The following is a 121,896-nucleotide window of genomic DNA, read 5'->3' as shown; positions in this document are numbered from 1 at the left end:
CATCACCCTCACTTTGAAAGCTTCATGGAGTGTGTGGGTGTTGAAAAGATGTGATTCCATGTGGAGGAATTTTTTTTTTTTTGCACACAATAATGAACTTTGAGAAGTGAGAAAAGTGGCACTTTTCTCGACAATTTTCAATTCCCGTTTAATATTCACGGCAATTTTACTTGCAAGATCTTGCTTCTTTAATATCCATTTGGCTACCTGTTGTCGAGAAAGCATTTCAGTACGTGCCAGGAGGATAACAGTGTACGAAATTTTGTGCTAAAGCAATTTTTGATGATTCAGAAATATTCAGCAATAACGTGGGGCTGTGGGAATGCACGTTTGGCAGAAGCTATTTTCATTCCCGTTTCAATTTTAGCAACAGCGTCTGACCAGAAGGTGGTGCTGTGTAACAGTGCTGACGATGGAAGAACAGCAGATTGCGTCGCATGCAATGCGCTACCAAAATAGATCACATGGTGTCACAACACCACATAACACTATCGTGCACTGTACACCATATTTCTTACATTACTACCAAAGCACACGGACTGATGCTCAATAACATTTTAACCGCAACCTGCGATTTGTTGGATCTCGAATTTGATGCATATGCCGAATATCTGTAGTTATTAGCATCAATAAATAATTACATCTAAGATATTAATCTTTTGTCGGTCATCATTTATCTGCTTCTGTGTGTCTATGTTGAAATAAATGAAAGGTACCGGATATACAAACGTACAGCACCCGGACAGTTCCAATGATTGATGGCTATGTTGACCAATCGGATTGAGAGTAAGGAAGTCAAGAACCAATCAAAATCCGTGCATTTCTAATTAGGTTACGCCTAGAACTCGTCGTCCATTCGCGGACAATCCTCCCTCAGCCCGTTACTCGCTTACTCCATTACTCCTCGGTGTTATTCCTGCCAACGCACTCATTCATTTGTTTGCTGGATTCGCTCTCTTTTTGCTTTTCGCTATATCGAAGGGGTTGAAATGTTCCACTTCCGGCCAACGGCAGTGCTCAAGGAGATCATTCAGAGGCAACTGAAGCGACATTTGGCAGGCGGAGTCCACGCTCTACCTGCAGCCGGCTACCGGAGCCGCTCGCCGGTCACGGCCGCGGCGACACAGCAGCATGCCGCCAGAAGCTTTTGTTCCAAAGCAGATGGACACAATGAGGGAAACAAAGATTCAGCTACAGAACAGTGAGTAAAGCACGTCGGCTGCTGGCCAGCCTCAATGCACGAATTCATGTCATTTCACGTGACTTGTGAATATATGATCGTAGTGACTATGGAACAAGTGTGCTAGCTCACGATACCTTTAAGGCCTCTCGAAATATTCTCAGCTATTTGTTAGCTATTTTTTTAATAAGAAAACGGGGGATAGAAAAACAATCAATGCAAAATGTGTTGCGCAAAAAAGTTCAATACAACAGAACTGTACTTTTTTCGGACAATCTCGCTAATGAAAGCTTGACCTGCTTGAATTTTTACATGATCATGATTTTTGCACACTTACTGGAGGAAAAGCCGCTTGCTGGCATGGTGCCCAGCACTTTGGCTCTTCAGTCATGACATTCAGGAGAGAATGAGTCACTCCCAGATCGGTTTCCATAACAAAGCTGTTTTTTGGGAGCGCAGCACTGACGCCACTACAATCTCCAACCCATCGCTTGGATTTAGTGAAAGCTGAGCTGTAAAAGTACTAATGAGTGTGAGTGCTCCAGATGTTGCAGATGTTCCACCTTGGACCTTTACACAAGCCTCATTAAGGAAACGAGGTAGTTTGATGTCTTGTCGGACAGAAACAAAAATACATTTTGCTTAAGGCTAGCCTGTTTGTGTAGCATTTCACTATGCGCAATAATTACTGATGCTTGTGTAAATGTTTCCAGGTAGGTATTATTATTATTATCAATTATAATTGTAATAATAAATAAATAAAAATAAATTAAATCATTATTAATACTAAAAGAATAAGTATTAATAATTATTAATATTATTATTATTATTAATATAATATAATAGTTAGCGGGCACCTTTCTAACAGAGGACGAACAGAAACCTTGTTCTGCTGCAAAGTTCCGTGGAACTGTCTAACGCAATACGGTGCCCGCATGAGTAGCCAACAGGTCTGTTCCAAAATTAGCTCAACGGTGATGGGACATTGTGATTTCCTCGGAATGCTGTAGAAGAATGTCAACACTTGCAGAAACATACGAAATAGAAATCAAGCGGTGCACACTGACTTTCTGACCTTGTCAAGTCATTGTCGGTAACTGTTGTTGTGAGGAATCATTCATGTGTTCAGAGTTCACATTGATTAATAAAATGGATTGCTGAAGAAAATGTGCACATTGATTTGTGTCGGTTGTACCTGTTGTATTGTTCATTGTCACAAACTCATTAATATTTCCTCTGCACATTCTCTTCCTTATGTTGATCCGCTTGCTTTGCTTTGTAAGTATCTTTCTACTTTAATTTGACTTTTGGTGTGTTTTCCATCAGTAGAAGTAGCCAACCCACCCCCACCGCTTCCATTAAATAACCACAAGCTGCTTGCTTGGCTCTTTTGCCTCGTCCATCTCCGCCACTTCATTCACTCCTTGCCATCTCGCCTCCTCTGTAGTCCATCTTAGCTCCAGAAGAGAAAGTGTCCCAAAGTATCCAAATTGTGAGTGCACCGGCACGTCTCCCATAATGCACTCCAGCGGCCCGAAAGCAGACAGCTTTGTGCAAATCCCAATCAGATGTCGATTTGAATCATAGCTGAGTGCCCCTAACCGCCCCCCTCCCTCCCCGTGGCGCCGTCCTGACCCAACTAACTGGCTTTGCTGCTGCGAGTACCAGCCAGGCCCAGACATCAGTGCATCTCCGTGGGAACGTTTCACATTCACGATTTTGTATTGCTTTGATTTGACCTTCAGACATTCAACCGCCGGCTGCACTGATGCAGACTCTGCGATTGATTGCAAAACTGTCACACCCCCTGGCTGGTAGTCTAGCAAGAACAATTTGCCGCACATGCTGGAAACGCAACTTACCCATGCCACATCTTCCGTCTGTGTGTCTCATGCAGGAGAAGGAAGGCAGGTATTCTACCCAGCCTAGAGGACTTGCTCTTCTACACCATAGCTGAAGGCCAAGAGAAGATCCCAGCACACAAATTCACCACAGTGAGTCCTTTCAAGGCTTGCAAAATGCCATGAATTGGGCAGAACAAAATGGAATGTTGACTATTTATAGTTGGGGGCAAAATAATCCTGCATAATCCTGACGAAAACGAGCAGATTCCGAGCAAGTACAGTTGAATATGAAGAGCCCATTACCGGAAAGGCCTGACCAGGTTGAAAGAAGATAGCATTTGCTTACTTCCCATTGAAATTTAATTTGAAACCCAAGTCTTGTCCACAAAAAGTGCAATGCATTGTTTGTTTATTTTATTTCATTTATTTTACTGTTTATTTATTTATTTATTTATTTCCTCACTTCATGAATTATTCAGCCCACCTTCTCGCCTTCCCTCCACAGGCTCTCAAAGCCACGGGGCTTCGCACAGGAGACCCCCGGCTGAAAGAATGTATGGAGATGCTGAAGGTAACCATGAAAACAACCTCAGATGGAGCCCTGGATAAACACCTCTTCAAGAAGTAAGCCTTTGAACTATCGGCAACAGATCGGATTCGATTATAGAGGCATGATTCTTGGAGGCAGAGCAGGTTGACGGCGATGGCCGCCTCAGGCAGGGCATGATGACGCCTCGTGGCTGCGGTCTTATTTATAGAGCTGAGCGTCATGCAGGAAGCACGTGAGCAGTCAGCAGAACGCTGCATGTTTTCCCCACAGGGATCCCACGCGAGCGGGATTACAGCCCGGCATGCCAGGGAGAGATACAAATCCCGGCGAGCTGACATTGTTCCGCACTGAATGGCAGAACCAGCTTGAAACGGAACAAAAAAATTCACGTTATTTGACCATACCACACCGATTGACAAATTTGGTATTGAGATGTGATATTGTAGTTCATGATTTGCTTTTTATTTTTAATGAGTTGGAGCGCAGCAAGTAGCCAGACTAAGCTCCGCCCCCTTTTCGTCAAAGTGAAAGCATTAGCTTGTGTTGGCCTTCGTAATGGTTCATTTGCTTGGGACAGGACCGCCCCCCTCATGATAAGCAAAGGTCAATGGGGTCAAGTGGGCTCTGGAAGAAGAAAAAAAAAAAAAACATGTCAAAGACTTGCGAGTTAACTTAAGCAGTGCAAAGAAATGCATCATAAGCCATTTTGAATGCGGCATGTTTTCTTTTGTGCGCAGATGTGTGCAGAGCAACATTGTGCTGCTCACTCAAGCCTTTCGGAAGAAATTCGTCATTCCCGACTTCCAACCGTTTTGCCGCCACATGAACGAACTGTACGACAAAGCAAAGAACATGTCAGGAGGGCAGGTGAGGGACCGGGCTGGCCGAGGCTTGTCACGTGAATAGCTCACCGGGAACTCTTCCTGCAGGTGGCCGACTACATTCCCCAGCTTGCGCGCTTCAGCCCGGACTTGTGGGCCGTCTCCTTGTGCACCGTCGACGGTCAAAGGTACATTTTGACTTTGTGATATGGCAACAAAACTGTCAAACAACTGCCACGCAAAAAACACAGAGCTTAATGCGCCTTTGTTGCAGGCACACGGTGGGAGACACCAAGGTGCCCTTTTGCCTGCAGTCTTGCGTCAAGCCGCTGAAATACGCCATCGCCGTCCACGACCACGGCACCGACTACGTGCACCGCTTCATCGGCAAAGAGCCCAGCGGCCTGCGCTTCAACAAGCTCTTCTTGAGCGACGACGGTGAGGAAGCACACTGACGCAAAAAGAGGAGCCGTTTCTGGAGGCGGGATCAATTATTGATGGGGGCAGCACGCCGGACGAGCGCTTAGCACGGATGTTGACTGACTCATTCGGTTTTAAAACTTTTATCCAAAATGACCAAAAAGAGATTTCACGTGAGCACCAATACAATATGTGCTGTCAGTCAAAAAGTAGGTCACGTGTGCCAAGCGGCCTGTGGATTTCCGTTTTTTCCTCTGAGCTGGAGTTGTTTTGCTTTTCAAATGCGCAAATTCAACGTCACTTCTGTAAGAGTTGAGATCTCTGTGTGTTTGCAGACAAACCTCACAACCCCATGGTGAATGCCGGCGCCATCGTCTGTACTTCTCTCATCAAGGTAACACAACAGACAACAGCAACGTTGATTTCAATTGAGTTACTTTGGCAATTTTTCCAGAAATGTGAGATTAGTGCAGATTACGTTTATAATCGTGCTGAAAGGGGATTTGGCGGAAAGCAGGAGAACTCGGACACATGCGTGTGCATGCACGCACAGATTCTCTCAACGTCGTCACCTTGAATTGCACACTCAAAGGCGCCCCCTGCTGTACAAACTAAAAATGGCGTTCGGTTTAAACCTGAGGAAAAAAAAGACAATTGTTTAGGCTTGAGACTGACAATCTTAATAAAAATTGTGAATGTGTTGTTTGTATGTAACAGCAAGGAGCCAGCAATGCTGAGAAGTTTGACTACGTGAGTATCACCACCAGCATTTATTACTACCACTTTTTAAAAAAAAAAAGAAAAAAGTTCAACGCTTGCATTTCCAAGCAATGATTCTCGGAAGTTGCAGCAAATCTGAATTCCACTAGTTCCTCAAATTTGGCTTGCGACACAAAGCAAGAGCAACAAAAATCACAGTTCATAAGTATAAAAAAAAAAAAGGGGGGGGGATATATTTAAGTGAAAGTACCAGTGTACTTACACAACTTACTCGCTAACTCTGCAGGTCATGAACTTCATGAACAAACTGGCAGGAAACGAGTATGTCGGCTTCAGCAACGCCACGTGAGTTCATCGGCGCGTCAAAATACAAATAAAATCGACAAAAAGGTAATCCCTGCGCTGTGTTTCACAGGTTCCAGTCTGAGCGGGAGTCCGGAGACAGAAACTTTGCTATCGGCTACTATCTGAAGGAAAAGAAGGTCAGAGAGAACTTCTACGTGAATTCCATCGGTCAACTTTCACCGCCATCCATCTTCTCCCCGAACAAAACTGCCACTCCCATTTGTGCACTCGTCACCTACTGTCTTGATTACTGCCGCTGATTTGTCATTGGCCGATTAAGTAAATGAGTAAATTGCAATTGGTCCAAAATCCCCTCGCACATGTTCAACAACAATGGCTGCATTAATAATATTTTGCCCCTTACTATCAAAGCCACCAATTATTTGAGTGTATTCAATTATTGTCCATTCGGTGAAAAAACTGAAAACCAGTAAGGGTGGGAAAAAAAATGATGCCAATTTTCTACCCAAATAAAAAATAAATCCGTTTAGCAAGAAACAGCAATTACACACTGTTATTTTTTTATTTTTTGTCCTTGCAGTGTTTTCCCGAAGGAACGGACATGACATCCATCTTGGACTTCTACTTCCAGGTAAAAGATGAGCGGCGGCTAAGGGTCTCCGGAGCGACACGGTGACGTTGCGTTTGTCGCCCTGCCAGTTGTGCTCCATTGAGGTGACCTGTGAGAGTGCCAGCGTAATGGCGGCAACCCTGGCCAACGGCGGCTTCTGTCCCATCACAGGAGAGCGCGTGCTGAGCCCCGAGGCCGTGCGCGACACCCTCAGCCTGATGCACTCGTGTGGGATGTACGATTTCTCCGGACAGTTTGCTTTCCACGTGAGTCGCGCTGTCAAACTCGTTTTCATCAAGAACACAAAATGGGAGTCCCACGTGCATCAAGTCTCCAGCTCCCACTGAGACATTTATCTCAGTGGGGACAAAAAAAAAAAAAAACTAAATTTATGGTTCAGTACAACAAAGCAAATATGTTCATCTAGAGATTATCAATCAATCCCAGTTTTGAGTTTGAGAAAACACATTTGGTGCGCGATGTGGTGCGGTCCAGCTCACCTGATCTCCAACCGGTTTCAGGTGGGCCTCCCGGCGAAATCGGGTGTGGCCGGCGGCATCCTGCTTGTGGTTCCAAACGTCATGGGCGTCATGTGCTGGTCTCCGCCTCTCGACAAGCTCGGCAACAGTGTCCGAGGCATTCAGTTCTGCACGGTAAACCAAATTTGCAAATCTGCTTTATTAGGCAGTTTTGCAACTTCACACATTGGATAATATTAATCCCCCCGAAAAACAAATGAATGACATAAATAAGCAAGTTTCCAAAAAATAGAAAATAGTTACAAAATAGTTTGTAAAAATAACACCCAACACATGCAAATTAACCAATAGTGTAGCTCTCTGAAACAAAACATGACATTAATTTTTTTTTAAATTGGCTGTTATTTCTGCAACGCCGCAATGGCGTCCACTGCCAATTCAATGCACAAAACGACTTCTTTTTACCAACGTGGTGATTATGTCATCTTGTCGCAGGACCTGGTTTCCCTCTTCAACTTTCACAACTATGATAATCTGAGACACTTTGCAAAGAAACTGGATCCTCGCAGGGAGGGAGGCGATCAGAGGGTGAGTGCTGACAAGTCCCGGTTGAGCTCTGCGCTGCCACTTGCTGGAAAATTATCCATTATCCAATTGCGCCCGTCGTCAACTTGCTAAATTGGGCCCCTTGGATCCTTTCAGGTGAAGTCTGTGATCAATCTGTTGTTTGCTGCCTATACCGGAGACGTGTCTGCCCTGAGGAGGTACTCCGTCGCGTCAAGATATCTGGCTTCTGTTTGTCTCGTATCCCTTCTCAATCTGCGTTTTGCCACTGCAGGTTTGCCTTGTCGTCCATGGACATGGAGCAGAGGGACTACGACTCCAGGACGGCTCTGCACGTGGCTGCGGCCGAAGGTGAAGCTCAAACGACTTTTGGATCCCACAGTTTCAATCTTTGGAAGCTGATATTGTACGTGTTGGGTTTTGATTGTCTTTCAGGCCACGCCGAGGTGGTTCGCTTTTTGCTCGAAGCCTGCAAGGTCAACTCGGTCCCCAGAGACAGGTGAACAGTTCAAAGTACCTCACGAGCACGGCAATTTTATTTTCATTGAATCATTATTGAAGTTCTGTTCGTATATACATTCCATTTCATTTGATACAATGTGCTTCACATAGTTAAAGACGAAATAGAACATTTAAAGGCAAAAGAATACACTTAAAGTAAAGGAGAGCAATAAAAAGTAAATTTGACATCAAATTAGTAAGAGTGCACATCGCAAGAAAATAATTTTGTTAATGAAATGCTGTCAAATACCTTGATTAATGCAAGTTTTAAATCTAGATTGGAAATCATAAAATGTAACAAAATAAGATTGCTTTTTGCCACATAGTATTTTGCCGTGCTGTTTCTGATGACTTGTGCCGCAGGTGGGGCAATACGCCGATGGACGAGGCGGTTCACTTCGGCCACCATGATGTGGTCACCATCCTGCGTGATTATCAAAATCTATACAGTCCTCCGGAGAGCCCAGCGACAACGGAGAAGGCAGAGAAGAACCTCGATAGCTTGCTGTGAACCCTCTGGAGGGCGCATCACCGCTCCAAAGCGGCTTGCACATAATACGGTGATAAAAACTATAAATTTACAGTATATTGAATTTGTGATTACAGCAAACCTAAGCAGAAGCTCTTGATCATGTTGTTGTTAGCTGGCGTTGTTGTACTTTCACTTCAGTGTATCTTGGAGTAGTTTTAGGTGGAAGTGATACTGTAATATTCCACCAGATTTACTTTTGTAGTCTCCTGCAGGATGTTACCAGCCGCAAACTGAATGCTGGCTTCATTTAGTGGCAGCTGGTATGCTATTTTGTTTTAGACAGTTGGTGTAGACAAAACCTCTGCATTTTCAACATCGTCATATGGTGGAATGTATCGTCTCCTGACACACGGTGTGTGTGTATGTGTGTGCGTGTTGGTATTTATATTTATTTGCGTGTGTTTAAAATTGACCAATTATGGCTCACCATGTAGCACCATGGTAGATTAAGCCTTGACCAAGATATCATTCCCAAATATTATGAGTGTAAAATGTAGTTGCCGTTTAGAACCTCCAAAATATGTTTTCTTGGTATAAAGATGTCAACATTGAGCCAAAGTTCAGGAATTTGTTGGGACAGTTTAACTAATCAAAGTGGAGCTTTTGACCCATTCGCTTGAAATGAAGTTTTATGTTGACGCTGTTGGATGTTTTTTTGTTTTTTTAATTTGATGTTGTGACACAGTTTGATGCTGCACAAAGCGCTAAGTATCACATTTGGGAACAGTCTCGGCGTGTTTCTGTCAGTTGCCAGTGAAACAGGGGCATCCATTTAGTCCGTCTGAAGGAATGCCCACTAGTTTATCTTGAAGAAATTACAGACTGACAATGATGGACGGCTGCCCAGGCCGCTAACAATGGACGGACCAGCAACATTTTGTAAATTGCTCACATAAGTTTGCTAATGCCCATGACTCAGGAAGGTGTTGGCCATATTTGAGGAGCTTAATTTAAAAAAAAAAAAAGACACGTCTGTGTTTTGGATGTTTCAAAACAATGCTGCAAACAATGTAGAAGCACAATAAAATTGAGCAGACAAGAAAGTTCAACTGATTTCCACAGTTGTTTGTCGTTGCTGCTGTGACTGAATGTTTTGGTTTCCGAAAACAATCCAATAGATTAAATATATACACTTTGACTGGTTCCTCTCTCTTTTTCCTTCATTTGTTGGAAGAAAAAAAAAGGTACAAAATAAATCCCAGAAATTAGCATACGTAGGTGGTTGTACTACGTTCATTTTGTCTTCACTTATAGATTATTTTACTGGTTCTTTTATCGCAAATTATTTAGGTTGAATCATCTGACATGTTTCGGCGTGTACTTCCGCCTTCATCAGATGGTGACGATCGGAACACACACTAGTTGTCCACTAGTTTGCTACCACAGAGGGATGTCTTTTTGTATCTGAAACTCTTCCGAATGAGGTCAAAAACAACAACTGAAACCGCAAAACCTACCATAAATCGCAAGCTGCCCCTGCCAGTCTAGAAAGTTCTGCTCTTCAGCTGCTGCTTGCAGGCTCCTCCCGCGGTTATTTGTACTCGTCCGTTAGTGAAATGAGTCCGTGTGGAAACGGCGGAAATTCTGTACATTACAACAGTTAAAGATTCGTTCATTGTGTTATAGATGTCATTTTGTTAATATGTAAGATGTACGTGTTTGTGCCAGATGATCACTTTCCTCTTTAACCACAAAAGAGTAAAGGTAATTGAAATGGCATCATGGCTGGACCATCAAGCCACCGTGAAATTAGCTTATTTGGAAAGATGTTAGACACATGAAAAATGAAATACTTAGTTGTGACTTGAGACAAAATACTGGTCGTACACTAATTTAACTGATAACAGTTTTTTATCAACACCCCGTTATGACAGTGTGAAGGGACATAGTGCACAATATTTACATCGAGTAATATTTCACCACTTATTTCACACAGCGTAGTTAGCGAAACACTATAAGGAGGGACATGCTAAAATGACAAGTTATGACTAAGGACAAAAAGAATGTAACTGGTGTGTGTACAAATGTTTTGCCACTTCTTACAAGACCTCCAAGTGACTAAGTGCACCAACAAACAAGCTGTCTTCACATTTCAGAAGCCCATTCAGAGACCCAGTCTATTAAAAACTGTTATAGCAAGTCAGTAGAGCAAGTTAGCTTGAGAATATATTGTGAAGTAGAACACACACATGGCATAGTTTGTTTTCTTCTTGAGGGTAGGCCTGTCCAAACTGAGTAGGAAATGAAACCATACCCCCATCACCTAAGAAGCTATACCTTTCATTGCTCAATAGTAATAAACTAAATTGAGTGATACTTTTTAATATAATCCATTAACTTTTACATATGTTCAACAGTGATTGCGATGTTCACCATGTCACCACAGTGAGTCGGCCGCATGAGGACCGTTTCTCATTTCTTTGCACGCATTTCTAAAATTCTGTATTGTATATACACAGTAAGAGAGTGTCTTGTTTGTCAATTTCAAGAATTAACACGTTGTCTGCTGGAAGGAAGCAAGGCAGAGCAGCTCAGTTTTCATCCTCCAACTCTGTCACCTGGGAAGAAAGACACAAAAAAGACATTATTAGGTTGGATTGCTTTGATTGGTACATTGGATTCATCCTAAAGCTGGCCTCGCCTCACCACTTTGAGATCTGCCCGACTGACCGATTCCAAGTACCTGTAGTCATCGGGCGACATGGGCAGCAATTTCTCTTGCAGTCGGGCCGGATGTCTGCGGCGTGGAGACACGAGTCAGTGTCGAGTCAAGAGCTCAGTCATGTGACACACTCATCATTTGAAAAAACTCACTCACACTTGTGAGACAGATATGAGCTCAGTCTTCATGTAGCCGCTCTTTTCTGTGTTGTCCACATCCATGGGCTCTGGAGCTGGAGGCCGGTCGGACCCAAATTGCGTACATTTAATAGTGTCCCCATTGAATGGGGGAAAAGAACAGAAGGCAGGTCTTACACTCAGAGTTTTTGTTGTAGTACTTCTTGAAGGCCACGTCTTTGGGGACGTTGGGGTAGAGGAAGCGCAGCGGGTTGTCGGGGATGTCGTCGGTCGCCATCACCTTGTAAGTGCGGATGATGTCGGCCAGCGAAACGGCAGTCAGCTCTTTCTTTGTGTACGGCTCCACCGAGTGGAAGATGGGATTGCCTGAAAGGCAAAGTCATGCCGGAATCATCTGAACACACCCGAGTGAAGCGTGAGAAGAGGAGCTTACTGTGTATGTCATGTTCGACCCATGTGAAGGTAATGGCGCCTTCTTTGCTGCTCTCGCTGAACCTGAGCAAGAAGGTCCCCGGGCACTTGTCGCTCAGCAGGGCCTTCTCGCGCTCCTTGCTTATGAAGCCCAGGATGAATCTGCACAGACCACCCCCCCCTCCCCATATTTCAACTTTGATCAAGAGAAGAGCGTGTGCAAGGCCGCTCGAGATTCCACACAGGAACAACTCACCCGTCATTCCAGAGGAAAAGCAAGTGTCGCTTAATCAAATCCAGGATGCCTTCGATCCACAACCAGAAGGAAAAAGCTTTCTCGTTGGCATTTTGAGGCTACACAAAAGCAATGTTTGTCTTAGTGGACGTAAGCTCGTCACCTCACGGCACCGCGAGCCAACGAGCGAAACCTCAGTCGGAAAGGAGGATTTGCATTTTGGCCATCGACGTGGCTCTGTGATTACTTCCGTGTCTCACCTTGCAGAACTTGTTCCAAGGAACTAGACCGTCTGGGTTCCTCTGTGCTTTGGGACCTGCAGAGAGTTGGAGATGCCAAGAAGAGGCTCGTTTCCATGCTTTGGTGTGTGGGTGCAAGTTGCGGCGGTGGATCTGACCCAGCAGCTTGTCAGCCAGCATGTTGAGCTGCTCCTGGTTCAGGCCTCGCTTGGTGACAGAGGAGAACTGCCAGCCCAGAACTTCGGACAACTCGGACCATTTGGCTGCCGGGGGAGACAGGAAGAACTGCAGGTTCTGGCAGGGGAGACCAAAAGGGACTTTCTTTGACTGCTCACACAGAGTGAGGGCTTTATGGTGAAATTTCAGCATAAACCTCAAGTCCAGAATAACAACATTTGACCCTCTCTAAACTTTGAATTGTGGCTGCTCGCACAAGCTTCCATCTATGTGGCCAACCTCGAGTGTGGAGATGTGCTTACCTTGGGTTCACTGGTGAGCATGTTGTACCACAGGATAGAGGCCCAGCCGCTGGGGAGCTGGCACACGTTGGAGATCACCACCACAGGCAGCGACAGCGCCTGAGACGCAGACAAGGGGCAAATCGTTTGTTTCCTTTGGGCGGCGCAAGCAGTCCTCTACCACAATGCCAAGTCGCACCTCCAGCTTGATCCTGGTTCCGGACTGATTAAGCTGCAGCTCCGACTCAAAGCTCAGCGAGTGAAGCTCCTTTGTGACGATCAATGGAGCCTAGACTCACCGACACGCCCGTGTCAAGAGTATTCCGCAGACTGACCCGAGTGGTAAAAACCACAGTCAACAATCCTTACCTCACTGGTTCGGTTTCCTGGAACTTTCTGTTCTTTCAATTGCTGTGGGGGAAGAGGAACAGTTTGAGTGGACATCCTGCAAATAGTCCAAACAAACAGAAACCGACGCCGACATGCAATCGGTCGCATTGTTCCTTGTCAAAATGATGAGGAAAAAGGAACTGGGAATATGAATTTCACCAGATTTAGTGTCTATTACCCCAGCCGGTGAAATCAAACAATACTTGCCAGATGTCTGAACTCTGCTGCCAGGCTGCCATTGGACTCCTCCATGTTTATGACTTTGGTGTTTGTTCCCAAGATGTTGAACCTGCGGAACCTAAAAGACAACACACATGGATCGCTCGCTGCCGCTCCGCACGAAAGGATGTAGGCGACTTGACTTGACGGCCGCGTTTCAAACACACTGACCCTTTCTTGTCTGTCACATCCCTAAAAAGGTCAAGACGGCACATGAGTGACAAGTTCAACAACAACAATGTATTGGCGTGCGAGCGTGAGATCGTACTTGTCGAAGACTGCCTTGACTTTGAGCTGGTAGTTATACTCGGGCAACTTTACCAGGAACCTGAAGACACGTCGCGGAGTGAGAGAAAATGGAATATGGCCTAAACGCAGAACTTGCCGAATGTTTTTTTTTTTTTTCCTCCTTACCGTAGTTTGACCGTGAACTGAATGGCGGTTTTCAGCACCAGCGGCCTCTGAGGGTAGGTGGGCATGCAGGGCTGCCGCTCCACAACCAAAGCGCTGCTCACAGAAAAGAACCGCACGACGCGTCAGCGCAACACATGGACAACTGACTGGCCGGCCGGGAGTGGATGGCAGACATTACTTGGAGAAGAGGTTCTTCAGCAGCTCCAGGCCTCGGGCCTCCAGTAAGTCTTTCTTCAGGGTGATTGGGTCGTTTTCGTACGTGAACTTCTGCTCCAGCTCTTGCAGCTTCTTGAGATGCTGGCGAAACTGTTGGAGGGTCTCTGCTGCCGTAGTGAACCTGCAGGGGGACCACGAGTTGGCGGTGAAAAAATCTCTCGGGTCGAGGTCCGAGTGTACGTGGACGGCGGAGGCGCTCACCAGTTCTGCAGCTGATCCAGGCAGGCGTTGGGCGGGCCGCCGATGCAGGCAATCTGCTGCCGGCGCTTCCACTCGGGCAGCTCCTCGGAGATCAGGTCCGACACCAGCGCGTGGGTCACATTCAGGAGCTCCGTCAGCTGGACCATCACGTCCTGAGGACATAAAGGTTGCCGTGACTTAGTCGGCCCGTCATCTTCTCCTAGTAGAAAAACAGCCCGCTTGGACCAAAACCTTTTGTATTTCAGCAATTATTTTTTTCCGACAAGCCTTTGCCGGCATAAATCCAAGGATGAACCAACCTGTCGTTTTGTTTTCAGATCCAAGCACATCTTCATGATGATCATCTTCTCCTTCTCCACTTCCTTGGGCATCATGTCATGAAGTTCGTTCTCTGCGCAAACGCACAAGCTCTTAAGACACCTCCAATGGCGCCACACGTACGCTGGCATCTTAGCCTCGTTGGCGGGTCTCACCTCGGTTCCTCAGAGTGTTGAACTTGAAGTCGTATTCATCCTGCTGATCTTCCAGGTTTTTGATGGTTTGATCTGCCAACTGAGACACCAATTTGGGAAGAATATTGGCAACATCCCCAAAGTGGAACCTGAAGTATCAAGTGTGGTAAATGTGTCACCTGAGCTCTTTCCTTCATCTCCTTCATTTTGCCATCCAGCTTCTGCTTCTCCACCACCATGGCTGACACCATCCCTTCACCCTCCTGCCATTTTCACACTTGTCAATCCAAAGCCATCGGTTCAGTGGCTTTGTTCCAAGTACAAGTGTAGTTTTACCATGGTGCTCTTTGCGCATGCCAGGATCGCACGCTCATCTTTGAGGTTCTTTGAAATGACCATGGCCATGTGCACCGGGTCGTCCTGGAATTTATCCTGGAAACAAAGCAGATCAGAGCGGAACAGATTCGCTTCATTGTCATCGTGTTATATACAAGGTCATTTCAAGTGCCGGCCGGGCCTTTTGTGAAAGATAAAGCATGAAAATGCGAAACGAAACAAAAATGATCTCACTAGTAGTATAGTACGAGGAAAACATTTGAATACTGAAAACAAAAATAAACTTGAGAAACAAAACAACATTTATGATTTGCGTTTGCCTTTAGTTTGTGTATATTCATGTTGTGTGGGTGGAGGCGACCTGCAGATTGCGCTTGATCTTGCGGCAAGTGTGTTGCTGCAGGAAGTTGTTCTCCTGAGAAAAGCGGCTGTGTTGGTCGTCAAGCTGGGCCAGGAGCTCATGAAAGCGGACGATGGCTAATGATTCTTGATCCATCACCAAGTCCCTAAAGATGTACACCAGATGCATTGATCACAACACAATAAATATTAGACTCTAATATTTGTTCCAGGAAAATGTATTTATTGCTTCGTTCCTCTGAGGTGCAGCTGTGTGTCCGGCATATGGGAATGGCAGATTTTATTTTATTTTTTCCAATCCGATTCCAGCCTCTATTTATTGCCAGCGTGTCATGCAACTTTGACTATATGAGCAACGTCAGTTAAGATTTGATGCTTGCAGTTCGGCCTCCATGGATTGACCTATTTGCAGGTTGTAAAAAACATTTATTTATATTTTGGTTGGGCAATGCTGATTTTTGACAGTCCTTGTTGTCGATTTATTTAGATGATGAATTACATTGTCCCTATTCGAACAATATTGCAAATTGTTAAAAAAAAAAGGAAAAACATAAATAAAAAGACTTTAAAAATGAAGCAAGGTTGTGTATGATGACAACTCTATGTGATTGTGCAGCGCCTTCTGATTGGCAATTTTAGGCATACCGACATAGTGTACATATAATATGGACATGGACGCAGTCACAACTGTTGTGTTCACAAGTTGTAACACAACAACACTGATGATATTCGTAAACCTGTCTATGGCGTTTTGCTTTTGTTTGTCAGCATTAACCGCTTGATGATTTCCGCTGTGCTTTGCGGTCAACTATGCGCAGAATGTACACGGTCTGAGGACCCTCACCAGTCGATGCTCTCGATCCACTTGCTCAGGTACGCTCTGATGTCCATGGGGAACGAGTCATCGTACAGCAGATCCACCTGCTCCAGGTACTTGCAGTCCAGCATCTGAAGCTGGTTCCATTGAGCCATCTCCAACACAATGGGTAAATTCAATCAAAGCTTGAAGGCGTGTGTGTGTGTGTGCTCGCGCATGTGTGTGCGCGTGTGTGTGTGCGTGTTTGTGTGTGTGTGTGTGTGTGTATATAGTGTATGTATATATATATATATATATATATATATATATATATATATATATAAATAAATAATCAACTGAAGTACAGTATGTGTACTAGTTACTTCATTTTGGGTGACAATCGTCAATTTGTCCTTATAGTAACTATTTAAATAACTACATTACGTGCAGTTGCTTGCTAGGTTTACAACAAAATACGTTTGTTTTATTAAGAGGCTCACTTGTATTACTTGACTAAGCACGCAAATGTACAACATTCCAAAGGAGGAGGATAACAAATATTGAAACTTACCGTCTATAATTAGGTAGAACTAAGACTCAACAGAATGGGAAAGAGTAAACAGGAGCTTATTCTCTTCTGCTTCCTCCTCTGGCTACTTGTTTTTTGTTCTGACAGCGATTTTTGTCAGTTTGCCTGTGTCACTGAAAGTAACCAATCACCGTCGCGATTGCATGACGATGGTACGCCCATTTCTTAGAACAGCCAATCAAATTGTTGAAGAGCGGCTGTTCAGTCCTACCGGATTCACCCCTTAACATAAGACTACCGAGTTGAGCTATTGTGTCTCAAATGGCTTGGTACGGCACAAGACCAAACGTAAAAATGTGAATATTTTTTCTGTGTATTTTTTAGTGTTTTAATTATACTTAAAATGTATATTTATTTTTATTTAAAATGAAATAAAGACTCGTTGACAGGGGGAGTACCAATTATTGGAACGGCCAGGGTTGAAAACCACGTGTTTTCAGAGAAACCGAAAGGAACTGCAAAACGAAACCTACATTCTACGCTTGTTTCGTTGACTTGTGGGAGTTAGGGGCGCTATATATCTAAATTGTAGTTTCTATGAATGCAATATTATCGCACAGCAGACAAACAGAAATTTGAGGAATGCAATGTGTTGCATAGACGCAATAACGTTCACAACTTCACACAAAGTGTTATAAGATAACAATTCCCAATTAAAAGTTCCTTTCTGGTGTAGGTTTCCAAACGACTTAATATTTTTTGCTTAAAGTAAATAAAATGCTTATAAAGACGTTTTGTTTTATCTTGAATTATGGTCTTGCTTCTTAAATCAGAATTCTGAGGAAAAAGAAAGTCAGAATCTTGGCACCCTCCCAATTTCTTCTTCTTCACTGGCCCTAATCCTCTTCCGTACGGTTCAGAAGATAAATTAATTAATTAATTTGCTGGTGTTACAGATTGTAATGTTTTTTTAAGTTGTTAAAAGGAGTCATAATACTGAAAAGTCCCCATTAGACACGGCCTACGTTGATGGTGCTTCAGTTGCGTGCAGTGACAACTTGGACATACTGTGTTGCTGCAGATCAACATCACAGGATGTGAACTCAAGTTCAGGGCAATAATTAAGAGAAATGTTACTTGCGGACACGTTGTTCCAGCTGAGCATTTAGGTCACAAATCCCCGTGAAGTACAACAACAGCCAGGACATCTGCTCTCAGCATCAAATCAAGACAAAACCTCCTGTGGAGATGAATTTATTTTGATTCTTATTTTTTTCTCTCAGTTTAATTCCTGCAGGCCTGGAATTTCACAGACTGTGTAAAAACGTCAGTCTGTTTTTGCATTTTCCAAACCTAACAACCACCAATTGGAATTGAATTGGATAAGAATGGTGCAATACCAATCACCGTTCTCCAGACCTTTTTTGTGTTTGGATGAATATGAAAACTATTGCTCGCTCAAGTATATCTATAAAGTGGTTACAAATTATACACAGCCTCCCTAAGTTTCTTGATAAATTAATGGCGTTTGATTCTTAGCATTTGTTTTGCAAGCAAGGGGGAAAGAGCACTCGGTTCATTGTTGATCAAATAAAGGCACATGCTTGACATCCTGCAGGCTTTTTTTTTGGGCCAAAACTCAAACCAGACAGAAAGCAGCAGGGCGGCCCACACATCTCGCATCTTTGGATCAAACCAAATACAGTGTTACCTTGACTTATGAGTTTACATTGTTTCGTGACCATGCTCCTAGCTAATCATTGTTCCCTATTGTTCCAGTTCCCTCAAATAACAAATTTTTTTGTGTTTTAATTATGAAAAAAATTGTGTAGGCTGTATAAAGAAATAAACCGGTTTTATTAAAGATAGCGTTTGCTGTGGTACAACAATAACAACAACGCTTTATGTCTTAACATATGGACGGCCGCATACGACTGCAAGCGAAGTTACCCAAGTGACAGCTTTAATCAGGTCAAGTAAGTTGATAAGCTCGCTGATATGAGTTCATTGCTTGTTTTTAACCCCCCCCCCAGAAAAAAATACAACACCAGACACTTAATTTTTGGCCACATTCCATCATCAACAAGTCATGCGAGCAATAGAGCAGCATTGACGTGCTGCCATTTACGTACGTCAGTGAACTGAAGTGAGGTTACGTTCAATTCTTGCTAGCAACTCCAGCTTGAAGTGCATTTACTGTACGCCAAAAGTCACGGTGTGCCTTATTGAAGCTTACGTGGATTTGGCTTGATCACCATGAAAGCATGTCAGTCAGAATTTTACTCTTTCTTGGATCACTAGTTTGTTTTTACAAAATCGTGGCTAGCTCCTGAGCTGTTAGAGCTAGCAGGTTAGCAACACAATGCAGAAGGAGGGCAGATCCGAGTGTACCCTTTTTCAATTTTACTCGGTCAGATCTAGTTTCATAAAGCAAAAAAATTATGAAGCGGTGTCCCCCCCCCTAACTAAAAAGAAAAATCCTCATTAAGTCAAGGTAGCGCTGTCCAATCATCCAGCACAGTACTCTGCTGACGTTACAAATCGTTGAAGGTGCTTGAAATCCATCAGTGCATCAGGAGCAACCGCAGTGGTCCACCACCATAGACGGGATCTTTCCGTAGATGATCTGCTCCTTGCGGTTAAAGTAGAGCATGTTAATGGGCGACATCTTTGTGGGCGTGCAGCAGGGTCCCGCCGTGCCGCGTGGGTTGGCCTTGTTGACCAGGTGCGCGTGCGGGTACTGCTGCAGGTGCAAGAACTCGCACTCTCCCGAGCAGTAGTTAGCTCGATAGCGCTTGGGTGCGATGATCCAGTCCCAGCCGAACTCCTCAAAGTCCACAGTGAGCGGGTAACGGCAGCAGCGCGTCTCCGCTGACTCTTCGTCGCAGTTTAGACCCGAGTCACGACGGGATCGCTTTGGACTGTCCAGGATTTTGACTTCAATGAAAGGTTGCTGGAAAGGAAATCGGTTGTGACATGTTAAACATGAATGGAACGTCGATGTTTTTTTTCGTTTGCATATCAGCAACAACAAAAATGCAGAAAAAAACTCAGAAACCCAAAACGCTCAATCTTCTGGGGGTACTTAACGGCATGCATTTTTTTCATGTAATTTTAAATGGCGATATTTGAAGATGGAATCCGGGCATGACAATGTCGTCAGTTTATTGACCGAAGTAATAATGATCATTTTATTCAAACAGCCTGGATACTGTAGCTGCAAATCCCTGCATTGGAGAAACTGATCATTCTCTTAATTTTCCCAGAGCTTTATTTTCTATTGCTCCTATTGCCAATTGACTTTGAGACAGAGCCGGGGTACGCCCGGGACTCGTCGCTAGTTAGTCACAATTTGTACTCTTCAGCTAACCCAAAAGTCGTGTTTTTAGAATGCAGACGGAAGATCTACCTAATTCGAACCTGGCGTTCCTGACTGTGAAGTCGATATGCTAATCACGTTACATCACTCTGCCTGCCGATATGGATTCTTCTCGTCTTGTTTAGTGGGCCGATTGGGATCCCTGAAACGGTTTTAAGCGGTGCCCTCACCAGGCCTTCCTCTCCAGGCTCTGCTGACGTGACTGCCAGGTCTTCTCCTTGAGGGTCGAAAGCATTGATGTCGATAGCGTAGTTGCTATCTGGCTGACGCAGCCACGCCTGCAGCAGAGACTTGATGTCCATGCTCTGCCAAGAACCGGCGCCAGCATCGGTGTCCACCTTTAAAGAGCGCACTCTGACCCGGGTGTTGTTTCCCTCCCTGTCGGGTTTCAGTCGTGAGATCTGCAGGAAGACGGTTGTGACCATATGGACTGGCCGCAGATGAACCCACAGCTGAGCGCTCAGAATGTTCTCTGTGTGGATCTTTGGACTGAGGCTGAACAGGCAATAGGACAGCCTTCCCGTTGCGATGGAGTCTGCTGGAGAACATTCACAGCAAGTGTTTAACTAAATATCAACAACTTCCACGTTCCTGTTATAGGTCAAATTACAACTGCCATTCCAAAAATGTTGTTTCTTATTATTTTGAGCCATGTCAATCGTGTGGCCAGTTTGAACAGTAACACTGCCCTTACTGTAAATCAGACTCTAGACTACCCCTCTAATTTGCAAGTCAATTTTTGATCCATGTGCCTTTGTAAATGTTCAACTTGCGCCACTAAATTTCTGGTTAGGAGCCATTGTGCTCCAAGGAGAAAAAAAAGAGTTAATTTGGATTTGTGTCAATACAGGCAAATTAATTTAAAAATGCTACTTGATTAAAGCATCCAAAACAATTTGATTGTAATATCTCTTGAAGATTAAATACCAATGCACGTCAAAGTTAAATACAACTAATCTACATTTGAGTGTGTAAGGAAATTTAAAAAAAAAACTGTAGATGACAGCATTTAATCATTCAGTTAAAACGTACTGTGCCTAAATAAACATTTTAATGTGATCGATTGTATTTTATGTTGTAAATGGATTTTATCTCGTTTTAATTCGGTGATGTATTCTTTCGCGCACCACTAGAGGGAGCTGACGTCTGGTTGCTCACCATTTGCAGAGCACTTATAGGCAATCAATTACTTTCACGTTAGTTATTCTCAGTTACTCTAAGGACTCTGTTACTCTAAGGACAATGAAGTCTTGAGTGAACCGAACATGCCTGAAAATTCAAATACACCACCAAATACAAGTTGCACTCACAGATGGTCTTATTGCTTTGTTAAGCCTAAAGTGAGACTTCCTCAATTTCTGCCCCCAATTTATAGTTTAGGAAATGAATGTGTTGGGTTAGTTACACTTGGTTGCCATGGTGATGATGGTCTCCGTGGTAGCGTGCTCCTCATCTTCCACCCGCGGGTCGTACTGATCCAGGAGCTGCGTAAGAGGCGGCGCTTTGGGCAGCAGCTGGCGGATCATATCCCGGCTAATGTTGGGTGCCTGCTCCAGCCGTAGGATGCTGAGGATCTGCGACTTGATGCTGTACAGCCTCATCTGCTTGCTGTGCTCGCGGAATTCGCAGGCTGAGCACGCTTCTATGCCTTCCGCCATCAGCCCGGAGGTCCGGTTCAACTCCCTGGAGGAGCCCGCAGATAGAATGGCAGCAGCCACACTGAGCAAGAGGAGCATCTTGGACACAAGTGCTTGGTGGGTTGACACTATATAATGAAATTTTGTCTCTGCCCTCAGCACTCTATGATTGGCTATTTGATCTCAAAGCAGATTTAAAGAGGTAGGACTGCCCCCCCCCCCCCGCCCCCCTTGTTAAATACCGTATGATGCCTGAGATAGTTTTATAGAAATGATAGTTTCATACTTTTTTTGTATTTTCAGCTGCAACTGAAAAGTGTTTAGCTACTAGGGAGAAAAAACGAAAAGTTAGGAAAAGCTCAGTAGAAGTTTATTTTAAGGGTTGATCTGGGGCGCTTTAAGTGGTGGCAGGTGTCTCCACATTGAACTTGCGTTTGAATGTCATTGGTTAATTCTCAGCACAGTGACATCATCACTTCTAACTTTGCGTGCACAGACTTCATCTCATTTGTTTGCTTTGACTTGCCCTCTAAATAAGAAATCATAGCTTTATTATAATCATAGATCGTGGGGAATGTGAAATGATATATTTTGGTGTCCATTATTAAATGTCACTGAAATTTGAAAATTTCTACATCGATTGTCATAAATGTCCCAGGGACTTCCATTGCGACGTGAACACAAAACATTTGGGCTCGGAAACTTTGTTATTGACAGTGGAGCGTGAACCACTAGAGGGCGCCACTAAGCTATGGAACAGTTTTGTTTGAGCTGCTCCCTGTGGTCCAGCGTTTCCCAACCTTTATTGAACCAGTGTTCATGTTAGGTACGAGTTAGTATTAGGTTTGGGTTAGCTATTTGATTGACAGGCGAACATCGGGACTGGGATGTTTTATTTTGCTGTAACTAATTAATAGCATATATGTGTAATAAACAAGTACAGTTATAACGTCCTTGAAACAGCACAAGTCAATGCTTAAATGGGACATAACTTCAAAAAAAGTGCCGTAAAATACAAAACAATATTAATCCTGGCCACCAGGGGGCAGAAATAGACGAAGATGCGTCCACGACACGATAAAGACGTAACAGAAGAAGAACACCCGAAGCTGTTTCACATGACTTAAGTTGAGAATGTAAACAGAAACTAAAATATGTAGCCTGACTGAAACAAGATAAGATGTCAAACACAAAATGGAGGACAGACTTTGCGGAAATTCGGACTGGATGTCACAATTACCCGATGAGCTGCTTGACGTGTCGCTGTGGAATTTGGCCATCCCTGGTAAGCAAAAATAAATAATCCCACCCCTACACACTAGAAAATACGGAAGTCCTATGCTTAATATTTATCTTACATTTAATCGATCAATCTAATCTCGACGATATGTGCACGTTTCTCGTAGGGAGCCACGACAGCATGTCATTCTGTCTCGACATGTCCTCCCCTGTCGTGGAATCAGAGTCGTGGCTCCTCAACGTGATGGACAAACTTGCTCCTTGCCTGATACGGCCCTGCGTGTTCCGCTGGGCCACCACGCAGGTACACCCCGATTTATTCTGTAAATTATCAGTTTTGTGTGAAGAGTAAAAGAGACATGACTTGCCTTCAGCTCCTTGTTTTGTCATTTACCACATCTCCACAAGATCCTGAAAAGTAGATGTGATGTTTGGATCAGAGATGGTAGTAAATTACTAGTCACGGTTAAAACCCTAACCCTAGTTTGAAACCCTAGTTTGAAATTCTAACTCTTTCCCAGTGTGCGTGTCGTGTGTTTATGATCTTCTTCCTCTGCCCATAGCAAGCTGACCTCTGTCGTCAGTGTGACCTCGGAATACGCTTCTTGGACCTGCGGATTGCCAGGAAGCCAAAAGAGTGCAGCAAATTATTCTTTGCCCACGGTATCTATACAAGGAAGACTGTCAAGGTACACGCACACATAAAATGTCTACACACCCCTGTTCAAATGCAAAATTTTTGGTGAAATGAAATTGTGAATAGGAGTGTCATGTTTTGGTCAAATGTGTGTGCGTGCATGTGTGTGTCGTCACCAGGAGGCTCTGGATGAGCTGGCCACCTGGCTGGATGCACATCCTAAAGAGGTCGTGATCGTTTGCTGTTCACATTTCAGTTGCCTGACCCCGAGTGACCACACAGAACTTGTAGAGTACATCATATCACGTTTCGGACCAAAGCTCTGCTCCCCACAGGTAAGTCTAGTCATTTACACACTGATCACCATGAGAAAAAAAAATCTTACAAATTCATGTCGTTTGTTTGAATGTGGCCAAGGGAGGTCAAAGGTTAATCGTAATTTTTTTTTTAAATTCTGAAATCATGGACTTTTTGTGCAGGATCGTCCCACCTTGCGGTCCTGTTGGTCCAAATGTCAACAGGTGATCATTTCCTATGACAACCAGGAAGTGCTCCAGCGTCATCCCGAGCTGTGGACCGAAATACCTTACTGGTATTAAACGGCAGACTTATCGGCACATGCCAGCCCAGCGCCTCCATGATGATGATGTGGACATTGTTTTTTTCTGTAGGTATGCTGACAGCACTGATCCAAAAAAGGTGATTTCCTACTTGGAGGCTCAGAAGCAAAAAGGAAGACCAGGTAGGTTGGATCTATCTGTGGAAAAAGCACACACAGTTGACCTTAATGCATCAGCCCACTCGACTCGTTTTGACTGTTGTCTGCTCTCCAGCTGGTTTTTACGTCAGTGGCCTGAACCTGACTGAAAACATTGCGTTTGTCCTCCTCCATCCCTTCCAAAACATGAGGAGCATCACCACCAAGGCCTTGACTGCGCTCTTCAACTGGGTGGGAGAACAACGGCCGGGGCCCGAGGCGGAGGGCGTCAATATCATCTGCTGCGACTTTGTTGCCGTTGCTCGGTTTTGCGATCGTGTCATTGGCCTCAACTACAAAGGGCGGTGCTGACAGAGACAAAAAAAAGACTGCAAGACAATCAGCACTTGTCAGTGTGATCACCGTACACGTACTCAAGTTTGAATGCGCAGCCCATACAAGGAGAAGGAGGCTTTTAACTGCTGCAAGGTGACGTGTGTGTGTTATCAAGCAAGCTGTTAGTTGATGCCCGAGCTGAGATCTGTATTTTACTTTTTATATTTTGAGTGCTATTGTGAATTTGTTGCCTTTTAGTTGCTGGAAGTGACATACTGTATATGATGTATATTGTAAGGTGTTTTTTTTAGAAGCTTTCTTAATAAAAAACAAAAACAACCATGTATAGTAAGGCTATTTTTTTATGAAAAATGACCATGCTAAGGTGTTTTTTTTTTGTTTGTTCTTTTTACAAAATAAAATGATGTAATGTAAGGCTTCTTTAATAAATAAATAAAAAATATGTATACATTTGCTAAATGTGTTATTAAAAAGCGAAAACGTGTTACCATCACATTAAACACAGAACGGATCACTGAAAGACTTTGAAATTAAAAAGAAAATAAATACAAATGTCTTGGTCCAAAGATCATTTAAGATCATTAACACAACTGAGTCACATTAGATGAGAAAAGAAATTGGACTGAACACTGACCAAGGCAGGATTTGACCAGTGCCTCACAAACATGGTTCATCTGCACATGCACAGTCCGTCGTACCACCAAGTACATGCTGAAAATGTTGAGAAGAAACAAAGTGTTGCCATCACAATGGATGCCAGAAGTGAAAGGGATCATTCAAAGATAATTTATGAAAACCAACTTGCTTTGGGTTAGGCTTAGGGGGTAGAGTTAAGGGTTAGTGTTAGTAGTTTGAGTTTCAAACTAGAGTTAGGGTTTCAAAGTCAGGTTTCAATGACTCAATGGCTTCTGATTGTGTTTTTCCTATTCACGTCTGATTAGTATTCGGTACAAACGACTGCCACACTTTGAGGAGAAAGAAATGTGACAAGAACAGTGTTGACAACATTTTACTGGAGAATGATGAAATGCCAGAAGCTTTCATGTACAGTATGCACCGATGGCGGCAGACTTCACGGAAGGAAAACGATGCAAATAAAATATAAAAGGCACAAAAAGCCTGGCAACCTTTCATCAAATACGAAGCTGCATCGGTCAACAGACAAGTTTTCCCTTTTGCCGCAGTTTATTTTTGGACAGCCACAAATGTATCTTCTCCAAGCCTACCAGCTTATTTCTTCTTCTTCTCCTGCGTGCTGGTGAACCACTGGTCCAGCAGCTTCTTGCTGTAGTAGATCTGCCAGCCGTGCACCTGCACGGAAATGACGATCGCCAAGTACATAATCGTCACCGCCGAGAAGCCGAAGATGAAGCGGTAAGCTTTGCCGTGTCGGTACAGCTGCTGAGCCACGGGGAACATCTCCATGCTGCCGTAGATGAGCGGCGCCACTGAGAACAGCCCGGCGCTGATCATGGAGATGACCAGGTAGCTGATGTTGTTGCGGGGCAAAGCCATGAAGCTGAAGATGGTGGGGATAACGCTGAGGAGGTACGGGTACTCCCACTGGTACGGTGAGGCGACGGTTTTGTGGGACACGAGACCCAGCTGGCTCACTGTCACCTAACACACAACGAGACACTTTAGAAGGAGCTCAGCGGTCACTCGGCAATGAGATTCTACCTGAGCTGCCATCAGCACCCACACCAGCAAGTGGGCCATGTTGAGTTTCCGGATTTCGGACTTGAGGGCCACGCTGGAAGAACACAATGTATTTATCTTCCCGATATGATTACAGATATGACTGACCTACCTCATTTGGTAGTGTGAGGCCACTCGTTCCCTGTGTTCAAAGTCACTGCCGTCCGTGCCTGTCGCGCGCGGTCCCGCTCGGGAAGCCATGGCTCGCTTCTACATGACGGACAATACAAAAGTTAGACTGTTTTATGTTTGTGTTATTTCTCAAGTCATGAGTTTCATTTGACGAGATCGTGCTAACATTTTGTGTGATCTAACATTGCTCGTTTTTTGTTCTGATGTGGAAATATAATCTCTTGAGTGTGATCATTTTCTGTAACAATGTGAAACAAAGTCATAATGTGACTCGACTTAATCCTCAAACTTTTTTCAATGTGGTAGCAACTTGTGTTATTTCTCAAGTCATGGGTTTCATTTGACGAGATCGTGCGAACATTTTGTGTGATCTAACATTGCTCGTTTTTTGTTCTGATGTGGAAATATAATTTCTTGAGTGTGATCATTTTCTGTAACAATGTGAAACAAAGTCATCATGTGACTCGACTTAATCCTCAAACTTTTTTCAATGTGGTAGCAACTTGCTTCCAAAGTAAAGCTTGCGTTGAACTACAACGCAAAGCAGAATAGTGTTTTTATTAAGGAATTCTCATAAGATCATCGCGTATTCAAAGCCGCCTGCAGACAGAGAAAGCTGCTTGAGTGGCCAGTTGAATTATTTTGAAGGTGTCTGACCGTTTAGAGGTCAAATCAGTTCATCAACACTACACGTGTAGTGTTACCCCGTTCCACTCCTCCACTTTCGGGTTGACTGCACTCCGTGCATTGACTTGGCTAAAAAGCCATTGCCAAGCAGGTCTAATTCTAATGAAGGCTGTCCAGGAGTTATTAATTTGGGTTTTGTCTTGCAACAGCTTGCAAAATGCATCGTCAACAGCGACCAACTAGCACTTAGCTAGCACATGGCGATATTTATGCGCGATGAATATAATACAAACATTTATTTTAAGTTCTATACTACGTAATTGCACTTACGTGTTCGTATGGGAAGGTTGTGCACACCGACGGCTCCAGTGTACGGAAGAGGAAAGCCGTCAACATCGCCAACTGATTGGTCAACAAACTTCTTCGTCATTGTTTTAACGGCGGTTGCAAACTATAATTGCACACTACCGCCATCTATTGCTTTGGAATGCTTACTGCGTTGACGTTTTACACTAAGCGGCAAGTACCACCGAAAACTAATAAAACAAGGCTAGTATAAATACAAAAGTAAACACCAGGCAGAGTTTTTTGTTTACTCCTGAAAGGTATGTTTAATATTTTATGTCATTATGGCATCATACACAGTTTGAACAATAACACTGATTAAATATAGAAGGGGAACCCCGGCCCAAATTATACTTCAATTAAAATTATTAGTATTGCACATAAAATTTCTCTATGACATACAGAGCTGTAAGATGAATGTGAATGTTTTTTACTTGATAGCTAAATACAACTAAACTGTACTACATGTGTATTAAAAAAAAGTTTGAACAGTGTTTCTTTTGTGTACCACCATAGTGTTAATCACGTGACATTGACAATTATTGAACTAATCAGTTCATTTACATTCATCATTTTACAAATTAAGAAAAGAAAAAAAAAAGAGCTCCAATTTTCAAATTCAAATACATTTTTAAATATATATTTTTTTCTTTAATTTTTAGCAGGAATTTAACACCTGGCAGAATTTGTCCTGCAAACAAAATGTTTGTAAGCAAAGAAAAACAATGAGTCTGAAGCATGAGTCAATTGTTGTTGTTTTTTTTGTATGATTTAAAAAAAAAAAAAAAGTAAACAACAATGGCCGATTGTCATTTCATTCATCTTCTCATAATCCCCAAATAAAACATTCACCACAGTGAAGATCCTTTTTGGACTAGTAACTGTGCAATTAGCACATCAAGAGACACTTTGCTCATGTGTAAATACAGATGTCACGATTTCTACAAAATATTAGTCAAAGATAGTGACGATGTTCCCAAAGCACATCCAAACAGGTTCACTTCATTTGCCGCTTCAGTCATGATATTTTTAAATACAAGTGCTTTCAATTAGATTGGGTACAATAAGTATCCAGAAAAAATGGCGTGGACGTACTGACTGGCGTAAAGTCCTGCTGCCTGCTCAGACGGCAGCTGCAAGTGCACCATGTCAGCCTGCTGTAACGGGAGCACGGCGCTACCGGATGCCTGGTCCAGCAAGCCCTTGACGCACTCATCGTAAGTGTACAGCATTGGCTCGTTGTTCTTCATCAGTGCCACCCACACGTTACTCCCTTTGCAGTGGACGTGGTAAGAAAAATAGTAAACCCCTGGTACACTGCATGTAAAAACACCAGTTTGAGGATTGTAGTCCTGGTTGCCATTCTGTAGGATTTTGTCGAAGATCACGGGGGAACCGACAGATGGAAATGGATTTGTGAGCTTTGCTGTGAAAGCTGGCATCTCCAAGGCATTTCCACCAGTGTTGCCACTATACCTTGCCTTTTTGTACGCTTGTTTTTGACCGCTGTATGGACCCGACACTGCATGGGTTTGACTGAGGTCAGGATATGTTGCAGGGAGTCCTGGAGGACCAGGGGGTCCAGGTTGCCCTGGTTGTCCAGGAAGTCCCTGAGGTCCAATAGGGCCAGTGTTACCCTTAGGACCAATTTGACCCACCGGTCCAGGTGTTCCCTCACCAGGATAGCCTGGTAAACCAGAAGGGCCTATTTCCCCCTTTAGACCAGACATTCCTGGAGGTCCTATTGGGCCACCTGGTCCTGAAAGTCCTGGGATCCCCTGTGGTCCATGATGGCCTTTATCACCAGGTTGGCCTACTGCTCCTCTTGGCCCAGGTAATCCTGCTGTACCGGGGGCACCAATTAAACCCCTGTTGCCTGGTTCCCCTTTTGGGCCCACGGGGCCTTGAAATCCTCTCGGTCCAGGTTGTCCTACCTCGCCCATGAAGCCTGGCTGTCCCGGAAGGCCTGGTAACCCTGAATCCCCTTTCAATCCAGGATTTCCTTTCGGCCCAAAATCACCATCATCGCCCTTTTGCCCTGGGAAGCCAATGCTGCCTGGTGGCCCCATTGGGCCTGGCTGACCAGGTCTGCCACTAGAACCTGTCTGACCAATAACACCTGGAAGGCCTGCATGACCCTTTTCTCCTTTTAGACCTGTTGATCCAGGAACACCGCTGTGTCCTTTGTGACCCATGGGTCCTGGAAAGCCTTGTTTGCCATAACCAGGCAAACCTGGACTTCCTGGTAATCCTGGAGAGCCCGGTGCACCTTTGCTTCCAGGAATCCCAGGTTGACCAGGAAAGCCATCTTTCCCTGCTTTTACAATTCCAGATGAGCCCGGTGGACCCGGTTGGCCTTTGTCACCGGGTGGTCCTGCTGGTCCCGGCTGTCCACGAGCACCAACTTTTCCTGGCATTCCCGGATGCCCGGGATGACCATTCACACCAGGTTTGCCAATCCCAGGCATCCCAACATGTCCAGGTGGACCCGGTGGTCCACTAGGTCCTTTCAACCCAGGCAAACCAGGTATGCCAATTCCTTTTTCTCCTTTGAGGCCTGGTTGACCAGAAAGCCCATGAGGACCTCTTTGACCCGGCTCACCTCTAACACCCAACTGTCCTGGCAGACCTTGACCTCCAACCTTCGCAATTCCAGGGAGGCCAGGTGGACCCGGACGTCCTTGAGGACCAGGAAGTCCATTTGGGCCCTCACGACCACTAGGTCCTGATTCACCTTGTGGCCCAGGCAATCCAGGTCCTCCTGGTTTTCCAGGCAATCCTGGCAGTCCTGGTTTGCCTATTCCCGGATACCCTTGAGGACCAGTGGGACCTGGTTTTCCTGGTATTCCTTGCAATCCCTGTCCTGGTAGCCCTGGTGGTCCCTGAGGTCCCGGTGGGCCTTGAATGCCAGGAGGTCCTTCTCCACTAGAAACATGGGGAGGTGGACCTTTGGCTCCTCTGAATGTTTGCCCTTAAAAACAAAGACATTTTGGTCATGAGAGGTGAGGATTCAATCCAGATGAAGAATCAGTCCTCAGTTCTTTAGTGATTTCATTTGAAAATAGAGAGACCTTTGCTTTCCGTCAATAGCCGCTCTTTGCCCAACTCAAATGGAAGCTGAGGGAGCTCCATACCGTACTGACCCAGTAACGGCATCTCGTTTCCTGAGAAGGGCTGTTGTGGATGGCCATCGTTGTACTGCGGTTGCGGGTGGTATTGTTGCGATGATGTTTTGCTTCTGGAGAATGTGCCACCGTGGGCCAGATGGACCACAGCGATGAGTATGTGGATGGGATGGAGGACTGCAGGAACCATATTCTACTGTGGAGAAGAAAAAAATAAAATACAACCAGTAAGTGGATCAGTTTTGCTACATCATAGCAAAATAGATTAAACATGTTTTTCATGGCAGAGTGACAGAAAAAAATAAACCTAGCATTGCTCAATTAACAAATCAAAAGTTTGAATCTTCTATCTACAAGTGACACGTTTGCTTACTTTCAGAGTTCTCCTTGCCGAGTAAACGTCTTTGTCCACTGCCTGGCCCGCCTTACATTAGGTTGCTTCTCGGACTCGTTTCCAAGGCATGAGCGGGGAGGTGGCCATGTAGAGACGACGCCGGTCTGGTCTCGGCTCTGTCTAAGAAAATGAATTACAGGTAAGTTCAAGATCAAATAGTTTCTTCTTCACCTTGTAGTGACGTATGATTGTCACAACAAGCGTTTCTTTAACTGATTCCCAATGTAAAGATCCAGCACCATGGACAGAACCCCACAAGTTTTACATCATCTTAGCATCCTGTTATGGTCCAGGAAAAGCAGCAGGATAACTAAATGAAGCATGGTGAGCAGTGATGGGAAGCCACATTCTAGGCCAAGCGTTGGCTTTGACGCAAAAAAAATAAATAAAAAGGATCTAATACATTGCAAGATTTAGGTTATTAGGTTATTCCTCATTCTGTTGGAATCATCCTGGTCCGATATGGGAAGTATTCAGTCAGTGGAGATTTCAAAGTCATATTTTAACATCCACAAAATAAATGTACTTCCTTATCACATTCAAAAGTTCTTTTGAATTTGGAAGTCTCGTTATAATTTGAAAAGTGTTTATCTTTATTGTACAAAAAGCTGTTCAATGAATATTTCTGTTGTTGGAATGATACAAAATGCAAATTTGAAAAATTTTCACTTTTTGATTTGATTTTATTTGTTGGTAAAATTATTTTTGAAAGGTTGTTAATAATGAATTGTTTGTTGTTTTTGTTTGCCTTTCTCACATTTAGAAGCTGGTAGCTTAAATCCATTTTAATTGTAAAGAAAAACAACTACAAAATGGCCAGGCTTAAATAAGCTTTTGCCAGCGCCATATTTTGTCACCGCTCATTAAATCGCTGATAATTGTTGAATATATTACTGTGTGGTAAAGGGGAAAAAATAATAATTCTACTAGTATCAATAACTACAATAACAAACTTAAAAAACTTTTGGAAGTTAGTAGTTGTGGTCCATCTGGCACATCATCGTTCAACAATCAACACATTTGAGAACTAGACCAGTCTCTTTCAGTGGAATGTTAAAAACAATGTGCAGAGCTTTGAAATGTTTCTGGACCCTAAACTCAGGTTGGATCTGACCTCCAAGAATGCATCAATCCGAACCGACTGGATCAAGCGAGCTCATTCGTCAAGGTGAATACACACCAGAGACCGTCCAGAATAAATGAGTCCGCTTCTCTTATTTCCTTGCATGATGTTGAGGATCTAGCCCCCCAAAAAAAACTTACAGATGCCTTTTGAAGCCCCACCTGATGCTTCCAGATGGCCTACTTTAAGAGTCTTTGAAGCACAATGTGCTCGGAGCCCAGACTATGTTTGACATGCAACACTCAGCTGATCAGCGAACAAGAACCGAGGCCAAGACATCTGGGAAAGGCACCTGTGTGTGTTTGTGTGTGTGTGTCTGTGTGTGAGCATCCATTTTGAAGTTGTGCCTCCAATACACAATGTAACACACACACGCACAACGTGTCTGACGAATGTCCACGTCACCTTCCGTCTCGCCTCAGTTTTTATTTCCGACAAATGTCAACAATTGGATTGATTTCCCAGCACGCTTCGCAGTCATAATTTCTCAGCAGAACCTTGTGCGCTTGCTTTGGCTCCTATTTACGTTGGCTCCCAAAGGCACTCGGCCGCGTTTTATGGATTGGATGGGCCAATAATAACATGCGATCACGATGGGAAATTCTCAAATTTACAGCTGCAATAGTTTAATTCTAGATCGTGATATTAATATTAGTGGGCGATACAGAGGAGACATTGTTGAGAACTAATTGTTTTCCAACATTGCAGACTTCAATACTTTTAATAACCAGCATTTCTGGTGCATATGATGTATTTTATTTTACATATTATATTAATATGGCTTGCTCCTGTTGATTCAGATGGGACGGTTTTATTATTATTCATTTTAATTACACTGTATTGCAATTTGTATAATTTCTACAATAGTGATGTGATTGTGGTGATATTAAGAGGTCGACTGAGTCAGGCCCACGTATGTAAGACCCAGCCGGTGATCCACCGCTGGTATCACCAGAACCTAATCTCTCACAACTACGGCCAATGGTCTTGACCCAGAATATGAGGCCAAATGTTGTTCCAATAAAATACTGCAACTACGAGCTCAACTATAAGAACCCAACCGGCTTCTATCTGCAAACAGCTAAGCTGAGATAATTACCAAAGCGTATTTTCCAACCCAACTTGCAAGAGAGGAGCATGTCTATGACTCAACAAAAAAGCAGGCAGCAGTGTGGTGGGATCAAGAAGCACATTCCCTCCGAGCTACATCAACTCTTCCTGTCCAGGAGGCAGAAGGGAGCCAGCGAACCGAATGTGGGGCACAGGACAAAGACATGAACAATAACAAGGCAGCAAAATAGAAAAGTCTGGGCCTGCTCAGGGAAGCGTCTGGTCCTTCCTCCTTTGCAACCGTCAATGACAAGATCCAACAATAACACAAGCGCTGCCAATCTCCAGCATGTCAAGATGACGTGTTGTTGCTTGTCACGCCTTTTTCTTACAAAAGCACGTCCCTAATCAAATTAAGCACTGACAAAAAAAAATCATCAGGACCATCCCATGTCAAGTTTGGCAGGTGCGCAGACAGAAATCGGGACAGACAAACACACGCGTCGCTGAGTTTCAGTTTGGCAGCTTTCACGCCCTGCATGATGATCACTTCACATTCTGGATGCACAAAAAATTCTTCCACTGCTGACAAAACAATGCAGGTTTGCGGCGAGGAAGCCCCGTTTCTGACTCTGAGTCTTTTATTATCGGCAAGGAGATAATGCAAAAAAAGTGAGGCTGAAGCCAGAAACACACAAAACAACAACAACCTTGCAACAACTTCTTACCTGCACGTAAGTTGCTGCCCGATTGCAGAGTGGGTGGATGTCGCACAAAACTTTGATCGTGGTGAGGCTTTTATGTGCAGGAGGGAGGAGCTGCGGAAGCAGAGGACGGAGCCCAAATACTGTCCAAAAAATATCCACAGGATCTGCTTGAGAACGCGCAGTCAGATAACGGTCAGCTGTTTGCTGGAACATACTTCGGTCGGCCTCAATAATATCAAGTTGCTATTAAATTGTTAATCTCCATCCGATATAAAAGATAATTTTGTGACTCGATACGACAATACGCGGAGCCAAACATTTTAGCATCACTATGACGCATTTCAATGAGACAACAATGCAACTACCAGTAAGCCATAAAACGAAAAACATAAACTGCATAATTTCTACCAACTGTGAGATTGTGACCGAGTCTTTGAACTTTTGCTCAACTTCTTGCTTATTTCAATGTGCCATTTCCCACGAAGAACAGATGGTTCACATTAATCATTTTTTGTGCTGCTTTAAAAAAAAATCACTTTAGCCGCTCCAGGACAAAAAACACACGCATATGCCGATTTAAAGTCGTTGTCACAGAAAACAGTTGCGGCATAGAGCTGAAACAGATTATTATTTCCCTGCATCAATCACGTTCATGACCGTGTACACCGCAGAGAGGAAACAGTCTGCAAGAAAATCGTGACGTCACAGCGATACAGTACGTACCAACGCAAATATATTCTTTCGCAAGGCCCAATATTCTTTAGTCTCCACTTTTTCAAGCATGAAACCTGTTAAGTGAGATTTGTTTTTACTTCCAAACCACGTGGTGCAAAAGATGCTGCCCCTTTTTTATTTTTTTTATTTTTTTTTACTGTGCATGACATTGAAACGTTTCAAGGGCAAAATTGGGACGGATTACTGGAAATCACTTTCCACATCTCCAAAATCCACACACCCTTGAGCAAGGCACGAAAGCCTCACACTGACATCTCTCCTTGGAGAGTAACCTGAATTTCCTCTTATGGGAAAAATTAAAGTATTAATTTTTCTGGCTGTTACATTAGGGAAGAAAAGGAAACGATGACGTCACAGACATTTCAGCTGGTCGAAAGAAAACATGTGGAGGAATTTAGTTACAAGGTCAGTGAGGAAATCATCAGATAGAGTTTCCCAGTCATTACATCGTCTCGCTGCTCTTTTGTCTGCATCTTAATCTCTTCACATCTACCACAAATACACGTACCAATCAAAAGAAAATAGAAAGTGCATCCAGGACAGACCACTGGAAAAGAACCTGAACTAAAATCACTGAAAATCTTTCCAATTTCTGCATTGGGTGGAATTTTTCCAATGTGTCAAGAATCAAAGTCGACTATTGTGTCCCGCTCAACTACCCCCCACCCCTTTTTTTTAATAAACTTGACGGCATCAAGTGGGAAAGCATCTAAATGTGTGTTGTTGGATTGTAGCTACAGTGTGGATGATTTGTTAGCTGCTTCCCAAAGCAAACAACAAGCTAACTCCAGCAGACTTCATCATAAGGGAAACAAGGAAGGACGCCTCACACTGCACTTTCTAATTAAAAAGTGTTTTGGGGTAATGTGATCCTCGAGACGTTTACTTTGGAGCAAATATGGCTCAACATGTGTTGTAGCTACAGTGGCTATCAAAAGTCCACACACCCCTGTTCAAATGCCAGGTTTTTGTGGTATGGGGGAAAAAAGATAAATCAAAAACTCCCTCTCTCTGCCAAAATTATTTGTAGTCAAATTAATCCATAATTTAATTGAAATATTTTAACCTATGTTGATGGTTTAAGGACTTCCGCTTAAAAAAAAAAAAGACTGATTTACATAATGCAAGGCTGACAGGAAATTGAGGGTCAGGGTCTCCCTGGGCTCTGCTTGTCCTGCTTTGATAAACCAAAAGTGCTCTCTCTTCGTTTGCCAGCAGAGCCCGTTTTTACTGGCCTGCCTCGGTGGAGACACACACAAGCAGATTCCATGCAGGCGGTGTTGACAGAGCAAAAAGTGAGCACCCGTGATGCGGGATGCTTGGACTCGACAGAGGCCAATCAGCACAGTGGTTAGGTCAGAAAGGGGAACTACTTAAGGATCATTACTCTTAATAACAGGACAAGGAAGGCATTTACGGCATTTGTGGACGTGCGGCTTACAAAAAGAAAAAAAAAAAATGTAGTTGAGGCTCAAGGTTAAATATCAGCCCGACAGACGGCAGTTACTGAAAGCGTAATAATGCTCGCCGCGGCCAAGTTAACTCAACTGGACAGTTTAAGCAAATTACAATCGGCGACTGACCTTTGCACAAATTGCAAGTCAATAGAACCTTGGCATTCTCACCTAGAAACAAAGTTTTGAGTCTATATGTTTTGACTGAAGGAAACAAAAAGATAATAGTGTGGATATAGGTTAGCATTGCGGAGCTACTGTAGGATTTTTTTTCCCGTGGGGGACTCAATGATATCTCAGTGGGTCTGCATTTCATTTTTTTGTGACTGATAAAGATTCATCATATGTTGCTTGCATATGGGTAGAAATGCAGAATGATAAAAAAATATTTCAGGTGGTGCGCACCAGTAGCACCCGTGCACTCCACACGCTTCGCTTTTTACCCGCATGCAACTCACTATTTCCTTTCCGGAAATCTACAGAATTGTTTGTCATCATCTTTCAAGATTTCACTGTTTAAAAACACGCAATAATAATCAACTACTGCTGTGCAAAGGATGAGACGTGGCTCACGCTTAATTAAAGCCAATTTTAATTTATTTATTTGGAGGCCTAAAATATATTACTTAAACTTGAAGTAAAAACATTGAAAGTGGCTGTGTCCCATCACTTCCTATTGGCAATCCTCTTGGAGCGTCTTGGCACAATATTTGATTGTTCCTCCTTTTTTTCCTCCTGCTGCTGCTTAAGTCGCCTTCCCGCCGGCCGACCACGCTTCACCTCATCCGGCTGTTTGACACTTATCACTGGCGATGTCGCCGCCGCCGCTTCCTGTCTGACGGCCTTCGGTCTCCCTCGGGCGCCTCGCTTAGGTTTCGACTGACCCGCCGGCGTCTGCTGTCCTGCGGCTACTTTGGGAGTCTTCTCCGCTTTGGACTTTGAGGGGTCGTTTGAACCTTTGCCTGCCGGTTTTCTGCTGGTCGGGAGATCAGTCCTTGGCGTTGCGTTCGTAACAACCTCTTGTTTGGTTGCACCCTTGCCTGCTGCTTTCCTGCTGGTCGGCAGATTTGTCTTTGGCGCCGTGGGGGTCACAACCTCTTGTCTGTCCATCTAGTCAAATATTTAACAGTGTTAAGACCTATTGTGAAATTCCCACGTTGCAGCCGAGCTCTTGCCTCTATTTGAGCCAGTTTGGATTTGAGGTCTGATAAATCTCTCATCAGCTGCTGAATGGTGGTCTAAAACCCAAGAGAAGCGTTGCAATTGAAATGTTTTCATTTATTGCGGTTGTGGTCCTCACCTTGTAACCAACAAGTTGCTCCGCCAGATGTTCTCTCTCATTTGTGTCCTCCTTTCTCCTTCGATGCACACATGTTAAAAATTTAAGGATGGGATTTTGTCAAAATGTTGTCATAGGACACGCAAACTGCAAATATATACCAACTGGTCTCCTTCTGACTGACTGCTTGCTTCTTCCCCTTCTTCTTGCTCGGTGCTCGGTCCACATCTTCCTTGCTCACAATGGCCAGCAGTGAGACGGTCTTTAGCTCCAACACTTTGACCGATGAGTACAAGGATCCAAGTACCTTCTTGTGATGCGCCACCAGCTCAGAGTAGGATGAAGACTGACAGGCGCAAAACATTTGGAAGAGGTAAATTAACAATGATGAAGACACGACATCTTTATATAAAATAAAAAACAAAACATGAAGCAACAAGGGAGAATACGAATTGAGGAAAGCATAAATTTACAAAAAGTAAGTAAATGAATCATCCCATTCAGATTAAATAAACTTCATTCGAAATAATTATTGTTTTATTTTTTATACCAGATTACTTCATTTAATATTTGGACGAAGGAGCAATTTCAAGTAATATTTTCAGTTTCCAAAAGAGATTAAAGTATTGACCCCATTGGTAAAAATTAATGAGACCTTTATTTTGAGAAGCTCTACTCACCACAGGAAAACTACATTTTTCGATTTAAGGGTAAGCTCCCTCTACTCATTATAGAAAAGTAATGTTAAAAAAAAAATAGTAGCGAGGCTGTAAAAACAACAAAAATCTTTTTTTGAAGTGATTTTCCAACATGTGCATTGAGCAACAAACTGAAATTTGAAGCATTAAAAATAAATAAAAAGTTGTCTACAATAATGGACATATTTATACTAACGACGAGAACTGGTTTCAGTAGAAGAAACACATTTTTACGTATTCAATAAGCTGAAGTAAAAAAAAAAAAAGAAAAGTCTAACAAGGACTTTTTTTTTTTTTAACTAACTTATTCCGACTTGTCGGTGTGAGAATGTAAAACTAACAAGCACTCTCAGCTCACCTTCTGAAGTTCAGCTTGCACGTTGTCCCCGGGGTACAACATGGACTCCAAGACCAGCTCCGTTTGCAGCATGTTTCGCAACTCCACCAGCTCTCCCTGAAGAGCACGTTCCTAAATTACCTTCTCAACTTACGCATGTGAATCACTTCAATTCAAATCCAACCTCGAGCTGCTTTATTTGCTTCTCCACCTGCATCTTCATCATGAAGTCCTGGTCACTTGCTGTTAACTGATAGTCTTTCATGCCGTTCACCAAGGAGTCAGAGAAAGCTCCTAAAACTTGCAAAAACGCAAACATTCTGTTGCCTTCTGTCGTGCTGGGGTGTCATAAATATAATTCGATCTGTCCATGTCATATCCGTTTGTTTGTCCTCGGTTCAATAACGTTTTAGGTATAGCCGCATAATTGAAAAAGCCAAACCTGGTTTTGTGTCGTTAACCTGAAAGACGTCTGGGTCAGTGTGCTCGCTGCTGCCCCCCTTTGGATGACAGTCGGAGGTCTTGGTTAAAGGAACCACTTGGACTGCAAACGAATCAACCAAGTCAAACAACAGACTCACCTCTGGGCCCTGTTTGAATTCCACAATGTGACTTTTCTCATCTTCATTGGGAAATTCCAAACGTTGCTTCACTTGGAAAGGAGGCGGCGTCCTAGGCAGTTGTCGACCGGTTGGGATGTAGTGCAAACTCTCTTTCAGCTTCTTCAAACTATTTCCAGCCATGTGGAATGTGCGAGGTAACAAAGCACTTCGGAACTCCTGCTAAAACGGTTGGCCTCTTTCCCTGCTGCTTTAACCACTCGATTGGGTTCACCTGAGGGCGCAATACTGGCAGCTGGCCACTAGAGAGCAGCAGTGTTCCGCAATTTGATGGTGCATTCTGATTGGGCCTTTTGCGTGCGTTCTGGACTATGGCGTACAGGCTAATAACGCCCACTGCGGAATATCCCCCTTTTTTTTTTTTTCGGAATACCCCTTTTCAATTTACGACGAGGGACGTAACTTGAAAATACACAAGCAACATGGAGCGAGCTTTATTACGAGCAAGACATTCCCTATCCGTGGCCTTGTTGAAGAGAATTTTTTGATGTTGTCCGTTCCAAGAATGCTGCAGTGCTCAGCAGAGAAGCAGATTCAGTGACAGGCTGCTGTCATTGCCCGGCCCCGCTGATAGATTGAAAAAACGTCCCTCTCGCTTGTGCCATGTGGCGTTTTAATTCCACCGCTATCATATTCATTCCCTCTACTTTATACTGTAATAGCAACAACTTGCATATACACCCACACAACTAATCTGATTGTGTGTTAAGCAAACTGTTCATTGATTTAGGATTTTCTAAAACCTACAATTTTTTTTTTCCAATTTCGTTCATTCTCAGCTCCTTTCACTCTTTCTGTTTTTCCACTTGTTTCGAAGTATCGAGGTAAATACTTGAACTTTGAACTTTGGTTTTGGCAGCAGAATCACAGATATCCACTATACAAGGCAGGTGGGCATGTGGCCGAACGGAAAGCCAACTATCTTTAACCTGCCCGTGTCACACTGCCAGTCCCGCATGTTTTCTGGCACTACAGGAACTTGAAAGGCGAGCGCTGCGTCGTAAATACTTCTGTTTTTAAACTCCTTGCTCCCATGATGCCGCAGACGAGAGGAAGAGAGAGAAAAGGGTCACGCGTTGCTGCTGTGTAAAATCTGCTTTGGGAACAAATTGGAGCTCAGGTTCAAGCCTGTAGTAGTATCTCCGGTTATTGGACTCGCAAACACAAACATCACAGAAGCTCTTTAGTGTCCTAAAAAGCCCATCGCTTCCTTTGTTGCAGGGTATGCTGTATTGAGCGGGAAGCTCATAAAGGGATGGAGACGTGCTCAGACTTTTGGCTCCATGGCAGACAGGGGGAGGGCTGAGATGCTCATTTATTCCTATTAAAATCTGAATGTGATCGATTGGCAACCTCCACAGTGGCAGGTTCGAATGACTATGGATCAGAAGGCCTCACTTCATGGTCGTGAAGTACCTTGAGAAGCTGAAGGTGGCGCCGCTCACAAACTACGACATGGACTTTCGTCAGTATGCCTACAAGAAGAAGCGCTCCACTGATGACATCATCACAGCCCACACCCACCTGCAAATTCCTACACCCGCCTGCTCTTTCGGGATTTCTCCTCTACCAGCATGCCACAGAACCTGCTGCAAAAGATGACAAGTTTTGGCCTGAGTCCATCATTGGGAAAATGGGTCTGAAAGATATAATAATAATAATTAATAATAATAATAATCAGTTGATAAAGATATAGAATTTAATTTCACTGTATTTTCTACTTGTGCATATTCATGCAGCACCTCCCTAAATGCAAGCTCCCCGAAACACAAAATAATGTGACATCCATCAGTGAATGACATAACCAGAGCACCTTTTTTCACTTTCAAACTCATCCCATGGGCCCGGATTGAAGCTCCCAGCAGGCTAGTTTGGGCACACGGGCTTTATGTTTGACATCCCTGTGATCGACACGTCACAATGTTAAAACTGGACAAATGCTGTTTTGGGCTTCATTAACATTTCCCCCTAATAAACACAAGCTCCTCTATACAGTATGTTCCTCCGTGTCCTCCACCTCAAGCATCAGTTCCTCTTTTTCCTCAGGGACAGCTGAGGCATTGGGAGCCATATGGTAGCGTCATCGCTGTGTGCGACACCAAGTGTGTGTGTGTGTGTGTGTTCAGCCATGGCTCAAGGTGTCAGAAGGCAGGCTGGTTTAATTTTAACTGGCTGATATCTGCATGGCAGGTCCTCCTCTCGCTCGCTCTCTCTCTCACACACACATATACACACACACACACCCATGCCCAGACAGCATCGTGCTCATCCAGACTTAGACATTCAGCAGCAGCCCATCTTTTTCCAGACCACCTGGATTGTACAAGGGGACCGCCAAGGACAGAGCGGAGAAGTAACTCTCACGCTGGGCGGAGAGGGAACATCAACACGAAGGATACGCACGTCATCCCGGGCGTCAGGCTGAAGGCACGGCCGGCGGCTCTGCAGCATCACAGCGGTGCGGTTAGCGGTTGGTCGCTTAGCTACGAGAGGTAAGAGCGGAGGGGCGTGTGCGCGGTGGATCAGCATGCATTGCAGAAATGCTTCACTAATGGACTGCTGATGAATATTACCTGAAGTGGCTTAATCAGCAAAAAAAACCACATTTAAGGCATTTTTGATCTATTTGGTCCCTTCATGCAGTGACGTCCAAATTGACATGAGAATTAAAAGGCACCTTTTGGGCTAACAGTGCACGCATTAGCCACACCCCAAAAAGTTTTACAAAGGTGTTTGCATTTGTACACCGGATCTGCCATCACCAGCTGCGTTTTGATGATGTGTTGACGTGATGGGGATTACAGGTTAAGTTTGTGGTTGAAATGACTGCGGTCAGTAGACAGGTTTCAATTTCCTTTGCACCCAAACAACCTTCTCCTTATGTTGCCTCTTTGGCATTTTTCTTTTTGCTCTTATTTAAAGAACATCTAAACATAAACAACAAAAATGTAATAAGAGTCTCAAATCAAGAGTTAAATAAAATATTCCATGATGCTGAAAGTTGAAATTAAGCATGTTGGCCATATTTGGTAGACCTTTTGATTGAATTAAGTGCAAGGCAGCAAGCCAACGCCTTTTGGTGCTACTAATCTGCAGCAACAGATTGATTCAGCCACTTTACATAAAGACTCTCGAGAGCCCAAAGTGTGAACGCTGGCTACTTGTTCTGATATGAAAGCAGGAGGCAAGTTTTTAATTTCCACTGTTACACAACAGTAAGCAGCTAATTACTTGCTTCTGATTGATTCTTTCACTTTCAGCATGGGAACCACACCCAAGTTTCATCCTGGACATAAAATGTTACGTTATGTTATGTTATAATATAATATAATATAATATAATATAATATAATATAATATAATATAATACAATAATGGATAATACAAATATTTTCTCTCTGGTCTACTGAGCAGACATTGAGGCCAGGTCACACATTGTTGTCGAGTGGCAGGCTCGCATGAAGACGGACTAAAGTGCTTTGCAGGAAATGCTCTTAAGAGATAACGTCTGAAGTGTTAAGAGCAGTGGAGAAAAAATGCACCTTGCTGCTGAGTGATAGTTTGGGAGTAGTGGGCCACAGACTGTCAGTACTTTAGACTCCTCTCCGCCGAGGGCGGATTAGGGCCTGGTTAAGAGGTTTTGCGTTGGGTTTATCAATGACTCATATGGTCACTATGTTGCACTTGAAGCTGCTGATTATACAGAAACAAGGGAAGATGTTTTGCAAGAATAGAAATCTGGACCCTCTTTATTCTGGGTTCTATAAAACTGTCATTGGACAATTCATTGAATAAATCGTAGAATCGGAAAGAAATGTGCTAATTGGTTTAGAATCGGGTTACTCGGTCCATGATAACAAACTTGTGCTGATTCTAGAATTATTTCTTGCCTGGTGTATCAGGGCTGTGAGGTGGCGGTGAGGTCGACCGGTCCAAATCAAAGTGTGGAGCACTCGCTGACTTGTTAGGGGCTCTCTGGATCTTGTTTCACTCACAGAATAGCTTCCACTCAGAGCTCTGGGAAAAGAGAACTATATTTATACTCGAGCAGAATCTGCAGCGTTGTCCAACATTAGCTCTGCTCTGAGCTTGACCTGCAGTCCGGACAGTCCAAATAAGTCCAATAAAGTTAGCAGCCATCATCATACTGTAGCCTACTATAAAGTTAGCAGCCATCATCACACTGTAGCCTGCTACAGGATGGAACTATAGAAACATTACTCAGCCGGGCTATTTCAATAATAAGACTCATCTCTTAGTCAACTGAATCGGAAATAAAATAAAATAAAATAAAATAAAAACCAAAGTAAAAAATAAAATAAAAATCACAAATAAATATAAAACATTAAAATAATAATAAAATAATAATAATAATAACAAAAATTGGTTGGAAAAAGTACTGTCTCTACTTCTACGGAAGCCCAGATGTTTGCGTAAAAACAACAACAACAAAAAGACGTGCAAAGTACTGATTCTACAGAATAGTCATCTTATGTTGAAAAAAAAATTATCAATCCAAAACATTTGGCTAAAAATCTTTCCAACTGAATGAAATAAATGTTTCGAATTTCAAATGGGAACAATTCGAATATCTCATCTTGAATTTCCCATTGGGAATGAATGGAGAATTTTAAATTGTTAGCATTGTAAAAGAATAAGCATCAATTGACGAATGGTAATTGAATTTATCAAATTGATAACCCCAAAATCATTGATAATCAATGATTGTCATTGTGAATGTCAGATGTATCTTGAAAAGTTTTGAAATGAAACTACCATGTAAACCTTTTCTGAATATGTGCCTATTAGCCTATTATTGTGCCTATTATTATTTTACTGAGCCCATCACCTGCTCTGCTTCATTTTCTATTTCGTGCTTTGTGATGACTACGGGGAGTTTGACAGGGCCTCAGACTTTCCATGATGCGGCACAAATTGTCAAGGCTGCACACATAGCGCTTCCCTCTGCAGCTTCTATTCACCTAAAATCCTCACCGAGATCAACATGGCGTATCTGGTGGCTATTTCTGCCGTCTATTCCCAGGAGGGATGCGACTTTGCCCGTCAAATTCCGAGCGTATGTAACATGATTAGATAACGCCACGCAAGCGGGGGGCCGTAAATATTCACCTAGGGGCGGCCATGCCACGAAGGCTCCTCTTTTTTTGGGCCGGTATTGTTGCCTGGTGCTGTGTTGCACGTCGTCATGGAGACGCCCCTGACGAAGACCAAAGCTACGTGCGTGTCTGTTACAGAACAGAATCGACTGCGGGGCAACTAAGACTTTATGTTTTTACATGCTCCATCTAATTTGTAATTTATCGTACCTTGTCTGGCAACCGGTTCAAGGTATACAAAGACAGACGGGATAGACTCCAGCGTGCCCGTGACCCTCGTGAGAAGAAACACTTGAAAGGATGAAATGATTCTACTCATTAGAATTCCTGAATGGGATTTTCAACTTTGCCAACTGTTAACTTTCCATCCACAGCATGCAAGGAAGTGTACAATTCAAATTCAAAAATCAAAACAAGGGCAAGCTAACTTCTGGCACCCATTGAAAGTGTGTTTACTTCATTATGTGCTTCACAAAATGGACTTTGACACTTTCCCGAGAGTGGAGAAATTTGCTTCTCAAACTGAATTGTCTTTGGTTGAGGCTTTAGGAATAGAAATGTTATAATTTCAGTTGTTAAAAGACAGATGCATTTTAGATTGCGTGCATCGCCGCCTTCGGAAGGTTCTCAGTCCGACTTGAGAAGTCTTTCAGCTCATTGTCTTGTGACATTATTGATCAGCAGTGTATTGTTCAGCAGCAAACATGCCAGACAGTTCCCTCAGGAGTCATCTGATCCCAGACCAAGTCATTGTGCGTGTTTACTTTCATTGATTCTTGGAGAGCAGCCTTCAACACACGGTGGCTCTGTGCCACGGTGGACTGCGTTCACTGTTGAGGCCTTTGTGACAGCATGGCGAGTGGCTCAAGGATGGCGTGACCTTGTAATCCTCATGATGCTCGACTACGTTGTCGCACGGAAGCACTTGCAACAGATGAGGTGGCAGATTGCTGACCGTCCCATAAATGTCTTGCTTAATCTATCCTCAGACTTCCATTGAGGGTTAAAGTCCAGAAAGGGGCATGTGTAGAGTTTAATCCTCACAAAGAGTCCTTATGGTCCCTCTCTACACACTGGCAGAGTTTAATAATATACTTGGAATCCCCAGGTGCCAGGTTAGCTAATTGACCTTTGGGTATTTTCAGATTTTTTTTAGGATTTTTTTTTCCTCCTGTAAGGACCATATACTATTAAATATATATATCGGCATTTTTTGGAAGAATTTTGGGGGTTTGTCAAATGTGTTTTAGGGACCATTTGAGATTGTCCCCCCCCCAAGGAAAATATCCTAGCTCCGCCTCTGTCTGTGCCTACAGGGTCCCCTAACGTTTGGCAGCAGTGAAGCTGGGAAATGTGCTGTTGACAACGAACCATTATCGTAGTTATAAAGTGATAATTACTGTTGTTGATATGGCTGTTGTAAAACATCACACGAGCAAATCCAGATAACGAGTGTGTCGTTACCTGAGCCCTTTGGCACTGTGATGTCATTTTCACTCGACAAGTGGCAGCCCACTGAGTGGATAAAAACAGGGGGCTTCTTCTGCTTATTTTATATTCCACTAAACCAATATTAATCAAAACATCATGTTTAGACTCATACAACATGTTATTGCATAGAGAATGTTTGACTCGACTTCCGCTTTAAGTATATTTGAGACATGATGCTCCATCCTCAGGCTCAAACTGATGATATACTACCCTCTAGTGGTTGATAGAGTAAATTACATGATAAGTACATGATGCTGCGATTATCTACATTCCTCGCACTTGATCTGTGTGGGTCTGCTTTAACAGAAGTAAAAGCTGCTAATAAGGAAAATACTTTCTTGAGTTCCTGAATGGTGAAAACATATTCAGGCTCATACTGATAATATAAGAACAAATGCCTTACACGTACAAATACATGGAACAAAAGTATTTTTCCTGATTTATGACTTCAAAACAACCCATCAACGATAAATTATGGTTTTACAGCCACTGTTCTGAGGGAAACCATAACTACACTGCAATGTGGCCTGCAAGAAAAAAAAATAACCTTGAGCTATACTGAGCTCACTGATGTGTGAACATCATTTTGCTTTTGACGCAGAGGCAAAGAACTGCAGTGTCACAGTCTGTGTGAACCCAACGACCTCGTCACTAATATTACTACGACCCGACATAATCACCTGTCCCAAAACAGACCTGCTTACACTGCAACTGTATGCAGCCTGTAACTTACGCCAAGAGTGGAAAACCAATACGGGGTAATAAATGCAATTGTGTGTTGGAACATGCGCCGAGGCCCAAATAGAATCCTCGAGGCTAAACATGGCACAGTGAAAGGAGGAGTTTCACTTCTTGTGCGTCATGTTCCGTTCATTGGTGTTTGTTCATGCAGTGTGACTGGCACCATCAAAAAAAAAAATAATCTGGTCTCAGTGGGTAAACTTTTGGGGTTTGTTTGTAACCTTGACATCACAGAGGTGGTAGAAGGTGCACTTTCATGTGGTTGCGTTCCAGGTTTTGGAAGCAGTTGTAAAATCATTAGAAAGAAGCTCCATGGCAACATACGGAACTACAAACCGAGCAACAGAACTTGACAAGCCTCAAGAAAAACAACTCAATTTGTATTGCACATTAATTGCACTTAAATGCCTAAAAATAAAAGAGTTCTTCAAGATCAAATGCAAATAGATTGAAATAAAAATCATCAACTACAAGACTGCGCTCAGGCAGAAGTTTTTTTTGTACCACTAGAAGGCGCTGTGAGGTGCTTACCACTTTGGCTGAAGTTAAATCATGCATTGATTTTATCAAATGCATTGCCACCGTCCTTGAGATGCATCTAGAAGAAAGCATAAAGTATAAAACTTTTTTTGTCTTTTTTTTTTTTTTTACAATTTAAAATAGCTCCATTGAGACCTTGGCCACCTTACCCAACAATACCTGAAGATCTTCCCCGCCCACACGCCATGTTTTTGGAGATCCCACATCCCGCGCTGGGGGCAACTTCATGAAATGTTTTATGTGATCGCTAATGCCGGCAGGAAGCGTCTCAAAGGGTTTTTATTTCACAACGCGGAACCCTAAACTCCGGGTGCCACCTGTTGCTACGACAACAATCTGCTCTGTTTGTAAACACGACACTCCTTTTTGGCTTCGTGATTAAAACCACAGAGGAAACGCTTGCTCCTCTGGCAGTGGGGTTATTACGATGTTATTAGCTGGAGTTAATATATTTTTTTTTTTTTTTTAAACCAAGAGTTCCTGCGGGTAAAGCGTGTGAGCGTCTCTAAGACGCAACATGATCAAAATACTGGAGGTTGCTCCTGAAGTGAATGGTTGGAGTCAACTTTTTGTGGAGAAGGCAAACGCGTGGTGGACCTGCTCCTTCTCAGCAAAAGGTCACTCACTCCATCTGTTCCTCCCTTCTCTCTCTGCTCACATTTGATCTCGATTCTCTTGCCCTCATGCAGTCACGTCAGGGTGTGATGTAAGGCTGCAGGAATGTACTCCGTAATGCGTGTGTGTGTGTGTGTGTGTGTGTGTGTGTGTGTGTGTTTACATGCATATGTCCTCCATGCGTGGGGTTTTATTTTCTTTGCGGCACACCTGCTTCCTCACCTTTCACCCTCCTGTCTTTAATGGGCAAATGAAAAGTGAGTGTTTTTTTTTTTTTTTTTTTAAATGTTCTGATATATGAAGTGGCCGTTGCAATGCGTTAACTGTTAAGAGTCCAACGTGTAGTCTGAAGAGAGGATATGTAAGGCTCTGGGCCTTGGAAAGATTCTACGTTTTGACCCGCTAGCCAGCCACGGAAACTTGAGTGGTCACGGGAAAGAAAGCATCCAAAGTGCCAACTGTTTCCAGTGACTTTTGGCCGCAGATAATGTTATGACTGCCTAAAGAGCTCTCACTGAAAAAAAAAAAAATAGTAGGGTACACTGAAAATGTCAAGGCAATAAATGTTGATGACATTTTTGAAGCTGGGTAATTGAAAAAAATATGCGAAGGTGTGAAAATTGGCGTTCCCACATTTCACAACATGAACAAATAGTTTAGAGAACTGTTTTCTTTTTCTTATTGGCTGCCCAAGTTAAAGATATAAGTAAAAACAAGTCAGCAAATTATTTTGGAGCAAACCACTTGCTTACTTTGTTGTGCCAATTAAAATTGTTACAATAAATGTCACTAATTTATGTTTTTAAGTTCAAATTGTCACAATTACTAAAATTAACATTTATACTCATTGACCTCAACATTGGGTACATTTGATAATAATAATTATTTTTCTCCTATGAAATCACACAATGTTCAATAATTGAAATTAGATCGACAAATTAAGCCAGTAGCATTTTCGAGAAGTATTTGCCCATAGCCTGGAATTCCCCCAAGTGTACATTTACAGCAAGTGACATAACCATTCATCAAATTCCACATGAATCAACGTCCTTGTCCCCGCTGTGACCCTTTGCAGCTCTTAATTATGTGAAATATTTGCGCTCCCCCTCACAGTTTTGGCAGATATGTGATACTCGCACATGCCGAGCCGTCGTACGCGTCTGCGACCTTTGGATCTGTTGCGCTAACCCGTTCTATTGGCGGCTCGGGATTCGAACCCAGTGGAGTTTGTCCCTGACGGCGGCAAAGGAGGGGGGGGGGAGGGGGTGTGTGTGTGTGGAATTACCTCAACTCACAATCATGTGGCGTCTCACCTCCAGTTTGTAGAACGCAATCAGTCAGCCAGTGGTGAGGTTCAATTCATCTGAAAATCCAAGAAGAATAAAATAACTTTCTGTGAAACATAGATTGAAATAAATCTCTTACTTTAGCAATTAGGATGATTGATTGCCAACTAATGGTTTTCTAATCCCTTGAGGCCCATGCGGGCTGAATTTAGATTAAAAAAAAAAAGCCCGTATAAAAGGTGATGCAATGCTTCTGGCATTCTTGTGTTTAGCCAACATTTTTATTTTTTTTTATAAATGATGTGGTTCCAGTTCATTTACTTGTTCTATCAATTTGTCATCATAATCAGCGAGTGCCTGAGCGTTGCGCTCACACAACGGACATCAGAGCCAACCAGACGATGATTCTTCTTATCCCAAAATCATCTTTAGCTCAAGCTGCTATTTTCTTTCCCAATCGCACTCTGGGCCCCAAACACATCAGTCATAGGATTATTTATAATACAAAAAAGGCATTGGCTGCAAATGATGGGCAGCAGTTTACGGCTCGGTGGTCCAAGAAAGTTCTGGATTTAGTTTGTGATTTGAAGCATTTGTTCATTTTGTGGAATGCAGTAAGGACTCAATTCTGCTGTGAGGCTAATAATAACTTTGAAGACAGCAATACAAAATCAAATATTTACAAAAATGTTAAAGGTGTTCCGTACTCACCTTTTTGAGATGCTGTGTAACGTCCCAACGTGGTCCTTTCAAGGAAACAACATGCGTTCCCGTAGCAGCAGCCTGGAGGACGTCACCAAGGTCAAGCTGGCCAGAGAGGAAGTGTCTGGACGGCCGGAGCGCCGCGGTCGCCACCGGGAGCCCGATGACACTGGCACCATCCAACGGAACCACAAGACCACCAAGGACAGTGGCAGCGCCGCTGCAAAGGGGGGCCGCAAGGAGAAGACCAGAGACCTTTCGCGTGATGACCTGGTCTTCCTGTTGAGCTTGCTGGAAGGAGAGCTGCAGGTCAGGAGACAAGCCCAGAAACACGATATATATAATAAACGATAACCTACATTATGCCCTCGGCAGGCCAGAGATGAGGTGATCACTGTGCTGAAGGCAGAAAAAATCGATATGGCCCTTCTGGAAGCCAAATACGGCTTTGTCACGCCACCTAAAGTCCTGCAGGCTCTGCAGCGGGATACCATCCAGGGCAAAGCCGACGGCTTACAGGAAGACATCTATGAACGGCCCATGATGGAGGTATCGGCAATTCTTGTATTATCTGAAAGTGATACCCTGCCTGGTGAAGTAAAAGACATCTTGTAGAATATCACTTGAGCTGAAGTCTTAAAGGATCTGACATTAAACTATGAAAAGTCATTTTCTTTCCTAATATAAAATGCACTTTTATATTCACAGTAAAAGTAGAGTGAGCAATTACAATTTTTATTATTTTAATTTAAATTTTTTCATTCTCGTACACTTCAATGGTCTATTGTAGTTAAAATAATTTAATGTTCGGTCATGCAGAATGTTAGCTAGCATAAATTAGCTCGGCTGTCTCATTACCATATACTTCAACAAGTTCATGCTAACTAAAAGAAATGCTCCAAAAGAAGGAAAACACCACTTTGGCGGTGTTTATTTGGTGAGGAATCACCATTTGAACATGGCTTAAAGCTAAAAAATAGAATTAATTTAGTATGACATGGCTCCTTTAATGAAGTATTGATACTCAGTTACATTACAAGTTTAGCTAGAACCTGGCCCTTGCTAATTTATCAACAAAAGTCCGTGACCAAGTGTCCTGCTCCTGTCTCACAGCTGGACAATCTGGTGGAGAAGCAGAGGGAGACGTACCGTCGCATGCTGGAGCAGCTGCTGATGGTGGAGCAGGCCCACAAGCAGGCCTTGCACAAAATGGCCGACGAGAAGCGCAACCATGGCGACTTTATGAAGAAGAGCGACGAGTTCACCAACCTGCTGGAGCAGGAGCGTGAGAGGTCAGTACATAGAGCTTCTTCAAACTCTTCATTCTGATGGCCCCGACCATATCAGGAGTTTGAAAATCAAAGCATAGCTAAAAAAAAATTAATTAGGCTTCTCATGGAAATTTACTGGAGGCGCCGCCACTTCGAACCCCAAAAGAGAAGTCAAGTTGTAGCAAGCTTTTGGGGCCCACATAAAATTACATGGTGGGCCAGCTCTGGCCCCCGGGCCTTGTGTTTGACACCTGTGTGATAGCGAATGTGCGCAAATGTAGGCAGATACTTGGCCTTGATTGATTGAGGGTCTGTTATTGAGTGATGACCTCAATGCATGCCGACTGATGCAGGAGCAGCAGGGGTGTGGGAGCCAGAATGACAACGGCGTGCTAACCAGCAACACATGTCTCTTAAAAACATGATCTCAGCTCGGAGACAAATGCTACAAAAATGGCAAGTAGCCACCTTTGTTTCTCTAGAGGGAACTCAAGGCGGGAAGCCAATTTCATGGCTGTCTGCATCCTCCAGTTTTGTTTTCTAAAAAAAAAAAAAAAACATTTGGCTTGAGGTTTTGCGCTGAATGTTGTGTTGGATTAAGTAAGCGTATATTTGCTTTTACAGATGATGAAAATTTCACTTTTCAAATTAAATGGTATCTGAATTTTGCCGATTGGGGGACGTCACAATTAGGCCCTCCAGAAATGCTTCGAAAAAGATTTGTTGTTGTTTTGAAAAATAGTTGTAAAAGGATTGCAACAGTGGGCAATCCTCGTTTTGACCTTAACTCTGCCCCGGTCATCATGATCATGAAAAATAAAATCTGCTTTTGCATCAGACAGCCGAGACCCCCCCGAAACCGAGTGACTTCAACTAGAGTGTGACATCATAGACTTTTTATGTAGAAACTCGGGAACTGTTTTAAAACCAGGAAAAAAAAAATGCAGAATGTGTCGCCTTTTAAAGTAGCGTTCAAAAATTAAAGGGCAACCGCATTGAATACACAACCGGTCACAATCACACACAATTGAAGATGAAATTTAGTCTTGAATGAAGTTATGTTTTTAGAATGTGAGAGGAAGCCAAAGTACTCGAGAAAACGAAGCGTGTGCAAACTTGACACAAGATGAGATTCAAACCCACGACTTGTTGACTGTGAGGCATTATATGATAATTCTCAAAATTATATGAAAGTAAAATAAGGCTGCGGTTGATAGACACGAACAGTAGCTGCAAACATGACACAGCACGACGTCCCTCCGCCTCTTTATTTGCTATACAGGGCTTGCCATTTATCTCGAAGCCATCTGGCTGGCTTAACTGTAGCGCCGGTGATGACATCAACAGGTCGAGAACATTCTCGGGCGATGACCTCATCATCACCGAGGTGCTTATTATCCAGATTTGCCCTCTGCTTTCTTTGAAACGCAAGACTGCGTTTTATGTTTACAATGTGGGATTTGGGCATTGGAAATGAGCAGTGTTCCCGTACGATCGTCGTGAACTCTTACGTTGCAGGAATCAACCGCGAGGTTGCGGTTCATCTTTTGCACTTAGTTTTGACAGTGGAGTAAATGCGAATTTAGTGTTACACAATCCACATGTAGTACCACGTTATACCACACGAGGCAGTGTCTGAGGAGCATTGAGTTGGTGCGGAATTGTTGTGTCCAGATGACGGCATGTTTGTCGATGTTGTCAAGCAGATGTTGCGCTGCACGCATGAACAGAACCCGTCGGCACCTTCGGAACGTTAAGATGCTGTCAAAATTGTTTTCTCGTGTATTTCCTGAAGAGCTCCACACCTGTATTTTCAGCCTGGCCCACGCAACACATTCCAGCTTTGTGAGAAATGACGAGAGGAAATCAAGTCTGGAAGTGGAGATGCTTTGAACCAAACATTTCCTTGTATGGAAGGGAAAAAAAGTCATTTCCCGAGTTGCCGATTATGGTTTACTGGCAGACGTTTTGTGAGCATGCCCTCATACCGTGAATCCGACACGTTTGACCCGAGATGCCAAACGCACATTGTACCTCATCTCCAAATATGTCAGCAGGCCCCCTCAAAGCAAACATCACTCTTGTGGAGAAAGACTACTTGTTGAAAAGGACGGTAATAAGTCAAAATGTATGTTGAAAAAGAGTGAAAAGATTCAGTACAGCCCACGGCAAATGCTTTGCAATTTGTCGCTGTAATTTTGTCAAGGTAACCATTTAGCAATTTATAATTGTATTTATTTATTTATTTTTATTTCGTTATTTTTTATTTATTTACTATTTTATTATGATTTTTTTATTCTTATTTAAAGTCATTTAGCAATTTATAATTGTATTTATTTTTATTTATTTATTTACTATTTTATTATGATTTTTTTTATTCTTATTCATAGTTATTTTTATTTATAGTTATTTTTTTATTCATTTAATATTATAATTATGATTTAAGCACCAAGCCACTTGTACAGTGGATGTGACTAAAGAAACGAGGCTCCAAAATTCCATTGGAGGCAACTGTTCCAAAGCTCGCACGTTGGTGAACGTCTGCTCTTTACCAACACTTTATCGTAATTATCAGAGCCGTACTTCATGTGGCTCCAAGTAGCTAAAAGTAGCCAAGCCATGCAGTTCTTGAGATTTTAGAGTTCACCTTTTTTCAAAAGTGACAAAGGCCCGGCCGGGAGCAAATAGCTTGGAGCTTATGTGCAGGGCGAGACAAGACTTAATGGAGTCTCTGTGGAGGTCTTGTTTGAATGAAAGTGACACAACATTAGCGATGACATCATGTTTGGGCCAGAGAGCCACTTACAGGAAAGTTCGACGGTGTGTGACAGCATGTGTTTTTCTTACTGATAGACATGGAACAGTAGAAAGAGCAACGCTGAGGGGGCAGAGAATGTTCCTTGCTTTTTGCTTCCATTAAGCAAACACACGGTAGCAAAAGGGGGTCCCACTAAACAGGCTTCAGGGACCAGATCTGATTTCAGGAGTCTCGGGAGGAGCCGAGCAGTGTAAAGTAAAGTATCAATGTTAGCGAGCCACCAGGCCCTTGCAAAGAATCCAAAGTCCCGGAAGGTGGTTTTTGGGTCACAATTTGGTCACACGCTCGGATCGGCCCCTCCGAGACCTCAGCAGAGTTCTTGTAAAGTTTAGTCAGGGGCACGTCATGTGTGGTTTGGATTTGGAGCAAAGGCGAGAGGCTAAAATCTGTGCTTCCAGCTCGCTCTCTAATTTAATGTAAGTATAGCATGAGCTCATTCCAGAAGAACACTCTTTTTCCAAACAAAGAACTCATGAGTTCACGTTTGAAGAAGCTACACGTGACATCTAACAACAATTCCTTCATTTTGAGCTCAAATTAAGCTACTACTATGAAGAAGTAAATATTTGTCTGCAAATAAAAGATAGTAGGGAAGTGGAGGAAAAAGTCCAAGTGCCTCTGCGGCGTGGACTGGTGCCAGATGTGGGCCAACTGTTGTGCTCAGTCACCCAAGTGTGAGCAGTCATGTCTGTTCTTCGTGACATCATCCACAATCCCGTGGCGGGGAGATGCATTTAGCTCCGTTATTTGCGGAAAATTAAAAAGGGCTGAATAAAGTTCAGTTGAAGGCAATGACACCTTTGGGTGCTGATACGATGATGTCACACATCACTCGGTTGATGATGTGACCATGAGTGAGGGAAGGTAATTTGTCTCGCCGCCTTTAAGTGCTCCGGGCAATAATGTCACCGTGACATGCACGACACACACTCACGGTGTGTCATGAATCTGTCTGTAAATTCCTGCGTCGTAAATTGCAGGACGGCTAGCCTAATATTTCCGTTTCACGTCAACAGTTATGTGACAGGCAGAAGGATCGATAGCAGGGGTGACCAACATGTTCCTTACGGGCACTAGGTCACCCACCCGATCCCCCACCCCCCCTGCCGAGTCTCCCAAAGGCTTGTTCTAAAAATTGCACCGTTCGAAATTAGCAGTGGTGAGTTAAGAAAACATTTGGAAATGCAAAATATTTGCAGAGATTTATAGAAATAAAGTATTGACATGTTTCCAAGTCTTTAAATCATTGTTGGGTGATTGAGAGAAATCATGCCATCACACAGATTGATAGAATTATTAATAAAAACATCATTGGAGTAAATTTGCTATTTCAGAAACTTGGGCTTTCACCTTCAGAAGCAAACTAGAAGTAGTCAAAAAGGTCGGTGAAACTGATCTAGAAATTTTTGGGCTTAACGTTTATATCTCCACCAAGGAGTCATTTTTATTGGCATAACTTTGTTTGTCTGTGTGTACCTTTATTCCTACAGTTTTTGATATCTTTCAGTAGCACCCTTCAAATTTTGCAACATTGCAGTTTATATTAAAACATGAAATATTTTATTTATGTATTAATTTAATTTAATTTAATTTAATTTAATTTAATTTAATTTTATTTTATTTTATTTTATTTTATTTTATTTATTTCACAATATGTCGGTATGAATAAAAATAAAATAAAATAGTCTATGAATCTATTTGGAAAGTCATCAGCAATGTTCTTATTTGTATGATTGGAGAACAAGTCATGACTTTTTAAAGCAACTTTTAAGACTAGAAATCACATCTTGGAGGCCAGCCACTAATAGAGCGGCTGAGCAGTGATTACAGAAGAGCTCAAGAGCTAGTCAAGCTCCTGCAAGACTTGGACACGGCAGTGGAAAACAATTTCTTCTCTTTTTAGCTCCCAGCAAAGTTATTAAGTGGCCAGCAGCAGAACGGGAACAAACTTGGAGTCAAATTGGACAAGCATATCTTTTGAATTCAACCTAACTGGCAACTCCTCTGCGGCACTGCGAGGCAAGAATTTATTGCTCTTGGCAAAAACTGTAGTCCTCATGAGTATAAGTGGCGCTGAATCCATCCCAGACCTAAAAGCCACCAAATCCGCATAAACAGTGAGGGATCTATTTTTGTAGACGGCCCGTGTATAAAAACTGCCGCATCTTGATTTTCTTGTCAAAGCAAGTAGAAGTTAGCATGTTTGGGAATTATGCAGAGTAAATTTTATTCTGATTTGAGAGAGTGCTGGTATTAGTATAAACCTTGAAGGAAGTCATTCAATTTACTCGCAATAAAGTTAATGTCATAAATAAGACTTGATAATACTCGACAACATTTTAGAAATGCTAAAAGTAAAAATTACACATTAGATAGATGAGTATTAGATCCGGAATGATAGTTTAATGACAGTTTAATTTAGATGTAGATTTAGATGTAAAATGCCAGTAATGGGAGTCAATCTGTGGACCGCGGGCCAAATTTGGCCAGCAATGTAAACATATTTGGCCCCGAATACAAATTGTGCATCAACTTTATGTTAACGCTAAAATTGCAAATTATCTTCACCTTTTTAAAAAATAGAGATGTTGCTAGCAATTTTTTTTAATGATTCATCTTTTTAAAAAATGAACAGATTTTACTAGTCTCTGATTTTGCAGCAGGGTGCGGCATTAAGTTCCTCCAAAGTTTCCTTCAGTGAAAAGGGGCCATGGGTGTGTAAATTACAGACTGTGTGCCTGTCGAGCTCCGCCCTTCTGTCTGAAGGTGCAAAATTGATTCCTACCTGTCCATAACAGGACTGCACACGTCATTCAATATGCAGGTGCATTGGCAGCGTATGTTTTCTTAACTTTGGAATGGCCTTGTTGGAAGAAGTCTTTATAATTTAGCAAAAAAAAAAAAGCAGGAAGATAAAATTAAAGAGCAACCTTGGAGAAATAAAACCCTTTGGGTTTGATTACATGACATGACATGCACATCAGATAATAAGGCTCATCTGGCCATCTCATAATAAGCAACATGCACGTGCATGTGAGTTGACACACCTATCGAGATGAGCTTTTCTCTCAAAAAATTGCTAAATGAATGATCATTTAAAAAAAACAACAATCTGTTCAGTCAATCCAAGGATGGGGAATATCTTGCTTCTCATCATTGCGGTTAATGTCATCAGACATACAGTATACTAGAGTAAAGTACAGATCTAAAAAAACTACTTGAATACAGTGGCCAAGTATTTGGTTACAGCCCACCATTGCTACAAAAGCACGAAAATGTCCCGTGATGTCCACATGCACGCACACACGCAAGAACACTCTCTTCTTGTGAGTGCGTGCAACACAAAGCTCCATATAAGGACATGCTGATGATGTCACAGGGAGCAGAGCACATCCTTTTTTGTTTGCTCTGGCTGTCGGAATGCGATGCGTCTCAGAGAGCGCGGCGCGCGATGCACGGCAAAATAACTCATGGCAGTGACACCAGGAGAAGCTTTACTGCAGGTAGGCTCGCTTGACTTGATCGAGAAACTTTGGCAGATCTTCATTCGGTGGCAAATGGATCACAGACGTTTCTGTGATTAAGGCCGGTTTATGTAAATTGGACTTGACATTAGGTCAAGAAAGTGTACTGGGGAGTTTTTTTCTTGCGGGATGATTTGGATGGTGACACGCATCTGATCTCAACTTACTTTTCTACACTGTAAAACAAGGTGGTTTATTTTCAAAATGGAAAAAAAAAGTGCACTCTATATTAGTTTTAAACTCTGTAAACTCAGATTTGTCCCACTGAATTAAGTAAATCTCTGAATAACAAAACTAAAAGTAATGATGAATTTGAGTTTGACGCTTCATTGAAACATTTAATTTTCAGATTTTTCATGTTCTCAGGTTTCTCACGCACTCCCAAAACATGCATGTTATTTTCATTTGACAATAAATAGTCCAAAGGTGTGATTGTGTTGATAATAGTGATATATAGTAATCATCCTAATGTGCTTGTATATGGATGAATTGTAAATGGATGAATATGTGTTACTTTTACTTCAAAGTTGAGCTCTTTTAAACTGTCACCAAATCAAATGCAACAATGCTACATCCAATCACCTTCTTTTGAAATGTGAAAAAAAATGTGAACACCATTTTGACATGGTACAATGCAAAAATAATATCTGGATTGAAAATTACAACTCAAAAGAATAGGATACAAAACATGCAGTGGGGCCAGGAAACACTTGAAGTTGCGCAAAATACTAAAAAAAAAAATCCTAAAAATATACTAAAATACTATATATATATTTATATATTTTTTTCAAACTGAGAAAAATTCCTGTAGAAAAATTAAAATAACTAAATCTATCTGTAACTAACATCTAACCTAGCCACCTCGCACCACACGGCACTTAAAATCAAGACTCAAAACATAATCAGTCAGCATCTATTTGGGATAATGATGAACATTTTGGAGATTTTTTTTCTTCAACTTTTGTTTTACTGTTGTCTTACTTATCATCCTCGGCAAAGCATGTCGCGGTAAAAATTGTTCCAAAACGGCGATGAACAACACCGCTTAGTGGGAACACAACTTTATCTTAGAGTAAATCTTCCTGACTTCCTCTTTTTCAGGTTGAAGCTGTTAATTGATCAGGAAAGGGCCTACCAAGAACGAAAAGACCAAGAGAACAACAAAAAGGTCACGAGCTTGAAAGAGGAACTGACAAAGGTCAAGTCCTTTGCGTTGATGGTGGTGGACGAACAGCAGCGTCTCAACGAGCAGCTAAATCAACAGACGGCCAAAGTCCAACAGTTGAGCACAACTGCTTCACAGGTTCAGGAGGAGTTGAGCTTAGCCAACGCCAACCTCCGAGAAGAAGAGCAGAAGGTGTGTCGCCTGGAGGCGGAGTTACGTGACTGCATCGGTCGACACCATCAGGAGCAGGAAACCGTGATGGCCAAGTTGACGAGCGAGGATGCGCAGAACCGGCAGCTGCGTCACAAGTTGTCCACGTTAAGCAGACAGCTTGACGAACTGGAGGACACCAATAAGACCCTGCGAAGAGCCGAGGAGGAACTTCAGGAGATGAGGGACAAAATGAGCCGAGGTGAATGCGGAAACTCCGGCTTCATGTCCGAACTAGAAGAGCTGCGGAAGAGAGTGCTCGAGATGGAAGGGAAGGACGAGGAACTGATTCGGATGGAGGACCACTGCAGAGATCTCAACAAGAAACTGGAAAAAGAAGCCAGTCAAAGTTACAGTTTGAAGGCCGAAGTGGACAAACTGAATCAGAGAATTATGGACTTGGAAAAACTCGAGGGTGCGTTTAGCGAGAGCAAAGAGGAATGCAACTCGCTGAAACGAAACCTCGAGAGGGAAAAGACTGTGTCCAAGACGCTCTCTGGTGAACTGGAAGCCTTGAAAGCTCAAGTTAAAGACCTGGAATGTGCTGAAGGTCAGCTGGAAAAGACGGAGTTGACGCTGAAGGAGGATCTCACCAAGTTGAAGACGCTGACGGTCATGTTGGTCGATGAGAGGAAGACCATGGCGGAGAAGCTCAAGCAGATGGAGAACAAAGTGCAAAACAGTTCTGGCAAACTTCAGGCCGAACAGGAGAAGGTCACAACGGTCACGGAAAAGCTCATCGAGGAGAGCAAGAAAGCTTTGAGGTCCAAGGCTGAGCTGGAGCAGAAGATGTGCGAGGCCAAGAGGGAACGGGATGACCTCAAAGGCAAACTAAGGGACCAGGAGGAGAAGAACATGGATTTGGAGTCCAAAATCAATCTGATGAAAAAACGGCTGCAATCACTCGAGACGATAGAACGAGACTACCTGAGGAGCAAAGTCAAAGAGGAGCACGTGAAAACACCCTTGGCCAACCGTTTCCAACAAGAAGACAACAAAGTCAAAGACTTGACCCAGGAGGTTGAGCGCCTTCGACGCAAACTCAAAGACATTCGCGTCGGAGATAGCGAGCTTTTGAAAACAGACGAGCTAGAATCCTTGGAGAAGAAATTCACAAACGAGCAGGAGAAGGCCCAGGCTTTGATGAAGGAGCTGGAAATGTCCAGAAAAGAACTTTCCACATACCAGCTGGCCGAGAAAAACGATTCCAACCAAGAACACGTTTTGTTCAAACGTTTGAAGGAAGAAGAGGCGAGGTCGAGTCATTTGACACAGGAGGTCGCGGCTCTCAAAGAGAAGATCCACGAGTACATGGGACAAGACGAGTCCATATGCCACATGAAAACCGACCAGGCCTCTCTGCGAAGGAAGCTCACCCAACAAGAGATCCGAAACAAAGAGCTGGCCAGGGAGATGGAGACCCTCACGCGGGAACTGGAACGATATCGTAGATTTAGTAAAAGTTTGCGCCCGGGCATGAACGGAAGGCGTTTTTCCGATCTGCACCTCGCCACCAAAGAGGTCCAGACCGACCCTGATGACCTTTCGACGGCGGTTCCGTTGGAGCGTGCGGTGCTTAACGGGAAGCTGTGCGGCGAGGGTGACTCTGAGGACAATGAGGTTTACAAACGTGGCCCCTCCCTCGTGAATAATATCAATAACCTCAATAACAGTATGAGAAGAGTCTCCAATGAGCTGAATAGCAAATTTCGAGCTCGGCCCAATGGTAACCACGTCCAGGCCGGAGACGTGGTACTGACCCACAATCCCGGCCAGCCGCTTCAAATCAAAGTGACTCCAGAGCACGGACACAACATGGCGACGCTGGAGATCACCAGCCCCAATGCGGAGAACACGCCGTCCTTCACCAGCACCGCCATCATCCCCACAAGCGGAGCCCCGCCCAAACAAAGAATCACCATCATCCAGAACGCCGCCATTTCACCAAGAGGTTCTCCAATATCGCATTCTCCAGATAGGATGCTCTCTCCTCTCACCATGGCAACGTACTCCAGAACCCTGAGCCCCAATTCTTCCAGCTCAACCACCCCCGAGAGAGCCGTATCCCCTATCCAAATCGTTTCCGTCACAACGACCACCCCCGACCGCAACGTCTCCTCCGAGCCAGCGGAGGTCGCCGGAGGGCACGCCGTCTTCCGTGTGACCCCCGAACGCCAAAACGGCTGGCAGGTGCAGAGGTCCAACAGTTCTGGGTCAAATATCATCACCACAGAGGACAACAAAATCCACATTCACTTAGGGGGGGCCTTCAACTCAGCAGCAGCGCAGGAACAGAGGATCGCTAACGGCGGCGTGGCAACACCCAAAAGCAAGAGCAAAATCACCAGTAGCATCATGATTAAGCCCACCGCCACCCAAAGCCAACGCCCATCGCAGATTACAGTAAGTAACGTTTACGACTGACCCCTATGACACCCCCCTCAACCATCCCTTCAGAGGTTCGATACAAACCCCCCCCGACCCTGTTCCTGATCCATTTCCTTGACTCAGAGTTAGCTGACTTAGAACTGTGGCTTTGTTTGTGGTTGCTTTGCTCGGTTGGGTTTGATTCGTTGGACTAAACCGAGTGCACGTCCCGTGTTGACACTGATGTACATTTTTTTTCTGTCCTCTCGCACGTCTGAGTTTGTTTCTGAGAATTAAAGTTGTTGGAGTTTGTCATCCATGTTCACCCGCCTCATTTCTTCACCGAATGCAGCATGTTTCAGTCGCGTGTCGTCAAAAACAAAAAAGGTTGTTCTTTAAGTTGGTTTGCATGTATGGTCAATTTTGTTTCCATTGTTGGGATGCAAACAAACTCACATTTTTATCAATCATTTTATAACTTTTTGTACTCACATTTTTAATGTCAATGAGTGTTCAAACTTCTGAGCTATGAAAGTCAGAAATTAAAAAAAAAAAAAAAAGCATTTTTGGTCCAGTATTATGACCGACGGACTTTTTTTAAGTTGCCTTTCTACACCATCAAAATGGATTTGGAATCAAAGCAACTAGATTTGATTCAATTTGAGATGTTTCTCAAAATATCGAATTCTCATTCATTTCATGCAACCATTACAGCCCTGGAGCTCAAAATGGAAAATAAAGTAAAATAATAATTTTTAAAAAAGCGTCACAGCTAAAGAAACTGGATCCTCGGTAGGTCCGGGCAGGAAGACATGATGCATGCTGAACAAGATGCTCTTCATTAGTGCGAAGCCTGAGAGACCGGAGCAGCTGGGTTCTGCTGTCTGCGATCCACTTTGGATTCATCGCGCAAACTTTCCCCAACAGCTGCACTGAAACTTCCTGAATTTCCAGAACAGATGACAGCAAGCGTGGTGACCAGCAGGGGAGATAAAAATATGATAATGTTGGTCTAGGGGCTTTCTCTAAACATAAAACATCTCACGCAAATGGGCATGCAAACGCTGTGAATGTCAGCGCTCTCCTGCGCAAACACCAAAACAAAGCTTTTGTTTGGTTGCTATGGGAACAGCGAGAGGAAGCTGAGCTCCTGCCGCAGCGACGATATGCCAAAGAAGAAAATAGAATCAAGTATTGACACATATTCTGCTGTCTGCAACTTTGACTTCACTTCACGATATAAGAATAAACTTCAGTGAAAGGTCACAGAAGATGAATGAACGTCTGACTCAGCTTGCAGGTCAAAATTAAGACGCAATGCCCACTCAGCATTTTGTTAGGCCTGTCTATTAACATTTTAGCAAAAGATATAATAAATATATTATAAATATATAAATGGTCATATTTTTACGAGTAACCCGACTTTTAGAAGCAAATGATCACCATCTCACCTTAAATACTAAATAACCAAACGGTCAAACTTTGCTTGAAAGTCTTAATTCACTAAAACATAACATTAATTCTTTACAGCGGTGTGACTGGTGAAAACGTTCATTCGTTTAGTTCAATAAAATTTACTAGTATTAGTATTTTGAAAATCTACTATAAACACAAACTACTTAGTCCTCATTGTCTTTTACGATACAAACAAAATTAAACGTAGACATTAGCTGACTTGGACAAAGTGAGCAACATGTTTGCCCATTTTCAGACAACTAGTCATTCCCAAAATGCGTAACTGCACCCACGTCTCTGCAACATCTGCAAGGGAAGACTTTTGTGGAACTTATGAAACGTGTTTGGCTCCACCTAGTGGTAACTTTGATTTTGCAACTGCGCCGTCTCTTGAGCTATTTCGTGGTATACAAACTTCAAATCGCTTTTGTTTTTCTTTCTGTGCTCCTCCAGATACCTCAAGAATCATTCCGACGCCCGGGACCGACAAGAATCCCAAAACCAAAGGGCTTCACGTCTGTAAAAGGGACAAGCGGCAACGGGGCGATGCAGATTCGGAGCCAATCTCTGCACACGCCTTTAAGCAGTGGCAAAGTTCAGGCTGTGCTCACGTCTGCAGCCGCGCACAGAACCAATAACAATAACCCAAACCTCGCCAACCGCAGACTTTAGTCACATGTCAGGAATAAAGAAAAGAAAATGACAAGGAGAGGTAGAGAGAGTCACCTAGTATAAAGTAGCTGCTTTATTTTTTTTTTTATGTCAGCGTCACTGCAACCCAGGTAAATCGTAATGAATAGGAAGGCTACTTGATAAATGTTGCTTATTTGTACTGTATTTATTTTTTATCAGTTTGAAAAACAAAAACCAATTTAAAAAAGACTGGAGAATAACTTTTTTTTAAATGGGAAGTGGCCATAATAATGTTGTACTAAATGTGATAAACCAATGATGAAATGTAACCGCGTCACACTTCTAAAGATGTTTTTTTTTTCTCCTCCCCCTCTTGGTTCAATAAAGATCTTTTATACCGCAACATTTACGTCTGAAATTGATCTTGATCACAAATTCTGCATCAGAAATGATAAAGAATAAAATACAGCTGCACTCTCATGAGCTCACATTTTGTTACAGCATTATTCTAAAATGGAAAACATTCAGCAAAGTTTACTTCATTTTAATTTGTAATACAATTTCTAATACATTTGTCATTATGAGTTGCTGTGTATAGAATTTAGAGAAAAAATATTCATTTTTTTTGCTGTAACATACCAAATGTGGAAAAACAATATAGCGGCTGGAAATGAAACCTTCACTGTAATGTTATGCAATTAAAGAGTAATCATGATGCATGCTAAACATTTTTACGTGCGATTTCCTGACAATTCAAGTCCAACCCAAACCTCCTTCTGTCCTCGTGTGGCTGCAGCTCCGATCACGTGGACCTCAGAGATGTCTGCAAGGCGGTGCTCAGCACACACAGGAAGTGATCCATCTCCTGGCTTCGCTCTGTGGCGCAAATCCACGAGCGAGACGGAGCCTCCAACATGAAGGCGTGCTTCACGTCTGGGGGAATATCAAGCGATTGAGCAAAGGAAAGCAGCAGCAGCAGCGAAATTTGTGTTTGTGCGTGGCAACTTACAGCGCAAGTGTGTCATCTTCCTCACAGTCAGACTGGCGAGCGCCACGGAGGCCAGAAATATGTGCGTGCTCTTGTGCTCTAGTGTGAAAGGTGTATGTTGCTTTTGCCTCCGGGTCAACATCAGAACATCAGTGAACAGGAAGAGGCTGATGTCCGCCACGTGCTCGTAGAGCCTAAACAAACATAGTGTAACTCAAAATCATCTGCAAGAGTAGCATTGATACTTGACAAGATTTATTCCTCCATCCTACATACTAGCTTGATGAAGCTTCAAAATTGCTTCGTGAACCAGTTGTTGTTTTCTTTGGCTCCTCTCGCTGGCAATGTTGGCAGCAAGTCAGTGTGAACACAGAGAGTGCCATCTTGAGGAGCCAAAGAAAACAACAACTGGTTCACGAAGCAATTTTGAAGCTTCATTAGAAATCATTCTCAAAAAGTGAATTATCGCTATCTGAGGAGCAATGCAAACAATTTGGATTTTTTTCTGAAATGGCCACCTGATCGACTCGGGTATGTGGTCATGGGGGCTGTGTAGCAACGCAGCATCCTGATTGGTTATCAGCTGCCGGTTTGCCGCCCTGAGACTCTGCGGGCAGACACACACAAATACTTTCACACCTGCTTGAGTAAAAATTGTAAAGAAAAGTAAAAGTAGTTCTACCGGACAGCCTTGGATCATTTGTTGGGTTTCCTCTAACAGCCGGTCTCTTTCACAGTTACGCTTTAGCTGCAACGAGACAAATGGCTTTCATTTTTTCTTTTTTTCTGGCAAAGATATTCACTGTGTGTGTTTGACGTTCTACCTTTTGGATGAACTGCGTGTATCGTCGCAAGGTGTCGAGGGCAGAGGAGACTTGTGTGTGATCAGGATGACTAGCATGTGTGTGTAAAGTCAGCGCTTGCAGCAGCGTTGTGTACTCGTGGATTCTCCACACCGGACACAGCAGCAGCTCCTGTAAACTTGAGGAGCAAGCTCAAACATCAACACAAACCCACGTCCATATGCGAGATGCGTGTTGCAGTTCAACAGATCACAAGCGTGGACGAGATTACCTCAGCATGTGGGTCGTGAGAGTTCTGTCGGTTCTCTGGAGAAAAGCGCGAAATGCTGGCTTTGTATCCCGGCACTGACAGGCATACATAAGCAATTCTAAATTGATATAACTGTTGCAATGGTAACCACAAACAAGTCAAGTCAAGTCAAGTTTATTTGTATAGCCCTAAATCAAGCAGTCTCAAAGGGCTTCGCAAGATGGAAACATAACCATTTGTAGTTTTATGGGGAAAAAAAAGACATGTCATCACACTGAGTTGTTTCTAATATTCCGGTTACCCCACTGAGCTAATATTAATGACGGGAAAATAAAGCTTCAAGATGAAGCACACTATCTTGCCAACATCGCCATCTCGAGGAGCCAATGAAAACAACAACTGGTTCACGAAGCAATTTTGAAGCTTCATTTTCCCATTACTTGTTAATATGACAGTCCAGTGTAAAATATGTTCTATAGGTCTTGAATCCGATCGGTAGGGTCGTTACCTTGTCGATGGTACCGAGAGCAGTTATGTAGTTGTTGAGATAGTTGGTGTACACTCTGAGCCGTGCGCACAGTTTCAAGCACACGTCGCCGACACATTGCTCGGCTCCCCACTGCTGCAGTCTGACATCCAGATCTGCCTTGAACTCCCTTGGGACCAACAAGAAGACTTCTGGGAAATGTTCACAGAGACAAAAAGTGTGGCTGGGGCGCACCTGTTGAGGTCCAGGATTTCGGCAACGGGGCTCAGGACGATAAGCATTTCGGGAAGGCTGAGAATGGCCCTTTTGGAGTTGAGGGCTGCCGTGAGAGGTTCTTGGTATGCCTTTAACATGGAGGCAGGTAACCAAGAATGCAAATTACCAAGTAAAAATCACTCGTTAGTATTTTTAGGGATACGATATCTGCAATTTGTATTTGTTAAGAGGACAGACCTTCACAATAGCGCTCAGTCTGCTGATGTAGAGAACCTCGCTGTGTTGCAGCTCTCGGACAATGACGCCTCTCCAGTCCAGCTGCGTCTGCAAGACGAGGCGAGTAATAGATGAAGATGTGTCCGATCTCAACAAAGGCGACACGTCACACCTCAGGAAGTCCCGACATCACAGAGACATTGGACAATTGGTTTTCTTCTCTCGTCTCATCCTCATCACTCCATTTCGTCAGGAAGGCAGCGAGAAACTCAAATGGTCTGGTCTGAAGATGCAAGACCCGTAAAGATTTGTCACCCCCCTGCTAGTCTTGTGATCTTGGAACTAAAGATCAGCAAGCCCTACAGTTACCTCCGCCTGTTTGCCGAGAACAGTGAGTCCCTCAGTGAGCGCCGCAGTCAGATCTTCGGACAAACACAGATCCTCAAGATGGACGCTTTCCCATAGAGAATGACCTGTGGAGTCACGGGAAGTTACAAGACGGGTTCCTGCAAGTCTACGAGAAGTGGGACACCCACCCAGAGCTCTGCCTCGGGCTTGAAGGCCAACCGGCTGAAGTCGGAACTCCAGAGAGTTTCTCATCTCCACCAGAGCTTCCTCCATCCATTGGGCCTGCCTGCACCAGCCCAGCAGGACCGGCTCAGTGATGTAACGCAGCGCCGGGCCTCCCGGTTGCGGGTCGGAGAACCCGACGGCACCGATACTGCCATCAGACCAATCGCTAAGGACTAAAGATGGGTAACAAACTTGGTTTTGTTCTTCTGGAATGGAAACTTGATGGTACTGTGAGACTGGCACACTCACTATTTTGAAAACTTCCAGTGGCGAGACCCATCGGTGCCGAAACCTTCAGACCCGTGAGAGCGGCCAGCTTCTGCATGAGCGCCACACCTGAGGCTGAAAGAGACGAGATGTTACGCCGCAGAGTTGCTCCTGAGTCACAGCGAGAACGGGAGACGACCCACTTGATGCTGCGCATGGTGAGAAAATGTCAATCCCAACGCCTTGCTCAGCAGGGACCACCAGGGTGGACAATTTTTCCCAGAAATATCGATGGGCCGGGGTGAGTATGCTTCTGTCTGATAAACATCTATCTGCAAGAACAAAAGATATTGACGAAAGAAGCTCTTCGTGGTACCGTTAGAATTGAACAACATCATGAAATAGATTTTGAAATGCAAATTGTTATTCCTCACCGTGAAAGAGTTGGACTTGTTCTGTTCCTCCGGGTGCTAACAGGCCGAGCCTTTTGAACGAGCGCCCGGAAACAGCCCCCTCCAACTGGGACAATAATGCCGAGAAGGTCCCTCGATGGTCATAGAGGACAACGAGCACGTCCGCTTTGGCGCCGCTCAGGACCAGCTACATGGAAAATGACTGCTGAAGTGTTTTCATCCACCATGTTTTTGTCTTCTTGAAGTTGCTGGGTTACCTCGTAAGCGGGGATTTTATTGGAGAGCAACAGCAGGTTGTCTGCAGGATGGCGGGAGATGTTGGAGGCTTGGAGTGGTGCAGGTCTGGAGACGTATTTGGACAGTGGCCCACTCGCTCTGCTCGGGAAAATTTCAAACAGCAGCTCGGCTTATAAACGGTTACAATATTGAGGAATGTTTCAATTGGATGACTAAAATATATTTAAAAAATAAATTTCCAGGAACTCAACCACAAATGAGTAATTTAAATTGTATATTGTGATTAACTCAATTTTTGACTTGCTGGAACTGAGCCCCACGTTCCTCTCCGAGCTCAGGCTTGTGCTCAGACTCAAGTCAGGAGGACCTGGAATCTTGAAAAGTGTCCCAAGGTTGGTTGCTTGGCTCTGGATGCCACCGCTTCCGGATTCTCCCAATTTTGTGCTGCTGCTCCAGGCTTTTCTGGTTCTCAGTGCTAGTCCTGCAGGGAAAAAAATCCCAATAGCTACATTTGCAATTTTTTTTGTTTTTACTTGACTGCTTTCACTCACTCTTCTCCTCGTCAATCTTTGCTCTGGTCAACTTCCTGATTATTCTCTCTTTCAGTCTCTCCTCTTCTTCTTCTTCTTCCTCGCTATCATAATGTTGGCTGAGTGTCCAGTACGGTTGTGCTGCCTCAAGAGGAGTCAGCCTGTCCAGTGTGCTGATGCAGGAGATGAAGTAGTTCTTCCAAGCGCCATATTCCTTTTCTCCAGGGACGTAGGGAAGAAACCAACCTTGTCGTACGCAGCGCCCCGCCCAGAGGCAGTCCTGGGGTTTATTTGAGCCACAATGATTAAACTCACATGTTATAAACTTACACGTTATAAATAATTGTTCATCTTTTGACCACTGACAGAGATAGATGGAGGCCGGTTGGGGCGACGAGGTCACGGGAGACTGCCCCCCCCCCCCTCGAATATGCTTGGTGCCAGGCCAGATAATTGACTTTTGGGTATTTTCCAATTTCTACTGGATTTTTTTTTTTTTTAACATCTCCACTCATCCATAATAAAAATATGTATCATATGTATTTTTTAAAGAATTTTTTATTTTTTTTATTTATTTTTTTATTTTATTTACCCCCCAAGAAAATAATCATAGTTCCGCCAGTGCTTTTGGCTTTCCCCACCTGTTCAGACAGAATTCTCCAATGCCAGCTGACTTGGGCGGCGGAGCAGAGGTCCAAAGGAGACAGGAAGGACATGATGTAAAGTGACAGGAAGCGGGGCAACACCGCTGTGAAGTCCACTCGAGTCGTTGGAAGCGTTTCGGTCAGCAGATCTCTGCAGTACCTGCTCGGGTGATCAGTGGAGAATGTTCTGTTGTGTGCATTTTACAGGAGGAGAAAGACGGCTTTACCTGAGCTGAGGCTTGGTGCATCGTGTGAGCACAGAATGCAGCATGTGCTTCCTTTGTCGGTCAGTCCATAGTTCAAACCAGTGCACCACTAGGTTGATCCGCTCTTCAAATAACTGTTGGGGAACAAGCACGAAGATGACCACCAGATCATGGGATGGGTTACTATACCTGCTTTTTGGTCAAATTAAATAATAAAAAATAACGTTTATGGCGATTCTAGCATTTGCGTCCATTGGATCACAGTCTATTAATTGTTAATGTACCAGTGAAGCTTATTTTTTAGTGTTCTGCGTCTGACCTGCATGTTCTCCGTATGGTTACTCAACGGAGTCCAACAGCTGAAGCGAGTGCTTGAGTTCAGCTTCCTCTTCTCCATGGATGCTGTCTTTAAAAAAAAAAAAAAAAATTGCCACGTGGAATCCCTACCTGGCACACAATTAGAAATATCATCAGCATAAGCAAGTCATGTGTCGCGTCAGGTCGCCATGGAAACGCATCAACACATTCCTTTACACACGATACAGCGCCTCTCATTATATTTCTGGTACGAAAAGCCCGTAGGTCAACCATGATTTTAATTTTATCTACTGCATTTGCTTTTTAAAGAACATTCCAGCTCATTGTGGGCGTGAGTAATTTTGATTCGTTTATATGGTGTAGTTTCATGTGAAAAGCAGAAGACGGCGCTATGGTGTAGTTTCATGTGAAAAGCACAAGGTGGCGCTCGGTCAACTTCTGCAAAACCAAAATTCAAACTGGAGTATTCCGCAACCTTATTTGAGCCAATGCGTGTATTTTGTATTAGAAAATGTCACGCCTTCAATTGTATGTGTCACTAAAAGTGGATAAACAATAGTTGCAATTATGGAAAAGGTTTTGAACAGCTCTGCCTGTTCCACTGAAATAAATTAAAATACCAATTAAATAAAACTGGAAAAGGGCTAGCAACATACCTGATGGTCTGGCATGGAACAGTGGTTGGCAATTACCGCACTGGACTGGACTTCCAAATCAAGCAAGTTAAGTTTTCTAAGAAAAATGCTGCAGGACATTTGAGGAACTTTCTGATTCGCAATTATTTTATTAAAATCATCAGCATCCATAATTCTAACAGCCCAAGCTGTAAAGATAATACATCTCCAACACGGACAGTCAAAGCGGCAAGTGATTAATGATTACGATTCACATTTGGAGAAGCCACAACAAAGCAATAAGGCTTAAATACGAACAAAGGCATGGTTGTGAAGTCAATATTTGGGTTACTGGAGTGCTTGCAGCCAAACAGGGAAAACACAAAACAATCTAATATTGACGCTGAAAGGGGTTAAACAAAGGAAGAGTGAAATAACGATGCGGATACCAGCCTTATTTCAAGGTATTAGCACTCTCGACGGCCATTATTGGCGATCCGCGTTTTACAATCAGGAATTAGAAATTAGAATAGAACATTGCCGTTAATTTCACACAATTTTAAGAAAATTTACTGGATTGTGATAGTTTTTTCTTTAGAATTATGCCATTGTTTTTTTGCAGGAAATGTTAAAAGTACGAGTGGCATCGGTATCAGTGACAACTCAAGAATTGAGTCATTATTCTGGTATCATCCTGGAAAAAAATAAAAGTGGTAATGAACATTCAACTTTCTTGGTTTCCCCACACGGCACACGCAATATGACAAATCTTTTTGATTACACACAGGTTGATTTGATTATATAAAGTGCAACGTTATTTGCAGCTAAACAATCTGTTGTCAAGTTAATTCAAATCACTTTGGTTAGAACATCGCGCTTCCTCTGCAGGACATTGTCTCTAACAGCAAACATATGCTGGTGATGAGTCAGACTAAATAGTCAAGTGCCTCAACGAGTAGAAACTTGATATTTAGTACAATTACATTGGCAGCACCCAAAAGTTCTCATTTGCATCTCATGGGCAACGAGCAGGTTTCCTGCAACGCCTGGCAAGCAGGCAAGTCACACGCTGGCAGACCTCGGAATCTCTTGGCTTTCGGTCAGATTTAGTTTCTGTCTGGAAAAGCGAGTTAAGGGAGAATACAAGCACACATGGATTCTCTAACTTCACCATTAGTATTCTTGACATCTTACATGAGGTCTCACAGGCGCCAACAAGGATACATGGATGAGCTCAACTCCTCCAGCTGAAAAGGAAAATTAGAATTAGCTTTTTTTTTTTTTGAAGCATACACATATATCCATCTATTTGTTGGTTTTCAATGGGGTTGAGGTCTGGGGACCGAGACGACCACAGCTTGATTCTGTGTCTGGTGAACCATTTCGATCATTTTCAAAATTTCCACTGAGGAAATAAAGTTCTTCTACCAACACTTTTGTCAAGGGATCAAAGTCTTACATTCAAAAGCAACTTGTCCATGTTGGTGTCCCGGGCTGTTTTTCTCTGGTCCCCTTGCATCTCCTCTTCCTCTACGTACAGGTCAAAGTGCAAGCGGGCCAACTTCTCCTGCATCTCACGCACATGTTCCATCTGGCCGATGGAGCACTCGTTACCTAGGCCGGACAAGACAACAGAAACATTTGTCAAGTCTTGTGTAAAACTTGCTGCTCGGATCAAAATAATGTCGGCTGGATTCATTCTTATCAGGTCCTCCATCAGATCGATGCGTTTTTTTATATTGCGAACTATCAGAATATATTTGTGCCATTTTTTTAGAGGGGAAAAAAAAGAGAACACAAACAGAATTGCAACATTTGAGTGATGTAATGCAAGTTTTGAGACATCTCACCAAATGCTTGCAGTTTCCCTGAGTGGAAGTCATTGAGAAGGCTGAGAAGTCCCTTCTCCATCTCCTGCACGTCAGAGACATCAGTCAAGAATGAGTGCTGGATGATGGGTGCCGTCTGGTTCTGATTAGGACTGGGGCGAACACTGGAACCCATTTGATATTTTGATTTGTCACGAACTCCCCTTGAGGAAAACAAAACACCAATTGAATTAGGCATATCAAACGGCATGGCAAGTTGCTGCTACCTTCTATTCTTGTTCTTCTGGCTGGAGCCGACATGCTTGCCCCCGGTGGAGGAACTGAGTTTCCGTGCAGAACCACCGGTGGTGGTCGGCGCTGCCACAGTCACCGTAGCCGCCGCCGCGGGGGTTGTGGGGGTCCTGGGGCTCTTTCGTTTCAGTTTTCGCTCCTCCATAACGGCAGGAAACGGTGCTGGCAGGTTAGCAGGGTCGGGCAGACGTCATGACATTCCAGCACTCGGCACAACGGCCAAATTAAGCAGAACCAGAACGCTCATGATCACAACTAAGCGGAATTTCAAACGCCCGATTACTGGCAACTAATGCTACGTGTGTGAAACGTACGCACTTTGAAAAACGGATGCAGATAAAGACGAAAACGATTAAAACAATCGGTAAAACTAATAAAAAGAACAAAAAGAGCCCCAGGAAACGAACGTTTGTTTCCTTGTCAAATATTTAGCTAAAACAACTGAACACTTCCTGCTTTAAGTTGAATTAGTGGTTGGAAAAATACCGCTGACGACCATTACTGCCCACTACTGGTATGGAGTGTGAACAGATCTGTTGCTGGTTTTCTGACTCTTTGTGTCCATGTCGTTTTCTCTTAGACTTTGCTGTTCCCTGAGGTTTGTCTGTTACAATAATCACCTATAAGTAGTAAAAAGAGAAAGTTAATTGAATATATTTCTATTCAAAATTACAAATTTAACCAGGAATTCCCAACTGAAGTTATTCTTTATAAGCTCTACTTCTTTTGTTTGTTTGTTATTTTGATGAAATTGCTGTGTTGTGTTGAGTGCACGTTCCTCTTTCGTTTTACTTTTCTTTTCCATCTTTATAGTTGTACGGTTTGGAGATTTCTTGCCTTTTTCTCATGTAGTTACTGCCAGTAACCACAGGATGTCACTAAGCGAACACTTGATAAAAAATTCCAATTCCCACAAGATTTTTTTTTGCAGGTTTGTCAAACTTTAAGCGTTCAGATTTTATTGAAAATGTGTTTAGAATGTCTAACACATTTAAAGTTTTAGTCTTTGTCTGCATGGTAGGTAGTCTGGATAATTAAGAGGGCATAATCACATTTTAAAATGATAAACAACATTCTGGTAAAAGTTGCAAAAGAGTAGACGTACTGTGAGAGCATTTTCTCGGTCCACTTGACGTCCCTCTACGCTTCCTCTTCTCGCCTTTGTGAGCTTGTGTGTTTGTGCTGCGTGACAGAGACCGAGTGAGGTGAACCGTGGCTAAAATTCCACAGATGAACGCATTTAGACCGAGTCCTCACCGCCATTAAGAGATGCGCCCAACATAATTGCAGTGTAGGCTGCTGTTCTGAGAGCTAGTTCATTCCTTTCTAATGCTGTTTGAATTATGCATTCGATTTTAGATGAATGGCAACTCATCTAATTACATATTTCCTCTTGCTGCTAATTCTAAGTTACCTGCCTTTTTTTTTTTTTTTGCTTTGGATGAGAAAACAACTGTTACTTTACTTGGATGTTTAAAAGCGACTCCCTTTAGTAAAACTAAATGCAATGTAATTATCTTTACAATAAAAATTGTAAACTCATGCAGACTAAACTTATAATGCTCCATTTCCCCCACCCTGGCACTCGTTTTGTCTTCAACTTTGTACTCCCTCATAGTCAATCCTTTGTCTCGCCATCACTCTGTAGAGGGTCCAGCTGACATTTTGGCTGTCCGCTCCCTTGAGGGGGGGTCCAGGAGATGCAGACGTACTTGGCAGGACGCCACAGAGTAGCCGAGGGTTCCTGATGGCGGCCTCCATTCTGGACAAGAAATCAAAAGACGACATCACAAAATGCGCCTGTGGTCAGAAATGCTGCACACACTTTACATCTGCAAAAGTAAAGGGTGGACTTTTTTTTGGGACACATGTACAACGAGCAGAATTTGACTCATTTTTATGATTATAATTTTTTTTTTTTTGCATTGGTGCCCCCCCAATAATGTCTATAGACAGACATGAGGATTGTTGGCTGTCAGGTTCTCACATCTGGATACAAACTTCCTGAACAATTTCAAACCATCTAGCACTTTTCCTCATCCATTTCAATCCATTATCAAACCGAGCCTTTTATCTTTGCACCTTGCTTGATGATGAGGGATAATAATTCTGTGAGTAATAACCGAGACAGCCCCTCTCTGCCGATCTCAAGTACGTTTAATGGAGGCGCGACAGTGCGTGCGTGTGTGTATGTATGTGCGTGTGCGTGCACACCCGCGATTATGTGATTGTTTGAATAGATCCTGTTCAAATGGTGCAGTCCCTCCAGGGGCAAATTGTGTGCGTGCGCCTGTGTGTGAGTGTGGCCCACAAACCTTTGTGCCAGCTCCTTCACGCCCTTGTGTGCCAGGTACGGCTCGTCTTTGTGTGGGCATGAAAGCGCGCCACATCTGAAGAAGGAAGAAAAATGGCCATTCTCACGGGGAGAAGAGGAGGCACGGGAGGAGAAGGAGAGAGGTGGCCTTAGCGTTCCTCTCATCGTTCAGTCCAACACTTCTCCTCCTTTCGTTTGGTTCCATGCACTCGGCTTTTAGTTCTTTTCCGTTTAGTGGCATTCCATGTGCAGCCGCTCCTCTGCCGTCCTCCTTTCTTTGCACTCCATCCTTTTTCTCTCTCAACCCTCTTTTTCCCCATCCATCCCCTCTTCCTTCTCGTCCCAGTTTCCAAATGTTTGGACGGCTCGCCGCTCCGGTCACCGCTCAGGGAGGCTGCCGAGCTAAAGAAGAACATCACAGGCAAACGGGCTCCAATTTCAACGGAGACTTTTTCGCTACCTGCACATCTCCTCATCCCAAAGCTTATCAGCCAACCCAGCCCAGGAAGCATTTCTGAAACTGGTGCGACATCACACGCGAGCAAACACCAAGCGTCCAGAGATAAGCTTCTCTGCTCTCGTCTACGCTGGTTGCTCAGTGTCAAGTGCGACTACAACATTGGCATTCAAACAATTACGAGACAAACCTTCCGTTGTCATCCCAACTATAAGTTAAACCATATTTTTGTTGCTACCATACTTTTTTTCACGGAGTACTGTCGCTCCCTGTCACTGTTCCGAATGAACTAACAATAGGCCAGAGGGCAGCCATCTTACGTTGCCACTATTACCGACAACTCAGTAGAAGTCAGAGTTGTACGTTAGAAGAGAAAATAAAACATTCTTACGGATGTCAGGCTTATTAGTGCAACTGCTAGCAATAAGAATGGAATGTTTGCCTTAGAGAGAAAATAAAATGTAGCTGAGACAAAGACACATTCAAGTAAGGCAGGCTTAGAAATTGGCAACGTAAGATGGCCGCCGGTGGTTTAACTCCTCTTAACGGTGAGCAAGCAGCATTGTTAGTCCATAACCCTAACCCACATTTTTTTAAGTAGATTTATAATCTACCTAAAAAACTTTTATCGTGATCCAGATGATTTTTTTTTCTGCAACCACTTGACCAAATAACATTGAGTAAATTCAACAAAAACGTTTTTCAGCTCCTAACCCAAAGGACCTCAGTCAAGATTAAAACTCAGACCCTTCTTGATGAGCCGCGCAAATGTGGACAGCATTATGTCCGTTGGGCACTTCCAAAGCTCCTTCTCACTCGGTACCGGACTTATGACATAATCTTCACTTGCTTAGGGATAAAGTCATCACTTGCTGTTCCACACCATCGCTTCCTTCCTCCACCCTGCCACTCATCCTCAACGCTGCCTTCATCCCTGCACATTGATTGATTGTCACTCCGCAGGTGTGCTGACCTTTCACCTGAGGTGCTGGTTCTTCAAGACTTCAAGAGGTAAGAGCGATTGATGTGAGATCTTTGAAGGTGCTCGTGTGTGTTTCTTCTGAGCTCCTGCAGTTAAGGAACCAAAGGTCCTCGGGGTATTAGAGCAGGAGATCAGGATAAAGGTTCACGCACACACACTGGCATCTCGGCGACCTCTCGGTGAGTTCAGTGGCAAGGCGTGGTGAGATAGGTCGTTTGAACCTGAAGATTTTAAAGATCACACACACACGCACCAACTGCATAAACGCACGCACAAACATATCCAAAGCGCATCGCACAACACACGTTGGAATTTTTTAATCAGGGCCGCACATAGAATCCAAATTGCTGGATTCAGGAATTCCAAATATGAGAAGGACAGATGTGCGGGGACTCAGATGAATGGGGCCAAAAAGTCTTTACTGTGAGTTGGTCTTGTAAGGTCGGATGGGGCAGGTGGGGGTAAAGGTTATAAGAAAGGTCAGCATGATTTATTTAATCCCATCACAATAACACACATACACAGCTCTGTCAGAAGGTGATGGGGCTGAGATATTTTTTTTTGGACTTTGTATGTATGCAGAGTTTTTTTTGTGTGAATTATTAAGTGTATTTTGTGACCCAATTCCCCGATGGGTAAGCTCACAAACCCTTGCGCACTTTCCTGGAACGGGTTAAGAGGCCCAGGTGGAAGAAAGAGAATAGCAGAGTACTGCAGCGCATGCAAAAGAAGCCTCATGAAAAATGGACGAAAGGACTTTAGAAAAGCGGACGTAATTAATGTTAGCGATGAAACAAAACTGACTGTCATTTGCTCGTCTTGTTGGGTGGGAGGGGGTGGGGGCAGAGTCGGGATGCTGATGAGCAGATGAAAGTGGCGCACACCTGCCTTTTGTGGCAGTGGATGCCCCGAGGCACAATGTCACAATGGTGTCTCGGTGACAGTGCCAGCCTCATTGACCAAGCCCCCCCCCCCCCCCCCCCCTCGCCACTTCCCACACCGCACGCCCCCACCCTCTTGTTCGCTCGCGGCCTTGCTAGTCCTTCGCGGGCCGTGACCTTGGCGGTCACAAGAAAACGGCCATATGGGGGAGACCGAGCGAGGAGGAAATTTAGTAATCTCTCATTTGTCTACGTTTTCTTCGCCGACTTCCCATCACTCTTTCACGTGCGCCATATGCACTCTCGCCAGCCTTTAACCCCCCCCGCCCGCTCCCCTTGGCCGAGGCCGAGGCCAGTGCCCCCGCCACCTTACCCAGGGCAAGGGCTGCATATGTTAAGAAGGTGGCTAGGACAGAGCGGCGGCAGATGGCTCAGCCCTAAGGCTGCCGCCGCTGCTGCTGGTGGTGGTGCTGGTGCATGCGGAACTGAGGTGTGTATGGTTAGCGGGTGGGGGATCATGGTTCTACATGTGTATGTGCGTGTGTGTCCAAAAACAACAAAAAAAAAGTCATGGTTGAAGCAACATCAAATTTAAGTATTCACAGATAGACACAGGCAAAAATAGCCTTTATGATTGGTGTAAGTCACTGGTGTCCAATTCAAGGCCCCCGGGCCAAACCCGACTCTGCATGTTAGTTTATGTGGCCTGGTAAAACTTGCCACAATTTTTCCTTGACTTCAGTTTAAAACTAATAAACAAAGCATAATGTTGCTCACCAAATCCAGTGGCAGTTATGTAATCAACGGGATTAGCAGTCCAACATGAAATACAAACGTTATTTTTAAAAGCACATTTCATGTGAAAAAATGCTACTCAAAGTGGCTGACCTTATAAGGAAAAAAAATTGCAATAAAAATATTGCTAAGAATTTAAGTACAATATCAGCGTTATTTTGCGAACAGTATATATAAAAATATTCGTTTTTGTGTGTTGCTTCAATTACCTCAGAAGGTGAAACGACTCTCCCGATGTGATGTCCATGCTGTGAATACAGAAGAGCACACTGGACTAAAAGCAATAAAAAGAGCTTTTGTAAAGAAAGACGTTCTGAAACCGATCCGGGCAAGTACGACGGAGGTGTGACTTTTGTCCTTCATTTCACCCACAACGGTGGTCGTCTGCTACAAAGCAGGACATTGTGAAGATGCTTGGAGGTATGACACAGCTGCTGCGCTCTGAAGCGCGCACGCACACCTTGCAGATATGGGCCGGCTGCCACGCTTTAGTCTGGATAATAGGCTGCTAAGGGCGCAGCTTGCTCGGCAGCCTCACACACGCGCACAGATTCACAGACAAGTTCATCTCATCTTCTATGCGTACTTAAGTGGCAGCCCGTTTAGCACTGTCGATCGCTGTTGGGTCGATTATCCAACCTCACTTTCTTAACCGGATATAGTCTAAAACACACACACGCACGCACGCACACGGCCAATGGCGTTAATATGGATCTGTGACGTCTATAGCCGTCAATGGCAGTGAATGAGTTCATAATGTGTCGCAATAACAGACGCCACAAGGATCAATTTATGAAAGACTATGGAAATGGGCCATGTTTGGACATACGGGATTTTCCGCCCAACAGCGACGATATTTAGCTTGCATATCACACGTGCACACCCCACAGACTCCCAGAAGGTCATTGCCTTGAGGACATACATTTGAAGTGAAGATCTTTGGCATCAAGCGGCTGGAGGCCGAGTTGCGCCGTGTCATCTACATGCTGCTACTCATGCATACTTTTGTCTCCTAAAGTCATTCTTCTCCATGTAGAATGAAAGACAGACCAACCCTCGGCACTAAAAGGTGTGTAAATAAAAACTTATGGTAAACGTTTTTTTTCATTTGGAGCCTCAAAACAATACACGCTCTCCAATAAGAGCCCTTCTATGACATTCATCTTCAGGTCTCTTTGTAGTGTAGCCGGCCTTACCTCCTGGTAATGGATACTAATGGTCCCGGGCAGTCCTCTAGGGTGCAGGGGCTGAGAGTTGTCTGTTTGACCCCGTCGTCAAGCTGGGCGACCTGGACCCCAGGGGTGGTTGGCCCTGTAGGGATCTGTGTCACCATCAGCATGCATTACACTCAAGGTACACACACACTGTTAGTAGACATGTTCATCAACTTCTTCATAGAGTACACTGTAAAAAAAAAAAAAAGTTAATTTTAAAACATATTTTTTATATTATAATTATCATATTTTCATTTTTCATAATAAATATAAATATTTTGAGTTTTGAAAAAAAAAAAGAAATTTCAAAACAAAATATTTTGTTGAATTGCTCATATTTGATCAACAAATTTAATCAAAGTTTATTCTCCAGTAGCTGTAAAAATATTGACAACTTTGTTTCTGGTTTGCCATATGCTATCTACTTTCCATGATGGCTGCTTATCTATTTTCAATTTTTTGTTGTAGGGGAGGGGCAACCTTTATCACGTAAAACAACATGCATCTTTCCCCTTTTCTCCTTCTGTCTCCAAGTAGGTGAATGTCAAAAGCGGGGTGTAGCTCAGGTAAACAGAACTCCCAGGGGAGTGTTGGCCTTTGCTTTCACAGCCGGGGGACAGAAAAACAGAGGCAGGTGAGGGAATGAGCAGAGGGAGGCAGAGTGGACAGAATAATAGAAAATTAAAAAAAAAAACAATGAAAACAATGGAAAAGAAAATGAAAGTTGGAAACCAGCTGCAAAGCTCCCGTCGATCCCAATGAAAACAAATTTGACCTCATCTATTATTTATCTTGTATAAATATTTTTTTGCTGTTGGAAATTTTATGTCTCTTGGGTGAACATAATCTGATGTATCAAAAAAGTATAAAAGATTGACTTGCTGTCTGCAGGGGCGGGCCCACAGCATCCATCTTTGAGGAAGCGACTGGTTCACAAGAGCAGCGAGTCAGTCCTGGCTCCTCGACGGCGGTCTCGGCCTCCCGGCGTGGCAAGCAGCCGCCGCTCGCCCTGGGCAAGTGCTTCGCCGTGGGAAGGAGCCTTGGCTTTAAGTGGCTCTAAGTGGCTCTCGCTGTTTGTCGCTTTAGCTGTTTATTTTTTTTTTCCTGCGCTCGCCACGGGCAGGGAGGGGCTTCTTAGCGAAGCTAGGCAGGGAGGATGAACACAGCGAAGCCTGCGGCGCTCTGTTCACATTTCCTCCACTTGCCAGTCGCTTCATCGTTAAAAATGCGATGTTAAGATTTGATTATGTCAGTTTTGAGCATGTGGTTTCGTATCGACACGGCCAAACAAAAGGTCCGAGAGTGACCTTCTAAGATGACATTATTTACTATCGATCCACCGCCGTCGTACCTTTGAGCCTTGCTGGGACTTTGGTGCCGACAATGGCGGTATTGTTCCCGCTTTTGAGGACGCTCGGTGGCCTGGACTTGACTCAGCGTTACTTTAGCAAGTTGCGGCTTGCCCGCATTTAGAAACGCGGCCTCTGAGGTGGACAGGATGTTCAAACGCAGAAAATGGCCTCACATGGCACTTAACACACACGCACGCACATCTTCAGTGGCCTCACTGTCTCAAGTTAAGCAGCAAATGAACGCAATTAGCCACGGCTCTGCAAACACACACTGGGGTATTGTTCTGCTCACACTCACTCAAACCCTAATCTGCTGCACCGGAGGGATCCTGTGTGTGTGCGTGTGTGCGTTTCTACGAGGGCAGTCGAGGGGAAGGAGTTCAGAGCCCAGCTGACAGAAGGGGCTCCGAGGCCTTTTTTCCCTCAGAGGTTTACACGACGATGATCAACTCCTCGCGCCTTAGTCCTTGCAGCGCTTGCATCAGTTCACACACACACACACACACACACATGCTCTCTCTCTCTCTCGCTCGTGTCTCTTTGAGCAACAGCCCCGTTTGAAACAATCCTAGACACGCGCACACACACACCCTTCGGTCAAAGCCAGATGTTCCGGGGTGAACAAAGGCATTAAGTCACAAGTTAGTGTTCTCAACAGCAGGTTGAGCCTTGGGTCATGATTAACATGCACAGGCGCTCAGTTCGGTGCACATCAGCTTCCTTTCTCTCCAGCAAGTGCGTGTGTCTAATTGACGGCTGGTACAAGATTTCTTGCAAGGACACCTACACAAGTGGCTGCTTAATGACTGCACTTTAAGAGGCCTCCCGGGCTGCCGTTGGAGAAGCGGCGGCGGCGGCGGCGGCTTCAGGCCCGTCGCATCAGCAACCGGTGGCAAGACCAGCGCAAACAATATGATGACAGACATAAGTTGCTGTCATGATTATCAGGTTTGTGATTCCACTGCCAATTCCTCGTCCTATGTGAGGCGACTGTTTGTGTGCCTGTGTCGCCATGACAACGGAACGTATGTATAATTTCAGGATCAGGTGTCAAACACAAGGCCCGGGGGGCCAGATACAGCCCGCCACATCATTTTACGTAGCCCGCAAAGACAGTGTGCAATAAATTCATGTCAATACTAAAATTAAAAATTGTTTTCACTTTTAATAGCGATATTGCTAGCAATTTTTATTATCATACATATTTTTAAAAATATTTTAAGTTTTTTTTTAGTTTCTGTTTTGAGAACTAGTTATTCATCTATAAGAGACATTCACACATTTTTTGGGTTGACGATTTCAATGGCCCTCCAAAGGAAACTGTGACTATGATGCGGCCCGCAACAAAAATTGACAGCCTTGTTCTCAGTGTTCACTTCTGCATTGAATTCATTCAAGCAGAGCTGAAAAGAGGCCTACACCAAACAGTTCTTATAAAGATAAATGCACAGAAATGAAGAAAAAAAAAAAACCAATTGTAACTGAGAGGTCCTACTCAACAATTTATTGATTATCCGCTTAGTTTTCTTCTCTGCATGCAGAAAGTGTGCGCACACACACAAGGAACGTTTTAGTGGAGATAAAAAGGTGGCATTCTGAGAGGACCATGGCCGCATACAGCCATCTCAAAGTGCACCAGATGTGCTCGCTTCTGCAATGATTCCAGCAAAGACACTGGCTCAGATGTTTTCTCTTGCCTTGTTGGAGCACTAAATGTCTTCCGTTTGAGCTGCTGGCTGACCTTCTAGCGCTCTGGCCTTTTCCCGTGTTCCCCACCTTCACCGGCAAGGCAGCTGTGGAATTGTGCCTTTCAAGCTTTGCCACCTCTGCCATCTCGCAACGTGCCTCATTTGGCATCTGACGTGGCGTTTCGTACTGGTTACGTTTCCTTCGACTGTGACTGCTTTGTTTGGATTTAATAACTAATATAATTACGTTTTTTTTTTTTTGCTTAAGAGGATTTTGAACAAAAAAATGGCAGTATGTAAAGTTTGAAACCTCATTTTGGATCTACATTAATTTTTCTTGTTTTGTTTTGAAGAGACTCTCGATTCATATTATATTTTGGATAATGACTCGAAATGCGTTGCTTTTCAAGCATTTTTATGTGTCCTGATCGGTCAAAGGACAGGACGCGTTTTTTCCTTTTTTTTTATTTTTTTTTAAAGCTAATTATTCCTCAATTCTCTATTTTTAAAAAAGGCGTCTGTGTGTGTGCGAATGATTGTGTGTGCGTGTGTTTTGTGGGTCTTCTTTTGTTTAGGTCAGTAAGTATGTTGGTGTGTGTGCTGACCTGATAATCTGTGTGCTTTATGGAGTGCTGTTCATACATCAGTCTCTACTCTGATCCCAAACGCAAACACAACATCCCCCTCCCACATACACACAACCACACACACACACACACACACACACTCACACGCACACACGCGCACACGCACGCACACAGTGTCTTCGCAAATAGACAAAAAAATAGCATAATAATTAAAAAAAATAAAATCTAATTTGTATGATGCAGCAACCAAGTGCACATACAAAACAAAATGCATCTGTTGTGCAAGTACAGCATCTTTTTGTATTTTTTTTGTACTGATCCCGCTCAGAATCCCTCAATCCCAAAATCAAACACAGACTCTTTATCAGGGAACACACTCGCACTCGCACATAATCCCTGGATCACTACACCTGGGTGTTTGCGTCCTGCGATGGCCACACTTCTTCTTCTCAAAAAGCACAAATGAGAGTTTGTGCATTGGAATGAACACAGCGCACATTTTGCGAATAGAAAATAAATAAAATGGCGGATGGTTATTGGAGATGGTGGCGGTGCCGATTTGAGCAAGAGTGAGTGAATATAAAGATTTATGCAAAAATACAAAAGATGTGTCATGATTGCTTTGAATGACGTTGAGTATTCACGCGGCCTAAATGGGACACGGCGAGATTTTTTTTACGTCAATTACTTTTTTAATTGGTGCATGTGTAATGTAAATACAGTCTGCTTTAACTGCTGCCGCTCCACCGTAAAACAGATTTTCTCCCTCATTAGGCAGTCACTCCTTCAAGTGGCTCCGTCCCAATGGACCTGCCCTGGACGGGCCTTGCGTGTGCATGCGCGCTTGTGTATGTCTCTGCATGATCAGGGCAAAAAAAAAAAAAGGGGGCATGTATGAAAACATATTTAACAACAAATATTGTAGCAAATAGAGGAAAAGTGCAGCATTATGAAAAAGAAAATTATTGTGTGTTTCTTTAGTTATTCTTGACTTATTCTTTGTGTAGCTTTTCTTGCAAGCTTTTTTCTTCACTCAAACCCTGATTGTGCCTTTTACTGCAGTCATTGTTCAGGATGTTATTTATGTCTCATCATCCTTGCTTGAATGTGGCGGCGATGAAAAGAACAGGTCCAGCTTGAAAGAGCAATGTCAGAATGTTTTTTTTTGTACGAGGTCTGACCTTAAGGTAAACACGAGCGAACCGCATGCACAGTCCCGGTGTTGCAAATAATTCAGACTGGATAATGAGGTAGACAATGGCCTTTGCAGATAAAGACGAGCAAGAAAAGAGAGGGTTGAAAATAAAAAATAAAATAGCGAGAAATAGAGGAAAAGACACCATATGTTGTACACCTGAGCCTTGTGAAAAGTGGGGGAGGGGTCAGGGGGGTGGACTGTTAAGTGGGGGGGGGGGTGATGGGAGGGAATCAGTTCCACTACACGCTCATTACCACCTATTCATCTGGAAGACATCTCTGAGCACATCCACTACGGGCTAACTTACACGATGTATTTGTTTGCATGTACACTAATGTGCCTGTATGGCAGCATGCTGCACCCCCCCACTCCACCCCTCCCCTCCCCTCGCGACCACACCGACCACACACATAATAAGATTAATGGCTTGATAATGAAGCATAGTTACATGCCTTTCGTTTTTCCTTTCCCCCACGTGACTTCCATTCTGCTGCCCCGCTCCCACTTTGAAGGCTGCAATTAGCTCCTTTATTAACATGAAAAACACAAGCACTTACGTCTTCTCGGGATAATGGAAGATGACGAGCGCTACGATATTTGACTACAATGTCCCTCATGTGCCTATTTGAGGCTTTTTAATATCAACAGTGAACATACAGCAAAAGCACTCAATGGTCAAGGACAGCTGCCGAGGGAGCTCATACATACATGCAAGTACCAGGCTTGGTTTGATTTGACCTCCCAAATTCCAGAGTTCAAATCAGCACAGTGACAGACACTGAACAAAAGGTCAACTTATGCATTGAATTGTCTTTTTTTTTTTTACAACTCCTGGCATTCTGTCATCACTCTGCATGGAAGTGGGAGAGTGTTGTTAATGTGCTCTTTTGAATTGTCGAACTCGTTGCTCTCTTTTAGGTGAGGACCCCATTGAACAGTCACCAAAATATGACTTAAATGTAATTTGAGCCTTTGTGCTCTTTTTATTTGACAACAGCAGCTTTTGCCTTGCCTGTACATCCTATTTTTCTTTGGTTGAGTCATCACCGACCGCTGATCACAACTGAGGTCTTCTGGTCTTGATGTCATTCTGGATACTTTTGCAACCTCCAGGATATGTCGTACTTTTGGAAAAAATATTTGGGTGGCCCAACACTCCTTTAAAGTACAATATGTGGTATTCCTGAAAACTTTGTTTGGACTATTTTACAACTGTTGAGATGTTCAACCTTAGAGGTAGATTTGTACCTTTGTCTCAACATCAGTGCATTAATATCATGTGTCACCACTATCATCATCATCATCATCATTTATCATTATCATCACCATCATCATCATCACCATCTTCATCATTATTGTCATCATCATATCATCATCACCATTATCATCAGCATCATCATCATCACCATCATCAGCACCATCATCATCATGACTACCACTATCACCATCCTCATCATCATTCTCATCACCATCATCACCATTATCATCACTATCGTCACCATCCCCCTCCTCATCATCATCATGATCATCAATGTCATCATCATCATCATCATCACCATTATCATCAGTATCATCATCATCAGTATCATCATCATCAGTACCATCATCATCACTACCACTATCATCACCATCATCATCACCATCATCATCAACATCATCTTCCTCATCACCATTATCATCATCACTATCATCATCATCACCATCTTCATCATCTTCATCATCATCATCATCACCATCATCATCACTATCACTATCATCATCACCATCATCATCGTCATCAACATCCTCATCATCCTCCTCATCATCACTATCATCCTCACCATCATCATTATCACGATCATCATTGCCATCCTCATCCTCCTTATCAACATCATCATCATCATCAAGACATCAGCTCACCCCAGACGGCAAACATCCTCTGCACACAAAACCGGAGCAATACGAGCAAATCTGACAGAGAGCTTTTTTCCCCCCATGATTGCGATGACCCACCTCATCTACTATTAATCGCCGATCAACGCGCACCATCACCATTTAGTATGTCTACCGGGGGAATGGGGATGCCCCCTTCCAGATGGATGCCTGGGGCCACCGCCCTGTTGGCCTCTCGCTCAAGTCCACATATCCGAGCATGCAACATTCTACAACTACACGAAACGCATCGGGAATGAACATCAGAGCACAAAACTATCAGAAAACATTTTCCATAGCAGGAAGCAAGAACAACATCAATGGGAGCTTTGTTGCATTTACAAAATCTGTCTTCAGGCACTCTTTCCCGCCCGTTTATGTGTTTGTGCGTTGACATTTTTACGTGTGCATCAGCGGCCATATGTTTGCGCATGCCGGCGAGTGTGTCGTGCAGCTGGCAGCCTCGCAGACAGGTGGGCAGGCAGCGCTCGCCTTCCAAAGAGTCGTAGCCCCGCAAATGTTCCCTCCTCGCCGAACGCCGTTCTCCCTCGCTTGCCCCCCCTCCCCTTCCCTTCCCGCCTCGTCTCGTGAGCCGCTGTTGTTTAGTACGTTGGCCCAATCTGGAGGGACATATGCAGCCGCGCGACTACCCCCTTGTTTGGGCTCCCAAGAAATTGTCCCACATAAATATTGCAAATTAGTGAGACCAAATGGCCTTTTATGGATTCTTCTGTCAGCGGAACGATTTCAAATGGCAGCTTTTATTTCCTCTATGATGTACATCTGTTAATGTGGGAGGAAAAACAACAACAGATTTTTGCATGCCAGATTTTCAACTTCCCTTTTTTTTCTCTTAATTGTCCAATTTCTAAAAACAAAAACTTTGGCCGTTCACATGTGATAAGATAATGGAGTTTATTATCGTTACCACCGAGACAACTTACAATGTCAGCCCAATGTGTGTGTGTGTGCGTGTGTGTGTGACGCAGTTTATCATGCCAGAACCCTCTGCCCTTCTTTCCATCTGCTGAACCCCCCCAGGCTGGACCAAGGTCAGGTCGTCCCTCCTCTTCCACGGATGTGGATTCACATCAGCCCGTGTGTACGAGCGTGTGTCAAACAGGTAATGTCAAAATAAACTGCACTTCATCTTTGGGAATGAAAAAAAGAAAAATTGCCAGGAATAATCAGAGCAGTGAGTAAAAACAGTTCGTCAGTAGCTACGGTGTCCTTGACAGTGGAGAAAAAGGCCAATGAACAGATAATATGGGATACTGTGTTTGCAAAACTAACACTACGAAAGCAAAGCCGGCGGTTTTGCCTCAACCGTGGAGAAGAAAAAGCAAACATTGACAAAGCGATGCGCCTTCTCACAATCTTAAGACGCTCTGCTTCCCCCCCAGGAGAACCAGACTGGGCTTGCTGCCAAAACTGGATAATTACTCACATCATCCCGACATGCACAGATTTGATAACAAGAAAGTTAGACAAAATGAAAACACTCACAAGGAGCATGCAGGGGACGTGTTGTAAAGTTTGAGTCAGCACTTCTGATGTCACTCACTAGGCCCGTGTGAGGTACGTGCCAACACGTAAATACAAGGTCACGAGCTTGTTTACCTCTTCTGAAAAAGCAAGCCGCCGGACCAAGATGAGACGGGAAGGTTACGAGAACATCTTATACATTTTGTATTGAGAAGACTCAAATACAAATGTGGATTGTGTGTTTGTGTGTGTGTCTGTTACAGTGTTGGGATACAGTGGGTGTCTCAAGGTGAGATCCCTTATCAGTTGTGTCTTCGAGGTGTACTGTTGATTGTTTGATAGCAACACACACACACACATGCATGCACGCACACACGCACGCACACACACACGCACTTCAGCTCTTCTTCAGCTACAGTCCTGCATTGGAGGCGCAACGAACGATCTATGCCACCTAGTGGTGACCACTGTTATTACAATCAAACGAGTTGTTTTTTTCAATCAATGGAAGGTCTTTATAGGAGCCGCATGCAGTCTATGGGTTGCTAGTTGTCCATCCCTGGACTAGCCCAACCCGCGTTTGACTCATTGATTGATGGACAGAAATGTCTTGCATCATTGCACTACATTATAGATTACATAAAGTATAAAACACATTTCTGCCCTGACAGTATGTTTCTATGAATGGGCAAATGAGCATTCACGGAGAAAAAGTGCACAATGACATTTTCTCTGTGAAAAAGATTGAGGATGTATGTGTTGGCTGTGCGTATGAGTGTGCGTGTGTGTGTGTGTGCGTGTGTGCACGTGAGAGTGCACACATTGCACAGCTCTTTAAAGTACTAAGTGGCCTGAGGCAGGCCAGGTTGAGCAGACAAGACAGGCAGATAATAGAGGGGCATCTGTGTGCCAAGGACTGGACCTCAAAGTCACACACACCCCACACACACATCTGCACACACACACACCTGAGCCAGCCAACACATACATCCTCTGTCCTTGTATGCGTCTATTTATCACTTCTACATTAATCTAAAAGATTTTCTAAGATGTCTCATTCTCAATCTGTCCCCTATTGGCTGCTGTCCTCTTTCTCGCCCCCTCCCCTACTCACCACTCATGTCATATCTCCCTTCAATTTCACATATCTTGAATGAGGTGTAGATAGCCTTAAGTAAGCCACAGTCCACTTCACATAAACCCACAATTTTTCATCGATGTACAGATTAACGGTGTTTGTGTATCTTTATGGCTTTAGAGTGTGAAAACAATAAAGTGGGATGTTGCCACATCACATGACGAAACTATTTTCATCGTATTTGCCAACAAGTTAGGATCATCTTCATACTTCCTATTGCATCATTCAATTAATTTGGAAAAAAAAAAGATAGAAAATGTTTGGATAGAATAGATGCACTATATATTATTGTTATTATATATTATTTCATAATATTAATACATGTAATACAGTGATACTTTTCATCAAATCGGCATCAAAAATACATTTGGGGACACTTTTGATAAAATGTTATTAACCAGATTGTGAATGCTCATTAGTTGAGACTTACAAAAGTCTCATATTGTTCCTTCACGCAACACATAATTGACCTCTGACCTAATACTACTTCTGTTTTCTAACATCCTGAACCTCCAATTCATTCTTATTTTCAAGCGCATCTCCATTTTGTCTCAATTCATTCCCACGACGGCGCACGACTCCTCCACATCTTCACACAACCAAGTCAAGTTTACAAAAGATCACATGAATAAAACACCACAATCACACAAACGGCAAATTTCCTGCATCATTCAACAGAACGCGGCCACCGGTGGACAGCGCCCGAAGACATTATTAAAGATTGACGACAGGGACACACTCTGTGGCGTACAAGTCACAATGAGATTAATTACTTCCACCAAGGCGGGTGGGGAAATGTTTTTTTTTTTTTTTTAAAGTTGTTTGGTTGGACATGCATGGAGGGATGAATGCGACATCACTGATCCTGGCAGGTGAACTTCACGTAGCATGTCTCCGATCGAAAGACGGCATGAACGTGTTTTCATTTGTATGCGCAACTGGCTGTTACATAATAAATACTTGTTGTCAACAGCCCCCATCTTAATGATCCCAATAAAACTGGATCAAGCTACTCATGTTTTCATTTCCAAGTGTCCATGGCATTATTTGTAATGAACAGTGCATTTCCTATTGAGTTTTAGTCAGGGGATTTTCTGTTTTCGCACTTTTGGATCATTATCTTGCTACACGCAAAATAAATTGAATTGCATCTTTCTTTAAATTGGCACACAAAAGTTTCCTGTGCAAGCAATTCTATAATGACATGAGTTATAATCATTCCGACCTTGTAAAAATAACACAAGAATCATTTCGAGCTCCAAATTAATATGACGGTCATTTTGGTGGATGCAAATTTGAATAAGTATGAATAGGCAAAACTGTAGTCGATTATTCTAAGAAAGTGAATAAAAGGAAAACTTTTCAACAAGATGCGAATCTAACTGATACCAGTTTTTCTCATGCTGCATTGTTTCAATAATTTTGAGCACCCGTGTTAACCCTACACATTAATTTGGACATTTGCTATACATCTTATTGTATTTAGCAGTACTTAAATCATCATTTGACGCAAATGAATCAACCATTTATTCAATTCTTGTCAAAAGTACGACACAACCATCTTTTATCCAATTATGCACCGGATGTGAATATTCATTCCAATAATCATTTCATGTCTACTTTATATTTTTTTCCAAACGTAGGAACGTCTTCTTGGTTAATTCCGTTGTCAGCCCTATAATTTTCAATCTTTTCACTCTCTGCTTTTGTACCTCGGTGGGAAAGAAATGCCCTGCTCACCCCTCGCGATGGTGCACGCGTCTGCCAGTCGGCAGTGTCGCCAATAAGTGTGCCAGTGTGTGTCTTTGTCCGCTACGAAGTGGAGCGAGCAGCGTACACTAATGGTTATTTTGTCTCTTGCTATCCGAGCCTCTTTTATTCCTGTCAGCCATGACGGGCTAATATGTGCCTGTCACACAACTGCTATTCAGCGCGCTAACACACTGGCAACTGATACTTGAGACACACAAAAATACACACCTCCAAGCGGGGTGTTCATTGCCTCTTTGGAGGATTGGTGGGTGGCATAAGAACCACGTTGCATTCTTGCACCAATCAATCACTATTCATTCATTTTCAAAAGGACGGACCGTGTCCTGATCTCAAGAGTTGTAAGACTCCAGGTATGTTTGAATAAACCTTTGGAACCTTCACCAAGGTTGAACTTCATGTTTGACAAGTTTGCTAGAAAAAGACTTGAGAATTGCAAAAGGTGCGTTCCAACATTTTGAACTTTAAGAAGTCGCAAATAGATTATTTTTGATTATGAGAGGTGGGCACTATACCAAATTTTTCTGATCCGTCGTCCATCCATCCTTATTCTTAAATACATGAATATATTCATATATATGAATACATAAATATAAATATCCATCCATCCATATATATATATATATATATATATATATATATATATATATACACACACACACACATTTTTTGGGGTTTAAAAGTCACACAAAAGGGGGCTGACTTGGTCCTGGATTTGAAAACAGGTGGTTGGATGGAGCATTGGTAGGAAAGCTCAGTCAGGTTGGTCCAAGTTGGTAGAAAATCAATTGGGCTGAGAGAAAGCATGTAGATAATAACAATAATGATGCTTTTCCGCATCGTCTCGGATTTTTCACTCAATTGTGTGTACAGTTCTCTACAACTTCTCGACCAGGTTCTACTTTGCACCATCACGTCTGTTGAAGTGACCCAAACTCTTACCCGGTATTCAAAAAGATGTTTGAAGAACCAAAAACTCAGAGTTCCTGTTGATAAGTACTTATTCTTGACTCAACTACTCTTGTTTTTCTTTTTTCTTTGCAATTCTGACTCATTCAAGCAATGTTTGTCACAAGTCATCTTGTCATTGAATAAAAGGCACTCTGGATCCAAACAAGAGTTTCTTTAAAGAGCAATTAAAGACAGTGAGGAAAAAAAAAAAAAAAACATGTATTCAACTATTCAAAGTTGGGCATCTTGCTTTAATTGAATGAGCAATGGGAACAAAAAAAATAGTTAATTAGTTTTTTTTCCCCTATTGATAACTTTTGATGAGATAGCAACAATTTGCATAAAAGCACAGTTGCATAGTCTGATAGGACCACATCAAGGTCATCACTTACCTATTCATCTTATCCTCTTGTAGCTCATTGCTTACTATTGAAGGTTTCAAATCAACTTAGAGCTTCCTTGCAAATGCGGAAAGCGTGTGGCAAAGATGCCACGCCACGCTACGCAGCGCCGGCGAGCCTTTTCTATCTGCCTATGTGGTCATTAATTCTGTCAAAGCGGCAGACTTAATGAGTGGATGGGTGAGGAGCTGAGCCCGACGCAAATAATAACATGTGATAATGCCCGGCCACAAAGGAGGGGGAGGCAGCCTACCATTCAACAAGATGGGACTCGAGGTAAACATGCGCGGTAATTATATGTCAGCGTGCTTTCATTATAAGGCCGCACAAATGTGCACACACACACACACACGTCGGGCCAAGCAGAAACACACACAACCGGATGTGACGCCGCATGGATTAAACATTTGAAAAAAAAAAAATGATAATAATAAAAAATAAAAATGAAATTAAAAAAATAATTGAAAATAATAATAAAAAAAATAAGAGTTGAGTGACGTAAAACACATACAGTATTATTAGCAAAAAATAATCGGAAAGTCAACTAAGCGATATCGTCAAGTTGGAGACGCCCGTGACCTTTATTTGATCTTTCATCAGTTGTAAGAGATGTGCGGAGCTTTAAATATGATGAGAATTTAGGCAAATTGATTCTCTCAAGGTAGCGTTTGGGGCGACTGAATGGACGGACAGAGAGCTCTTCAAAATGGCGATGAGGAGGATTAGGAGTGGCTATGGAGTGGACAGATGTGCGCTAATGTGTTTTGGCCACATCGCTGCAAGGACAAAATCACGAGGGCGCGTGAGAGCACGCGCGCGCGCGCACACACGCACGCACGCACACACCATTAGGACCCTTTATATCACCACATACGTGGCAAGACCAAATGATTTAAAAAGATGAATGAAAATATTGCACACTTGTTGCTTATACAAAAATACCCTGATCATGTCACACACACAAAGCGGGATCCGGCATCCAGATTTCAGCCAATCACACAATTAGGCCGCTGATGACCCATCTGTCTGCGTGACTGGCTTGGACAGGTTGTGTGCATGTGCGCATGTTTTAGCACGAAAAAAAAAAAAAAAAAGGTCAGACGAGACCCTCGCCACCAATACATCTCGCCAGGAACAATTTTCTTTTGTTAGCCACAAGCAGCGGCACTTTGAGTCATGTGAACAACTTAATGGCACTTGATCCCCTTTGCCAACTTGGAGAAATGATTTCAGTCAATTAGATAAGCTCCAACGCTCTCTCGAATGATTTGTAACGTAATAGCCTCGTTATGGCTCGCAACCCGGCGCTGTAGTTAAAGACAGATGCGGGCGAAATGAGAAAGGTTGTAGCCTCCATGTTGACAAACTATCTTTGATCCAGATAGGAGAGATTTTAGGGGAGGGGAAGAGGAAAAGCTACTTTTTTTTGCCAAACCGACCGACTCCATTTGCTGTCCATTAATGGTGTGTGGTGGCGCAAGATAGGAGCCTCGATAGCATCTTCTGCGATGCTATCTGTTATCGAAGTACACGCGTCCTTCAGGCGTCCATCATCCTATCGTTCCTCTCATCTCTCCTCTGTTGCTCTTGCCCTCCTCCTACCTTGCCTTGCTACCACCTCAAAGTTTCTCTTGTCATCTAACCTTGTTGACTGCCACCTTTTACTCGTCTCCTCACCTTTCTCCTTCGCCTACTCGTCTCCTGTTGTTTTACAACAGCATCCAATAATCACACCACCGTGACAGAGTTTGAATGCATACATCTTTGGACAAAAAAAAAAAAAAGATTCAATGCCAAAGCAAAGACCTCACACAATTAGACGGCATGCAAGGTCAAAGGTCATTGGCTAGATCCTCAGCCTTGCGCAACTTTCAAATGGCCTTTTTGAAACTTTCATAGATTACTCTCGGGTGTCTGCAAAGCCAGAACCCTATTGAATTTGAATGATTTCAATTTATTTGCCTTTCAATGTTGCGCACTCCAGATAACATGTCTAAGGACACACACAACCAACAAAAACACACACCACCTTCTCCTTTTCACCAGTGCTCAAGACACATGCGAGCACACACACACACACAGTGGCGAGATGCTGAATTCAGTTTCTAATCAATTTCTGTATTTTTATTCAAGTGCTCTCTTCAGGTAAATGGCTGCACTGGCTGAATTCGCTGATGGCGTTCATCAAGGATGTCTGCTAAGTACAGTGCACCGCTGAGGGCAAGGAGGGAGGGGGGAGGGAGGGGGGGGGGCTAGCTCGGATGACTTCTCTCTCAACCCCTTGTCTAACTGTTCTTCGACGCTTTCTTCATCACCTCGGCCCACACACACACGCGCACACACGCGCACGCACGTGCACGTGACAGCTCTTCCGGAAAGCAATCAAGCTCTTGTGGAAAGGTCGGAGCAGTTCACAACAGCGCCGATCTCTCAAGTGTTTCTTTGAGTTCAGAAGGTCATGTCTTAGCCGCCTCCTTCTCTTGGCCTTAATCATCCTCCATTATCCAACCTTTGAGTATCGGTGCGCTCGTGTGTTTAAATGCTCACAAATGTGCCGTTTCTGTGTTTACAAACAGGGACACTTTGCACATCCTTCCCCAGGAAGTGTGCATGTGTGTGCGAGAAGAGCATCCTTAGCTAAGTACAAGGGCCACAGAGGTGATGGAGGAGATGAGGGAAATAGGAGGGAATGGGTTGATGGGAAGGAAGGGCACCAGGGTGAGAGGGGGCGTGAAGGAGGGATGAGAGGGGGAAAGGAGAGCTCTTGAGAAGGAAGAGGCTGTTAATTGTACAAGTTCCTTCCCATCTGAGTCGGCGAAAGACTTAAAGTACTTTATTTATTTTATTAGAAAGTATTGCTATTTTGCATCAGGTCCAGCTGTTGCCTTTTATGTGGTAGATTCATGGAAATTTGGAAATTATTAACTACAAAACAATCAATACAGTTTAGAAAATACAATGTACAAATTGTTTTTTTTTTTGCTTTGTGTCTACAGCTAAATTTGAATTACGACGCTTAAGATACTCCTCTATTTGAAAGAAAAACAAAACTTGTAACATTTTTATACTGTGTGAAGCTAAAACCTCTCATCGAGAGAGAGCGAGTGTGTAATATTTCTGTGAAGAAAACTAAGAGAAAAAGGACAGGCAGAAGAAAAATATTTCTTGAAGGTTTGGAACCAATTCATAGTATTTCTATTCATTTCAATGGATACTATTGCTTTGGTGTATGAACTTGGTCACACAGCAAATTAACTTTGCACGTCAAGGTGTTACTGTATTATAATATCGGAGTGGCAGTTGTAGCCTACGTTTGTCAGGCGTCACCGCGTTTCATCTCGGAACTGCTGGTGGGGCCCTTCAAGGCCGCGGCAACACTGATGATGTATCGGCGAGGCGGCGGCCATGCCCTTGTCCAAGCACAACAACTTCACGAGGAGATTGATGGAAGGACGGAGGAGTAAGAAAGGACAGGAAGACATGATGGATCGAGGCGGCGTGGAAAACATGAGATGGCATGACTGATGGGAAAGGGAGGCCCGATCAGAGCGAGGTGGCCGGTGTCGGTCGTGTCGTCATGTCATGTGTGGATCTTCTTGTTCCCAAAAGTTGATGTTGGTGTTTAAGCATATGGTTGAAGGAGAATGGGTGTGTTTAATAGGGCACAGGGACTCGCGCTGGCTTTCGCCGATGATAAATGAAAGACTGATTCACAGCAGGACTGACAAAAGAATCTCTCATCCATCACTCAGCGCTGCTCTTCATCTCCTCGACTGTGTGGGATGTGATTCTTTGACAAGAGGATAAAAAATTGGAAGTCAAATGGTGGAAAAGCTTCGAGTGGAAGATCATCTTGCAGGAACACAGCGGTCTGTGTTCCTGGGGGGGGTCAACGTGCTGGCCAGCCACCATGCTCCCTTTCAAGGTTTTGCACAAACTTTGTGAAGTGAACTCTTTATAATATCACATTAGCTTCAGGACGACAGATCAGAAGCCAGAAGAAAGTCATCACCGGAGAAGGTTTTTGAAAAAGAAAAAAAAAAAAAACCCACAAATAGCAAGTTGAGGGAAAGGCGGTGTAAATTAAGTCTGAATGTCAAAGGTCAAGAAGAATACATAATGAAGATGATAAGCTGCATACAGCCATGATGAGCCAAAAACAAGCTAGCGTTCACCTCTATCAGTGTTGACTTACTTTGAGCAAAAGACAAAAATAAAAAATGGTGGCATCACATTTATGTTTTTGTCAGACGACCTGATTTGATGACTAATCTTTGCAGCCGATTAATCGCCAATAATGTATCGGCGCTAACAAAATGGATGCCTCGCTGAAATCAACAGGTTAGTTAGTGAAGCAAACTAGCATCGGTACTTCAACTGTGTAGAGATAGTCGAGGCAAAATGAGACCTGTAGCATGGTAACAATCTATCCTCAAATATAACAAAATCATTATGCTCTGAATTAAAAAAAAAAAAAACGCTAATGCTAGCTGACAAAAATCCTCCTGCTAGCCAATTAGCCAAACGCTAAAAGTGAAATTTGTTTTTTAAATGATCTTTTGGCACTTTCTACTTCCTGGTGGGCACCTTTATGATCTCACAGAGAGTCAGGTTATGTAATACAAGTGAAGCAGTGTGGCAATGAACTCCAATTCCCGTGTCGTCTTCACTTGATCCTCTGTCGGGGCCTCCCTGGTGGCCATCTCAAAATAATCATCCCTCCTCAGTATCTCCAAGACACACACTACATCCTGAGAGCTCTCCCTGCAGCGCTCCTCTCCTTCCTTCCAACCTTCAGGTCATTATCTTTACAAACACGCTTCTTGTAAGCCGTTCTCACGTCCCCACTGGAGATCTCTAATTCCATTGAGCGTGTGTGTGTGTGCGTGTGTTTTCACTGTTGCAACATCAAGTCACCTTTTTAAGAAGAACGGCAATCAAACAATGTGTCGTCTTGCAGCATCCTCTCGCTGTCTTTTCTTCTTAGCGGAGGATTAACTGATTGACTTGCTCTTCTTATCCTCTGGGACGAGCGCTCGATTTGCCTTTTGTCACATCTATGCACATCACTTCACACATCTTAGCGGCTTATTTTCTGAATGTGTTATAATGTTGACAAGCCTTTTGGATATTGATGGAGGAGGATCTGAGTGCAACGAAGCAGGTAGGCGAGATTGAATCTAGACAAGTATTCCTTCAAAAGAATAAAAGGCATACATCAGGGGTGTCAAACTAATTTTTGTCGTGGGCCGCATCGTAGTCGTAGTTTGCCTCGCAGGGCCATTATGACAATGCCTTATATGCTGTATAGGCTGCACAACAAACTGATGAATAGCTAGTTTTGAAATCAGAGACTAGTAAAAACCTTCTAAAATTTCGAGCAATTTTTAATTTTTTTAAAAGTGAAGACAATTTGTAATTTTAGTAATGCAAACTGTCTTCGCGGGCCACATAAAATGATGTGGTGGGCCGTATCTGGCCCCCGGGCCTTGAGTTTGACATCTATGGCATACGTGATAAAAGAAATTAGCATATTGGAAATTGAATCAAATCAAGTATTCCTTCAAAAGAATAAAAAGGCATATAAGATAGATGGACAAATAAAAAATTAAAAGAGGTCCAAAAAGTAAGATTGAAAGTACGAGGCAATGAGGAAGACCTGGACAAGACTTGAGTGGCCGAGGGAGCTGATGGATACAAAAACCGAACAGGACAAACATGAAAAAAGAGGACACATGGAGAACATGAACCTGAAAAACAAATCAACAAGACCACAGATTCTAAATTAGGTAAAACATAACGGCAAAACAAATTTATGGCCACAAAACAGCTGCGTTAAGCCAATGGAGCGCACCTTGTCTAGGAAGGCTACGATGGAGCTTGAGGCATGGGACAAGGGACTCAGTAGCAAGATCAGATTTCCTTTTTAGGCTAGGGATAAGCTACAAAGACATTGCGAAATAGCTGCCATTGCAGGCTACTGACGAGAAGAGCATAAGTAAAGACACTGGCCTGAGGGAGAACTTGATTTATGATCGTATTTACATTTTGCTTTTCACATGCAATGTGGAACGAGAACAATGATTTAAATAAAGTGCCTCTATGAGACATTTATACACTTATTTGTATGGGTTTTTATTATTTAAATGTGTTGACAATATTTGCTTTTCAACTGGGATGAAAGTAGATTGTGAAAAAAGGTTGGTGACCACTGGTCCAATCTGACGGTACATTAATTGATTAAGGGCTGATTAGCATAAAGTATAACCCCCCCCCCCCCCCCCACACACACACACACACACTCACCACCATCTCAACCTGAAAAGAAATGAAGGAAACAAAAGAGAGTAAGAGAGAGCAGAGCATCTCAAAAATTGGAGCAAATGAATCCCGCTGGGTTCCCCAGAATTTTTCCATCCAATCTGACTTGAAACAATAAGAAAGGCAATTGTCACTTGGAAGGTACTATTCCCCTGATCTCTGTTCCTGCCGAGAACCACATTGTTCCAGCAAGTATAAATAGAATTCAAGAAAAAGTAAGTTGGAGAACTTTATTCCCTTTAAAGCCCATCCACTTTTTTTTTTCAACCATCTTGGTCCATTGAGCCCAAAACCATGAGCCGGGGAATAAACTTCCACTAAAGCTGGTCCATGTTTTCCTTCAATCGGGCCTTCAGTGGTAGTAGAAAGGATGCTGTCTTGGCTGCCATGACGCCGTATAGACAGACAGTATGGCACTAGAAAGAGAGACGTGTCACAAACCATATGTTTGCTCCAACACAATGGCTGCCGCATCGGCGAGTCTATCCTCAAGACGACAGACACGCGCGCACGCACACACAGTCGCCAATGGACCGACGCACGCAAAACATCCAGATCAAGAAATGTTGTATACGTCTGTAATAAATAAAGTGCATACCGATCGCCGCCAATGTCACACTTTCTACTTTACGTACATTTCCTGGCTCTTTCTTCACCTGCTCGTCTCTCGGCGCTTACCACCCAGCCACAGCCCCCCCCACGCCGCCCCTCTTCTGTTTCTGTGCCATGCACTAAAAACAGGACGCGTGTGACAGACCAGGAGGCTCCTCGTCATCCCCGGGTGGCACCAGTGTGTATGTGCGTGCATATTATATCTGTGCACGTGTGTGTGTGTGTGTGTGTGTCCGCCGAACAGATGGACGCGCTTGTCAGCTTTACACTTCCTGTGGTCCCCTTGCAGTCCTTTTGGTGACCTGGAAGTATTTCTCAACACCACGCTGGAAAGTCTCATGTGTGGACGTGTACAAACAAACACGCACACACCTAAGGATGTATCGAGCGTACCAAAAAAAAAAAAAAAAAATTGCGTTCAGCTTTCTGCATGTTTAACTTGCCCCTGCTTTAACTGAGCTTTTTCACCGAATTCATCCTTCCCCACCTTCAAGCCTGTCTTCCTGCTCGCAAGTTAATAAATAAGGGGAGGAAAGGGCAACAATAAAAGAATAATAAATGTCATGAATAAAAACAAAAAGGGGACAGAGTTAGTTTGGGTGTATGAGAGAGATGGCACGCAGTCGTTCACTCCGGAGGCCTTGTTGCGCATAAGGCCTTGAGCTTGCCTGAAGGCAGAGTCCGTCTCAAGGACCCCTCGGCCGGGTTGCGGCTGAATAAAAGATGCAAGGGGGACTAAGTGGTGTAAAAGGCCAGGAGGGCTGAAAACAAACACATGCTACCTGAGAGCAGACAAAAGGACGACTTCCACTGAAGAAAAGAAACGTGGACATCTGGAAGAGACGTTACGTCTCATTAAAGTGGAAAATGGCGCTTATCACATTGATGTGAGTCTATTGGGTAGGCTTTTTTTTTTAATGTAAAACAATAAATTCATGGATGACAGTAATAAATATATTTTTGCATTAAACATATAATCCGTCAAGTTTCCACATAATTGTGTCCGAACCACAGTTTTTTTTTTTGAATGTGAAGAATTTGGTGTACAGTCATTATTAATTTAAAGTGGCTAGACATTGCCATTAACCTTGTAAAAATGTTTGAACAACTGTAAATGTTCTAATTTAAAGTCCTAATTTAAAGGTATTATGCCATCATTGTTACTTCATTTATTTTAATGAATAGACTTAATTGAGCTCAAACAGAGGCAGCAGCGAGTTTGGCGGCCATTTTGCATCACGTTGAAATTCTCCTTTATTGATAATTTTCAATCTTATCGCCATTTGCAGTTCTTTTGCAGTGTACTAAATCATTTTCCACTATTGCAGTGTTTTGAACGTGCGTTTTTGGACAGAGAATATGGACTCTTAGCATCTGCTAGTGCTACTGGCTACTATTTTGTACAACGCTAACTTCAGATGAGCTATTCTGCTACAAATATGGGCTGGCATCTCTTTGATATGGGATATATGGGAAATAGGTGATAAAATCTTTGCCAAGGGAAGAAAGTTAAAGAGAAGCTAAAATGAACCAGCTGTAGCCTACAAGCTAACTTAGACTGCAGCTTCTACCAGCGAGACATAGCCACAAAGGAAAACACTTCCTGACGATATACCACCCTGACATCTTTTAAGATGACCAGGCTGTAATGTATGCCGAGTAGGCAACATTTATCATATAATATGATGCCGCGCAATATTAGTTTGAACAGCACTAGAGTCCACCTAATGAAATCCTGGCTGGTGAAGCCAGCGCTGACAATCAGGCAGGAAAAGGATAGAGGAGACTAGCAAAAAGCACGAATGACATACAGTAAGTGGTGGGAGGAGGACGCGGCCGGCGCATTAGTTATCTCAGCCGCTCAGTATGAATTAACAGCATCGAAGTGCTTAGCATGTATGCGAATCATTCAAACAGTCTGCGGATTATCAACACATGCTGCCAAGGGTGTGTTCCATTGATCCCAACCATGTTTGCGATCACTCGAACTTTTGCGCTTTTCTCCCGCTCCGTCACACAAGACGAGCGCATCTAAGACATTTGCACGCTTGTGAATCTTCAGTAAAAATAATAAGTGGTGGAAAAGACAATTAATCACAGAGCGGCGTGTTGAGGGGATTCTGAGGTTATCTGGCCGAGCCACGGCGGCGGCTGTGCTAATATTTGACCTAAAGCTTTCTCAGCGACACAAAATCGCAAACACATACACAGCAGCGCTGGATCTGATTTGTTGCAGATTTGCTCTTCAGGCATGACTGTCAACTGCTTGGGCTCTGATCATAAGGTAAAGGTGCGGCTTGACTGAAGTACCAGTGGTTGAAAGTCCCAGCAGAAAAGAACGCATCTTGTGCGCTTTTACACCATGACATCTCACATACTTTAGCTCAAGAATTCTCAAAATGGTAAAATAATCTTTTACATGTCATTTGGAAGCGTGATTGAAAAAAAAACAGGATAAAAGGCTTAAATTGTGGCACTGCCAATGTGGAGTGAAAATATTTTGAATGGCAAATAGATTTAATGTACTTATATGTATGTTCAGATGCACATTATGTACTCAAATTGTACCAACAATTGTAATCAAATCATAATTCAATTCGAAAAGTTATACAAACAAATTGTAGCCAGACAAATAAAACTAACTATTCTCAAATATTCAATGAAAATGCATTGCACTTAAAAGTTAAATCTCTTACTACCGTAAGGCACTGTAAAAATATGTACTTTCGAATATTCAATTTGGTAATGCTTTCACCCGCCACTAGTGGGAGCTCATGTACCAGTAGTGATTCTTATGTCACACTTTGCGAACCGCTAGCTGAAATAATGTTTGCCTTTTTCCCTAGCGCAGTAATTTGAATATGAGCGATGCCAGTTGAAAAGGTAAATTGCTTCCAATGGAGACGCCATGTTGGGTGTAATTTCCATTTAACAGGTAAGCCATTGCAAAAACAGACGCGGTGGAAATTCAAACCCATCGTGACTTATGTCTCTGATGGCCCCCGGTGGTTCTTGGTATCTCTTCCCCTCACTGTCCCACTGTCAGGTCACAGGCAGGCTCCTTGTAGCATATGGACTCACTTCCTTCCAAGAAAATCCTAGCCAGATGAGACCACACGCACACACACTGACACACACGCGTGTGTATAAACTGCATTGAGGAGAAAAAACAGTCAAAGACACACCGACAAAGTGGAAGTGGACGTGAGGGAGATTATGGAAGCTGAAGCTATCTGATCTCGTCTCATCGTCACTCTGACCCGCTGGCTCAATCTACTCAACTTGGAGTAATCTTGGTCTCACACACACAAGGACACACACACACACATTGAATTTGCTGGTAATCCACCGAAGGCCATCTGAAGAAGTGTGAGCGCTTAACAAACACATGCTTAATCGTGTGAGCCGTCGTAGTCTAATAACCTGGCACGAGCTTGCGGACTTCTTAAGGCCCACTAAGCGTGAAACGCACACTTGGGTGGTGCCTTGTAATCTAAATGTCGCACACACACACGCGCAGCAGTGATCTTTAGCAGGCCTAGGCGCTAGCTCTTGGATACACTCGCATCGTGTATGCAAGCATATGCAGGAGGACACGCACACACACTCGCACACACACACAGAGCTGGTAATCTTCCAGCCAGCTGAAGTGTAATCAAGAAGGCGGCGGCCATATGTCTGAGAGTGCCAGGGCTGGCCTCGGCTGGTGTCCTCCATGCCTTCTAGCAAACATTCCGTTTCTACGTCAAGCTGTCTCTTGGACAACGTTAAGCAGTCAAGCAAAGCCAATACGTTTTAGATTTCTGTTGGGCAGTTACCTCGATATCAAAAATTAATATTTTTAAACGTGAGCATCTACTTGGGTGTGGGGGCATAATGACAAAAACAGTAGGGAAAGCTAAAATGTTTGTGGATACTGGATTCACTGTATTTTTGTATTTCTTTTTTTGACAATATTGCAGAAATAATTTATATTACTGAAGCGACTACAGTGGTGGTAATTGGTTGTGTGGCCACACTCAAATCCCAAAACAAATCAAATTATATTTGCCCATTGTGCTATTCATTAGCCGCTCTATGGCTTTTTCCATTATGTGTTAGCATTGAGCTAACATATTTAAGTGGCTGTTAAATGAGCAAAGGGTAATTATTTTGGTTTGATATTAAACTTAACCGGGAGTGACAATAAACACTGAAGGCTCTTTTTTTAATAATCCGAAAATGTATGCTTAATATGGTAGATTTACTGCCATTATGCTCGCAAATGAATCAAAGGAAAAAACAAAATGACTAAACCATGACTACTTTCTTCATTAAGTAAAAACAAATTCAGCAATTATAAAATACTTAAGATCGATAGTTCCTATTTCTAGTTCTTCCAACTTAAATGACCCCACCTTTTAGCCCCCCAAAATACAAATTGTGTTCTTTAGAGTGTCCGATAAGAAGAAGTGTATTTTAAGTATTTTAATGCTCATCAATATCAGCTGCAAATCTGGCGGAATATTTGGTTGTGCGTGCGTGTGTGTGCTTGTGCGCGACCTGCTCCCCTGTGTGGAGACAGCTGGTGTGGCAGTAACCCCGACTGGAAGGAAGGAAGGAAGGAAGCCTCACGTGTTCTTATGTGTCACTTCCCACAATTCCTGCGGCCATTTTGGGTCTCCTCAAGTTTCCACTGAGATGCGCGTTGCGTTGCACGCGTGCACGAACACATATGCTTTGTTAAGAACTCAACTCTAAACTGCTCAGTGATTTTGATGATTTAGTGTAACTGCATAAAAGCAAAGAGCAAAATGATTTGATGGCTCCCGTCAATCCGCTGGCCCATGGCCCTTTCTTAACATCTATTTTTTTTCTTGTCATCTGTCAAGCCGTTTCTTAATCCTCCGCTGGGCCATGCCTGATGAAATGACCATATCTAATCCTGCACTCCCCTTGGGAGAGATGTAACTCTATTAAGACAGTAAATCCACGTCCTTACAACTGCTACAGATGTCTTTCTCTATTATCCCTTCTTTCTCTATCCATCACACTGCCTCTTCACATCAGTCTTAAATCTTATGAATCTGCCGGCTCAATAATCTTTATTGCTGAGCTCCCAAAATGGTACTTGTATAATCTGGCATTATGTTTCACTGGATTTATCTTTTTTTTTTTGCTTGCATCCCCCAAATTCATCATCGTCATCTCCCAGCGGTCTGAAAGCTTTTTTTTCTTTTGAGAGGTTAAGACATTGTCAACTTTTGCATTGTGTGATTGAATTGGCGGCGAGGGTGTGACGAGGACCTACAAGGTCAAAAAAGCAGCTCACGTCATATGCGGTTAAATTATGACAGTCGGGAAACACAACGCCGAGGGTGGCAGATGTGTTTTCATCTTCACTGAGCAACCATTGACTAGAATTTAACATCTGCAAAACTAGTCATCATTAAAGGTGCCAAAAGCAGTAAAAGTGGAAAAGCATTTATACCGTGCTAGATAACTCCAAAAAAAAGCAAAGTATGAAGCAGAACTGAAAAGGGACATCATGTTTCCATTGTTCAAATAAAAAAAGACGCTCTACTTTCCAAGTCTATGAGAGCAATCAGACTTCCCGCATGAATTGTTTTCACTCACCTTTTAACACGCTTGCGCTTTTTGTGAAAACACAGAGTGTGGCTTTAATGTTTAAAGAATATAACATGCTGGATTTTCCAAGGGAAGTGGATTGAAGATTCAGTATGAGATGAGACAAGAACAAAAGTTGAATAATAAAATGATGGAAAAGATGAAGGGGACATCAAAACATTGGGTGAGGTTGCAAAAGTATGCACACCCTCATAACTTGGGATGTAGCTTTGAACAGAATTGACCAATTACATTGAATCCAATGTTAAATGGAACCCAACAAAGTAAAGAAATAATTTTTTGTACTTCGGGCAAACTTCAGTTCTGTCGTCAAGTTCGGGATTTTAGACATTCGGTGATGTAAAGACCGATAGCATCGTTTTAAAATCTACACCTGAGCTTAAGAAGTTGTGGAAAATGATATCATTACAGTTAGAATCATGATATCATAGTGCTGACGTGGGCATGAGGAGATTTTATAATATAGTCGAGACGTTTCCTCGCGCCAGACGAACAGAATGAATGTTGACAGATTGACTCTTCCTGATGTTTAACGTATGCTACACACACGGCGCTAACGCACAAAAAGTAAAAAGCCACGAGCAGGCCTCATCATTTCAACACAGGAAACTGTAAGGCCACCTCACAAAGTGACCCAAGGTGGGTTAAACCCCGCCAGCGATAATGGGACATTTTATGGTCGTATTGTTCTGCTACACGAATGGTTCAAAAAAAGGTGACGTGAAGACGATGCGCGGGTGGGGAGCACTGATGAAAAAGTTAGCTCTTGATAGACAAGGAACACAATGAAAACACACTGGCTGCGATGTATTCATTTGTTACCTTCTTCTTTCCTGCCCTGGCAGCCGAGAGGTGAAATCACTTTTACTGCTCGGAGCAAAAGTCGAGGGCAGGTATGGGATCACAGCGCAGCTGCATCCGTGAGGATGTTACCACACGCGCGCAAGTGAAGCTTTGACTCATCCGCAATGAACACATTAATCTACTTTCTTGTGTGCGTATTGTCGTAAGCCACCTCCTTTGCGTTTGCTCACTCTTGGACTTCATTGACCGAAGTCACTCAATAGAATCAGACAGCAGCGTCGGCTTGAAGCAGGACAGAGCCTGTGGCAAGGTGAGGTGTGTTTGAGTGCGCGTGTCCGTCCATCCCTCCCTCCCTCCAATCGGTGCATCTTTCTATCCCTCCATTTAAACCCCAATTCATACCTACATCATTTAATCTTTCTTTTATTCATTCATCCTTCCGCAGAGGCAAACTGACCGACCTTACCTTCTCCCTCCATCCATTAATGTATCCATCCTTACATAGAGGCAAATATACCTCTGTTCCCTTTTGTCCATCCATACCTCCTTGCATCCTTCCAAGTATCCCTCTATTCAGCCCTTTTTTGTCCCTCACTCCCTCTGTCCACTTCAATCCCTTTATTAATCTTTCTCTACATCCATTCCTCAATCCCTTCACCCACCCCACCCTGTCACTTGCTCTCTTGATCATTTGTATTTTCATCCCTCCCTCATACTCTGTATCCATCCATCCATCCATCCATCCATCCATCCATCCATCCATCCATCCATCCATCCATCCATGCATCCATGCATCCATGCATCCATCCATCCATCCATCCATCCATCCATCCATCCATCCATCCATCCATCCATCCATCCATCCATCCATCCTGTCATTCTTTCCTCCATCTCTCTATCAAGGTCGGGACGCGTACAATGCAGGGAAAATAAAAACGAAAGTTCAGTTTAAAAAAAAAAAAAAAAAAAAAAAAAAAGACACCATATATTATTCACAGCAAAAAAAAAAGATGCTTGGGGTAATTACACAAAGAGCAGAGTGCACAGACTCGCCAAAGATGACGAACAAACAAAGACTGAACAGAAACCAGCAAACCAACGCGCAGAGATCAATGATGCACACCTGAACAAAAAAAATCGAGCGGAACACACTCAAAGCGTTAACGCCGTCTCCTCATTCACCTGCGGATGTCGCAGCATCAGGAGCAACCGGGGCTTCAGAATTTTGCTCAAGGACACGTCAACATGGTCTATGAGCTTTCACTTGAATAGTACTTTTGTAGCTTCAAGGTAGTGCAGTTAAACACACTCATTCACCTCCTGATGACACGACATCAACGAGGGGGATCACAATCTTGCTCAAGGATATTTTACCATGGATACAACGTGGCTGAGATTCAAACCCACAACTTTTGGGTGAGCAGATGACCACTATAGCACCTGAGCCGTGCCACCTCACACATGCAGGAGGATGATGACAATGGAATGAGGAAGTGACACCACAGGGAAAACTCGATTGGCTTGCGTAAATTAGCAAAAACTGCTGCGACCGATCACGAAACAAAAACGAACCATCGTAAAAAGAGCAACTCTGTCATTCAAAAAATTATTGCAGATATTGGCTCTCACTTCCAAGTCGCGGAAGTACAACAAATTATGGCAGTGAATTCCCGTCGAAGGCTGAAATAACGATTCCGCTCTGATTTTCAATCACTCGTCTTGGTCAAACGACATAAAAGCTTCACCTTTTAGCACCTGGAAGATCATGTGACGTCATGGTGAAATTGCCCAGTGTCAACTACGCAGGAAACTTCCTTCCACCCGTCCATTAGTTGATTCACCCATTCCTTCCTTTGTCATCCATTCTTTCATAGATACAAATTATTCAGCCGTGTCAGAATCGCATCCTCTCTTCTATGCTGCAACTACTTTTTATCCGCCCATTGATCTGTTCAGCCAGTGGTGATTAATAAGCACAATGGGCAGTGCCCAAACTGTATTTTAGATTGAATGCAGAGCAGGATATTTTTTATATAAGCTGCACAAGCTTGCCTCATCAGGTGCGATCTTTCGCGTCTATTCTAATTCGTCTTTCTGCCAGCTCTCTTAGTCCAGGGGCACGGTAGGGTCAGCCATTGTTTGCCAGTGGACGTGACTGGCATAGGACAGTTTTTTTTTTTTTTTTTAATGGGGCATATGGGACCTAGCAACAAGCAGCTTTCAAATGCGTGACATGACAAAGAAAAATAATTTGAGAAATTCTGCTAGACAATTAAATGTTAAAAAAAAGGTTAAAAGAAAAAAGCAAATGTGGTTGAATGTGGTTGCCTTGCTATTTTTATTTTCACACAAAACATCACTGCAAACATTCTTTCCTATGTGTGAAGGTTGGACCAAAGAACAGGGGGTATGGTCAAAAAATTAAAATAAAAAAATTATGGTATTACAAGTTACACAAAAGTGGGGCATGGAAGTAAACACCAGGTGATTAAAGGCCAAAATATATCAGTATTTTTGGTGTGTTAATAAATCGGGCAATTTGGCGGCTAAAGGCACATTTTAGCACGGCGCCCTGGTGATTTGCAGCAAAACAAATTTGTCTCCTGATTTTCTTGTCACCGTTGTTATTCCCGTTGTTTGAGCAGCCATCAAATCGGCTGATAAGAGGGAGGACATTATGCTAATGCTAACGGCGCCGCTAGCGCTCGCAGGTTGACGGTGTCGCCGTTTCTCAGGTGACCCCGAGACACGGCGCGAAATGTCAGCCCGTGTGCAGGAGAAGTGCGCATGTGTCGAAGAGAGATGGCTCGGGATAAAGGAGGAGCACGGCATAACCACGTGAAGACGCGGGCACGCACACACTCGCGCACACGGATAGCTCAGCTATTAATTAAAGTTCATTGCTTCAGTAATTAGCGGGGCGGGATAATACCAATAAGTGACTTATTGCCCCCTGAGGTTCTGCTCCTCCTCCAACTTTAATTGAATGACTGACATTAAAAACTTCAGATGCACTTTGCCAAGGTTGACTAAACAATTGTAAACAGCAAATGGAGGAGCGGAAGTACTCGTCACTTCGTCATAACAGTCCAACATCTTCATCAATAGACACAAACACATATTTACATTTACCTTTGAACAAGCTTATAGTGGTTTGAGTATTAAGAGTTTCTTAAGTCAAATTTGTGTGTAGCTGACTATGTTTGCATGCAGTCAGATTCAAAATTCTGTTTTCTGAAACATTGGGGGAAAACCCGCTTCCAGTTATATGACACAATATTCTGATTAAAAAAAGGTGAATCTTATTCTGGTTCTTAAAAACCTGAATGAGCATATTTGGCTTTTTGTCCTTGAAAAACCTGAATACTGCCAATATTTGGGTTTTGAAAGCAAACATAATGGCTGTCCCGACATCGTTTGCAGTATAACCAAAATTAAGGCCCACCACAAAGTGGACTGTGTTCATTTTCCAGTGAATAAAAATAGTTATCTTTGATGGTTAGAAAACTTTAAGATTGGTTTGTTTTGGACAAAGCTGACTCAAAAAGGCTTTGCCTCTCCTTCATGTGCTTTCTACCGTCTTTATATTTCAGTACAATTGCGCTTTTATTGTCTCTTACGCAGCATGAAAAACCTGAAATTTGAATACGCACAAACGTAGGCACACAACGTAGGCTCTCACGCACACAATAAGCGTTCATACCCGCTGCTCTGCAGTGCACCTTTGTGCTCCTTTGACCTTGAGGTCTACACTGGAACCCAACTGCGCTAATCTCTGCCACTGTCATCATTGGGACGTTGGACACACGTGCAGGCCTTGTAAAAGGTGGAGCGTTTAAAAGCTTTTGTCCTCGCTATTGACTGGGAAGCGCACTGGCCTCATCAGATAGTCGTGGTGGCGCAATGAGTGTTATTGGCTGTCCTCCCCCTGACTGGCTAGACGGACACCGCCTGCAGGAATGTCAAACCTCCAACATGCATTCTGATGTGGGCCCCCGCTGCTCGCTGCTTTGTGCTTGTGCGCACACAGCACACTGGACACGTGTGCGCACTTTACTCATCTCTGAAGGCCACGGGCGTCAAAGCCTTGGCTAATGGGAAAGCAGTAATTGGCTAAGTTTAGCTTTTTTACTGTACAGTCATGGACAAGTGGAGTTTGTGCATTTTGGGGGGGTGGGGGAATCAAATCATTTGTAAGCTGTTGTAAGCCCGAGAGTCTCATCCAACCATTTGGGAAAAGAAAGGCATTTGACGAGTATATTCGTCCCAGGGATAATACGTCATCACTTTTCATGACGAGTCTATTCGTCGCTGGGACGTAAAGAGTTAACCGGGGGTTGTCGTCGGCTACTCGACTACGAAATAATTTCTATTTAGCACCTGTGAGCTACGTAAATTCCTTTGACTACAAAAAACTACTTTCCGATAAGGTACTCAGTTGCAATTTGGCTTCCTGCCACTAGGTGACAATAATCCACCAGACTGTTATTCGTGCAATAAAAGACGAAACCTAACTGCAAAAATCACAAGCGTTTAAAAGTGAAAAATATAATTGTGGAAGAGGCCGAAACACACCCAAAGGCAATTTCATTAAATACGACTTTATGTGTGCGTGCTTTGTTATAAGTTAGTTGATTGTTCCGTCTGGGATGAGTGCGTTAATATTGTGCGTGTGTCTGTGAGTTGGCAGACGATCTGCGCTGCCAATCAGTCGCCACAGCGCCCAGCGTCACACTTTCATCCATGTGCTCCCTCTGCGCACGACCTGCTGCTTCATGAGAAATTTAGATTCAATCATTCTTTTATCTTTTCACTAGCACACAAATATATAGGTCTGTGTGTGCATGTGTGCATCCGTGTGTGTGTGTGTGTGTCTGAGTGCCAAAATCTTAATTTGTGGCTCAACATAGACTCAAAATGGAAAAATAAAATGTCATGGAGGTGGCTTCGACAGTAACTTAACTTCCTCACGTTTTTTTTTTCCAATTTGTTAACTAATTTAGCCTTTCAATGCGAAACGTGTTTGCCAAGTGCTAAAAGGTCGTTGCCATGAATTAAGCTTCATTCTCATGAGGAGCACCTGGGTCAGAGCCCCTCATTCAACCAAAGAGAAGTAAAAAAAAAAGAAGCACAAGTGGAATGGAGGAAAGACTTTGAATTTCTTTTATGTCATCCTGAAAAGGACGTTTGTAAAAAAAAAACACACACACAAAGAAGAAGAATTTATGAAGAACTTCTGTATATATGAAGAGTTCTTGAAGGTTGATATTGGAAAAAGCCTGACCAAAATGTTTTACAAATATTAATTTTATTTATATATAGACTTAAGAAACACAAACATCAATTTACCTGATTGTGGTTTCAAACGCAAATTGACAAATTATTGTAAGATGAGATAGAAATTACTTTATATTATTATATAATATTGGCGATTCATTATTTTCAAATATTTGTAAGATTACAAAAGTGCACAGTGTGACATTCAAAACTATTTCTAAAGGCTTTTTCATGTATCCAAACAAATTCAGTCTTCTATCATGTCTACCCGAACTGCGTATTCAATTCAAAAAATAAATAAAAAACCCTGAATCAAACAGAGTGTAGAGTTGTAAAAAAGCACCACATTTTCAACAGAAATCAAAATATCAGATACATTTAAGGCATGTGTGCTCAGAAGCTAAATGTTTTGGTCAATATTATGTTAAAAAAGAAAAAAATATATTAGCTACACTAGGACATAACAATTATACTAACTGACACTTTTTAACAGTAATTATTTCCGTTTTCACATTTAAATAACACATTCAATGCTCCCATTATGATTTTCACAATTTTTACAATAAATAAAATTCTGTGATATTCAGGTCATATTGCTGAGCCCTTCATCTCTGTTTGAAGTCTATTCATAGATTTGAATATTTTTAAAGGTAAAATGTTCTTTTCTGTTTTGTTTGTGTTACTCGCAATATTTATTCTTAATATCGTTCAGCCCTAAGCTACAACTACATCTCGCCTGTTTCTGAATCCATTTTAAAATCATGCTTTCTTGATTGAAATATCCTGAATAAAACAAGCAATTAAATTTGTTGACTATCAACAATAGAAAAGGAACCTTTGTCCCGGTCAGAAACAAAAACAAGGTAGAAAAAGCAAGCTGAGCCACAAAGGGAGACACAGAACGTACAAATCTTTTCTCAACTCCCTCACATCATCCTTGGAAGGATTTAAATTTTCCCTCAAGTGCTTGCCTCCCATCTCTTAGAAAGTACGCCGCTGCTTTTGCGCAAGGTTCCGACACTCGAAGGATGTGTCGAAGTTCAAGTGCTTAATCTTTTGTGTCTCAAGGTCAGTGTGTGTATGCACTCTTGAGGTTGTGAATATTAAAAAAAAGAAAACTGAAAACATTAATCAAAGGCAATGAGTTGTGTGATTGTGTAGGTGAAAGCATGAATCCAAATGGATGTGTGGATGTCTGTTGAAAGCAAACGTTTCTGTCCTTAGCGTCTTCTACATCTTTTCGAGTATTATTAGCGTTAGCATATTTTAGAGACACCTTGCGAACACCATTTTGTTTGGTGATTGAGTTGCCAAGTAGAAGGGTTGTCTCTGTACTTTGGTTCATCACTTTTGTTTTTTTTTGCATGACAGTGTCGTAAAATAATTGATGACAAGTACAAAATTAAAAAGGCGGCAAAGTATTCCATCCCATGAATTAGCATTGAAGAAGCTAAAGGTCTTCCAACAAACGTGCATTCAAAGGAAGGCGCATGAAACTAGCTGGACAAAATGTCAGGGTACCAAAATCCATTCATGATAAAAAAAAAAAAATTTAAATTGTGCAAAAAGCAAATCTTTCTGAAAGCAGCGACTTTTCTACGCTAGCATTTGGGCAACAACGGGGTTAATTGCTAATTTTCATTCATTCCGACTCATTTCTCTGCCGGCATCTCCTTATGCGAGCTTTCCTGGAGATGCGCGAGTCGCGACCTGCATGAACCGTGCGACTGCTGATGAAGATGAGATGAAGTTGCCTCTTGCGATTAGGCAGGTCACAACAAATCAACAAACACGCTGGACATCTTCAATCTGCCGTATGCGCTCAAATTAAAGGTAAAAGCGTGGCTGGTTTTCTTCCGTTGAAAGGCATCATTTGCTTCGCAAAGAAAAACATGCATCCGGCGTACTTTTGCTTGCTCTAATGGACTTTTGATTTTTTCCAGAGCATGCAGCATAATTAGCGCATCGTCCCTTTTCATTAATGACACATTTACTCCATTCTTCCACCAAATTGTGGGGCCAAGTGGTCTTAAAAGTGCTTTCCGTGCATGTTAAAGTGTATCTGACTATGCTCGGACTCATTGTTTTTGTTTTGTAGGCATACGAACTGACTGTGATGGTAAGTATGGAGAGATGATATTTTTCCAGAAAACTGCCCTGTGGAAACTCTAAGGCCTCGCACAGTATATGTTCTTTTCACCACACCATTTTTGTGAGGCTGAGCCTTCTTTTGGATTAAGCATCAAACCACAAAAGCCCCAAAAAGAAGCAAAGCCCTCAGAACTGATTCCGTAAGCCAGCGATTTGAACGTAATGGTGGATCGTAGCCTAAATGCTAAAAAAAAAAATTCCCATGATGTTGAACGTCCCAAAAATGGACCGATATCCTCATTACGTTTGACGCTAACAATTCACTGCTGCAGACAACAACATTCAAGATGCTATGCTATTAGCATTTGGGCTACATTGTACCAAACACATTCCAAGCACTTTAGAAATACGTTTGTGGAAATGTGGAAAAATTGAACGTCCCAAAAATAGACCGATATCCTCATTACGTTTGACGCTAACAATTCACTGCTGCAGACAATAACATTCAAGATGCTATGCTATTAGCATTTGGGCTACATTGTACTAAACACATTCCAAGCACTTCGGCAATATGTTTGACTGCAGTGTGTTACAACGACATATCCCAGTCAAAAATGGCAGAGTCACACTTCGGTAGCCAGAGACAAAAGGACAAAAAAATACTAATCAAGTCAAATAGTTTGTGCTTAAAATAAGTAGATACTACAATAGCAATGACACATAATGAGTATTCAGAAGTATGATCTCCTCTCTGGGTCATCCATTGATCTTTAATTTGCTCACCAATAAGGAACCATTGCTCAGTTTGCATAAAATTGGCCTGAATCTATAAGAAAAGGTTACATGTTTACAACTTGTCTCTGCTTTTTCACTCAAAATGTGAAAATGTTTCTCCTCTCCTCAAAGGTTTCACTCGTAGGGAGTAAACACAAAATACTAATGCAAGCACACTAACGCTCCTGCTACAAGGTGAAATCTTTTTATTTAGGCAAACACACACACACACGCACAGTAAACAGCTATTCTAAGACTTTCATTAATATGCGCAAGAATTTAATTAGCAACTATTGATAAGCACCGTCGGTCTTAAGGACATGTTTGTGTTGTGCTCGACGCGGCAAGTATCTTAAGGACGTTCTCGTTATGCAGTCTCCGCACGGCAATCTTGGTTTTTTGAATGAAAAGGCACTATGTGGATATGAGCGCGCCCACACACCCGAGATACAAACACCTTGGATTAGGTTCAAGTTTTTAATCATCATAATTAGGCCAAATTGTGATTTGGGAATGTGTGGCATTTATGAATTTCATGAAATCTCAAAAGAAGATTTAATGAATAGGCACTCGCACCACCTTTTTCGTGGCCAGTCGTCAAAAAGATCAAATTTTGACACAAGCTCAATATGGAGTATTTTCCTTATACAAGTTAGCCAAATACAAGGCCTGGAATTTGGCCAACAATGATAACTTCCTGTTTCCAGCATGCCGCCAAAACAGAAATGCCCACAGACTTTTGTAAAACTTGTGCTGTAACGTATGGTTTTTTTTGTTCAAACTATTCAGGGATACACAAAAATTGGTCAATTAGAATTAGTCACGGACAAACTGGTCACCAAAAGGAGGGGCGGGGGGGAGGAGGAGACATCGAGAGGAGGGAGAAGACGCACCTGTTATTAGCTTTCCTCTAAGCTATTGCTGATGCTAAGCTGGGCCGAAAGATCCAAGGAGGGACGCCAGCGAGGATGTGACAGAAGGAGATCCTATGAGAGAAAGACAGAGATTGTCAGACATTAATAATAGATGCAAATCCTTAGAGACTGTGTTCAGGCATCAATAATGAATATGAATCAGCTGGAGGAGGCCAAGCAAACGCCTTCAAACAACTTGGGCGATGCTCCTTCCGACTCAAGTTTGAAACGTTTCTCATTTTTCAAGGCTGAAGTTGTTGAACTCGAGATGTTCCATGAAATCAAGGGTTACAAATTCAATTTACCGTAATTTTCGGACTATAAGTCGCACCGGAGTATAAGTCGCACCAGCCATAAAATGCCCAAAAAAGTGAAAAAAAACATATATATGTATATAAATCGCTCCTGAGTATAAGTCGCCCCCCCACCCAAACTATGAAAAAAACCGCGACTTATAGTCCGAAAATTACGGTATGTGAGGAACACTGAAGATAAAGTCTGGGTATTACGCATTCCACAATTGAGATATTCAAAAGAAGTACAACTAATCCAATCTTCTCAGTCTCAATCTCATGAACGGTTCTTCAGAAGGTGACCAAGATTGGTGACACGGTTGTTTCCCTTATTTCCCGCCCACTTTGCAATTGCATTTGCCTCTGTAAAATACCATCCTGTGGGCCACAAATGGCCCCCGAGCCGCAGGTTTGCACCCTACATCAGACATTGTGGGAATGGAAAAACAGCATCTACAATATATCAGAAGTGATCATCATAATTAATTCATTGATGCAAAGCAGATGTGTTGGCAACTGGAGAATGTAAAATGTCAATTTAGAATAAAAACGACCAAAAAAACAAAAAACCTTCCCTGAAGAACTCTGAGATTACTCACTTACTTGCCTGATTGACCGAACACGAAACAAACCGAAGCAGACATAAGTAAAGTGCAGAGGGGAGTGGCGGCGCCGCCCCAACAGCAGCCAAAAATGAATTTGCCGCTTCTCTTAGTGCATGTAATTGCGCTGACCGTTCCCGGCTGACCAAGAAGTTTGCTGCATCCTCTCCGGCTCAATACACAGCCAAATGAGCTGCACACTTCAACAAAATGAGGACCCTGATGGCAAAACACTGTCATTTAGCATCGCCCTCCTACACTTTTGTACACAGTGCCGATGTGTGTGTGTGTGTGTGTGTGTGTGCGTGTAAATGCTGCCGAGACACAAAGGCATGTATGCTAATCTCCACACAGTGTGTCTATGGGTGTATAATTGCAGTGAGAGAAGCAGCACTAAGGAATAATTACAGAGGCTGCTTGTTGCCATTGTTGTTTCCACTAAATAAAATGGTACACAAACAAGATGTGGGCTGAGCAGCAGGTTAGGCCATACTGATCATGAGGTAGCGCCAGGCCAGGAAGTCGATCCCTGTGCACACGCAGAAGTCCGAATGCTACTGATTAGCGTGGCGTACTCGCCGAGCCAGTGAGGACCAAGAATAATATTCAAGTGCAAACACACAACAGAATATAAAGCACCTTGCAAGGTCATTTTACTCATGCGATCAATATTAGCCCAACTACGTTTTGCTAGTTGAGCTAGGCTCATAAATTCGGTGTTTGTGTTCAATCATTCTCTAATCGCGATACAATATGTCCCTGCCCTGGATTATAGAGTCATCAGTGAAATGTTAAATTGAATTTGAGCAGTACTCAGAATTTTAACAACAGGAAGAACTTATTTAACCATTTTTGTACATATGATATTGCCGCAGATATAAATTCTTAAAATTAAATTAAAACATTATTAAATTATTAATATGATAAAAAATATTATATTAAATAAATATTATAAAAAATAATTATAAAATCATAATCAAATCAATTTTTTCCAATTTTTATTTGGCATGCTCAAACGTGGCAAAAGAAATTGAAAAAAAATGACTTGATTATGATTTTTTTTATATTATTCTTATTGTCCTTCAAGTCATCCCAGTCATACACATCTGATGTGTTCCCCATACAGATTTGCGACACGCCTAGATAAAATCTCTTTCTCATTTGAGCATTTTTGCTTCTTTGTGTAACACACCTGCACATGTCGCCATGTGGTAGCTCACGCAAAAGCTTAATTGAGCATAAAGGGTTTTACGGGCGCACTGATTCCGGAGTAAATACATGTTTAGTTTGTTTACTTGCTGTTAGACAGCAGGTGGCGAAGTCGGCAAAGCGCCTCTTGACCTGCTGAGGCGGAGGCAGGAGGAGCTCGCTAAAGGAGACATAAGGTGAACATTTGAATATACACCAATCACTTAATTGTCCCGTAATTAAGAGAGATTTTTAATTTTGAGATATTTTGCAAGATTTCCCGCCTGACCAGGGAATATCAATTAAATTTGATCAATTGAGTTTATAATATGCAACTGTTAGATCTTGAAGTTCCTTCCACTATATGAAGCTCACTTGAATCACTCAGGCACGCACTTGAGCTTTGGAAGGTCTTACACAAAAGTACAGCTGATATATTTAGTCTGTAACCTTCTGTGCTTTTTTATGCAATCATTCTTATTCAATCAAAGAAGAAATGAAAACAATCATCAATTTGATGAATTTAACGCCATGGCAGAAGCTGCCTGGAAGCACTTCACCTATTGAAAGAAAAACACAGAGAACAAGTGAAGCCCACGTGAGCAAGCGCTTGGCAACAGAGGCCGTAAGAAAAATGTCTTCGACGGAAGAAACCTTCAACTCTATGAGGCGGCCGTCTGTCTCGGCTGCTTGGGTTGAGATGGAGAGGCAGAGAAGGATAGAGGGTAGATAGAGAGAAAAGAGGAGAGGCGTGGCCGGGGGAGGGGTGACAAAAAATAGGCACAGCAACCGCCGTATCAATAACAGTAATAATCCCACGATGACAGTTTGTGTGGCCTACTTTCTACTTCCACTCTCTCCATTTCCAGGCTTCACAAAACTTAGGTGACAATGTGAGATTTTTTTTTCTCAAGGGATCAAAATGAAGATGAGAATTTTTTATTGACATGATTGTTTCAGAACTATGTGATGTTTAAGTGTTTGCTGGACCAACTTCACCTGTTCTGGTTTATTTCATGTTTGACAGGGTCCCAAAGTAATCCCAAATTGAAAAATTCCAATTGCTACTGCCCGCGACACTGTGGACAAAACAGCACGGGTCAATGAACACAGGCACGAGGAGAAAAAAAAGAAAAAAAAAACAGCTTTCACCAAGTTGATTTCACTCCTTTTATCCTTTGTTTATGTCCGTTATTTGTGTTTGAATGTTTTTATTTGGCAAGCGCTCGTCCCTCGTTGTGCTTTGCTGGCTTGGCTACGGGTTGTCAATGAAAGCGCGACGAGCAAACATGTTGATTTTTTGCTCCAACTGGGACCTGGAGGACCTGACAATGTCAAAAAGGCCTGGCTAAAGGCGACGCCTATCTGTTTCATTTGACTCGACTTTTAAAACACACTGTGGTCATGTTCAAGCACTCGTGCAGGCTTTCTTTGGTTCTCTTCTGTTTTGGCCTTTTTTTGCTTTGTTGCCATTTCTGAGTGAAGCGCCGCGATAAAGACAAATGTTTGCGAGACGGACGCCAGGTCTCCGATAGCATTGTTAGCCTCGTCACCGCTCTTCGCCCCGCTGCACATTCAGCCACAGCGCCCCTTCACTCACCCCCATCCCCCACGCCCGGGCCCTGGGCCAGAAAGCGGCTTCGCGGTCCGCTCGTGCCAGGACCGAGCCGTATTTGCGGGTCTGAGGAGAGGCGATCCAGGCCAAGCCCCAGACCCAAGACCCTGAGCTGGACGCTGCTGCTGAGCCTCCGTGGTTGGGCACGGCATACGGACAAGGGGGGGGTGGCGGTCTCAGCAGAAGCAATGCGGTGGTTAGATTAAGACCTTTTCTCGAAAGCGCACACACATTAGCGACGCCACACACACACGGCCTCTATTCAGGTCCATTCATGCACCCACCAGAGCAACATGCATGAATAAATACATGAGCACTAGAGAGCTACATCGGACCGATAAAAAGGGGGGGGGGGATGTGAATTACTGAGAAGCAAGCAAGAACAGGACATTAAAAAAGGCAGCAGATGAATAGTCGAGATGGTTTTGCAGGACAATGATTGTGATGGGAGGACAGAGAACGTCCCTGACCACAGGAAGGAACAATTAGGCAAAGTTAAAGTGCCAAGTTTGTCAATGAATGCAAGGCGTGTTTGGAGACAAATCATCTGTCGACTTCTGTCACTGCGAAACTGAACGGACACAAGGTTTGTTCGTATGATGAGTATCATACGATTGTTTTCTTCATTGGGAAAAAAAGGTGTCACCGAAGCTCTGTATTTTTCCAGAAATCATTTTCCAGGAATTTTAGATACACTAATGAATTCCTTGTTCTGTCTTAGGGAACTTCATATAAGTTGCATAATATGCAAAGTTAGCCAAGCGTAAATGCGCCGGGCGCCACGTCGCCACAATCACTTCTCCGTTTTTCTTTGTGTCGGCTAATGTCCACGTTTTTTTTGCCCACAGAAGAGAGACAGCTGGTAATGTCTCCAATAAGACCTTTCCAGCACCTCTTACTGCGTGGCACGCAGGACCCGGGGACCCTCCTCCACATCGGGAGCTTTTAGCGCTTCCCTGCTAATATCCTGAATAATGGCATCTTGATGGAGAGAGCGTGGAGGGAGAAGAGAAAGACAAGGGGAGAACAAGCAAAGGCTGCGGGGAAAACCTCTGCACCTATCTGTAGTTACCTGAGGGCCTCCATCAGTTGCTGGCCTGTCATTATGCCCCCTTCTGCCTTTCCATTGTCATTATTCCCTTTTTGTCTCTCCAGCGCCCACACGCTCGCTAACGTTGAGTCCTCATGCAACGGGTCACGCTCGCAGCAGAGTGAACGAAGAAGACACAGTTGTTTTGGAAATATGTGCCGTCTCTGAAGCTCCTCCGCAGAACCTCTAATTATACTTGACGAATTGTACTTTTGGGTTTTTGGAAACATTTGTTTTAATAAAAGGTGTGGTGAAAAGAACATAGGAGGAGATTGTGTTTTCATTTTTTTCCTTTTTCTTTTAAATAATGGCCTTTATGAACTATACTTTAAAAAAAAAAGGGTTTGACACTGGAACTGATTGGTTAATTTCCATCCATCAATCAGGTTTTATATATCACTTATCTTCACTCTGGTCTCAGGCGTGTTGGAGCCTATCTAGCTGATTTGTGGCGAGAGGCGGGACAAGTTGTCAGCCAATCACAGGGTAGATATAAACAAACAAACATTCACAACCTAGAACTTCAATGAATCTCCCATGAAGTCCACACAGAAGGCCCGAGCCCGAAAACAATTCTCTTGGATGAAATACATCAAAATGTGAACACGTCAGACTTTCACTAGCTTTGTCAGTTTTTTTGTAATTTACTCCTTAGACAGCAAAGTGTTCTATAATAGCACAAATAAAAGGTTCTTCTCCATATGATTACAAATTGTCTATTGTCATGCCACAGGTTGGACAGAGATCGTACAATTAACAGGAATTGCAGTTTTAATTGATTCAGAACCTCAAGGCATGCACTTGTTACCGGGTGTCAGGTCAAATTTGGAAAAAGTAAACCCTGATGACTCACGTCAGCACACCAATACACAAAAGTAAAATAAGCAGCATATTTATGAAGTATTTATTCCTTAGGATGTATGTCTTCTTTTTATAACTTTAACACTTTAATCGTCCCATTTTAATAAAACTGTGAATTAGCCATTTTCCTGCAAGCTAAATGGCAAAGCTGTCAATTCAATATTGTGTCCTCTCCTTTTGTCCAGATAAGGGGATTGCTCGCAACACGGATCTCGGGCGCGCGCACACACACACGGACGCAAACATTTTATTTTTCCCTGGGTATAACTTCCATAAGATGAGAACACATGCATGCAAGTTGCTACTTGCAAAAATAAGTTACAAATTAAAAGACCTAAATTGCACCGACGTGGTTGTCTTGATTCGTGGAAATATTTCACTCGTTTGCAGCACATTGTGGAGTGGGAAAGGAGCTGCGCGCGTGTGTGCGCGCGTGTGTCACACCATGTCCGTGCCAAATAATTGTGGAGAGACCATTAGCAGGACCAGGCCCGCTTGGCGCTGCATGCAAAGAGAACCTGCGTGGCACGGAACTCCTCGTGCTAGAGAGCAGTTTGTTTTCACACTTAATGTGTGTTTGCGCGAGGCAAGCTGCTGCTGGTGATGATGATAATAAACTGATTTTAAAAAAGACGCCCGTCGTGCTCATTTGAGTGCGTGCGTGTAACGTGGACATTCCTTTGCACAATATCACAGTGGAAGGGAAAAGATTGTCAGATTGTAAAGAATAGATAGGGGGCCTTCGTTTTTAATCGCACGCATCTTAAGAGGTGAATGTAGTTTCACTATTAGCGCCCTCAAAACACAGAAAAAAATTCTTTTTTTTCTTATACAGCGAATGTGACTTTATGGCTTGTTTTCTATCGTGTAAATTGCGTCGTTGGCTCATTGTCAGCGCAAAACTTCAGTCACAACTCAGCAGAGCCACAAGACATGAAGCTCTGAACAAGTGTAAATTAGAAGCGCAATATAAATTTTATTGTTGAAACTTTTTTTTTTATACGTATTTAAATATGAGCCATGATGCGCATTTTGTTAAGTTGTAACTTTTATTCAAAGCCGTGCGTAACAGACGCGTAATTGTAACATCAGAGAGGAAGCAGACAATTTTAGGTAACTTCTGCATTTATTAAGTGAGCCGCAGCGGACGTTCATAACAAGAGCATACACACAAAGAGGAACTTAATGTAGTTAACGTAAATTACATTTATTATTTAATATTTACAAACTTAACACATTGAATAGATTTTCACAAAAGTCGTCTAAATCACATCAACTCGGTGTTTCCTAATGATTTTCGGCTTCTCCGCGAGTGTACCTGCAGGCAGTCTTTTCTCTTTTACGTTCATGATCGTCGTCCTCCGCTTGTGCGCTCCCGGGCTCCTCTTAAATAAAAACCGACGGTCCGGCTACTTCTTCCTTATTGGTCAGGTGGGGGCGTTGCCTCGCGTGACGCGGCGTCTTGGCATCCCCTTCCTCGCTCGTCTCTGCGTGGAGTCTTGCAGTCTGTCAGTCAATCAGACGACTCAAGTGTGGAAAGTGGCGGGCGGGCCGGTGCGCGCACGGTTACCCCCCCAACATTGGTCATCCTTCAGAGGAAGCAAGCTCTCTCTTTCTTTTTCCTCTCTCTCTCGCTTTCTCTCTCTCTACTCCCCCCTCTCTCTTTCTCTCAAGCTGTCCCTCTCACGCACGCCTTTCCCGGTCCACCCTGCACGCACACGCTCACCTCCCGAGAGCTCGCAAACACTTGTCACGGCGTCGGAGCAGTCACTCATCGGCTCCGACCTACAAGACGACAGCGGATCGGATCGTTTCTTTTCTGAGCTGAACTGACTCGGTGGAAAATCAAGTGAGTAGAAACTTGCGCCCCTTTCAACCTGATTTACGGGCATTTAAGGACTCTGACCCCCGCTCAGCTCGCCCACGCGTGTTTGTATTTGTTTAGTGTCTGATCGTGTGTTCCGAGGTTTATATTTGGGTGGGCAACTTCACGGGGTTACGTTTAAATTTGGAAAATATTTCCAAACTATTTCTGCTGGCATGTCAAGCGTGCGCGCGAGTCCTACTCCGGCAGAGTACGTGGGACCCCCGTGCGTGGAAACAAACGCGGAGGTTTTTGTGAGCTTCAAATGAAATGCTGGACAAAGTCGAAAGTTCGTATGGGTTTACTCATTTTTCAACTTTTTTTTAAACTTCATAACATTTTGCGCTAAAAGGGGAATACAGAACATTATTGTTTGTGGAAATACAAGTAAAGTTCCTGACCCAAATGCAACATGAACGATTACTACTCAAACTTAACTAAAAGTCAATTTGTACTTTTTTTGTGTGTAAATATGGGCAAATTAAAATGTTGTCTCAGATTCTAAAACGTGTCCTACCGCACTTCTAAATGACTATACAGGCGAGTCAGGGAGCTCACGCATTCAAAGCTTCACACTCTCACATATTCTTTCAAAGCCACACAAAGCGAGAATTAATTGGCGGAAGTGTTAGAAAAATATTTTTGTGTGTTTAGCTGCACATGAAAGAAAAGTGAGCAACAATGGGACCTCATTATTGAGACATCTCTCCTGTGAGTGAGTGAGTGAGTGAGTGAGTGAGTGAGTGAGTGAGTGAGTGAGTGAGTGAGTGAGTGACTGCGTGAGTGAGTGAGTGAGTGAGTTAACAAAGCTTGTGGGTTTGCTTGTTTGTACACACACATACACACACTTTACAGAAACGTTTGTGTTAAAGAGAAGATGGCTTTTAAACTGAGTGTTGAGAACTCTACTAATAGATGCAACACATTTAATTTAAACAGATGATCAGTTTTTTTCCTGAATTATAAATGAGCAGTTAAAAAAGTAAAATGACATCAAGTGTAATCAGCTGTCAACGTGACCCAAAGTGGTACGGAAAATGGACGGACAATTGTAAACTGTGTTTGTGTCCCTCCGCACAGTCTCAGTGCCTTTGAGAGAACGCCTGGTAATGCTCAGTGTAGCTGCCCTGCGTGATGCCTGATCATGACAGCGCCACACTCCTAACCAGACAGACCAAGCGCCGACGAGTGGACATCGGTGTGAAACGGACCGTGGGCGCTGTGACGGGG

The 121,896-nt window shown here is 43.1% G+C and overlaps 11 protein-coding genes across 22 annotated transcripts in view; 4 read left to right on the top strand and 7 right to left on the bottom strand.

Annotated features, from left to right (window-relative positions):
• The first annotated feature begins 851 nt into the window (after positions 1 to 851).
• On the top strand, positions 852 to 8,820 carry LOC119132202 (glutaminase kidney isoform, mitochondrial-like). 2 transcript variants are annotated; one of them, XM_037267271.1, is made up of 18 exons: positions 852 to 1,201; positions 3,084 to 3,174; positions 3,530 to 3,648; positions 4,312 to 4,441; positions 4,504 to 4,583; positions 4,670 to 4,833; positions 5,151 to 5,209; positions 5,533 to 5,565; positions 5,822 to 5,880; positions 5,951 to 6,017; positions 6,422 to 6,472; positions 6,541 to 6,717; positions 6,973 to 7,104; positions 7,426 to 7,518; positions 7,633 to 7,694; positions 7,769 to 7,845; positions 7,930 to 7,993; positions 8,359 to 8,820. In XM_037267271.1, the coding sequence occupies exons 1-18, from the start codon at positions 990 to 992 to the stop codon at positions 8,504 to 8,506; spliced, it is 1,818 nt and encodes a 605-aa protein (XP_037123166.1). In that variant the 5' UTR covers positions 852 to 989; the 3' UTR covers positions 8,507 to 8,820. The 2 variants fall into 2 exon arrangements, with proteins under 2 accessions (XP_037123166.1, XP_037123158.1); XM_037267263.1 differs by having other exon boundaries at positions 3,078 to 3,174.
• A 1,599-nt stretch (positions 8,821 to 10,419) lies between these two features.
• stat1a (signal transducer and activator of transcription 1a) lies at positions 10,420 to 16,748 on the bottom strand. Of its 2 annotated transcripts, none has more exons than XM_037267067.1 (24): positions 16,625 to 16,748; positions 16,102 to 16,229; positions 15,259 to 15,403; positions 14,898 to 14,993; positions 14,741 to 14,824; positions 14,583 to 14,661; positions 14,409 to 14,500; positions 14,110 to 14,261; positions 13,871 to 14,029; positions 13,693 to 13,785; positions 13,547 to 13,606; positions 13,450 to 13,470; positions 13,267 to 13,357; positions 13,039 to 13,080; positions 12,869 to 12,958; positions 12,691 to 12,789; positions 12,370 to 12,505; positions 12,233 to 12,288; positions 11,994 to 12,091; positions 11,760 to 11,899; positions 11,504 to 11,692; positions 11,346 to 11,421; positions 11,174 to 11,264; positions 10,420 to 11,085 (listed from the first exon to the last, which is right to left on the bottom strand). In XM_037267067.1, exons 2-24 carry the CDS (start codon positions 16,227 to 16,229, stop codon positions 11,059 to 11,061), a joined length of 2,244 nt encoding a protein of 747 aa, XP_037122962.1. In that variant the 5' UTR covers positions 16,625 to 16,748; the 3' UTR covers positions 10,420 to 11,058. The 2 variants fall into 2 exon arrangements, with proteins under 2 accessions (XP_037122962.1, XP_037122973.1); XM_037267078.1 differs by having other exon boundaries at positions 11,211 to 11,264.
• A 1,254-nt stretch (positions 16,749 to 18,002) lies between these two features.
• LOC119132429 (growth/differentiation factor 8-like) lies at positions 18,003 to 21,827 on the bottom strand. 2 transcript variants are annotated; one of them, XM_037267694.1, is made up of 3 exons: positions 21,367 to 21,827; positions 20,132 to 20,496; positions 18,003 to 19,535 (listed from the first exon to the last, which is right to left on the bottom strand). In XM_037267694.1, exons 1-3 carry the CDS (start codon positions 21,695 to 21,697, stop codon positions 19,155 to 19,157), a joined length of 1,077 nt encoding a protein of 358 aa, XP_037123589.1. In that variant the 5' UTR covers positions 21,698 to 21,827; the 3' UTR covers positions 18,003 to 19,154. The 2 variants fall into 2 exon arrangements, with proteins under 2 accessions (XP_037123589.1, XP_037123579.1); XM_037267684.1 differs by having other exon boundaries at positions 20,132 to 20,499; positions 21,367 to 21,801.
• An 821-nt stretch (positions 21,828 to 22,648) lies between these two features.
• Positions 22,649 to 24,729, top strand: LOC119132484 (PI-PLC X domain-containing protein 1-like). Its single transcript, XM_037267813.1, has 7 exons — positions 22,649 to 22,883; positions 23,005 to 23,141; positions 23,401 to 23,526; positions 23,654 to 23,809; positions 23,954 to 24,066; positions 24,146 to 24,216; positions 24,308 to 24,729. The coding sequence occupies exons 1-7, from the start codon at positions 22,793 to 22,795 to the stop codon at positions 24,541 to 24,543; spliced, it is 930 nt and encodes a 309-aa protein (XP_037123708.1). The 5' UTR covers positions 22,649 to 22,792; the 3' UTR covers positions 24,544 to 24,729.
• A 792-nt stretch (positions 24,730 to 25,521) lies between these two features.
• On the bottom strand, positions 25,522 to 27,422 carry jagn1b (jagunal homolog 1b). The gene is made up of 4 exons (XM_037267886.1): positions 27,316 to 27,422; positions 26,339 to 26,436; positions 26,209 to 26,281; positions 25,522 to 26,148 (listed from the first exon to the last, which is right to left on the bottom strand). The coding sequence occupies exons 1-4, from the start codon at positions 27,379 to 27,381 to the stop codon at positions 25,759 to 25,761; spliced, it is 627 nt and encodes a 208-aa protein (XP_037123781.1). The 5' UTR covers positions 27,382 to 27,422; the 3' UTR covers positions 25,522 to 25,758.
• A 703-nt stretch (positions 27,423 to 28,125) lies between these two features.
• Positions 28,126 to 33,916, bottom strand: LOC119132139 (collagen alpha-1(VIII) chain-like). Of its 6 annotated transcripts, XR_005099799.1 has the most exons (5): positions 33,751 to 33,914; positions 30,829 to 30,969; positions 30,402 to 30,651; positions 28,316 to 30,301; positions 28,126 to 28,204 (listed from the first exon to the last, which is right to left on the bottom strand). XR_005099799.1 is itself a non-coding variant. In XM_037267162.1 (4 exons), the coding sequence occupies exons 3-4, from the start codon at positions 30,643 to 30,645 to the stop codon at positions 28,380 to 28,382; spliced, it is 2,094 nt and encodes a 697-aa protein (XP_037123057.1). In that variant the 5' UTR covers positions 30,646 to 30,651; positions 30,829 to 30,969; positions 33,751 to 33,916; the 3' UTR covers positions 28,134 to 28,379. The 6 variants fall into 6 exon arrangements, 5 of the variants coding, with proteins under 5 accessions (XP_037123057.1, XP_037123041.1, XP_037123051.1 ...); XM_037267162.1 differs by having other exon boundaries at positions 28,134 to 30,301; positions 30,474 to 30,651; positions 33,751 to 33,916; XM_037267146.1 differs by having other exon boundaries at positions 28,134 to 30,301; positions 30,402 to 30,648; positions 30,825 to 30,969; positions 33,751 to 33,915.
• A 2,596-nt stretch (positions 33,917 to 36,512) lies between these two features.
• Positions 36,513 to 39,666, bottom strand: LOC119137841. Its single transcript, XM_037277375.1, has 7 exons — positions 38,814 to 39,666; positions 38,675 to 38,732; positions 38,417 to 38,532; positions 38,254 to 38,349; positions 37,359 to 37,543; positions 37,219 to 37,276; positions 36,513 to 37,156 (listed from the first exon to the last, which is right to left on the bottom strand). Exons 1-7 carry the CDS (start codon positions 38,973 to 38,975, stop codon positions 37,007 to 37,009), a joined length of 825 nt encoding a protein of 274 aa, XP_037133270.1. The 5' UTR covers positions 38,976 to 39,666; the 3' UTR covers positions 36,513 to 37,006.
• A 1,332-nt stretch (positions 39,667 to 40,998) lies between these two features.
• filip1l (filamin A interacting protein 1-like) lies at positions 40,999 to 63,189 on the top strand. 2 transcript variants are annotated; one of them, XM_037278704.1, is made up of 6 exons: positions 40,999 to 41,344; positions 49,396 to 49,652; positions 49,719 to 49,892; positions 50,457 to 50,635; positions 58,058 to 60,734; positions 62,607 to 63,189. In XM_037278704.1, exons 2-6 carry the CDS (start codon positions 49,404 to 49,406, stop codon positions 62,823 to 62,825), a joined length of 3,498 nt encoding a protein of 1,165 aa, XP_037134599.1. In that variant the 5' UTR covers positions 40,999 to 41,344; positions 49,396 to 49,403; the 3' UTR covers positions 62,826 to 63,189. The 2 variants fall into 2 exon arrangements, with proteins under 2 accessions (XP_037134599.1, XP_037134609.1); XM_037278714.1 differs by lacking the exons at positions 40,999 to 41,344; positions 49,396 to 49,652; positions 49,719 to 49,892; positions 50,457 to 50,635 and adding an exon at positions 56,765 to 56,935.
• Positions 63,048 to 69,055, bottom strand: LOC119138545 (epithelial cell-transforming sequence 2 oncogene-like). 3 transcript variants are annotated; one of them, XM_037278727.1, is made up of 21 exons: positions 68,876 to 69,055; positions 68,578 to 68,690; positions 68,348 to 68,510; positions 67,728 to 67,986; positions 67,465 to 67,657; positions 67,197 to 67,314; positions 66,961 to 67,126; positions 66,730 to 66,858; positions 66,569 to 66,661; positions 66,283 to 66,492; positions 66,116 to 66,219; positions 65,919 to 66,029; positions 65,768 to 65,854; positions 65,549 to 65,658; positions 65,336 to 65,483; positions 64,849 to 64,922; positions 64,599 to 64,755; positions 64,457 to 64,522; positions 64,293 to 64,381; positions 63,796 to 63,968; positions 63,048 to 63,719 (listed from the first exon to the last, which is right to left on the bottom strand). In XM_037278727.1, the coding sequence occupies exons 1-21, from the start codon at positions 68,951 to 68,953 to the stop codon at positions 63,589 to 63,591; spliced, it is 2,772 nt and encodes a 923-aa protein (XP_037134622.1). In that variant the 5' UTR covers positions 68,954 to 69,055; the 3' UTR covers positions 63,048 to 63,588. The 3 variants fall into 3 exon arrangements, 2 of the variants coding, with proteins under 2 accessions (XP_037134622.1, XP_037134631.1); XM_037278736.1 differs by having other exon boundaries at positions 67,477 to 67,657; XR_005101164.1 differs by lacking the exons at positions 63,048 to 63,719; positions 63,796 to 63,968; positions 64,293 to 64,381 and having other exon boundaries at positions 64,599 to 64,748.
• Positions 69,056 to 69,634: 579 nt separating this feature from the next.
• On the bottom strand, positions 69,635 to 72,079 carry ccdc28a (coiled-coil domain containing 28A). The gene is made up of 5 exons (XM_037242525.1): positions 71,584 to 72,079; positions 71,339 to 71,520; positions 70,948 to 71,102; positions 70,713 to 70,735; positions 69,635 to 70,605 (listed from the first exon to the last, which is right to left on the bottom strand). The coding sequence occupies exons 1-5, from the start codon at positions 71,751 to 71,753 to the stop codon at positions 70,551 to 70,553; spliced, it is 585 nt and encodes a 194-aa protein (XP_037098420.1). The 5' UTR covers positions 71,754 to 72,079; the 3' UTR covers positions 69,635 to 70,550.
• A 48,233-nt stretch (positions 72,080 to 120,312) lies between these two features.
• The window catches only part of LOC119116682 (prospero homeobox protein 1-like), a 16,683-nt gene continuing 15,099 nt past the window's right edge, over positions 120,313 to 121,896 (top strand). The window contains exons 1-2 of the mRNA XM_037242289.1: positions 120,313 to 120,651; positions 121,747 to 121,896. The exon at positions 121,747 to 121,896 is cut by the window's right edge and continues 240 nt beyond it. Coding sequence (XP_037098184.1) covers positions 121,801 to 121,896 — 96 coding nt within the window. The 5' untranslated portion in view covers positions 120,313 to 120,651; positions 121,747 to 121,800. The remainder of the gene's footprint in view (positions 120,652 to 121,746) is intronic.

Source organism: Syngnathus acus, chromosome 2, assembly GCF_901709675.1.
Source record: "Syngnathus acus chromosome 2, fSynAcu1.2, whole genome shotgun sequence".
NCBI classification, from domain to species: domain Eukaryota; kingdom Metazoa; phylum Chordata; class Actinopteri; order Syngnathiformes; family Syngnathidae; genus Syngnathus; species Syngnathus acus.
The sequence above is the reverse complement of the archived record's forward strand: the minus strand, read 5'-3'. Positions and strand labels throughout refer to the sequence as shown.

Coding starts and splice junctions, on each gene's coding strand:
- LOC119132202 (XM_037267263.1), top strand. CDS start 990: ATGTTCCACTTCCGGCCAACGGCAGTGCTCAAGGAGATCATTCAGAGG. Junction 6,018..6,421: donor ACTATCTGAAGGAAAAGAAG/GTCAGAGAGAAC, acceptor TTGTCCTTGCAG/TGTTTTCCCGAAGGAACGGA. Junction 7,105..7,425: donor GAGGCATTCAGTTCTGCACG/GTAAACCAAATT, acceptor ATCTTGTCGCAG/GACCTGGTTTCCCTCTTCAA.
- stat1a (XM_037267067.1), bottom strand. CDS start 16,229: ATGGCTCAATGGAACCAGCTTCAGATGCTGGACTGCAAGTACCTGGAG. Junction 14,825..14,897: donor CATGCGCAAAGAGCACCATG/GTAAAACTACAC, acceptor TGAAAATGGCAG/GAGGGTGAAGGGATGGTGTC. Junction 14,501..14,582: donor CAACACTCTGAGGAACCGAG/GTGAGACCCGCC, acceptor GCGTTTGCGCAG/AGAACGAACTTCATGACATG.
- LOC119132429 (XM_037267684.1), bottom strand. CDS start 21,697: ATGCTCCTCTTGCTCAGTGTGGCTGCTGCCATTCTATCTGCGGGCTCC. Junction 20,500..21,366: donor CATCACCATGGCAACCAAGT/GTAACTAACCCA, acceptor AATGTTCTCCAG/CAGACTCCATCGCAACGGGA. Junction 19,536..20,131: donor AGCCTGGAGAGGAAGGCCTG/GTGAGGGCACCG, acceptor TTTCCTTTCCAG/CAACCTTTCATTGAAGTCAA.
- LOC119132484 (XM_037267813.1), top strand. CDS start 22,793: ATGGAGGACAGACTTTGCGGAAATTCGGACTGGATGTCACAATTACCC. Junction 23,142..23,400: donor TCCGCTGGGCCACCACGCAG/GTACACCCCGAT, acceptor CTCTGCCCATAG/CAAGCTGACCTCTGTCGTCA. Junction 23,527..23,653: donor ATACAAGGAAGACTGTCAAG/GTACACGCACAC, acceptor TGTCGTCACCAG/GAGGCTCTGGATGAGCTGGC.
- jagn1b (XM_037267886.1), bottom strand. CDS start 27,381: ATGTTGACGGCTTTCCTCTTCCGTACACTGGAGCCGTCGGTGTGCACA. Junction 26,282..26,338: donor GCCTCACACTACCAAATGAG/GTAGGTCAGTCA, acceptor GTGTTCTTCCAG/CGTGGCCCTCAAGTCCGAAA. Junction 26,149..26,208: donor GGGTGCTGATGGCAGCTCAG/GTAGAATCTCAT, acceptor GTTGTGTGTTAG/GTGACAGTGAGCCAGCTGGG.
- LOC119132139 (XM_037267146.1), bottom strand. CDS start 30,645: ATGGTTCCTGCAGTCCTCCATCCCATCCACATACTCATCGCTGTGGTC. Junction 30,302..30,401: donor GCTATTGACGGAAAGCAAAG/GTCTCTCTATTT, acceptor TTTGTTTTTAAG/GGCAAACATTCAGAGGAGCC.
- LOC119137841 (XM_037277375.1), bottom strand. CDS start 38,975: ATGGCTGGAAATAGTTTGAAGAAGCTGAAAGAGAGTTTGCACTACATC. Junction 38,533..38,674: donor GGTTAACGACACAAAACCAG/GTTTGGCTTTTT, acceptor CGTTTTTGCAAG/TTTTAGGAGCTTTCTCTGAC. Junction 37,277..37,358: donor AGTCAGAAGGAGACCAGTTG/GTATATATTTGC, acceptor TGTGCATCGAAG/GAGAAAGGAGGACACAAATG.
- filip1l (XM_037278704.1), top strand. CDS start 49,404: ATGCGTTCCCGTAGCAGCAGCCTGGAGGACGTCACCAAGGTCAAGCTG. Junction 49,653..49,718: donor TGCTGGAAGGAGAGCTGCAG/GTCAGGAGACAA, acceptor TGCCCTCGGCAG/GCCAGAGATGAGGTGATCAC. Junction 60,735..62,606: donor AACGCCCATCGCAGATTACA/GTAAGTAACGTT, acceptor GTGCTCCTCCAG/ATACCTCAAGAATCATTCCG.
- LOC119138545 (XM_037278727.1), bottom strand. CDS start 68,953: ATGGAGAAGAGGAAGCTGAACTCAAGCACTCGCTTCAGCTGTTGGACT. Junction 67,987..68,347: donor GGAGAATTCTGTCTGAACAG/GTGGGGAAAGCC, acceptor AATAAACCCCAG/GACTGCCTCTGGGCGGGGCG. Junction 63,969..64,292: donor CACATACCCGAGTCGATCAG/GTGGCCATTTCA, acceptor ATGTTTGTTTAG/GCTCTACGAGCACGTGGCGG.
- ccdc28a (XM_037242525.1), bottom strand. CDS start 71,753: ATGGAGGAGCGAAAACTGAAACGAAAGAGCCCCAGGACCCCCACAACC. Junction 71,521..71,583: donor CAGAAGAACAAGAATAGAAG/GTAGCAGCAACT, acceptor GTTTTCCTCAAG/GGGAGTTCGTGACAAATCAA. Junction 71,103..71,338: donor AGGGAAACTGCAAGCATTTG/GTGAGATGTCTC, acceptor TGTCCGGCCTAG/GTAACGAGTGCTCCATCGGC.